This window comes from Engystomops pustulosus, chromosome 4 (genome assembly GCF_040894005.1).
Source record: "Engystomops pustulosus chromosome 4, aEngPut4.maternal, whole genome shotgun sequence".
Classification (NCBI taxonomy): domain Eukaryota; kingdom Metazoa; phylum Chordata; class Amphibia; order Anura; family Leptodactylidae; genus Engystomops; species Engystomops pustulosus.
In genome coordinates, this window is record NC_092414.1 from 65,729,185 (window position 1) to 65,851,248 (window position 122,064).

General features: G+C 40.6%; 1 protein-coding gene across 3 annotated transcripts; it reads left to right on the forward strand.

Annotated features, from left to right (window-relative positions):
- Positions 1-1,557: 1,557 nt before the first annotated feature.
- On the forward strand, positions 1,558-83,978 carry SH3RF2 (SH3 domain containing ring finger 2). Of its 3 annotated transcripts, none has more exons than XM_072146133.1 (10): positions 1,558-1,670; positions 7,976-8,400; positions 49,159-49,428; positions 50,496-50,591; positions 52,052-52,372; positions 62,133-62,230; positions 63,840-64,010; positions 74,854-75,080; positions 76,203-76,546; positions 81,145-83,978. In XM_072146133.1, the coding sequence occupies exons 2-10, from the start codon at positions 8,023-8,025 to the stop codon at positions 81,466-81,468; spliced, it is 2,229 nt and encodes a 742-aa protein (XP_072002234.1). In that variant the 5' UTR covers positions 1,558-1,670; positions 7,976-8,022; the 3' UTR covers positions 81,469-83,978. The 3 variants fall into 3 exon arrangements, with proteins under 3 accessions (XP_072002234.1, XP_072002236.1, XP_072002235.1); XM_072146135.1 differs by having other exon boundaries at positions 1,614-1,633; XM_072146134.1 differs by lacking the exon at positions 1,558-1,670 and adding an exon at positions 2,023-2,090.
- The last annotated feature ends 38,086 nt before the right edge of the window (positions 83,979-122,064 follow it).

The window sequence follows — 122,064 nt, forward strand, 5'->3', positions numbered from 1 at the left end:
TGTTGCTTTTCAGTGCTTTATAACAGTGGTCCCCAATCACCAGGCAATGACCCAGGACTGGGCAGTGAAATACCCTAGAAAAACGTTTTCAAAGCAGCCAAACACATGGTAACATGTAAAACGCATCCGTTCTGACAAATGCATTTAGGCGCATCTCAAAACGCCACTTGTGAACACACCCTGAATGTCTCCAGCAGTGCTCCTTCTCTGCGGCTGTTATATATATATATATATGAGACTTTCAAGGAATAACTTAATGTAAATTGTAAATCTTTAGTTGTATAGCGCTATCATATTCCGAAGTGCATTATTCTGGGAGAACATATACAAATAAAAAAAGACATTACAGAGTTATAGCATAGTGATATAAAACAATATGAATGAGGTCCATGCTCACAAGAGCTTACAGTCTATGAGGATACATGTTTTGCTTTCAATATAATCACAAATTTGGCAATATTAATTGGCATATTTCCATGGAAGTTGCATTTATCTTTTTATAGGCATCATAGACAATACTGTGGGTACAGTCAAAAACCAGTTGGCACAAACATTGCTCTCTACCTGCTGCAACCAACATTTAGTACATGCATTTCTTAACCTACGGTATTCAAAATTTGGATAACTTTAGTCAGCATATTTCCATGAAAGTATGTTTCATCACAATTAGTTGTTTCATGCTCTTCCCTGTTTTGTAATCATACATATGTGGCAAATATATTATCCCTTCCCTGGCACAACCAGTCTTAGCCTTCATGAAACAGCTTAGTTTTTCTTTTTTAATCCTCCTGAGACCCGTACATTAAGGTAATAATAATACGCTGCCGCTCATGCGCTGGTGTATAATAGTGGCCATGCCCCCTCCAAGCAGATGCATCAAGAGATTTTTGAAAAAAGTATGTCGGCACAGGGCAGAAACGCCCCTTGTTGGCCCACTCTGCCAGTGCCCACAACCCTCCACATGGCATGGTAATGGCGTAGCCACAAAAATCGCAATTAAACATAAACATACATATATTTCTTGTCTTCTCTCCCTGTGTCATATGTCATTTTTAGGTCACATGTACAAATAAATTGCATCGAAAAATGCCTTATATTTACTTCCGCTTGTTTTCTTTTTGTATTCGGTGGCTCTCTTCTCCTTCTTCACTCACAATGATGCTGGGGTTTGCAGTGCAATACCATAAGTACTTGTGACAAAGTATTCCTGGCTCTCTACTCCCTTAATTGATTTTTTTCTGACTCAAAGAAAGTTCTCATCTTTTTTTTTTTGGTAGGAGGGGTGGCTAACAGTAGTTAGTTTACAGAGATTTACATTAATAAGACTTATTTCATTGTAAGCAGCCTTAATTATAATCTATGAATTGTGCTGGGATTTCTGGTCCGCAAAGCTGTTCATTGCTGGGACATGTTTTATTGTGAGTGTAATACAAAGAATTTAAGAAATCTTCATATCTATAACTCTTAAGTGTGCGTGGTGATAGTAATAGGAACTTATCCAAGTTTCTCAACTTCCTCTGGGAGTCAAGCCAATTAGGAAGAAAAGCAGCGCAAGAGTTAAAAGGGCTGTGCGTTTGATAGTTTCAAAGTAATCTGAAGTTTCATTGCTGCTGGAGCTTCAGGAGCGAAACAGGTTTGTCCCTTGAGAGCTTACGTGTTGAAAAAGAAAGGTCAGTAACTGCAAAGGCTCTAGTTTTGGGATCTGCTTATTGAAATTCATGTGAGAATATTAAGGATCTGTGTTTGTAGTTTCAAGCTTTGTACTTGATAAAACTGAGCAGGAGGTACCTTGAATAGCTGTGAGATTTTATTTTTAGAGCTTAGTTAATGTCGATGTCTCAAAACAAAACTGTAATGATAATTGTGATTCTACAATAGCAGTACAACAGCTTACTTGCCTTAGTGTTTTTGTAGGTGATTGTAAGGGAACAATGGCCGCCAGGAGACAAAAAGATAGTTGATCAAAACAAGTAATTAACCAATGAAAGCATTCACTTCAATTTTACATTTACAAGTAGTCACATGTTTAATTGAGGAAGAACATCAGTCTTGATGCCACCAACCAAGAAATCCACTTCATCCAGGAATAGGTAAAATACCATAAAAAATAATTATTTATTATAGTTGGATGATGCTCATATTTGTGCTATTACAACACATAAGAAGAAGATGGGATGCGTACACAGGACTAGACAATAACACCCAAATTTATTAATTCAATGTCAAAAACAGATATGCACAGGACAAAGGACTATAAAAACACTTAAAAATACACCCAAAGGGGTGTATGTGACTGCCAGGGTATTTGAGCCCTGCAATCCCTCACACGTACTGACAATGCAAACAGTTGTCAAATATGTGAATATACACAAGTAAAGAGACCAGGTATCAAATAGCTGAATGAAAAAATACATGTACACTATATCAGTAGTGCCTGCTCCACTCGTAGTTTACATATTTGTGCTATTGAGAAGCCTTACATTCACATTTTAAGCAACATGTACATAGATTACTTAATATTTCATACTTAGGGTATAGAGCTGTGGATTCTTTTTGTATCACATTTATGCAGCCCACATGACTGTTTTCATGAAAAGTGTGTTAAAAGTAGTGTTAATATGCTATTTCTGTACAAAGGCAGTCCTCGGGTTACGTACAAGATAGGTTCTGTAGGTTTGTTCTTAAGTTGAATTTCTATGTAAGTCAGAACTGTATATTTTATAATTGTAACCCCAGCCAATTTTTTTTGGTCTATGTGACACTTGAATTTTAAAAATGTTGGATTGATATAAGAACCAGGATTGATAATAAATCTTAGTTGCAGACACCTCTGATAACTGTTACAGCTGATCATTGTAGCCTGGGACTAAAGTACAGTAAATTTCCAACATCCAGACAGCAGTTTGTAACTAGGGGTCATCTGTAAGTCGGGTGTTCTTAAGTAGGGGACCGCCTGTATTTATTTACACCTTACAAGGTTTATAAACCTCCTGTTTTATATCGGTGACTCTCAAAACCAAGAGTGATAGTCGCAAACAAGAGAAGGCATAGATCCAGTCAACTTTAAGAGTGCTATATCCCAAAAGCCTAGATTATGAGGATCTAATTAGAGACGGCTAGGAAATACTCTCCGCAAGAGTGGCTCATACTCTGTCTGATATGGACCATTCATTTTCATTTCTGACATGCAATCCTATATTTTCCTTATAGGAGCCATATGCAACCACCCCTACTACCAACAGATGATCTGATTTAGACTTTTTAAAGGGGTTGGCCGCTTCATGTTTTTTCTAATATGTGTGTGTAAATGTGGGGAGCAGAATATTAGCTAATTTACCATATACATGTATTAAAAGTTCTTTTCCACTTTCTTGATGTGTGAAGTGAATCCTCCTGCCTTTAAACTCATCCGCCAGACATTACTGACCATAAAATGGCTGCAGATGGAGGGTCATGTGATCTCTATCTGTCCATGAACAATCGCCCTGCCAGGACCTCCATCCTATCATAAAATACTGTATGATCGTTCATAGACAGATAGAGTTCACTAAAGAAAAAACAATAATACAAGTTGCAATTACAGCTCACCAACCCATGATCTCTAAGTAGTAGACTGCTTGTTGAAGGTGCACAGGAGAGGGAGAGGAAGCTGGGTCAGTTCCTGAGTGGCAAATCCAAAGTAAAAGGAATTTCTCCTGCACTCAAAAATGAATAAAATCCAATAACATTTAATTCTCCATTAAAAATACATTACAAACATGCTTTTCGAACTATACAAGTTCTTAGTCATGGTCCATGGATATTTTTAATGGAGCATTATAGGTTATTGCATTTTATTCATTTTTAAGTACTGGAAAATATTCTTTTTTCTAGAGATCACATGACCCTTCATCTGTGGCTATTTGATGGTAAGGGATGTCTGGCTGATGAGGTAAAGGACTAGAGGCTTTAAATTTAAAAAGATCATTAAAAAAATCTTAAAATGTGTAGTTGATGTCCCTCTTATGACTCAGTATTAAAATTGTAGGGAAACAGACACATTTCTGACAGCTTAAGCAATAGTTACATTCCATATTCTAATGAGCTGGGTGTGCCATATTTCGGATAAACTAGGTCAACCATTAATTCTGCAGAATTCTTATGGTCCCATATGTTTTAAGCTTTTAGCAAAGACATTTGTAATAGTGTTATATTTCTTACACATGTGGCTGATGAAAATCTTGAGCCTGATATACATTGTCCTAGTGATAGAAATGAGTAGGAGTCAGACACCAGGCACCTATATGATCATCTGTTTCAGAGACAACCATGTCTGGATTAGAGTACATTGCTGTGGTTGATGTCGCAGTTGAACTTATTCTTTGAATAAGACCGTGTTTAAAGAACACCATGTGACCACGAACGTGACATTACTTACTGGGAAGCAGAAGCTTCCCACCATTTTAATATTTTAATATTGATGACCTATCCTAAGAGTACAGGATTAAAACAAGGTCCTGAAATAATCCTTTATAACAGAAAAAAATTCTGAAATGTGCAGATGCTTGAGCATATAAGTGCAGAGTCTCTACACAGTCCATATCCCAGGAGATACAGATTCCTTTAAAGAGCCCAATAGTAGGTCTATATAGACTGAGGATGGTGTATTACCAGTAAATAGTTTGTTTTACTTCTGGCTGCCACCCAATATTTAACTGTTGTCTGTCTCTCACAGCCAAAAGCACTCCATAGCAGACAGTCAACAATAAAAACGGAGTAAAAAACATTGAAGGGTATATGTGTTTAGGGATTAGAAGCTCTTTTTTGTCTTTACAAGCATGCATTTATTTTCTTATTATTATTTTTTTATGGTTACAAATTTAGATATGGTTAGAAGCCCCTCTTGCCATGGTAAAAATGGGTTTGGTTTAAATTTTTTCCTGAAAATAATGAGCATCATAGATTGGTTTCTCCGTAATTGATTGGATACTGTGTAAGGCAAATGGGAGGGAACTTCCCCACATTGATTGGTTACTCAATAAGGCAAAGGGGATAACATTTGCATATTGTACATGGATTGGTTTTTGGGTAAAGAGGATGGTAAGGAATCAGGATACATGAATTGCAAACTGGGTAAAGTTGATGGGAGAGAACTTGCATACTCTACTTGGATGATTAGTGGGTACAGCTGATGGAAGGGAACTTGTATACTGTACATGAATTTGGTTGATTTGGTCAGTAAATAGATTGATTTAATGGTCTCTCTTATCATACAGGTGGCTTATGACTGCTGTAGAAAATGAGCAACTGAACTATTTATTTTTTTTACCCACTGGCTTGATAATGATGGGAAAACTTGGAATGTCACCACTCAACGGTTGACTGTGTGCACACGGATTATATATATATATATATATATATATATGATAAGAAGGTGGTGCAGAGCTGTAGGATCTGTGGCTACAGATCTCAGTAAATAAGTCCAAAAATAGGGAGCACCTCGGAATGAAGTAAAAAAAAAAAAAATCAAGGGTGAAGTTTTATTCCATTGCAATGTTTTGGTGGTGGCTCCCACCTTTTTCAAGCATCGTCCGTTATGCTTGAAAAATGAATTTTTTTCCTTAATTCCAGAGTGCTGCCTTATTTATATATTTGCCAATAGTTGAATGGAACAAAGCTGCCATACCACTATTATATACAAGCATGGAGCTAGATAGACTGACATAAACATTGAGGAAAATACAGTGCCAACATGGATGTTGAGAGTCCCCCCCCCCAATTGAATAATTTTGGTCTATGTTGATAACAACCCATTATTATTTGGATATCTGTGAAAACTATTTAGGCAATCCCTGTAATGAGACCTGTTGAAAAACATAGAAATGAAACTTTTAGCAAATTCTGTTTTTGCTTGCTGCTTGTTATTGGAATGATGTGTGGGCATGTGTTATATGAAAACATTCATATTAGGTGTGGTATGTTATGAATTGCTTGCAGTGCCCAACCAGTTCTTGTATGAACCAAACTCATAACAGATAAATACATTAAATTGACTTTGGATCCTTGATGAATTCATTTAAGGCTTCACTCATAAATTTTGTCTTTGCATTTGTTCTGATGTGGTCCATGATTGCACCCAGATTTTCTTTTGATTTCATTGTAAATGTAACCAGTGCACTAAAAGAGCCAGGTAATACCTAATACCAAAGATCAGAATAGAGAGTGAATATACTGTATGGGGCGAAAGGTTTACAAAATCTGGGAAATCTGCACACAGTTGTGTACGTTGCACGTCTGTTACAACTAGTCCTTTTTGCTTCCATTTTTTTTCCACTATCTATACACATCCGTTTTTTTCACGTCCATATGGAATCCATTGAATTCATTCAGGAATCCATTATTTTCACATCTGCCAAAAAATGGTTTACACTAATTAGAAGGGAAACACTTGGTTCCTCAGCATCACCAGCATCGATAGTATATGCTCCAAAAACTTTTCTACCAACTCTGAGTAAACACAAAATCAGTTTTCCAGGGGTCCCAAAATAGCTGCATTGCATTTTTCTTTAGCATATAGTACTTTCCATTCATTTTTTTAGATGGATATTAGGAGTCATTTATCTTAGTTTCTTTTCTTTGTTTTCTGTTGTTCTCTTTCTTTCTTAGATTTTTATGCCTATTTTATTTGAATGGAAATGCCAAAGGAGGGCAAACCTGAGGTCACCAACAACTGTACAAAAAAGGTGGAACTAGAGAGAAAAAAGAAAATAAAAACAATCCAGATAAATTACCCCACATTGTGTTTGTGTTATAAAAGCCTGGCATTCCAAAAAAATCCAAGAACTATCCAAAAAGTTTCCAACATCTGATATATTTTTTTCTAAAGACTGGTTTTAGTTTGTAACTTGTATTCTTCCCAATAAATATTCTGGTCTACCTGAACATGAATGTACCATTCCATAAACAGAAACATGAACATACATTTAAATGGCAGCTTTGTTCTTCATGTCTTGTGGCCATTAAGTTTTTTTGTAACTTTCACTCAATTTTTTTCAGATTTTTACTAGTTATGTGTTTGAAGACATATTGGGTCACATTTACTTAGTGTACAGGGTACGCTTGATCCAGAATTGTGGCACACATTCTTCATGAATCTGGGGCTCCCTGCCTTGCTCCGACAAAGTGCTCCAACTTTTTTGGTGCACATTTAAAACAGGGGACATGCAACACACGTCTGTAGGAATGTGCATGCAGAGTGCACTGGAACGCCCCTTTATGTGCAGAAATTTGTTTCGCATTGGGAATAGTGAAGCTTCGACACTAGTCCTGTGTACACATATGTGGCACGAACAATTCTTAAACACATATGTAACCAGTTTGCACATAAAAGAATGTGCTAAGTCCGACAGAAAACTAGTGCAGGGGCTTTAGTAAATGTGGCCATTGTGTTACTAAAGTAGTTTGCATTGTTCTTCTAGCAATTCCATTTCTCAGACTATTTCTATGTATATACTATATAGACATAAATCTACCCTTTAATTATGAGCTGTATAAACTTTATTAGTGCAGCGTAGGAATGGAAATGAGGTCATGTAATGTTTGCTGTCAGGATCTGTCTCTGCAGTTGTTTGCTTATATAATATATCCATGAATGCTATTTACCATGACTTTGAGCAGTGTCTAGGGCAAAGGGTCAGTGTCTCCTGATTCACCCTTTAAACACCAGCTACCTGTTACAGCAAGGCAACATAGATCCTGACAGGAGGATGACGAGAAAGCAGCATTTTATGGCTTCTATTGTATTTGTGAATCACAAATGACTCACTTGGAGCTGAGCTGTTAAACTAAGGTGCACATCTGCATCTGTCTTGTGAGGCTTTGCTAGTAAATGTCTGTGGGAAAGATTTCTCCTCCACAAAATGCTGTGAGGTGTTAGACTTCAATGGCCGGTGTCATATTTATATCTAGTTCACCTTTTCTTTTTTTTTATTCCCAGTGGGATTATCATGTAGATTTGATCTTCTGGATCCAGCAATAGCTACCATGGATGAATTAGTAGTCCTTGACTTGTTGAACTGCCCAGTCTGCTTAGGAAAATTGAATGCCACTGCCAAGGTGTTGCCATGCCAGCATACCTTCTGTCAGCCATGCTTACAGCGGATATTGAAAGCCAGAAAAGAGCTGAGATGTCCAGAATGCAGAACCCCAGTATTCTGCAGCATAGAAGAGCTACCTGCAAACCTGCTATTGGTCCGTCTGCTGGAAGGCATCAAGAGTGGGCAAAGCCTTGTAAGAAAGAACTCCTTTCAGAGAGTGGGAGGACTGTTTACCCAGGATTCTTTTCGGAGGAGTCGAGAACAGAAGGCAAATCATGAATCTCCTTACAGGCTGTTTCCAAAGACAAGAATGCCAATAGAAGGGGTAAGACTTTAAAATATTTGCTATGCATGTATCTTACTATTAACTTAATAGGTTAATATGTGACTATTTTCATTTTACAAAGAGAGGGGAAGCCATTTTGAATGAGAATTAATATATATATAAATATTTACAGTCGGTCTCTGACTTAAAGGACATCTACCAGCAGGATGAAGGATTGTAAACCAAGCACACTGACATACTGGTGTGTGTCCCCTCTGACAGGATCCACTCCTTTTTAGGCTTCCTATGACCTTGTTTGTAAGAAAAAAAAGCTTAAAAACTGATGCAAATGAGCCTAAGGGTTCCCGACTCCATTAACACCTCTCAGTCTCATTTGTATAATTTTAAAAGCCTTTTAATCTAAAAAAAAGAGCAGATCCAACCAGAGTGGGCAGACACCAGTATGTCAGTGTACTTGGTGTACGTTCATCCTGGTGATAGATGTCCTTTAAGACTTACAGACAATCTCTAGTTACAGACTAACCTCTCTGCCCACTATAACCTCTGGTGAAGCTCTACTTTACTTTACTTTAGTCCCAGGTGGCAATGATCAGCTATTAGGGGCCTGTAAAGAAGTTTTATTGACAATCCTTGTGCCCATGACAGCCCTGTTTAGAGTGCAATTCTTTGTTTAGTTTGTTTTTTTTTCATATACAGTTATTTCTTATATTGGCTATCATACCCGGAGGAATACAATCATGCACACTTTTTTTCTGTGCCCAACAGTTTAGTTACTGTCTCTTGTGAAATGTGCCAGGGTATGTTTGATTTGGCTTATACTTCAGACAGTGCATTGTATTAGATTATATCTTGTTTTCTACATGCCTGTGCTTGGCAGGTGAGATCACTTGTAGGTGCAGGGTATATATGTACTTGAACACTGACTAGAATATTTTGTAAATGGACTGGAATGTTATTTGTTACTTTCTTAGAAGGATGTTACATCGATGAATCATGAGATGAACTCAAAGGAAGCCGGGAAATTTTGGACACATTCTCCATGTATTAACTTTTTAATTATTTTCTAAAAAAAAATGACTACATTTGAAAGGAGTTGTATAAGATAGTATAAGATGTTCTATATGGATTGGAGACAGTATAAACTAAATGGACACTTGATGCTCCATTCAAAAACATGCATCGTACACCAATAACTTTGCTTTCCACCAAAGTAAGGGGTGTTTTTGGAGCAGATTTTGAGGTGGGAATATGCTTATGAATTATTCTCCAGAAACATAACTATATCTGTTATCCAATGAGCATTCAGTCAATAGCCACTAGGAGGTCTCTGGGCCTACCAGTGAGATACTAAGGACTGTCTTAAAAGGGTTACTAAAGCAGCATGGACACTTATTTCAGTGTTATGAATTTATACATCCCTCGAACCAATAAGTGAGTTGTTCTTTGAAAATGTTGCTTGGGTAATATATTAAAAACCTACAAAAGATAGTAATATAAGTTTTGAATGGTACTGAGTAATTTCTCTTTCATATGAAATAAGTGATTGGTATTGCAGTAGATATTAAGTACCTTTTGTATAATTACAGTCATAGAATGTGTGGTAACAATGAATGTCCGCCATCTAATATATAAAGCTGAGTGTATAGGGGAGATATATCATATGCCAGCACTCCTGTGACCATGACCCCTGCCGGGAAGAATTATGACAGGTACGTGCTGACCCCGTTAGATAATATATAGTTAGATAGATATAGATACTCAAGTCACATCCAGAGCTGCAGGCTTATCCTTGCCATTATATACTCTACTCACATCTACCTAGCGTTTAATCATCTCAGACGACTGCCGTTATGGCTAAGATCAGCTATTTACTATCCCAGACAACATCGGGGGCTACAGCTAGTACATAAATGTATCTGCTGTACAACACACATAGAAGCTATGGATCAACCCGTTTTATTCTGATTTACTCATTTTCAATAATATTTGCAGGATTTGTGAAACTATGTGGAAACTGACCTAATCCCAACGTGGTTGAATGGTTCGGTACAACCCAGTTTTTATATTTTATTAAGCATTTTTACATTCTAATAAAATTGTATGTTTAGTACATAATACTGAATGAAGATATAGTAAAGATTCTTTAGAGACAAGTTTCTGATAATGGCAATTTTTTTTAAATTCTATTCTGTTTTGCTTGTTTTTTTTACTTGAGGTATAGTTAAACACATACTTATTCTGTGTTTTTAATAAAGTCATTGTGGAGATGGGATTACTGTTATATTGTACCTGTAATGACTTTTAAGGGCATTTGACTAATTAAAAGGTGTGACCTAAGGTTCACTCTAGAGTTATTGTTTCTATGGAGTGACTTGTATGTTTTCCTGCCTTTACATTGATGGAGTAGGTCCTATCAGCCCATCAGATAACATGTCTCTGGATGCCCATCCTACACCATCTTCCTGGAACTAGAACTTGGATTTTCTTCTTGTAGCCAGACATGTAATTGATAGCAGTATCTGTGAGCATCAGCAAAGGCCAGCTGGTCTTGTGTTAATTCGCATTTACGTTGACGGATACGTTCTAATCTCATTGGTGCAGTCCTATTCCCTCTCATTAAAATGTTTGCTCTGAACAATATGGCTGTTGATGTCATGTCATATGACCCACACTGTCGGTCAGCAGTCATAGTGCTATCAGACTGCTACAGCAGAAAGAGCAATCTTTACTACCCCCCCCCCCCACCTGGGGGTACATAACCCACACCTTAGGAACTATACTGCCCACCACTTTTGATTTCAACAATATTTCATTCAGATTCCCTATATCTGTAATCTGGGCAGTAAATGGGTTAATGTACTATAGTGAATGGCAGTTATATGTAATAGGTGAATACTGAAAGAGGAAAAATTTGTTGGAATATCAGGAAGAAAAGTGTGAAGCTTCTTTGTACTTGAACAAGGCTCTCAATACATGTCATGGGAAGAGAAACCCACATTTATTTTCACTGAAAAACCAGCAAGTGCTTGTGAAATATATTGAGAAAACTCTTTTTTTCAGATCATACAGGAATTTAGTCCAATTATTAGTTTTGCCGATACTGTAGAATGACAGGTAATGAAGTCAGACAGGTAGCAGACATGCCGCTACGATGAAGCATCAGTCTGAATTCCAAAGCAGGTAAAATTATTCATATGTGCGATTGCCATCGTGCTGATCTTACTAGTGCTCTTAAGCATAAAATTAATTTCATTGAATGACTAGTTTTAAAATACAGCTTTTCAATGTAATGTCGGCTGCTCAATTTCCACTCTGAAAGAAATCATCCACAGCTTATTTGATACATTCTCAAAGTGGCCCCTCTCTCAGGAGCAATAATAAGGGATATCATCTCTTAGTTGAACACTTCTCCAGTGATATTTCTAGAAGAAAAAAAATCTCAAATTCGTCAAGCAGTAAATTAGCATGAAGTATTGTGACGTACATCGTGATTTAACGAAGTGCAGAATCTTTACCTAAAGTATATGTATCCTAATGACTGTAAGAACTTCAGTTAAAGAATATATTAATTAAAACAATATTCCATAAAAAATGAAGTTATATCCACAGGAATTTTTATAACTGGTTTTGAATGGGTAAAACACATGTAGTCAAGAAATCATTCCCCCGCCACTCCTGCTATAAAATGGCCTAGGTCTCTCACTAGTCTCACCTTTAAGACCTCATGCACAAAGACATATCATGGGTCAAACAACAAACTCATGGGTCGGTTTTATGTGGTCCATGTGCCGTTGGCAATGAAAAGAGAAAAGACTGTCCATAAACTAAGGCAGGAATAGGTTCTGGTCTGAGTTTTGTGGCCCAGGAAGCCGGCTCATACAGGAGGCAAGGGACACCACAGCCGTGTGCGTGTGCCCATAGAAATACATGGGGCTTTTATACATTTTACACATTAACAAAGCATCTTTACCCTTTTTATGCATCATCATCAGGTTCTTCTTCTGAGTTTAGTTTACTAACTGGACATAAAAACTGCTCCAACGGTTCTTTGATTTGAGATCATTATGAACCCAAATTGTGTTTTAAAGACTTTTTAAATGTCATTAGGGGAAATATGTTCTCCTTCTCAGGCCATGTGCTCACCAATAAATTTATCATCCAAGTCCTAGACATGAAAGAGTTCATGGGTTATTGTACATACTCTATTTTCTGCAGGGATTGTCGGCCCATGCAGGGGGAATAGTTGGGTCCAATACACACACAAGACTCACACTGACTATTCGATAGTTGCATAAATTTCAGTAATTTGCTGATAAAATGTTTTAATTTTCTTTTTCCCAAAGGGCCTACAACTGCCTTTAGCAAGATATTAAACAAGAATATGTTACACTCAATCATTTTCCACAAAATACAGTATATATAAACCTCAGTTCCTCCGGTACAATATATTCTGCCTACCGATGTATCTTACCTCGTATATAGTAAGGGATCTGTTTGTAACTTTATTATGATAAACCTGTTTGAACTCGGCTGGTGCCAAGTAATGAAACCAGTTTAGCAACTATGACCAGACGCCATGGTTTAGACATCAGGATAATGATATTTATCTCTACAGAACTTAATCATCACATGCATTAAGTTTCTATGCTTAGCCCTTTTATTATATAGGTGTAGTAACAAAGGCGCATTATTAGTGTCATCAGGATTGTGTACCTGGTACTAGATGGGACTAACATTCTTTATGTAGAGATTAGTGAGGATGAAGATGGCAACAACAGCAATAGCTGAAACCTATTATGTACCAAGGAGACAAACCCTAATTCCCTGTCATTCTCTAGTAATGCTATTTGTTCTCAGAAGCAAGGCGCTGGTTTACCAAGAATACACGTGGGGCAGAAGGTGAAACTACCTTAGAGAGACTGTGTAGGGATCATGAACCTCACCATAGATATCGTCGTTGACTATTCTATTGTTCTCTGTGCTTTTGACCCTGATAATATAAATTTTTGTTGAAAAATATATATGCTTTTGCCTTGTTTTCCATCATTGACATTTGTATGCACCCTTTTGCCTTCTGAACAGTTTTACTTCTGGGCTTTTGGATACACACATACACAAACATGATGAATGCTATTAATAACAGTGTATATTTAAGGGCTTGTCCCATCCGGTATGTACTCTATGACCCAAAGTTCCTATCAAAGTTCCTATATTACTATATTATACTGCGTTAGGGCTTCCATACATATGGGTAGCTGTTGGCTGAACAATCAGTCGGAAGACCCTATCTCTCCCCGCTCCCACATTATACATTGGCCAATTAATGAAGAAATCCACTGCCAAACTCCACTGGCAACAGAGTTGGATTGAGAACATCTGTCACCAGGGGAAAGTCAGGACTGAACCTGCTGTCTCTGTGAGATGCTCTTCATCTAATGTGTAGGGCATAGGTGCCAAACACAAGGCCCTAGGGCCAAATCCAGGGCGCTTGACCCCAACCACACACAGGATTTATCAGAGTAAGTTGCATATACTTCTAGTAGTACTATATTCATGGCCATTTTTTTACTTACTTTAACAGTGCCCTTATCTTAGTATACTTTCTGTAGATCCCTGTTGTACCTTTTTCCAGACACTTTCTTATTTCATTTATATTGGCATCTGGTTCAGTATGCAGTGGGGGTCCAAGCGTTAGTTTGGCACTATCTATGTGTGGTACATGTTGGAGGATTAATCATATATGTTTTGCCGTTTTAGGGCTCATTCACACGGCCCTCTGTGGGGACGTATATGCGGCCACAAATTTGTGGCCGCATATACGTCCCCATAGACGGCAATGGCCACCCGGCGGCGGTATGGTGCCACACATGCTCTATCTTTTCCCTGGTGTGCGGCCATACGCTGCTATTTCCTATGGAGAGAGGAGGGGTCACCTCCTCTCCAGCACATGGCGGTATGCCCGCATGACGGGCAAACTGCATGTGAATGAAGCCTTATTATGTGTTTCTTTGTAAATATGAATTATAATAAAGTATTTAATATTGTTCATATAAATATTCTGTTTTATATGTTTTTTTTTGTGGAAATCGAACTGTAATTTTGTAGGTATTTAGAGTTGGATGGAGAAAAACATCTGTCTCCAGTGGAAAGTCAGGACTGAACCTACTGTCTCTGTGAGATGATCTTTATCTAATGTGCAGGGCAAATGTGTCAAATACATGGCCCATGGGCCAAATCCAGCCCACAGCCTTGTGTTGTCCAGCCTTTCTCCCTTCCCCTATGCTTTGTTTGTCAGGAGAGCAGCATAGGGCCTAGGGTACTCTGATACTCACATGTCCTTGATCCTGCAAGGAGCAGTCCTCTTCTCTTCTGTACAGCGGCTATGTGCTGTGGCTCCAAAGCTGGCAGACATCATAAAAGCACAGATGAGAAGAGAAAAAGAATGCTGCTGCTTTGGGGAAGTGGGGAAAGATTAACAAATCACAGAGGACCATAATATGTGATGGGGGCTAGAGAAAAGGGGCTATTATAATGATTCCTTTTCTGTGGCTATGACTATAGGCTTCTGTGAGGGCACAGTGGCTATTGGCTACTGTAGGAGGAAAGTAACTATTGGCTATACAATTCAAGAAGAAGTATATTATGGACTGTGAGAGCTAGAGCACCACCTTATGTTCTTAAGACCTGCTGCCCACTATTTTTATCTCCTGAAGATTATGTCAGAAGTTTGTTTGGGATATATACAAAGGAGCATTGTCCCTTGTTTACACTTTTTTCAAATATTGACTATTGGCTATGGGGGCACTGTGACAATTGGCTACTGTGGGGACACACAGTGACTATTGGGGACACTGACACAATTGGCAACTGGTTGACACTGACTTTTTTTACTGTATGAGGCACTGTCACTTTTTGCTACTGAAGGGGCACATACTTGCCATGCTGGCTTCTGTGGTTCAGCTTTGCGGCTAACCTCAAATGGCTGATTATAATTGTTATAGGTTGAGGAGATAAATCCAAACAGTAATAAAATGATATTCTGTCCATTTAAGACAACCACTGGGCCGATGTGGCCCCAGGTGAAAATGAGTATGGCACCCCTGATGTATTGGGTAGCTTTACATAAACCAGATTCACATGTAAAATCATCCGTAGTAATAGATAGTGGGGCAGGTTTACTTACCCGGCCCATTCGCGATCCAGCGGTGCGTTCTCTGCGGTGGATTCGGGTCCGGCCGGGATTCATTAAGGTAGTTCCTCCGACGTCCACCAGGTGGCGCTGCTGCGGCTGTCCCCGGAACGCACTGGAATACACCGAGCCGGGCTGAGTGAAGGTAAGTGCAAGCTCCGCGACACATTTTTTTTTTTTTTTAAATGTGGCAGTTTTTCCGAATCCGTCGGGTTTTCGTTCGGCCACGCCCCCCCAATTTCCGTTGCGTGCATGCCAGCGCCGATGCGCCACAATCCGATCGTGTGCGCCAAAATCCCGGGGCAATTCAGGGGAAATCGGCGCAAATCGGAAATATTCGGGTAACACGTCGGGAAAACGCGAATCGGGCCCTTAGTAAATGACCCCCATTATGTCTTTAAAAGTTGGATACAATTCCTTTAACCTTTTAATGTCATAGCCCTTTTCCATTTTTTACTATAATACCAAAAACAGGATCAGTTTCTTAGAATGTTTGAGTTTTAAATTTGAGAAAAATAAGCACAAATAAAAATACATTTTCTAAGTAATTCATTACAATATATTTTATCAAATAAGTTTAAACGAAAAAAATTAAACCATCCTAAACATGTGTACTTTGTTTAACCCTATCACCACTGTAGTAGCCAAGAACTAAGGTTATAACAATTTCTGTATTTATTTTAAGGCAAAGACAACCATTTCAACTTTCTATCACTGAATTATCCCTTTGAATTGTACAGATAAAGTGTAGTTGGTGCAAAGGATTTAACATGACCAAAAAAAAAGGAAGCCTACAAAGGTCCCACTAAAAGCACCTGCAGTGCCATGCACAACTCCATGGACATGAGTGATGTTGTTTCTAGAACAGAAACCATTTTCTTGTAAAAGCATTCAATATTGTGAGCAAGCAGCTAGGTGAACAGCTGTGTTAGGCCCTGCTGCTGTTAAACAACAAACTAAAACATGATTTATGTGACTACCTGCAATAAAATATCAGGAGGAAATAAATGATGTCACAAATAACCACCTTCATGTAGCAATTGTTTCTGCGGAAGTTATAGTACAACAGTCTATTGTGGCATTGGATATAGGAAGAAAGGCAAATGCAGGTCAGCGAATGTATTTCCGGTATCTCAGCATCATTAGAGAAAGCTTCTTGTATTATGAAATATTGAATAATGAAATAACATCATATATTTTTATAGAAAATAATGCATGTGGTGAATAATGGAATATTTATTTTGATGCTGTTTATTTTTTAAGTTTATTTGTTGTTGCATTCCCATTATTTAATAAAAAAAAAAGTTTTTTAGGAGATTATTTGTAGCTGATACATCTTATAGTAGGTATAAAGGATCTATTTTTAAATCACAGCCACAGACCAAGCTATTCTAGACACTAAAGGGATGATCTATCAGGGCTTCTGCACCAGTACTGCCACGACTTGGAAGAACTGAAATAATTGCAATTGCTTGTGCACAGCAAGAAAATGTGATTATTCTGGTGACTACTTCGCGCCATACAGGTGTAAAGGGGCACCGCTGCTGGCAGAGAGGACTCTCTGCTTACACATAGCGCTGAATGTTCACAGATTTTTATTCAAAATCACGCCAGGGCGGCCTGCGGATACATCATGTGGTCTGAGCCTCATGATATATATGCCGTGGGGGTCGGGCGTTATCATAAGCTGGTGAACAAAAGCTGGGACATGATGAATCTCCCCGTAAGTCATTTGTTCATAGTGACCTGTGGGTAGTTAAGGCTACATTCAAACTAACGTATGGAGGATGTATATACGGCCGATATACGTACTCCATAGACAGCAATGGGCACACGGCGCCCAACGGGAGCGGTACGGTGCAGCACAAGTGCGGCACCATACGGCTCCGTACCCGGGAAAAAGATAGGACCTGTCCTATCTTTACTCGTAGTACGGCGCCGTGTGCCATTACTTCCTATGGAGAGGGGCGGGGGTGAGCTGTGCTCAACTCCTCCTCCTCTCCCCGTGCACTGCCGTTGGGTACGGGCAGTGCACGTAGCTATAATTCCACAGGCATCAGAAACCAGACACAACCAGATTCAAATTCACATATTAGTTTTTGGGGGGCATATTTTTGTATGGATTTAAAAGAAAATCATTTCCAAATTTATCAGAAGCAAAGTGACAGTATATCCAGTATATCATTCGGTATTATGTACTTGGTGACAGGTCCTCTTTTCCTAAATTTCTTAGTAGAGAGAAAAATTTAAGAAACTAGATAAACATGAGGGTTGTTTTACCTATCTGTAATCATTTATCAAGTAGCTGACCTAGAAATTTTCAGCATCAGAACTTCTGGACAGATTTCTAATAATACATCAACCCAAACTAGTAATTATGAAGTGCACTTATTTGACAAAAAACAAGGTGTACCTCTCATTATAAGGATGACTCATTTCTTCAGGATGAGTCACTTTCTAGCAAGGACCATGGACACCACCTTCATTATAGACTTTCAATAGATGTATTTATCAGCAGAGTTAAAGTATTATGGGTGGATTGAGAATGTTCCTGCTTTTATTCCTCAGCAACAAAGGGCCTTATTAGTAGCTCCATTCACTAAGTCTTGGAGACAAATAAGTAACTTTAAAACACAATAAATAACAATTTAGGACAGGCTGAATGGAAACTAGCAGCTTTGTAGTAGTCCTCATATGGCTTGGAGGAATCTCCTGTAGACATTGCTTTGTGAATTACTTGTTATACAACTGTCATCAACTTAGACCTGTTTTAATAATATATAATAGTGCATCCAAAAATGTTGTAATTGTTATCTGTGTATATTACATATGAGATTTTTACTATAAACCAAAGCAGGGAGGGCAGACCTGAAAACCCATGTATTAAATGGTTAGCTATTGGTTTGGTGTTATGTGTTATGTAATACACTTAAGACCCCCAGCTATCATAAGAGTAGGTTTACACAATCTCCTGTGTGTATATGCACAAGTATAGCTGAGAAGGGAATGGAAGGGTTGTCATACCTGCACTCATCCTTTTACATAGAAGAGTATGGACCACAAGATTGTTGGAGTCACAGTAACCAAACACGTATAACTTTTCCTGTGCAGAAGGAATCAATGATGTTCTTGTAAAACTTTTTAACTCTTTTAAGCAGTGATAAAATTATATAAGTAATGGATATCATGTGAATGGCCAAATGATTACAAGTGGGTGTACTAAAGTCAGAAGCAGTGATTTCCTATGTGATTTACTCCTACATTGTCATTAGACCTGCAGAAGATACATTGTTTATCCAGAGATATCATGCAAGAACCTTTGCACTCAGTTCCAGAGATCAGATTTTTGGGCTAGTATTGCATTTGCATGTGTATGATTACAAAACATCATCAACACTATCAAAGCAAGTTACAGAAAGTGATGTGTGCTGTAAGCACAGACAGGTGGGGAGATATACAGGCGGTCCCCTACTTAAGAGCACTCGACTTACATACGACCCCTAGTTACAAACGGACCTCTGGATATTGGTTATTTATTGTACTTTAGTCCTAGGCTACAATGATCAGCTGTAACAGTTATCAATGTGTCTGCAATGAAGCTTTAATATTAATAGTGATTCTTATGACAACCCAACATTTTTAAAATCCAATTGTCACAGAGACCAAAAAAGTTCTGTCTGGGATTACAATGATAAAATATACAGTTCCGACTTACATACAAACTCAACTTAAGAACAAACCTACAGACCCTATCTTGTATGTAACCCGGGGACTGCCTGTATATAGCCGCACACCTCTGTCTCATGCAAGATCTGCTTTACCAGACAGGGCTCAGAATCTTTAATATAAAGTAAGAACAGTTGAAATGCTAGAGTCCATCTTTTTGGAAAGCATGTAAAGTAAAATATTCCCTGCCTGTCAATGCTTGTCGATATTAAGATTTTCTAATTATTGTTATTCTGTACATTTTTCGAAATATTTAAGAAAATCACATTTATTTCTTCTAGATAAATTTCAAAACTATATGAATTTTATTGGGTTTCTAGTCACATGATTTTTACTGGCTACAGTATGCTGGAATGTATGTGGGTATATACAGGCAGTCCCCGGGTTACATACAAGATAAGTTCTGTAGGTTTGTTCTTAAGTTGAGTTTGTATGTAAGTCAGAACCGTATACTTTACTATTGTAACCCCAGTCAAAATTTTTTTGGTCTCTGTAACAATTGGATTTTAAACATGTTGGATTGTCACAAGAACCAGGATTAACACTAAAGCTTCATTACAGGCACCTGTGATAACTGTTATAGCTGTTTATTATAGCCTAGGGCTAAAGTACAGTGAATTACCAACATCCAGAGGTCCGTTTGTAATTAGGGGTCGTATGTAAGTCAGGTGTTCTTAAGTAGGGGACCGCCTGTATATATATAGCGACACTGATGCAGAAACATATCTTGTTTAAATCCCTGAACTCAGTAAATTCAGAACTTTGGGAAATCTGGATGCCCTGGCTGCCATACATAAGCACATTACTTACACATACAAAGGAGCTGCCTGAACTGTCCAGACCGGACTAATCAACCTGAGTTGGATGACTCATACAAAGCAGCTGGGGGATAGTGCAGCGATTTATTACTTCTGCATTTCAGGGACAACATAGTGGTTATGTAATTCTCTGAGCAGTGAATAATTAGGGTAAGAGGAGTAGCACCGAGCAGCCACAGGAGCGTCAGACTCATTTTCATTATTTTATAATTGTTTTTTTTAGCAAAACCATGTATGCTAGATGTGGAAAAATAGCAGAAACATTCCATGGGATAGGTGTACGCAAATGTGTGTACAAGCAGTGATAAAACTTACAACTGAAGTGTAATGCATATATTGTGTCTTTTAAAATATGCAGTAAAGGACATGGTACATTATTTTACCGACATACTCGCTCTGTGAGCATGCCAGATTTACAAAAAAACAAAAAAACAAATCTATAATTGATCGGACATGCTGATCGGAGTTCAGTTCGGCAGTTCTAGGTTCAGTTCGGTAAATTCAGCATGGTAACTATGAGATGATCTTACAAAACACTATTCTTGCATCTGAAACGGTGTACACAGAAATATGAAGTAACGCTTTTGGGTCAGATGTACCTATCTAAATGGATTCCAAGTTTATGCTGCTTAATTTGAAATAGCTTTTTTATAGAGATGATGGTTTTACAATATGACTTTTAGAGCAGGCTGTTAATTTATTCCAGTAATACAATTTCCAAGAGATACTGGGAGTGGCCCTGAGCTATCAACCTGTCCTGGTTATTTGTGATTGGATTCATGTTCATACTGGCACAAAATTGTTTCTGGGAGATTTGCCAGTAAAAAAATCAACAATTGCAATAGTTCTTGAGAACGAGTGTGCATCATTAAAATCGTGTCTGGCCATATTGTCTATGGCATCATTCACTCGTTAATCAATATTTATAAGTTGTTAAACTTCTAGGAATAGGATTTCATGGAACTTGAGTTCCAACTATCAACCTGGAGCAAAAAAATCTTCCAACTAAAAGATCAAAAAAACTGCAGTATGAAGCTTGTAAATTCTTTTGTTAGAGATGTGAAATACAAACTAATATGTATGTAAATCTTTTACAAGGTAAGTTATTCTAATTAGAATGACTACAATTATCCAATTGGGTGTTGCCTGTTAAGGTTGTGTCTATATATGAGTAAATCTATTCATTGGCTCGTACATGTGGTACCATTTTTCAGGCATCAAAGTGAATCCAAATATTTTCTGCTTTGCATTGGATGAATCTTTGAAAATGGTGTCCAGCTACTGCTGTCATTCAACCCAGAGCTTAGGGAGGGGGCTGGGCACGGGAAAATAAAAAAATTGTACACAATGAACAAAACAAGATAGGAGCTTTTCAAGAAAAGTATGTATTTTAGAGGACTAGAGAATCTTATAAACCAATTACCAGGACGTTGGTTTCGGCCATTCTAATCTGAGCTAAACTGAATGTATAGAAAAATTTGCCAAAGTTTTTACTAATTGAATACTGGATGATTTGCGCACTTCTAGTGTCCAAAACTTTCCACTCAGTGCTCAGTTCGTAATGTATTCAAATAACAGCAAATTTACAGAAAAAATACTGATTATTGTAGTTTCAGAAAGAAGTTTTTATTCAACTGTCACACCCAAAAACTGTATGAAAAGCAATAAAATACCTTTATGCTTCCCCAAATTAACCAATAAAAAATGTAAATCCTCCTACAAAATCAAGCCCATACACAAAAGATATTAATACACCTGTCATGCTATATACTCCAAACATCACAATAGATTCTGCTGTGGATCCAATTATCCTGCAGAGGTCCTGTACACTAGTAAATGGACCCGGTGCTCCATAAATTAGAAGTATTCTGTAATGTGTCCAGTTGCCTATAGCACCAATGTCAGAAAGTATAACAGGTCTTCCAGCTACGACAGTGTAACTTTCCCCTCATCTGTAGTCATAGCACAAAGCAATAAAACATTTTACATGCCCCTCGGTGGCAATCTTTTTGAATAATTTAGAGGATACTAATTAGTCATTCCGGACAGAAACCGTTGAATGCCTATTGTAATAAAGTAGTTTGGAAATTCAAAATGAAAACCAGTTATATTGGAACTGTATTAATAATTTAGGTGTTTTTAATTGTTCTGCCAAGCATTGAGCAGCCACAACTGGTCCCAGTTTTTGTTCAGCTTTGGATCCACTGCTACAAAAATCTGCTTTATTATTGTAAAGCTACAGTCACAAACCCTAAATTATTCACATCCACAAAAATGTATCAAGAGAAAGCATATTTAGCAATTTATCATTTTAATAGATACCAAATATACTGTATGTATTTCCATTAGGAACCTGCATCCCTGGGGACTGGAGTAACGGTGAGACTTTTTATGGGACTTTTTGCAAAAGTCCCAAGTCATGAATGTGGATTTGCACGGCGTTGCACTAGCAGCAGTTCTATGTTTACGTCAGAACAATGAAGAGATGGAAATAGCCCTGTGAGACTTTTTAGCAGGGAAAAGTCCTAAAATCCTCAATGCAACTATATTGAGACTTTTTTACACCTAAAAAGCCAAGGAAAACCAATGATAAATAACCCCCAAGTTAATGCTGGTAAAGATGGTTCTACAAGTTACTGAGTCATGGGATGTACTTAACTCTGGAACTCAAAAAGGGTGTATTTTCTTTCTCTGTGTTAATTTTGTAAAATTGTATGTGTCCAGGGTCCTAATAAAAAAGATGGAGATAATAATATAGATGAAATACACTGCAGCGCCTATATGTGCGCAATGTGCAATAACGCGCCAGTTCTGACCATGCCTAGGAAAGTCAAAAGCGCAAAAAAACCTTTATTTGACAAAGACAAATCAGGTGTAAAAAATAGACTGCGACCAAGCCAAGCGCCCATGTTGCGGGCCACTCCTCTTTCAATGGAGAGGGGAGGAATAAGGAGCGCTCACCCCCCCCCCCCCCTTCTCAGCCAGGTCTTAGAGATAACTAAAATAATATAGTATCTGCTGTTGGCTGTCGTACAAACTAAATCTAAGCAGGATATAAGTTTCAATGTGTGTCAAACATTCTAGAGTAGCTATGTGGTTACACGAGGAGATTAATTCCTAAAATTTATAATAAAGTGTAATCTATATATATACACTCACCGGCCACTTTATTAGGTACACCTGTCCAACTGCTCGTTAACACTTAATTTCTAGTCAGCCAATCATATGGCGGCAACTCAGTGCATTTAGGCATGTAGACATGGTCAAGACAATCTCCTGCAGTTCAAACCGAGCATCAGTATGGGGAAGAAAGGTGATTTGAGTGCCTTTGAACGTGGCATGGTTGTTGGTGCCAGAAGGGCTGGTCTGAGTATTTCAGAAACTGCTGATCTACTGGGATTTTCACGCACAACCATCTCTAGGGTTTACAGAGAATGGTCCGAAAAAGAAAAAACATCCAGTGAGCGGCAGTTCTGTGGGCGGAAATGCCTTGATGCCAGAGGTCAGAAGAGAATGGGCAGACTGGTTTGAGCTGATAGAAAGGCAACAGTGACTCAAATCGCCACCCGTTACAACCAAGGTAGGCAGAAGAGCATCTCTGAAAGCACAGTGGGGGTCATTTACTAAGGGCCCGATTCGCGTTTTCCCAACGTGTTACCCGAATATTTCCGATTTGCGCCGATTGTACCTGAATTGCCACGGGATTTTGGCGCACGCGATCGGATTGTGGCGCATCGGCACCGGCATGCGCGCGACGGAAATCGTGGGGTGTGGCCGAACAAAAACCCGACGTATTCGGAAAAACCGCCACATTTAAAAACGGAAAATGTGTCGCTCGGGACGCGCTTACCTTCACTCAGCCGGCCTCGGTGAATTCCGGTGCGTTCAGATGTTTTTCAGCGCAGCAGCGCCACCTGGTGGACGGCGGAGGAACTACCTTATTAAATCCTGGCCGGACCCGAATCCAGCGCAGAGAACGCGCCGCTGGATCGCGAATGGACCGGGTAAGTAAATCTGCCCCAGTATGTCGAACTTTGAGGCAGATGGGCTACAGCAGCAGAAGACCACACCGGGTGCCACTTCTTTCAGCTAAGAACAGGAAACTGAGGCTACAATTTGCACAAGCTCATCGAAATTGGACAGTAGAAGATTGGAAAAACGTTGCCTGGTCTGATGAGTCTCGATTTCTGCTGCAACATTCGGATGGTAGGGTCAGAATTTGGCGTCAACAACATGAAAGCATGGATCCATCCTGCCTTGTATCAACGGTTCAGGCTGGTGGTGGTGTCATGGTGTGGGGAATATTTTCTTGGCACTCTTTGGTACCAATTGAGCATCATTGCAACGCCACAGCCTACCTGAGTATTGTGGCTGACCATGTCCATCCCTTTATGACCACAATGTACCCAACATCTGATGGCTACTTTCAGCAGGATAATGCGCCATGTCATAAAGCTGGAATCATCTCAGACTGGTTTCTTGAACATGACAATGAGTTCACTGTACTCAAATGGCCTCCACAGTCACCAGATCTCAATCCAATAGAGCATCTTTGGGATGTGGTGGAACGGGAGATTCGCATCATGGATGTGCAGCCGACAAATCTGTGGCAACTGTGTGATGCCATCATGTCAATATGGACCAAAATCTCTGAGGATTGCTTCCAGCACCTTGTTGAATCTATGCCACGAAGAATTGAGGCAGTTCTGAAGGCAAAAGGGGGTCCAACCCGTTACTAGCATGGTGTACCTAATAAAGTGGCCGGTGAGAGTACATATTTGGCCTTAAGGATCTCTAAAGAATACATAGAGAGAGTGCGGAAGCTATTTTGGTTAGTTGTGCTGAACCAGCTATTTGTGGATGCTTTTCTATATCATGTCGATGGTCTTATCTGCCAATTATCAGTGAAACCTTAACAATAGCTGTAATGAAATCCTGGAAAGCTTCTTGTAGGGAACGTTGAATTAACTGACTGGAGGTCTGCAATGTCACATTCAGCAAATGGATGCATAGTTTTATATATAGAATCACATATCTACCAGTGTTCTTTTACAGTGCATTGAGCTGCGATGTATATTATATACATGACATTGTTTAAATTGACAGCTGGGCCTGTATACAACCCTTTTAACTGTGCAATATGATCAGCCACTGATCAGACCACTGATCAGCAAGTTAGGCCCTATCCCATTTTAATGTTAGATATGTGCTTTTCAATATCTCCATGCTATGATTTATTAAAACTCTTGCAATCAGGTTCCCTCTTTAAAATCCTAATAGAAATCTTAGTGATGGGCTAAAATAAATTTTCACAAAATGTTGGGGGACATTTACTAGGGGCTTTGCACCTTTTTCTGTCTGACTTTGCAGGTTGTTTTAGGTGCAAAATACTTGCATAGGCATATAAGAAGTGTCTACACCATAATTGAGTCGCACGTGACCCTTTTGTGACGCGGCTACACTAGGCATCATGTGTCGCACACCCTATGCTAAAGGTGCACCAGAAAAAAGAGGAGCATTCTGTCAGGGCTGTGCAGCGTGCGCCAGATTCATGAAGAACTGGCGCCAGAAATTATGAATCTAGAGCACACTTCATTTAGTGCAGTTTGCACTACTCTTAATAAATGTTCCCCATTGTTGTGCCTGTTCTCATTCGGGTTAAAATTTTAATATAGCTTACCAGTCTGTCTTACCAGTCTCGACTTCTGCAAACAGGAAAATTTATCAGGGTATGTATAATATGGGAGACCCGATTAGACCCTGTTAATGTTTCCTATAAGTTGCCAATGCCAAGATTAGTGTCTTAAATAGCTCTTTAGCAAGTCCCTCCGTGAGCACTATAAAAAAAACTTTTATACATACCTAGAGATGGGTTCAATGAGGCGTATCGGACCCATTTCTTGTGCTCTCCACGCTTGCACCGTACTTCAATGAAGCCAGAGAAGTACACCACGGCGCATGAAGGTGTAGTACGGTTTCACTCTGGGTCTGCTCAGACACGGAGAGCACAGGAACGAGGTAAGTATAAACATTTTTTTATATTTAGGGAACAAATCACTGTGACAGGTCCTATTTAATATCTAAATATTGTCAATAGAAACACTGCCCTCTTGACATTATAGAGCATGGTTATAAACCAAAATGCAAAAAACTGGGGAAATACATTAATATAGACCAAAATAGTATGTAAATCTATATGGGGATGAGGCCAGGGATCCTGAGAGCCAGTGTGCTGCCCGAAACGCGTTTCGGAAAAAAACTCCTTCTTCATTCCTGTGTTCAGGATGATTTATGCTCTAGGTTACTGCTTTTTTCAGGAGGGACATAGCACTAGTTATACACTTCCTTATTTTGGGTATATACATCCCTTCCAGTTGTGCTATATGTATGGTCTAGCAGTCATTCTTTTTGCTTTGCTTGAAATAAATTATATTATGTATTTTTAGAATGTATTAATAAAGATTTACTTTTTATTGAATATACTCTTTTGGTCTATATGAATGTATTTCCCCATTTTTTTGCGTTTTGGTTTATATTTCTATTGAGAGTATTTTGTCTTTTCCATTTACGTGCATTTTGTGCACTTAATGCATACATTGCATTTGTTTTCATTTTTTTAAATTGGTTTGGCCAGGCTTTTGCATATTTGATTCTACATGTGTACTACAGGTAATATTTTAGGTCTAACTATCCAGAGTGGATCAACCACCTGACTTTGGACATGAAAAACAACAATAAGGGGAGTGTGGTATTATAGTGGACTGAACAACCCTTCAAAAACCCAAATCCTTTACCTTTTTCAAAAAGTATTTAAAACAAAGAGCCTGATACGACCTTATTCATTACACTAAATTTGCACAATGATACATAAAACTTATCTCTATACCCGAGGATGTCATGCAGTTGATATGAAAGATATGATGAGCACGTTTGATACCAGCAGAAAGCTTGCAACCTGTTCTTCAGCTTTCTTAGAGAAGACAAGACTACAGACAAGTACTTTTGACTTGCCATGACTCAGTCTGACATTTAAAGTAGGGAGAGAACAGTGAGAGTATTGTCATGAGAAAATAATAATGCAGTGGAATGGGATAAGTGGATGAGAAGAATCATGTAGGAGTTTCCATTTAATGATAACTACTAGTACATGCCGTTAAAGAGTGCCGTAGATGCCATCATCAAGTGTGGGATATCCTTGAACTATGAACTAGTAAGGGAAACGGAATTACAGTTAGTACATTATTTTACATATAAATGAGCCACGAGGTGATCTCCACCAGATATCCTGGCACATGGGTATGTTTGTAACCTTGAATTGTGAGTCTGTAAAAACACCAAATGTTTGGAGCTATACTAAAATAATGTTGCTATAAAAATGCCCCGGGCCCCATTACCATTTTCTGAATCACATTTTGTACCCAATTTTTATCACAATGAGGCACAGAGTCTACAAGACTCCTGAAGATGCCCCGTTGTATCATGTAGCAGAACATTTGTCTACTAGACCCTTGATATGGGAGCTACAACCTTAAAAGGGGTTATCCACTTATTATTTTGCACAATACAGCAAATAATTGGTATTGTTTGTGTAATTAAAAGTTATAAAATTTGCCAACATACTTTCTGTATCAATTCTTCGTGGGTTTCTCAATCTCTGTTTGCTGTCGTGCATCAGGAAGCTTCATGGCTAACTTCCTGTTGATAAACACTGGTCCATGGTCATGTGATGACACACAGATGCATGGCTTGTTAGCGTCACACGGCTCTAATTACACTGAGTGTTATAACGTACTGTACACCTATATGACATCACATGACCAGGGACCGATGTTTATCTACAAATGAAGCTTCCTGCAACATGGCACCAAGAAGATAGCAAACAGCGATCTAGAAAATCATGAAGAATTAATACAGAAAGTAAATTTGAAAATTTAATAGCTTTCAGTTAAACAAAGAATATTAATTATTTTCTGAAATATGCTTGAAGTGAACAACCCAGTTAATGGATTGAGCTGACATTTCCAACATATTTCATTGATGTTCAATTTAATACGTAAAGAAAGTCCAAACAGCACACAAGAAAAGTAGTTTGTAGTGGGTGCAGGCTCACTAGGACTAGGCCTCAAGTCCTCCAAGGTAGGTAAGTGAAAGCAGGCAGCACTCCAGATCGTACGGTGAAAAAAAATTTTCTTTTTATTCCAAAGTACATCATAGTGCAGCAACTTTTCAGCTCCAAGGAGCCTTTTTCAAGGCTTGAAAAAGGCTCCTTGGAGCTGAAACGTTGCTGCACTATGATGTACTTTTGAGCATGGAATAAAAAGAAAATTTTTTTTTCACTGTACGATCTGGAGTGCTGCCTGCTTTCGCTTACCTGTTCAATTTAATAGATATCCACAGACAATGCACGTTGGGGCATCTCCTAGGAATGTTTGTACACTATAAAAAGATGCACTAAGCAAAATTGACAAAAATTCCAGCTTTATTTGTGCCTAAAAACTGTTCAACACAACACTTTATAGAACATTTTGTAACTTGTTTATTTATTTGCTGCCTGGGAAAGTGATAGGTGCAGTCTGAGTTTAAATGCCCTTTACTGAAAATGCGTCAGATATAGAACCCAATTTTCTGGTGTAAAGTAAGTCAACTTATTGAAGGTGCAAGTTAGTCTACACAGTATATACATACAATAGACATATTATAGGTCACGGTCATGTAATCCAGATACTTTGTACTGTCCAACTTTTAGCCATTTTTTGTATATTCCTCATTATCTTGCGTTAGATCCTTATGGACCATTGGTTTAGTTTCCCAAATCGCCCTGTTGGGTTTTTAGGCAAGTGAGGCCAGTATTACACGCTGACTTCACTGCACAAGCACGTAGGTACGGCACAGGCATTGTGAATCTGGAGTACTGTCCAGGCTTTATCTCCCACATCAGGAAAGGAGGCACTTGCATGGAATCTTGTGAGGTGAGTCTCACATCCAGGTAAGTATTAAAGTTTATTTACCTAATTTTTTTAACATTTAAAGACTTCAAAAAGGTCCATAAGGACCTGTAGTTGGTTTAAGGTCTCAAATCTTTAAGGTATCCAGTTCCCATTAAAAGGTACACTTAGTCGGCAACAGTGTTGTGGTACATGGTATGTGACCCTTCCACCTGAATGCAAATAATAAATAAGTAGAATATGTTCTAAAGAGATTATAAGATAATAATTATTTTGATTAAATTGCAATTATTTCATTTCAGTGCAATATTAGGAAATATTAATTTTAGTTTATTGAAGTTGATAGAAATTCCCTCAGTGGGGCTTATTTACTAAGGGTCCGTTTGGGCCGTTGTAACAGCTATTTAGAAGGGGATTATGTCGCACGCGATCGGATTTTGGCACAATCGCTCCGGCTTTCATGCAACAGAAATCGGGGAGCGGGCCGTAGGACAATCCGGCGCATTTGGACTGAGTGCGGGACTTAACTTTAAAACTGTGTTGCAAGACATGCATTTACATACACTGGGAAGATGAAGGTGAACTCTGGCGGACCTGATTGGGGAAGCAACACAAGCAGAAAATCGGGCGCACAATCTAAATGAATTGTGGAACAGTGCATTCCAGTCGGACATTCTGGATCGGAGAACGCACCAGGGACTGGTTAGTAAATGTGCCCCAGTATGTTCTTCATAAGGTCAGAATAAACTTTTGACTGACACTTTAGTTGCATATAATGTAGTTTTTCTCTGTGCCGCAAGTCATACAGTAGCAGTCCAATTTACTGAGGAAAACTTAAAGACAGAACTGGGAAATAATTGCTTTTACATTCTCTCTAGAGTCTTTGGTTGTTATTGCCATGTACAAGCACCTGGATGGTTACTAAGGGTTAAGCCATTTTATTTTCTGAGCAGTCTCTGCATACACACAAAATGCTCACCCACAGACAGTTTACAATGTTACAATTAGAAGGTAAGTAGTGGCCATGGAGACACTAGAAGAAATTGGTGTGAACCTTACATACACATTGGATTGTCACTTATATCAGAGCAGTGTGCAGATATATGTAATATCTACTCAGGGTTGGACTGCTCTACAGGATAATGTTTCAGTCTCAACCTTGTTAATAGATCCATCTATGGATGAAACCCTTTATGAAATTTCCATTAGAGTGGGTTACCTGCTGTTATCACTAGAGGGGGCTTACATGATCAATAAAAATTGAATACACTTGGCCTGAGTGGAGACCAGGCCCCAGCAGACATCCACTTACAGGGGTCTGCCTTTTCCTACCGATGAAGCAGCCAACTATCCTATACAGCCTGAAGCTACCTGGATCTTTTATTTTATATAAAAGTAAAAAACATAACAATACATAACACAAACCAAACATAATATACAATATATACAAAATATATACAATAACTTACCTGCTGGTCCAGCCCCATTCACACCTAGGAAAAACAATAACTTAAAATACACCATAATGAATAAACACTAAATACCACAATCCCCACCCAACCGATCATCACATCCTAAACCAAACCAATAAGCAAAGACAAGCCACACACACAAATAAACATAAATGACCATAAGTAAACATAAACCCACCCCACACCTGTGCATCCAACCAGCCATCTCAACAGAGTTGATACTGCTGTTGTGGTTGTTGCCGAGTTTCAATAAATGAACTGTAAGTTGAATACTCTGCCTCCGAGTGATCCCTGTGTAAGGCTGTTATCACCAAGGGCTTCCCATTCACCACCAACAGGTATCCCTACACCTACATCGGGGTTGCCCCACGGAGTACCCATCTATAACTTAACCCTCTCCCTCATTGTACTTCTACCTGCTAGAGACCTCCCAAGCGGTGTACGAGGCCCATATTCCCTGGTACCCAACACCTTGACTTCAGATGATCAAAAGGCCCGCTCAGCCAGCCACTCAGGTACCTGGGGCCCAACTGCCCCCGAGCCACGTAAAAGGCTAGGCCCCGGTGGGGGATGTTGCAAATCCCCCATAAGTCCTGTGATGCACATTCAGAATTCCCCATCAGTATTTCTGTCATGCAGATATAACATGCCTGACTACCCAAATGAAAGCTTTTGCTTATCATGAGCCTTGGTATTATTCACCAGACTTTAGGTTAGTAAAGGATCATTTAAGGACATTTCCCCTTCTCGGTGCAATTGTTTCTTATTACCTCTGAAAACTCCTTGTTTGCAATTACCTTCTTATATGAGGGGTAAAATGCAGAGATTATACTAAAATGATTATGAACTTGCAAGAACCCTTTAGAGAGACAACTGTACTCCCTATTTATCAAAATCCAATGGGAAAGCATAATTTACCACGAAAGAAATTCAAATAAAATATAAAGAACTAAAAAGGTTTTCCAAACGCACTCCAAACACTTCATATTCAAAATATAGGGGCTCATTTACTAAGTGCCGTGCGCCAGTTTCATGTCAGACTTTGCAAGTTCTTTCCACGGATTGTGGTGCATTGGTGCCGGGTTTCATGCGACAGAAATCGGAAAAAACGCAGAATATAAAAAACGAAAAGTGTCGCTAGATCAAGCACTCACATGCACCAGGAAGAAGAAGGTGAACTCCGGCGGACCTCGGTGCAGCAGCAACACCTGCTGGATATCGGGCGCACGACCTTGGTGAATCCCGTTAGACCCGAATCCTCGTCGGACAACGGTTCGCGTAAATGTGCCCCTTTGTCTTTATGCTGGGCTTTGCACCCACCTTAGGCTGCATTCTCACAAACTTATGTAAATGCTACCCATACCTTTTGTTTTTTACAGGTTATATACAGCCACAATTATTTCAATGGACAAGACTTTTTCAGGCTCCTGGAGTAGTGGACTCCCTGTACCACTGCAGAATATGATGTAAGTCGACACGAGGGACCGGAATCTATGTGGTACCTGATTTTCACCAGAGCCCGCCATAAAGCAGGTTCGACTTGCTGTGGCATGGTACCACCAGGTCTTTCCACACGCGACTTTGACTGCGGTAGCAGCTAGGGTGAGGTAAAAAGACATTGACCAGAATCATAGTCGGGACCGGCAGGAGATCACAATGGGCAGCATGGGATCAGTCAGAGTCGGGGATGTAGCAATAGGTCAAGGCAGGCAGCAGAGGACCGTAGTCATGAACGGAACCGGGGTCACTACGGGAAATCACAACAACAGCACAAGGCATGGAAAGAAGCTTTCTCTAGGGCACAAGGCACAAAGATATGGCAGGGAACACAGGAAGGGGCTGGGAACTTAACAGAAATGGCAGCTGACCAACGGCAATTATCGGTACGCTGGCCCTTTAAATCTCCGAAAGTTGGTGCACACACACCCCTGGAGGCAGGTACAAGGTACTCAAAATGTCCATCACGAGTATTGAACGCTGCCTTCCATTCATCACCTTTACAGATGAGAATGAGGTAATATGCCCCCCTCAGATCCAGCTTGGTGAAAACCTTGGCACCCGTAGGCAATCAAAAAGTTTAGTGATGAGCTTCAAAAGGTAAAGGTTTTTCACCATGACGACTTGTGGATGAATCCCTTCTGTAAATTCTCCTTGATGTGGGCCAATATGGCCGTGGTTTCTGGAACAGATAGGGGATACCCTCGACCCAGTGGAGGAGATGTGCCCGGCATCAAGACTATTGGACAGTCATAGGGTCGATGTAGCGGCAGAGTCTCTGCTTGCTTTTCTGAAAAGACATCAGCAAAGTCAGCAGAAGCTGGAAGACCCACCAGTGGCTTGGTGGACACAACAAAGAATGCTCCCCAACAAAGAATCACTCCTGTCTTCCAATTAAGCACAGGTGCGTGGAGGTCCCAACAGGATGGAAGATGTGGATCAGGAATGCACATAAAAAGACAATCTCTCCTTGTGTAGCACTCTGACTTGTAGGAACAGAGGCTCGGTGCGGTACTGGACCGGATCAGAGAGGATTTGACCACTGACAGAGGAGATGACCAGGTGCTTTTCAAGACACACCACAGGGAAATGATGCTGGGAGACCAGAGCATCTATGAAGTTTCCTGCAGAGCCGGAATCCAAGAATGCAGAAATCTGGAACTGGTTACCTGTGCCAGAGCTGAGCAGCTTTGCTCTCACCTAGGGACGCTTCTCCAAAGAACCCTAGGTACATGCGTTTACCGGACGCTGAGGACAGACAGGACAAGTCTCAAAAAAGTGCTCCCGCCTGGCACAATAAAGACAGAGGTTCTCCTGTCTACGTCTGGAACACTCTTAGGGGGTCAGACGAGCTCTATCTATGTGCATGAGTTCCTCTGTAGCAGACACGGCAGGTGGCAGACTTGGTCTTTGGAAGACAGGAACCAGGCAGGGCATACGTCGGGTCCTGACTTGCAAACTGGATGTCGATCTGAGTGGTCAGAGAGATGAGACCACTCAGAGAAGATTGCAATCAGGGCTGCTTTGTTCCGGGCTAGTTCAGAGGCCAGAGTACAGAACCAAACTGCTCAATCACCAACAGATGAGTCCCCTAGAAGCAAGTTCAGCAGTGCAGTCTCAGCAGAAGACGCCCATGCAGGTTTCTCGAAGATGGAATGGAACTCAACAAAGAAAGATGTAATAGTGGCTGTGACCGTGTCTTTTCTGTCCCAGAGGGGAATAGTCCATGACAGGGCTTTCCCGGAGAGGAGGCTGATGATGAAGGCCACCTTAGACAGTGCTGTAACAAACTGTGTCAGCATAAGTTCAATGTGCAAGGAGCACTGAGTGATAAAGCCCCTGCACAACTTGGGGTCCCCATCATACATGGTCGGCATGGAGAGTCTCAGCCTAGTTTCAGCAGAGGGTAGGCCAATTGGAGCTGCAGGAACTATACGCTGCTGCTGAGTATCCATCAATTGCTGTAACATGGCACTAATAGGACTGCTGGACTACGACATTGGTAAGATCAGCCAGTTCAGGTATTGGAACCTTGGAGGGATCCTTGGCCGGATCTTACTGTCAGGCTCCTGGGTTAGTGGAGCCACTGGACCCCCACGGACAATGATGTAAGTCGGCCACCTGGTAAAACGGCCACCTGCCAATTGACTCATCTCCTGGGCTGGAGAAATCACACGTTCTTATGAATGCAACCTTAAACTGCATTCACACATTCCAGCTGTGTTTAGAAATGTGAGTCAATCAGAACAGGGAGGGGCTTGGGCCAATTGCATATGCATTTCAACTAAAACTGTGAAACACTTGTTACTGATCGCATGTGTTTCAGATGAAATACATATGTGATCAGGCCAAGACCTTTCCCGTTTAAGTGTTTCTTAACACAAGTCAGCCATAATGTGTGAACGTAGACTTAGAATAATCAACTGTGTATATTTATATATAGTAGACTATGGACACTGCACCACAGAATGCATGATCCAGGATAATTGGTGATGAAAATGGCAAAGAAGCAGTATATCTAATTACTTAGAAAATTTATAAGTCTACACATAAAAAGTCATCGCCAAATTTTTATAGTCCACTGTTTGTGTAGATTTAAAAGTTTGTCTGTAACACTGCACATTATACTGAAATATAGTATCAGTAGTTACTTTAGCTGTTTGGGACTTTTATAGACTTTGTTTAGGTCTAACTCCCAAATGATATGCAAAATATGAGGAAATGCACTCCTAAAACTTATTTTACATTTTCAAACAGAAAGTGCCGGCTTAATTTATTCATACATTTTGCCTTGGACAGGCAATGTAAATTTTATTCCTAGTGCTTGCTGGAAGAGGCCTGGTTTTCAACCCTGTCAGCGTCTAGACATTCATTTTTAATGCAGGTGCGGCACATACCTTGTCTTGGAATCAGGAGGGATTGGTGGTGGTATTCTAATGAAGCGATTTATGTGATTCTCTTCCTCTCCTGCAGTTATTTCATAAAAACAGCAAAATATCTTGTTTAATAAATGATGTAGACATTTTACATTAATAATCATTGAGTTGTTGTACAATACAGGCAACAAATGTCTGATTATACAGAATGTAAAGGAAGGAATGCCCCTTAGGAGGCTGAATAATGTATATAAAATATGGATGTGCTGCTGGGATGCAGCTGTGTTCCATTGAGCGTCTTCCTAGGATATTTTGTCTATTTTGCTGGATTTATAATATTAGAAGCACTGCAGTGATTTTCATTGACAAGGTTGAAGATCTGTAAATAACCCACATTGCCTCTTTTGTGTTATGTGTGACAATTTTACAAAAAGTAGGTGCAGTGGGGCCAGGGACTTCCTAGTCAGCCGATTTTCTATAACTAAAAATTGCCGCAGGTTATAGCTAAAATCCACATGATTGATTTCAATTCTGGCATACAATTGCCATGCTGGTATCGCTAAAAGTTTGGAATCTCTTAGGACGCGGTCATCTCTTAGGGCGCTTTTATTGCGCTTTGAAACACAATGAAAATGCAACCAAAATGCACCGTGTGACCGTGCCCTCAGTAATTCCTAATGTCATGAAGCAGGAGGCGTGAATAGGGAAGCTACTTCTAAACACAGATGCTTTTAATCCTAAATGCTTGCGTTAAGGATCAGGAAACAAGAAACTCCGTCCCCAATGCACTTGAGTTGCATTTCGAAATGCAACTCAAGTGCAGGGTGTGAACACAGACTCATTCATCCTTTGCTGAATTTGGGTGATGCCACACATTGCTTTTTGAACCCGTTTTTTGGTCTGCTTTTAAGCAGTCCGTCCAAAAACACATGCTTTTTATAAGCATATAATCGAAAACGCGTCCGTTTTTGGCCAGATTTAATTAAGATAATTGGTAAAACCTTTCAAAAACTGATGCGTTTTCAAAACTGACCAAAACTGCTTAAAAACTGACCAAAAACGAATTCAAAACGCCATGTGTGGCATCACCCTAACTTTTTGTGTTATTCCTGTGTTGTGGTGTACTTATGTTATTTGCTGAATTCCAGCGTAATGTTATCATGGTGTAGATTATCCCTGTCTATGATATCGCTTGTTGCCTCACACAATGGAGCTTACACCATGCGTTTTTTTATTGCAGTTTGAAACGCAATACAATCTCTTCTGGAGAAATGCATTCATTTTGTAAATAGGAACATAGGTTTCCTCATTACAATTAACGCAGCGATAATGTTTTCCTCTGTGTACTCAATATTCTTTGTATGACTGGTTTTGCTTTATTATGGCAATTTTATAAAGTGGCTTCAATGTTGTACTTTCTAGTCTCAATTAGTTGTAGATAGCTGATGTTGGATAGTAGTGTGTAGAATCAGTTAGGATATGATGATGCATGTATGATTATGTTCATGTTTATAAAAGCATAAAATCTAGGCTTGGTAATGGGTAGAATGGGGCACATTTACTAAGAACAGCGCAAACTGTACTATGTGCAGTTTGCCTGTGTAGTGTACACAGGATGAATCTGGCACCCTCTGTACTGCTCCAACAGAGTGCACCAACTTTTTTTTGGTGCACCTTTAACATAGGGTGTGCGACACACTTCTGTCGGATTTTGCATATTAAATCTGGCGCACGGTCTGACTGAGCAGACGCCCCCTAATTTGTCCCATGATGCCTAGTGAAGCTGCGCCACAAAAGGTTTGTGTGTGCCACAAATGTGACTCAGACCTTTCTTAAATACCTGTGCAAGCAGTTTGCCCCTAAAAGAATGTGAAAAGTCCGACAGAAAACTGGTGCAAGGGCCTTAGTAATCCAGTAACTAGATTTCGTAAGGGAAGTAATAGACTGTTACTATCCTGAAGCTGTTGACGTGGGGCAGTGAAGGGACGTGACACTTCTGGACAATTTGCTCAGAATAAATTGCATTGTTCCACCTCGCTTAATGGCACTTTGCTTCTGGTATGTGACATGTAGAGGAGCAGATTGTAAGTTCAGGTATAAATCAAGAGCTTCATCACAATTACATGGAGACACCTGTTATTTAGTCCAGGTGATGAGTCAGACACAGTTTGCTTCCCAATGGGATACGTCTACATTTCATGGCAAACTTATTTCTGGTGCTATGTAATTTTCTTCGTGTTGTATCAGCTTGTGATCTCCATCTAAATTTATACACATTCAGTCACACGCAAAATTGTTTAATCTACAATTCTAATATTCTGGAAATGAAGATGCTGTCTGCCAAAATAAATGACTGGCTCGTTTCATCAGGCTTCTTGCTGGAGAGACTCTGTCCCTATAGGCATCAGGTTATCAGATGCAATTTTTGATGTCCAAACCAGGAGTAGAGTGAAAGCCAGAGACGTAGTAGTGCCTCTCCATTATATGTTTTCACCCATTATGAGCCACACCTGCTTTTGGCTTTAAAAACTGCATCAGAAAAAATGAATGTGTGAATGTACCCTTACACCCCAAACAATGTATAAACTATACACTGCTCTGTAAGGTGTCTCCCCTGAAATCATACAGAGACAGCCTCATAACAGAGACTTATTATAAGTAACTTAAAGATCATATATAAATATATTAACATTGTATTATTATTAACACCTAAGTTCTTTAAAGTGTTAGGTTTTTACCCCCAACCTTCCAAAAATTATAGCCTTAATTTTTTTTGTCTGCAAAATAAATTGAATCCTTCCTATTGAATCTGTATAATAACCAATCTGTGTGTGCCCATAGTTCAAAATCAGTGAAAAATCACTGATGTGAAAAAAATGCCAATGTGAAACCACCCTAAGGTATCAATTCTTGCAGGATGAGCAAACAATTTCATATTTTTGAAAACTTGATAACCTTTCGATAATTTTTTATTAAAATTTTTAAGAATGATGAAATGACAAAAAAGCACTGATATGTTTTATTTAACTGATTAAGCTTTTTGAGCAGGAAGGTTACTTTATATTTTATGATTTTGTATGCTTATTTTTATGTGCGGTTTAGGAAAATCCGTATTTTTGTTTTTTTTTATTATATTAATTTTTTAATGTTTTTAAACAATTTTTAAGCCTGATCACCCATACAGTATACAATTTTTAAGTGCCCATATGTAGTAGGGATCTTAACATGACAGACTAGTTAAGGGGAGGGGTAGAGGGGCAGATTTGTTTTTTTGAAGAAATCTGTAAATGGCCATTATTTTGGTAGTATTCCCTCATTAATATTATTTGTTCTTATATTATAACAGCCTCATTTTTTGAACTATTGAGCTGGTGTGTCAAGAACATGCACCCTATATAGTATTGTTAGTATGGTGCTGCTATTCTTTTGACTATATATATATATATATATATATATATATATATATATATCATATTCTGCATCAATCCAGCATCATCCTTATGCTAGCCTGTGTTTCCAGGTAATCTTATAACTAAGCAAGTCACATGCATCAACAAGTAGGTTCTTGTTTGTCTGAGAAAATTAATACAAAGTTATGAGCTTGCAAAACGGCAACTTTTTCTACTGTAAATTAACTTGTTGTTGAACATTAAAATATAGAATAACTTCTTCCCACATTTTCCAGCGAAGAGTTTGAAATGTATTCATTACCAGTGATATATGGCTGCATGTTGCAGTTCATGTACCAGAATGCTGAAACTCTCTTTTACCATACACTAAGCAATCCAATCCGGTTTTCCCAATTATCTTAATTAAAAACGGACAAAAATGGATACCTTTAAAAAAAAAAAAAAAAAAAAACTGCATGTGTTTTTTTAACTAGCTTAAAACACATGACTAAAAACGGACTAAAACTGGGTTCAAAATGCCACGTGTGCCATCACCCTTAGGCTAAATTCACACGATGTATGCCCGCCGTACCGTAGTACGGCGGGCATACATCGGCGCTGCGGAGAGGAGCAGGGGATGAGCGCTGCTCACCCCCGCCCCTCTCCATAGGGAGATACAGCGCACGGCGCCTTATGACGGGAAAAGATAGGACATGTCCTATCTTTTCCCGGGCTACGGAGTGGTACAGTGCCGCACGTGTGCTGCACCGTACCGCTCCCGTACAGGGCTGTGAGCCCATAGAAATGTATGGGGGACGTATATCGGCCATACATACGTCGGCCGTATATACGTCCCCCATACATGTGTGTGAATGTAGCCTTACTCTGTTGAATTCCATATTGCTAGAAAGACATACAGAAACTCAATGAGGTGTCATATTACATAGAAGCTCTATACTAAGAGCAGTTGAAGCAGTCAGTCACTGCATGTAGGTCTCCCCTCCCCAATACATGGGTATGCAAACTCAGGCCGCATTCACATGACTGTATGGGGGAGGTATGTACGGGACATATGTACCCCATAGGCGGAAATGGCCGCACGTGCGCCACCTTACCGCTCCATACGTGGAGCGGTAAGGTGCATTTCATAATAACGCCATGCATTTCAATAGAGATGGCTATTCCTCTCCATCGCGATGGACTTATGCCTGTCCAGCTATGGCCTGGCGGGCATACATTTATTTGAATCTAGCCTTAGGCTAGGTGCACACCACCATATATGGGGCAGTGAGCTAGACACTTAAATTGGGACTAGCTTGTGGCCCCCGTAGAGGTCTATTGTGCACGGCCACAGTTTGTTGAGCCCACCCAGTCTCACTGCACCATGACCATCACTCCTCCTATTTCCACCCAACTGAAATGACCCACAAACATATGCACACAGCCTTAGAGTTACATTAGAGACAAGGGGGCATATTTATTAGCACCAGCTTCTTATTTTACCCCGCAACCTGGCACCTGCAAGATTTATCAGAAAGTTCCGGGCATCTAATAAACCAAGGCAGGCAGCCGCGCCAGCAGGGCAGTTTTACACCAGATATGGCCTGTCATTGTGCCATAGCCTGCACCTGATCGGTAAATATTTTATGCCCCTTCTACACCCACTTGGAATAGCGCCTGTTTACACATTTGTACAAACAAGCCCTGATAAATGTGCCTCCGTAAGTCAAAATATATCCAGAAACAGGCCTTCTCATTGACACACAATCAAGACTACTGATTTCTGCTAAGATTGTTAAAAGTTAACATATGCATCAATGGATTCAAAATGAATCATAATAATCAGAGACTGTTGGGTTAGCAATAGAATTTTTTTTTTTGTTAATGAGTCCCAATGGAGGGAAATGGTTAGAAAAGTAGAAATCGCTAAACTGGTTGTTAGTAAGAGGGTATTATATTGAAACAAAATTTCATTGGAAATAAATGTAAAATGGATCAGCTGTATCTCAATGCAAACATTCAATAACCAGGTAATTATCCATAATTATCATAAACCTAGATCAAAGAATATTAATAAAAATGCAATTTATGCCCCGCCCTAAAATAGCTGAATTAGTTATTTTGGTGCCAGGAATATATAACAAGTAAGCATGAGGAGACTATTTTCTTCTTTACTTCTTTATTTTGGGGGCAATGATCCATAGTTGGTGTTTGATTGTAAATAATCAGAAAAACAATACAGGCGGTCCCCTACTTAAGGACACCCGACTTACAGACAACCCATAGTTACAGACGGACCCCTCTGCCCACTGTGACCTATTGTGAAGCTCTCTGGATGCTTTACTATAGCCCCAGACTGCAATGATCAGCTGTACGGTGTCTGGAATGAAGCTTTATTGATAATCCTTGGCCAATTAAAGCAAACATTTTGAAACTCCAATTGTCACTGGGACAAAAGAAAAAAAAATTGTCTAGAACTTCAATTATAAAATATACAGTTTCGACCTACATACAAATTCAACTTAAGAACAAACCTCCAGACCCTATCTTGTATGTAACCCGGGGACTGCCTGTATTAATTTCTAATTTGCATAAAAACATTAATAAAACCTTTTACTATATTTTTAAAATCAATCTAATAGTATAAGAGAAAGTAACTAGAATTGAAGAAGGCTTGATGGTCTGTGCCATGTCATTGAAAAGTGGAGTGTAAGAATGGATGATTAGTGGGGGGCCGCGCACTGTAATCTGTGTCTGCCATCAATGTATCACTTTGCAGCCACTTCTCTCACACTTTAACGATTACTGCCTCCCATTCTTATTTTCTGATTACATGGGCGGTGTGTCTGCCAGGTATGATTGTACCCTTGTCACAAAGCATTATTACAGGGCACTAGATGTCACTCATGGGATATTGTTATTGGAGAAAAAGTCCACAATGTAATTACTAATAAATATTGCAGACATATTCTGGACAACATATAATATTGCTCCATTCTTGTTCTGATTATATATGCCTTTGCTTTGTTTTTCTTCAACCCAAATCTCACTGACCCACCATTCCTCTATTTACTTAAAGGGGTTGTTCAAGTTTCCCCTTACAAACAGTGCTACACTACTATATCTACAGATTACTGAAATACACTGCCTTTGAATTATATAGGGCTGAATTGCAATATGACACCTAACCTGTCAAAAAGTGTGGCACTATTTGTAGACAGCAGCCTTTTCTTTTTAATTCTGGATAACCCCTTTAACAAAGTAATAAAGATTTCACTGCCATTATTAGGGAGTTTCTATTTCTATACTATGGGTCAATGGATGTTATATATTTCCAGGAAAAATTGCCAAAGGCAAGAAGGTTCATCCCATATCCAATTGCCAAAAAAGAAAAGAAAATATAACTTTTATTTATAGAAGTAAAGAAATATAAATGAAGGACCAAAAGTCCACTTGTTAGGCTGAAAGAAATGGATGTTATAGGAAACAAACAGTACAAATAGTATTTAGCATTGTGACTGTTTCTTGGAACAATATTTGCCACGGGTTGGACAGGAGCTATTCATAAATACATAGATTTAGTTATAAAATGGACATCTAGTCCATATTCTTCTGATATACTTTAGATACACATGAGGAGATATATATATTGGAACTGAAACACTCTAAAAATTATTTATCATCCTGTGGTGACCAGCAAAGATGTTCTTTTAAAATCTATCAACAGTGTCTAAGGGGATAGATAGATTTTACAGGGCTCCCATGGTGTTTTAAAATACCAAACTTTTCTATTGGGGAAGGCTGGAAATTCCCTTGTAATAACCACATGTCACAGTACAGGAAGTCCCTGGGTTTTGTAAAAGATGGATTCTGTGAGGGGAATTTGTCATTTGATGCAAGCCACCCTTCCCCCCACCCACCGTCACAGCGGATACATTGAGAGGCTTAGACCAGGCGTAATTTTGTGTAAAAACCTGCAAACATGCAGTGGTGAATGTTGACAGGTTTTTAGAAAGTGTGCAGGCACTAGGCATGAATGTCTGGAACCAGCCCACTCCACCAGCAGCCACGCCACTTCACGCCTCCTTCGTAGAAGCACTTAAAAATATTAAAAATATGGCCATGAATCCAGTCTAGCATTTTTCATGTACACATGTAATCCACGATTTTTATCGATAAATACAATAGAGACCCATTGTTTTCTATGCAACTATTCACATAGCAGTGCAGGCCCTGAAAAAAAAATCACAACTACTATTGTTCTGGCCTGCAGACTACAGACTTTCCTAAAGTTAGTCGACCCCCCCTCAATGTGCCCAAAATGGGAATATGACATAGAAGTCGTTGTTGTGCTGTCTGGGTTTTTATTGAAAAAACTAAATTATGTCAATATTCTGTCAACCATGCCTATCCGTGTGGTCAATTAAAAAATTGTCTGTGAGCACCAATCCATTAAAATGAGTATTGAGTGTAGCCATGCTCTATCTGGGCACTTGGTGGTTTTTCATTTGCATCTAGCCTTTGTTCAGTCAATGCCTCTAGATTTAGCTGCTAACATATCTGCCCTTCTTTTCACATCCGATCATCAGCTTATACCAGATAATGGACCTGTTGGATTCTTATCTCTATGTAATACTGTTCATGATCAGACGCTTCTTGTACAGGACACGAGTATTTGCATTTTATAGGTGTTGGCTACAAGCAGCGTCATTGTCATTGGTGTCTGAGTATAAACTGAAGACAGACTTGCACTGTGTGAACATGTAAAACCTGCACTGGAAGGTGATCTGTCAGAACATGCCATGAGACACAATTACGTCTCGGCCAGCTTTGCCTTAATGCTTCCTTGGCACTCCCATAACCAATTTATCCATGAAAATTCATAAAATGCTAATTCTTTAATAAATCTTGCCCAATGACATTTTAATATGTCCATGACAGAATTCTGTGATAGTCTGCACTACTGACTGCACCACATTTATAAGGGGTTTTAGACAGTTTTCTAGCCATCCTACGACTAGCTCAACAAAAGGGGTGTGATCTAAGAAAAGCGGCTTGGCCTCGCACCAAAAAAATTCTGTGCGACAGAAACACTGCTAACCCGACAGAATTGTGTCCTAACTTTCTGTCGTAAAGTAAGCCAACTAATAGGAGGTGCAGAGTACAACTAGACAGTCTAATACTAGAACAGATATATAATATATATCCAGCACCAGACACTTATATGAATCTGGTGCAGAATAAGACTGTCTAGTCTTACTCTGCACTGTCTAACCTTAGGCCCTTTTTTTTATAAATCTGTCCCATTGTTTCTCCCTTATTTAGCATTCTGCTTTTCTTATACTTTTATTGCGGTTTGCCTTATTTTTAAAAGACAATTTTTACCTGAAATTCTAATTCTTTTAATCTACATACTAGACCTGACTTAATAAAAAGGTAATGGCCAGCGTGTTATTTCTATAGACTTGGGCAGCAGACGTAGTACATGTAAAGCTGGATATCTAGATTGTAAGCTAGGCAACTCCCACAAACTCAAATGTTCCTTCTTTTTTTGCTTTCCCGCCTGTCACTCTATGCTACACGTGTTTCCCAGAACACCCATATTTACTGTACAGTGAATATGAAATATAAAAACCAGGCTGATATGGCGCTGCCACAATTATGAGTTGCCAGTGATGATCATGAGCCTAGTTTATTGGTTAAAAGTCAGACACATACATACATACAGATATGGTACTAAAGCTCAGTACTTACCAAAACACTTGAAGAGTGCCAAGATGTATTACCCAGACAGAGCTATTACACAATGTACAAAGCTGAATTCTCTCCTTCTGCTGACTGATGTGGGTGCCCCCCATGAACTGTAATGGATGACCTGTCCTCGTATTGGGTCATCATTGTAAGAGGGAAACCATCACCAGCTTTTACCCCACAAAAATTCCCATTACCCTCAGATCTGGTATAAAATGTACTGTAAAATAATTTCAAAATTCATATGCAAATGAACAGACAAGAGTCAGTGTGTCTTGAGATGAGTCACTGTTAAAGGCAGAAGTTGGAGTATCTTTTCGGACGCCCATTACTTTTGTTCTATACTACCTACAACCATGCTTTTGATATTGTCATATTAAAAATAACAATCTTATCTTTGTCATCTGGCTTTTGGTTCTGTGATCTATAAATAACTCTTTTAATACGTGTGCCCTGATCTGAGGTTGGGAGATTTATAAAGGGTTACCACTTTATCTTTGGGATTTTAGAAATGATTGTGTCAGATATGTAAGAGTGGAACCCTAAAAGACAATGATAAATGAGTATTAATACAGCAGCAGAATTTATAATAACTATAGATGGAGCCAGCCAGATACAAAATAGAGCAATTACAATATAGGGTTGTAGTGAGGGCATCATAAATCGTCCGCTCTGCTTTATAATTCATTTCTAAACAGGAGTTTTATTGCAGTAGTAAACCATGAAGATCTCCTCTATCCCTCAAGACTTATAGAGTACAATATAATTCTTGTTCCTTTCAAGAGGAAGGGTTGTCACAACCTGTCTAGTCTTCACCACCCAGCACTCGCTCCTCTTATTTCCCCACCAAGAGGCAAGCTAAGACCATCACATTGTTTATTCTTACTATTTATATTATTGTGTCATGTGCATTTCTTGAACAATGAAAAGAGACGTTTGTGTAATTTCTGGAACGTATTCTGTGTCTTTTGGACAGCTCTTCTTTTCCACTCAGTGATGTCAATAAAAAAGATAAATTAATGCCCTTTTATAAGCATATCAGTTTATAGAAATGACATACTCTGTTTGTTGAGTCTGGCACAGGAAAGAATATGTTGCATCACTTGACATGTGCTAAATGCTGCTGCACCCTTATCCACCGGACTAAGCACTCACTATGTGAATTTTAAGAGCATAACCCAAAATAAAGACTTAGCTAACTTATGTTTCTCTGCTGAATGCTAATTGGTAGATATTACTGTGCAGTAGAAGTTGTCATAAATGGCACTGCAACCTCTTCATGTCTATTCTGAACTTGTATACATGGGATACATTGGGGCATTCCAGCCTCATACACAACCACACTTACTCTAAAGACAGATTTCAGTTTTTTATTAATTTACGTTAAGTACTGTGTAGGCGTTGACTGTATATTATTTACTAATTCACCAATTCACTTCCTTAAAGAAATCTTCCTTCAAAATAAAGCATGGATAAACAATGGACACTAGATCCAGGCACTGTGACTGTGTTAATATTCTTATATTTGTTATCCATGGCCTCCTTCCTTCTAAATTCAACTTTTAAAATTTTGCTGAAAGGTTATGGGGCGTGTTAGCAAAGCCCCCCATCTTGTAGCTACACAGGATCTTAGACTCTCCCACACTCCCAGTATGCTCCTTCTGAATACCACAGTCAGGAAGTAAGAGTTCTCCTTACGGAGACTGCCAAATAAGGCCTCCGTGTAGGTATGTGGAGTCTTATAGCCTTGGATGCTCCACTAGGGGAATTCTGGGAAAATATCCAAAGTTTTCCCGGTTGGGATAAGGAAAACCATGCCTCTTTTAGCTACATTGTAAGGTTGATGTCAAGGTAGCTGCCTTTTAAGGTAGCTAAAAGAGGCGTCATTTTCCTTATCCCATCCTGGAAAACTTTGCATATTTTCCCAAAATTCCCCATAGTAGAGCATCCATGGCTATAATACTCCACACACCTACATGGTGGGCTTAATTGTTAGTCTCTGTAAGGAGAACTCGTACTTCCTGACCCTAGCCAAACCAGTTGCCTACACTGTACTGAGGAGACCAAATCAGGTTGAAACAGTGCTATCTACAGTTGGGAGTCTGTTCCTTCTGGAATAGATATACTGATTTGGTTTTAATCCCGCATCATGTTATCAGGCCTCTTGTAGGTTATGCATGCAAGGGAGCTGCCTTACAAGGTAGCTAAAAGAGGGAGGTTTTCCTTATCCCATCCTGGAAAGCTTTGCATATTTTCTCTGATTACCACAGTCATGGTGCCTGGATGTATAAGTAAGGATCACTGGTTTGCACACAAATGATTTTCAATGATTTGCTTTCCATAAAATGATATCTGCAATTTTTGTATATGAAAAAGAATATGTTTAAGGGTGTACAGAGGATGTGCTTGCAACACAACCTAGATGCTGTAATGCTAGATCTCGGGCGGCTCTGACTACAGGACAAGTCAAGTCCCTTTAATGTCTATGGATAGCAGGAAACCTGTGCTCCATAGATTTCAATGGGACTTTCGGTATTTACAGAATGAACCAAGAGGGTCTTGGAATCTATTCTCCCAAGGCAGGTGTCCTGCCAGGTAGATGACACAGTAGGAATAAATGTTTATGGGAAAACCCTTATGCTATATAGATACCATTGCTGTAAACAGGGCCGGCGCTATGGGTAGGCAAAGGTGGCAATTGCCCAGGGCCCCCAGGGAGAAAGGGGAGAATCTCTTCTTCCAAATGAATATTGAATTTTGTTTCTAGGTGCTATGGATCCAAAGATATTCAGGTTTAAAGTGAGAATATCAGGTGCCATTTTTATATATAAATATCACTTCCGTCGGCAGTTTAACAGTTAATATCTCCATTTTTCTACAATTTAGAAACACTAATTTAGATTCATATAAAAGAGGAGACTCTCTTCTTTCATAGGAAAAAAGAAGTGAGGTTCTATGTGTCACAGAGCCAGAGATACAGCCCCCTGAAATGTCTCCCCCATCTCCAGATTCTTAGCCATCAGGCTGCAGGGAGCATTTGCTGCACACAGGAGCTGCTGCACCTCACAGATAATGGAAATATTCACTTTATATGTTACTACATTTTGAGAAGGGATAATATCAGCTAATATTCATGTTTTTAACCCTTCTCTATGCAAATCTAAGAACACACTATCAATCGTTTTTTTCTGTTGTTTTTGCGCCTTTTCATTCAGGCGCAAAAACGGGCACAAAAACACTCCAGCCCGGAGCTGGCGTTAACTGAGAAGAAAGCACTGAGCCCCTTTGCAGAACAGCTCATTTCTAGCAGAAAAGCTCATCCAGACACTGCAGACACTAGAACAGATCATACAGACATGAGATACTCTGCAGGCACTAGTACAGTTAATACAGTCATTAGATACTCTGCAGACAGGAGCTGCAGACTCTATTTACACTTCATCACCTTCTATTTACAAAACATTCTGCAGAATCCTGAGCTCAAAGCAAGAGAGAAGAGAACGTTACAGAATGTTGCACATGGTACAGACAAGTGTCCCCCATGTCATTCTGCACAGTATCACCAGTGTTTCTGAGGGGGATACTGTGCAGAATTACAGGGGTGCAGCAGGAGATCAGCACTGGGGGATCCCCTCCAGGAGAAGCCCCTGCTGAGGAGGTCACTGGGTGCAGGGTGTCACACACCTGGGTGCTGCTGTGAGTGTTATCTTCATGCTGGGATGTGGGAGAAGCAGAGAGGAGCTTGTAGCAGGATCACATGTAAGTGCCTGAATCTAACATTACGCCTAAACTGCGCCAAAATTGCGCCTAAACTGTGTTAAAGTAAAGTGATTAATAAGAGGCAGAAAATATACTTATCACAGATGGTTGTAGCTTGTGATAATTCTGGAAAACAGTGCACCAGAATTTAGGCGCAACTACTACACTTAGGCGCACAAAAGTGATAAATGTGGCCCTTTCTCTCTTATTCCCTTTTATTTTGTGATAGTTATTTTTTGTTGGGAAAATTGACTGATACGATGAACATTCAATCCTCTTCGCCTAATGTGACTACACCGCGACCAGAACATGTCCATAAAGTTATATGTAACACCAAAAACACACACATGTCCTGGAATAAAGTTTTTATTTCCCATCATCCTCCATTATTTACACCTTTGTTATGACGTTCTCACTCTCATTCTTATGAAGCGCGGAGGGTTCTGTTATTGTGCAGCTAATACAATGGCGCACATCTAAAAGTGACTTTTATTATCTCATTAGAGAGGTTTATTGATATATAGTTATTTATTTGGGTTACCATTGTCTAAGGAACAGACAATGATACATCTGTGTGAATTTTCTGCAGTTCCCTTTGCTGCATATGGGGTAGGGCATACCTACCCCACATACCTACATGTGGGGTAGGTATGCTTTCCTCACATCTTACTGTTTTAGGAAAGTAGATTTTCTTTATATAAGTATTCTGGATTTAAAAATGTCTAGCCGAAAATCAGATATCTAGTTATTACAGTTTTAGTGATATTATGTGGATTTATTCATGTGAACATATCAATAGGGCACATTTAAACATTTTAATAAAAATGTTTCAATTTGAATCAAAATTGCATGAAGGCGCCTATGTCTATAAAATGCAATTTTGAAAATGGGGCAAGTGTCTGCTTTCAGAAAATATCGGTCCCCCTCCCCAATGGGCCTCACAGTCTAATCAACCTACCAGTAATTTTTTGGAGTGTGGGAGGAAACCGGAGGACCCGGAGTAAACCCACGCAGACACAGAGAGAACATACAAAATCTTTGCAGATGTTGACCAGCGCTGCAAGGCTGTAGTGCTAATCACAGAGCCACCATGCTGCCCATAAATCTCCCTATCATCTATCTATCTCCATTACAGTTTGTTTTACCATACTAAAGGAGCCTCTTGCTGACTGTGACTGGTCATAAAATTGTTTTATTTTGGGGCCCCACTTTTAGTTTTGCCCAGGGCCCCACTTTGTCTAGAACCGGCCCTGGCTGTAAACAATACATTATCGAGCTACAGGCACAAACATCCAAACACATTTTAAACTGCATAAACTAAAAAAAGAAAAGGTGAAGGTTGTCCCTATAACATGACTGTTTTTGCCTTTATTAGGTACCATGTGCTAAAGCAGTGTCAAGCTACAGAGCGCAAACCCCAAGTGACCTTTCATTCAATAAAGGAGATATTATTATCCTGCATCGACAGCTGGATGATCATTGGTATCATGGAGAAGTGAATGGAGGAATGGGCGTCTTTCCAGCAAGATCAGTGAAAATTCTACAGAAAATAGAGCCCCCACCAGCTCTGTGCAGAGCCATGTATAACTTTGACTTGAAAGAAAATGGTCGTGGAGAAAACAAGAAGTGTTTGAAATTTGCCAAGGTACAGTATGGAAGGAACCTTAACGGAAAGTGGGTATGCAAAGTATTCAGACCCCTTTAAATTTTTCACTCTTTGTTTCATTGCAGCCAAGATCAAAAAAGTGTTTTTTTGGGGGTTTTTTTGCTCATTAATGTACACTCTGTGCAATCTGCACATCAACTGAAATGTAGATATTTTTGCTAATCGTTTAAACAAGAAAAGCTGAAATACCACATGATCCTAAGTATTCACACCCTTTGCTCAGTATTGAGTACAATCACCTTTTGAGCTAGTACAGCCATGACTCTTCTTGGGAATGATACAACAAGTTTTTTATGAAATGGGATGATGAATCAAGAGAATTGCTTGAGGAGGAGTTCCTGTTAATATAAAATACAACATGATCTTAGCCAATTGTAGATATGCAGACAGCATAATCAGAATATATATATGTCTGCTATTGACAAGATGTTTCTATCGTTTATCTCCACCCTTATAGTGTCATCACATTACGTTACTACCATCAAAATCAAGCATCATAAACCAAGGGTCCCTACTCATAGATCCAGACACTGTGACTGTGTTAATATTCTTATATTTGGTATTCATGAACTCCTTCCTTCTAAAAGCAACTTTTTAATTATGCTAATGAGCCTGAAGGGCTCTATGGGTGTTACCAGAGCTCCTGTGTGCTGCAGAAGCACAGGATGTTACATTCTGAAGGAGCACTTCCCCCTCCCACTATGTGCACACTGCTTCCGAGATTACAAGAGGTGCAGGAAACAGACATGTGCTGCTGCTTAGTGTAACAACAGCCTGTGAAGCCAGAGCACAGGGGGGCTTCTGTAACATGCACAGAGCCCTTCAGGCTCATCAGCATAATTTTACAAGTTTATTTTATAAGGAAGGAGGCAATGGATAACAGATAGTGTGTCCTTGGTTTATCATGCTTGAGTTTGATGGTTGATTTTATTTAAAGATTCAAAAAACAAAGACACAATATTTTTAGCTTATTGACACTTTTGAAATGGTATACTTTTAATCTATGACAATTACTCTTCTAATTAGTAGTTACAAATGTTTTACAGGATGATTTAATCAGTGTAATCCGAAGAGTTGATGACAACTGGGCTGAAGGCAAATTAGGGGATCAAGTAGGACTTTTCCCCCTTCTCTTTGTAGAGGTATGAACACAAACGTGTAAAGAAAATATAGGGGCCAATACAATTCTTTCTACACATTGTTCTCCTTAATCATAACTTTAATCAGCATAAATTATCCTATGAAATATTAAGCCATAAGTAGTCAAATTGTGGGTCAGAAAGGAGATGCTTGTATATTCTAAGAACTCATAAGTATTTGTAAGTGCCAATTTACAGAATTTACATTCAGTGTTTTTATATTGCTATTTGTCAGGAAAAAGTCCCAGCAGAGGGATGATTCTGCTTGGGAGAAGTTAGTAATAGATGGAGAGAGTTTCATTTTTCCCAGTATGAAAAATATCTCATTTTCAAAGAAAAGTTGTATTATTGGAGTCTGTGGGTTTGCTGATAATCAAAGTCATGTTTCACGACTCCAATGAATGTTCTAACCCCTAAACATCAGAATCATTGATGTTGTATGTATATACTGTACCAATATGTATGTGATGTATGTGAAAGATTTTCAGTGCTGTAGAGAGTATAGTCTGATAGTCCTGGAGTCATCCATCAGATTCAGAGGGAATGAGAGGGACTTTTCAGGAAAATCCAAGAGGAACAAGTCCAAGTATTCATATATCTCATAAGACTTTGTCTTATCTGTAGTTAGAGCATTTTTAATGCCCTCGCAGGTATATAGGCATGTTTCAGTCCACTACTCGCCAATGAAATTAGTGTAATGAAAAGGAGAAAGAAAATGACACATTCCTTAAAGGAAACCTAGCATAAGGAATCTACTATCAGAAGTAGATCTGATGGTAGATTCCTCCAACTGCCCCATCAGTCTGTGCAGTTAATTTACATATTACTAAATTAAAGTTTTTAATAAGTTAAGTTAGGTTCTAGGTTTTAAATTACAGATTAGGACATGGACAAGCAGGAGGACATGTGAGGACGCCGAGGTCCAAAAGGTGCTGTTTGGCGCTACTAGCACTTTGGAGGTTTGACAAAGCGCTAGTAGCGCGAAACGGCCTGTTACCTTTTGGACCTCGACGTCCTCACATGTCTGCATACCTGTACGCTAAATAAAGATTGTGGATCGTATCAGAGAGTGCCGTCCTATCCTTACGTCTATTTACCTTCGGGACTTGAGCACCGCAAGTAATCCAATTGCATCTGAAGACCCCAGCAGGTACCGCACCGTCTTTCTTTTTCGGGGGTTAATCAGTGAGAAGCAGCGGGGGTTGTGCCTGTTCTACTGCGATTCTTTTCTCCCTTGCTGGAGCACTGGAGAGATATATTTCTTGGTTCCAGAGAAGACCATTTTTCAGGATAAATTTAATAACATTTCATAAAAATAAAACATTTCACTGGAACTAACCAATACAATAGGATAAAGTAGGAAAAGATAACTCATGATACCAGCAATACAACTTTTCTTTATCATGTTCTTTAGATTTTTTTTGATCCAGGAACCATTTACCAATTCCATATCTTACTTACAGCAAAACAGCACGGCAAAACTACTGCTGGAGTCACACAAAACTAAAAGGAAAGATGGGAAGAATTTGTCTTTTACTTCTACATTGAGGAAGTCCCCCTCAAATGCTAATTCTTCTGAACCACAAACAATAAGACGGATACCAGATAGAAGACGGAAGACCCCAAGACAGTTCCTGATCACCAATGCTCTAAATACATTAAACAGAATTGTGCATTCGCCTTCGGGAAGACAGACTCCAGAGATTAGCACCCCCATACTGATCAGTTCCAGTAATCCAGGAATAATTGAGAAAGCCAGGTATATACCCAGCTCAGGAAACCAGGTAATGAAGAAATTATATTACTGGGTGTGTCATAAAGTTACAACCAATTGTTGCAATGTTTGAATGATCCTCTATTAATGTTTTTTTACAGTATTACTGTGATTCTCAAAGAATCTTCTAAAGCTTTTTTTAACCCAGCTTAGAAAGGTGTATAAAGGTCTATTCAGAAGCAGACTAGTGGGTTGTAGAACTGGAGTTGTGAGGAATTGGTGAGGTGGATATCACTTTTTAAAAATCTTTGTAAACCTTCAGGGCTGGTTTAACCATAATCGTTTCTTGGCTAAACATTTTTTTCTTAAAGGGGTTTGCCCATTAAAGAGAATAAATCCCCTTGTGATGCTTACACAATAAAGATCATTTTTAACCCCTTACGTTACAATTTTTCTCAGTTTTATTGCTGTTTTAGGTCCCATCACACCTTAGGCTGTTCAGTGTAAAATTCCAGAGTGTTCCCACTAGTGCTGTGAGATACAGTGTGCTGAAAATGTGGTTAGAGTATCAGGGTGCAAGGTTTATATACACTCTCATTTACCTTCTGAACATTGTACTAGTATCTGACACATAGAAAGTGAGATGAGACAGATCAGAGATCATCAGATGATGAGATCCATGAAATGCATATTACACACAATGACATTCTTAGTCTGCTACATCTCTGCTCTGCCACAAAATACTGTTAGATCTGATGTGTCTCCCTCCCCTGGATAAAGAACTAATCTTTCTGTAGCTTGTAGCTCTCCTCACGCTGTGATGTGTTGTTTCCTGGAAGGAAGTCAGTGTGTGTGTCAGTGTGAGCTTGTCCTGGAATGCAAAGGTGGGGGGTGGAGGCAGAGAGCAGAGAATCGCTCAGCTCCGGAGCGCCAGACCAAATGTCTGCCAACCCTAAAATCAGTAGATCCAGGGTTGGAAGCCAGGGGCAACTGCAATTGTGTACACCAGGACTGATAGAGATAGGATGGAATTATATCTGTGAAATGCTTTATTTTTGTTAATAACAGTGAATTAGAGAATGTGTTAATTTGTTATCCTGAGTATATTTTAGAAACTTGTCTTTGTGGGATATTACTTTAAGAGATATTCCCTGCTATAAACAGGATAAGGCATCTCATTGGTGGGGGTCCATCTGCTGAGAACCATGTAATTGTGCAAGAGCTCCATATAAATGGAATGTTGAAAGCTCCCTTACATGGCACTGCGTCAGGTAGTTGTCATGGATGAACCATAAAAGCGAATTGAACACATGGAGCCGCTTGCTGACTATTCTCAAAAGGGTCCCTGTTATCAGGGTACCAACCAAAATTAATACACAGCACTCTGAACTTTTGTCATGGGTGCTCGTTTATGGTGCCGAACCCTATTTCCAGTATCAACAATAATTCAGCATACCATTAATAAGACCCCAGCAGTCAGCGTATACCTTATGCCAGTGATTGCAATCCTCTTAGAGATCCAGAGCCCTAACTGCAACCCATACCCCACTCATTTATCGTAAAGTTCTGAAAGGGAAATTTAAGCAGCTAATTGGTTGTTTACAGCTCCCTTCACCACTACGGCTTTAAACACTATAGATTTCAGTGGACACTGATACCATTCAAAGAAGGAAGGGAAATCCTGATTCTCATTGAAGCTTCACTCCATGGCCTCTAAGCAGATAGAATCCATGTACCACAGCAGGTGTTCCAATAATAATCCAACCCTTTACATTATGTAAAATAGTCAACTAAATAGGATCGAGCATGGGTGCATTAATCCAATTATCATGTTTAGGTTAAGACTTGAGATTAGATGACAATACTTGGATACATACTGTATATAGGTTTGAAAACCAAAGGAGTAACCTCAATAGACTGTTATTTGACTCATCCTAAGCTAAAAAAATAATAGGGTATAAAACATGCCATAACCATAACACCCATGGCTTTTTTTGGTTCTGCCACATACCAGTTTCCCATAAATATTATAGTGAATACTCCTAGTATTCACCACCATGAATGATAGATTTGTTCATGAGTATTCACAATATGCAATTATGACTGGTTTTATTATGGGTGTTCCAAGGACATTGTAGACAGATGTTTGGAAGAGGAAGAGTAATAAAGCCTAATTTCACAGAGGTGTAATTTATATATGGTATAGAAATCTGTACAACTATAGTAAGACCATATTCCCATCTTATCAGATGCCTCAGAATTGGCACATAACCCTTTCACACATTCTTCCCACTAGTTTTGATCAGGCTAGGAAGTGTTATACGATTAGGTAAAAATAATTTGGGGCTTAGTAGAAACCTACCATCGGATCTACCTTAATAGATTCCTGATGGTAGGTTTTCTTAAAGAATGTTAATATATTCCCCCCACAACTTCTATTGAAAAAAGAGATCCGGCACACAAACACGGTCTGTGCATTAGTCACATTTCACAAAAACGAACATTGGGGCTTATTTACTAAGGGTTGCGAATCGCACTTTCGTGGGACTGTTTGCCATTTTCGGGGATTGCACGGCTTGGACAGGTATTTAACAGGGGTCTGCGCTGGTATTGTGCCACACGCAATCGTTTTTTGGCGCAGCTGCGCTGGATTTCATGCGGCAGAAATTGGGGCGTGCCGTTGGACGGTCCGACTGATTCAGACTGGGCACAGGATTTAACTTTAAAATTGTGTCGCAAGACAATGCACCACGAATAAGAAGGTGAACTCCTTTGGGGAACTTCGTTGAACGGGTAAGTAACTGTGCCCATTGTGTTGGTGAGAAGTCTAAGCATCATAGGACTACTTGAAGCAGGGACTATTTGCATCATATGTAAAACTGTATGTTAAGAAAGAATATAGGTACTGTACTGGTAAAGTCCCATCCTAAAATAATACCAGCTTTATGTTAGATTTATAAACACAATTCATGCATTATTTAGTTGCAAAAACAACTAACATAAAGCTGGTATTATTTAGGACAGGACCTTACTAGTGTTGACTGTATACCCTTTCCTTAAATATATATTTCTATATTGCTCATCAGGGCAGTATAGGTGCACAATATAGTCCTTTACCTTTAAATGTAGTTTCTAGTGGGGGCACAGAGGCTAATAGGTTATAATTGGGAAGGCATAGAAGAGGTCAACATGAGGGACAAACCTTATAAAAAAAAAGGGTCAAAACCTATAGGAGCGTAGAATGTGTACAGTTCATGAGCCTTTGTGCCTAGGGTAGTATACGCTATATATGATCACGTGACTGGTTACCATGTGACACGTCACACTACCACTTGGCTCCGCCCCCACACATGACAGCGATCACGTGACCCATTTGGCTCCGCCCCCACACATGACAGTAACCACGTGACCCATTTGGCTCTGCCCCCACACGTGACAGCGATCATGTGACCCATTTGGCTCCGCCCCCACACATGACAGCGATTACGTGACCCATTCGGCTCCGCCCCCACACATGACAGGGGCTTTGCGCTCCCATTGGTTGACTGTTCCTTTTTAACACTCCCCTCACTAGAATGACGCTACCCCCAGACGAAGGCTCTGTTACGAGCCGAAACGCGCGTCGGGGATATCGCCATCCCGGACAGTGGAGGTCCACTTCATCTCACCTTTTGTTCATTGGTAAAGGTATTATCTCTACCTGTTTGTGCGCATTACCTATGTTTATGCATGTTAGCAACTGTGTGCCACTTTACACCTGTTGCCTTCATTATATGTACCTTCTGTCCTTACCTATTACATGTGCATGCTTTGTCCATGTGTAATTCCTCCTATGTCTGCCCGGGGTGACGAATTTCTCATTTGTTGTCGCCGCCTTGCACTGTCATTCCCCCTCAGCATTGTCTGAGGATTTTCATCCTGCTTTTATCATTATGTCTTAAATAGTCATTAATAAAGTATTTTTTACTACAATTATTCAGACTCAATTTGGTCTTTCATAGTGCTTCCTTTTACCCCTTTTTCCCTGTCCCTCCTTAAAGGGGTACCTTTTGTTTTTGTGTATGCTCATGGGAAGCCTCTCTTTGGTGTGTTACTTACCATACCGGTCCAACCCACACACTATTACGTACCACATGGATCTGGACTTACTTGGTATATAGGTTTGATACCTTCACCTCCCTTCTCTCTCCCTTCCTGATTCTCATGTTGTTTTGTATACGCTATATACAGCCCTAATGCTACTGACCTTACCTCTGGTTATTCCTCTCTGGCCCCCACATTCATTTCATAAAAAAAGAATAAAGTTGGGGTTTAATGAGAACTCAACACGCCATTGGTCACCAAATTGACTCACTGCTTAAAGTAATATTAACTGGGGAGAGGGTAAAGTATTATAGGGAAAAAAAATATCAAAGCATGACAGATATTTTGAAATAGTCCAACACTGTTTTGTACTGCACTTTCCCCATCTGGATCACTGCGCTCAGTAGTTGAGGCTGCTTGCTGCTGTATTTAAGGACTTTTCCTACATAAAAGTCTATTCATTCAGATCATTAAATATAATAATTCCCATTTTTCTAGCTTGAATCGTGAGTGTGTTTTTCATGCAAATTATAGCGTTGGTATTTCCATCTATTTATTGAGCTGCACGACTTGTACAAAGTAAATTCACATTTGTGATATGTTTCTACACCATTACGATCCACAGCCCAATTGTTATGGCTTGTAATCTTCCTCGCTTCCTTAGCTGCCAGGTTGAATGGAGCATGTATGCAGCAGGCGCAGGGTTAATAGCGAGCGGCGCTGTCTGCTCTGTTGGCTACCTGCCCGCTCCTGAGTCTGGCTAATAGGTGTTTCTAGAAACCTCAGTTACGCTGTAAGAGTTCTAATTTCACGCTGGCAGCTTCCAAGGCAGAGAGGACAGCTCATCGCTTCTATCTACCCCAAACAGCTTGGGATGAGATATAACGCAGCGCAGACAGGCCGCTACATTTACCATGAATAATGCACATACAATTAGGACACAGATGAACCACTTTTAGATATTTGGTAAGCAGCCATTACAAGTAGTCTAGTGTTTCTATACTTTCTGGCTTCATTTGTTATGCGGGTAACCTTTATGAATCAATGTTAATCAGCTACGATCAATTCTTGACCTGACTTAATAGCCGCTCACCAAACTACTTGAGCCATTAGCATCCGGTAATGATCATTCATTTAAGGAGCCATTAACAAGCAGCGTGACTAATGTGTTTTCTGCTCCTTTAACTATACCAGGAACTTGTCATAAGGGACAGGAAGAAGCAAATGTTTTCCGAAAAGGTACATGTAGCCTGCAAAGTAGAAGAAAATATGGGGGTATTCATTATTTTTGGGCAAGGTGTTGTTTTTAGTGGTGATTTATGCTGTTTTATTTAAAAGGAACCTGCCATCAGAAATTGGCCTAATAAACCACTACCAGTATGTTATCAAGCAGTTGAACAGCTTCTATATCATGTTTCCCTCATGCCTCATTGTAATGGCATCATCCAGAAAATGAACTTTGAAGTTAAATGTAAGTTAGATGTATAAAGTCAGGGAGGCAGAGAGTTTGACACTGAAGTCAAGCTCTCCTTGCTTCTGAACGCCTCCTCATCAATCAGACTACAGGAGATCTGATCTCCCTGGATCCAGGACCTTCAATTACAGTGAATAGGGTATTCTAAGGCAAGGAAAGCTTGACTTCAGTGTTAAACTCTCCACCTCCTTGACTTCATAAATACAATTTACACCTAACTTCAAAGATGATTTTCTGGATGATGACACCACACCAGAGCATGGAAGAATCATCATCTAAGAGCTGCTTAGCTGCTTGATAACATTATTGTAGTGGTTTATTAAGCCAATATCTGATGACAGGTTCCCTTTAAGGTATTGTGGCGTATAACCATAATATATTTGGCACACCATAATAAGAGCAAACAAGCAGCAGCAATGACAAACCATGTTCATGGATTAGTTTAGAAGTTGACAGAATTGCCTTTTGTGCCAAATAAAGTGTCAGGAAACTTGAAATCGAGGAAAAGTGTTGGGATTCAAAAGCTGCACCCAAATTGAGCAACAAAAAAAGTCATGAGTGTCCGAAAAGATGCTAAATAGTGGATCCGACATATAATAAATATGGGGCACATGGCGCTGCAACCAAAAAAAGGAATCTAGCCGCCCAAAAAACTGCCACAAATAATAAATGCTCCCAATAGTGTTTTGGCTGCATTCTCTAGAACACAAGTTAAGCAAAATCTATGTAGTTTAGGGGCTTGTCAGAGATAATTCTTCTTGATGGCATGGCTTCTGTTCCATTAATACTACATCAGCAACAAATTGAGAAAAAAAAACTATGTAGAATGCTTAAAGGGGTATTGCACAAATAAAAGATTCTTACATTTACTCAGGATAACAAAATAACACATTATCTGATTCACCGTTATTAACCTGTCTTTATCAGTCCTGGTGTATAAAATTTCAGTTACCCCAGGATCTGACTGTGAATCAGAAGTCACCTTTGAATAAATTACCTTTATAAACTTTAAAAGGGTTGGCCACTTTTCAATAAATTTGTTCCATTAGACATGTCTTTGCATGTATATGAACTTCATTTGCCTCCTTTGAGCCTTTCCCTGTTCTCACCATGCTGCCTTCTGCACACATACACAACTTCCTGTTTCTTACTCCTTAAATCCATCCTAATGCAAGCTCCACTGTGCATCTTTCTCTTACAGTCCATCATGACTATTGTTGGTTCATTGTCGACCGAGCTGGCACAAAGTCCTCTCCTCCTCCACCTGACCTGTCTATTTCTAATAAATTCACCCGGCACTATTCAGCTCTGGGCCGGGAGCCAGTCGCTTAAACCCGGACTCTTACTGGCTGACTCCGCCCCTGAACAGAGACTTCCTCTATTATATTTGATAGAGAGCGTTCAGGAGCCAGAAGAACCAGCTCTTTTCAGTGAGTGGAGCTTAATGTTCCAGCCACTGAGAAGAGTTGGAATGCCCATCACTAATCCTCATGGACATACACAGGGAGAAAGGAGGGGGATGCAGGATAAGCCATAATCTCCTGCTGCAGGTCCCTATTTTCAGTGCACAGACATGTAAACAAAGATCCACAGAGAGTTTACAGACAGCACTAAAGAAAGCATCAGGAATGCTGAATCACTTGATGAACATTCAGGGATTATTATTAAGGCACAAAAGGCACATGGGCAATTTATGTAAAAGAGTAGCTAACAACTTTAAGCACAAAACATTTGCAATGTTCCCGTGGAGTTTTGTTTTGAGTATCATCTCCTCCTTTTTTCCTCCCCATTTCCGAGCATTACCTCATTGCTTTAGGATTGCTAATCCTGGACATGAGCAGCACACAAATTAGCAATGTGCGTCGACATGGAAGCTGAGAGCGGCATGCGCTACTCAATGAGTATGAGCAAGCTTATGAACAAGCAGTACAATGTGTAAGGAACCAGACTCAAAGCATCACTGTCTTTCCAAGGACTACTGTCCTGCTGTATTCGTACTTTCAGTACAGTCTTGTGGAGCCACAATGGGGCACATAAACTATGCCTTCCCTGACAGTTTTCTCTGCCCCAACTCTGTTTGTGTTCAGGCTTCTCCTCCCTGCATGGCATGGAGGAGGCCATATTTACTAATGAATTATGGGTGAAAGAGACTATAGGTGAAATCTCTATCAAATCAAACCTGGTCTAAACAGGTCTGGCAGAGATTTATTCCACTGTCCAGTCGTACTAAGAGGCAAGAGCCTCTATGTAGGTCTGGCACATCGTATGCCAGCAATGGGGAATACTAATACTGCTGTGCAAAATGCCAGTCTTAATATATTCTACCCCTGTGACTTGCTGCATCACAGATTGGTAGGAAGCAAAGGGTCTTCACACAGTGTTTAATCTATGAATTATGACCCCCAAATGGTCTGTATTTTATAGTCTAAATGGAGCCCTCAATTATGTTATATGATACAGAAAGGGGCATAGAACAAATGGTGAATATCCTTTCTTTAACCATATACTGTCTTGCTTTACCTGTATACAAGGACTGGCTGCCATGTTAGATTGTTTATTTTTAGCTGTGAAGAAATGGCTTATCACACGTATTAGTCTTCATGGTCTCATAACTTCTATTTGTTGGTTACACTGTTGCAGAAGATATAGTATCTCTCTTTCCATTGCCTCCCACAGCTTTGGTGTTATTTTTAACCCATGTGAAGTGCTGATTTAAAATGTCTACGTGATAACGTTGAAGACTGTGCAGAGTAAACAGACATTTCCAAGTTATCAACTAGCACAGATTGTGTTGCCGCAGGCTTTGTACCTTATCAGTAGCACATGGGGTCCAAGAATACAAATAAGCCTGTTGACAAACATGCTCTGCTACCCCTGGAAACACTCTCTAGCACAGTAACATTTTGATATAATTCTATACATTATGTATTTTCTATTCAGTTCTAAGATGTGATTAATATTTGCAAATTATTTGCTACAATGCAAATGGTAGTTTAATGACTTAGCTGACCCTTAATGGTAACAGACGGCCCGGGGTACTACTAAGGGGTCAATAGTGGTGTATTCACCCATTTCATGGTAAGTATGTAAATCAGAGAGAGAAGATGAGCGCTTTACAAGGGCATTAAAGTCATATGTATGTGGGATGCTTCACTTTCATGTCACGACAAGCACAATTGTAGGATTTTACGGCATCATCCCACACTTTAACAACATACCGTACAATCAAAGAACAAATTATAAATTACTGTTGGACATAAAATAGGAAAGTGGATTTTCAGGGAACCATTCAAACCCAGACCCTTTCCAGCTAAAACTATCAATTAGTTTATCAATGTCAATGGCTTCCTGCCTTTCCAATTTTCCTATGCCCGCTATTAACCTTGTATTGAAGTCTATATTATCTCTTACTACATCTACATGAAAAATATTTCTCTTTTTTTTTTTTATTTAGTCTAGACCAGTGATGGCGAAACCTTTAGAGATTGAGTTCCCAAAATGACACCCAAAACCCACTAGCTTTTTCCAACTTGGCAATTTAAGCAGTAAAAAACTTATTGCTACCAGACTCGTTGAACTCCAATCCGACCCTGTCCACACATTCTCACTCCTTGGATAGGACCAGGAAGCACATGATAGGTCATATTAAAATAGTAGGGCACTACCTGGACTGCCTCAGATTGTATGAAGATGTCATGTCTGGCAACCTCTGTGCCTGTTAGACAGCCAGAGTGCCCACAGAGAGGTCTCGGTGTACCATTTCTGGCACCAGTGCCATAGGTTAGTCACCACTGGTCCAACTGCCCCACTGACCAACTTCCACTGTCCCCTACCACATTTCTAACCATACAATCCATCCATGATCCTTCTGCTCTCTGTGAATCATCTCTCCCCTCGGTCCTTTGACCAGTCCCTTCAGTTCTACCAATATTAATACTTATAATAATAATAATCAACTCTTAAGTGTCTTCTATGATTGCCTCATATTCTGGGGTAGTTTTGCATTTTTGCAGGTTTTTAAAAAATACACAGGCATGGGGCAAGAATGACCCATACATGCTTATTTCCACATGGTTGCAACCCTCCACAACCACAGATGGAGTGGCCTCAAAAATATTCAGAATGTCTTGCAAGAAACTGGCATGAAAGCACTGATATATTCCCCCCTCTAAGAGTATAATTCAGAAGAAGGTGCTTCTTACATATTTTGTATAAAAAAATGTATTGAATACCCAGCAATCATTTTTACACGTTTCATCCTTAATTCCCTTAGGTCAATGCTCCATTTTATTATGCCACACTAGGAACACAGATGACAGGACCCTCACTAGTAGCATTTCCAAGTTCTCATCAAAGTATTCTGGCTAATATGTAAGTATAAGAGAAAGATTTGGGTATGTTTGAATATCATTTATTTTAATTCTCATTTACTTTGTTGTTTTAAATGTTTGTATGGTTATAAGGGCACATGCAGATGGTCTGTATTTTCCACATTAAAATCTGCACCAAAAGAGGTGACTAAATCTACATGTTACAAATGCACATTTGTTGTTATGGTTGGGAGCTTAGAGCTGAATTGGACCTTCCCAATTGACTTAGGTAGTCTTCATATACTATCCTGCAATGATTCTGTGCAGCCTGTGGAAACAGACCCGTATGTTGGTCCAATGCCACAGACTGCACACATTGCATATGACAGTAGTCCTTGCATCATACAGAAATCGGATCAACATACAGGTTTGTGTGTATCCAGGCTTACACTTTGGATTGACCACACAAATTTCACACAGAAAATCTATGTGTAATATTGACTGTGTGCATTTCCCCCTTGGGCTGTGTTCACATATAGCTCTTAATTACGTTTCAGCTATAACATGTGGCAATATTCTGCCACAGATTGTAGTAAATTTGGTTTGGCAGGGAATTTTATTAAAAGCGTCACAGCAGGTGAAACAGCCTTGAAAAGTCACAGAATCTGTGGCATGCGCCCAGATTTATAACTTTAGCAAAGCAGAAAACTATCATACAGGACATGACAAATATCCTCATTGACTTTATGCAGATTATTGACTTTTTCACATGGCAGTGTTTTGCATCAGAAATCCGAAAATCAGAAATGTTTTAGTAACTTACCTCCAAACTTGGTTCGGCCATACAATCACTGATCCATCTGAATAAGGTCAATCACGTCTAAAGTCTAAACAATAGGGCAACAAGTCCATTTCTGATGCCGTCTTTATATATCCAGTAGAATCCCATCCACCTTTCTCGTACTCTAACATTTGCAATTCCACAGCAGAAAGTTCACCATGTATCCTTTGCATATTTCACCATGTTTAATTACATAAAGAGTCAATCAAACTGAATAAATTATGTTAGCTATAGTCAAACTTGCAATGTTTCATAGTCATACTAGTAATCTTTCATATTTTTGATGCAGAGTTAATAATGTTACTATTATATTCTAGATATTCTAGATCTAGATCATTCTAGAACCTTTTACCAGATTTTTACTAATAAACATTATGACATGTTCCCAAAGCACTATACTAAATCTTGCCCACACAGTTTGTATGCATACTTCCTATCCCCCAAAAATGAACTTTGTAAGCCTACCTAGCACCCTTCCAGAAGAAGTTGCGAGTCACAAAAAGTTTTTGCTATTCAGGTGAGGCAGTGTATCTCTTAGCTCATGTGTCCCAGCATGTCCTTCATTCCCCCTCACCTTGGGTTGAGGTAGGCTTAAAAAGTTAATTTTCTAGGCATAGGAAGTATGCATTTTTTGGCTAAAAAAAGTGTGGGCAAGAGTTAGTATAGTGCTGCAGGAACCTATTTCTAGGTTTATTAGTAAAAATCTAATGACAAGTTCCCTTTAATGTCAGATCAACTATGATCTTTAGTTTTCCCATATGAATATCAGTAGATGTGGAGGATAATTTTGTCATTAGTGCATTAAAGCCTCATCTTATCCTATTGACAGGTGTGTAGCAATTTATCCATACACAGCTCATGGTCCAGATGAGATGGATCTACAAAAGGGAGAAGGTGTCCGTGTCTTAGGGAAAATCCAGGAAGGTTGGCTTCGTGGAGTCTCATTGGTTACTGGCAAAATTGGTATCTTTCCAAGTCATTGTGTAACCCCTGTCTACAGGTTAGTCTCTGATTTTTAACACTTGTAGAGCAATGCTTTATCATAGGTAAATACTGTTGCACACAATGAACTTCAGGCAGCTGAAAGTACATTGCTTGGCTGTTTTTGTTAGACCCTTATAGACTTGGAATAAAGTGGCAGTGGTTCCAGGCATGACTGCAGTTTTAAGGGGTTGTACCAAGTGTGTAAGTAATCCCCTATCCTGTGGATAACAAGATAATTGGTCTTAGTCTTAGTCCTGGACCCCCACGATCATGAGAATGGGACCCCTAGAAATCCAAACAGTGCTCCCATTCAGATTCATGGGTGGAGCACCAAGTCAATCTTGCATCCTGTCACTGATAGACCCAAATGTAACTAACATGCTAATTTCAGTTCCGGTCACTCAGCGTTTGGGCCAGACTTTCCAGCCAGCACATGCTGCGAATTTGATGGACGCATCGCACTCTCAGGTGTGTAAGGGGCCTAAGAGGTTTGATGTAGATCCATAAAAAAGTCAAGAATCACTTTTAAGATATAAACAGAAATGGATTCTCCAGATATATCTAACACTGAATCCTTCTAATTGCATTTTATTTTGTATTATGTTTTAATATCATTTTTATATATTGCACGCAAGTGACAATAATGTACATAGTGGATGCCATCTCTACCTTATGGATAATTGTGCCCAGTAGTGCAGCTATTGCAGTTGGGCAGCAGAGGTTGCAGCCACTGATTCCAGAAATATACATTAAGCCCTTCTGCTATATAAAAGGACATATAAATAGTACAGGATGGTTGATAAGCCCTGGTTTAGATGTGGCATCAGGACCTAGGAGCTTCATGCCCTGTGTTACACTATGTGCCCAATCTAATTTGGGCAGATTGATTCATTTGATTGTAGATTGCTCATTAGGCCCACGGCTCATTACTGTCCTATCAAGCACAACTTCATTTTATTAATTTGGCTAAAGCTGCTGTGTGGGTCCAGACCACAACCCGAATGTGCCAAACTTCTTAGACTTTCTTTTTGTATTGTATCCCTTTTTATTTTTCGTGTAACTTTAGTGAATTTCAGCATACAATTTTGGGACGCATTTCTGAATATTATACTTTATTCGTACAGATGCATTCAGTATACTTTTATGTCTAAGACCTGATGTCAATGCTAACACTTTGAATTGCTTTCATGCAACATAGTCAAATGTATAGAAATTACATGCTAGGAGTGTGTAATTACACAGGTCGGCTCAATGGCTTCTAAAACAACTTCAATTCTCATGCACTCAGCTAGAAATGTAAATCTATGGGAAGAAATGAGCACTATCCTGTAAAAATGCTTTAGGAATTATATGTAAAACTTGAAATTGACAGGAGAGAAATGCATTAGGGGGATTTAAGTGATTTCATATCTAGGTGGAGCTGGGTGTTGCTATTGTGCTGTTGTTATAATGGCACAAGCTAATGCTCGGAAAGTCAATGTAAGTTTAAGTAGATGCAGCAGTAAAGGAGAGAAACGCCTTGGAGAGGACATTAACATGAATATATAGATATTGTATGATTTCTCACATTTTGTTCTGACCATTGGTACATGATTTTCTTTTATTATTCCAACTATGACAAGTTTAGATTGTTCCTCATAATTGTGCTTAAATTACAAATGCATTGAATGGGCATTGCCCACCAGGGGTCACAGCATTGCTTCACAATCTAATTGCCAGGACTTAATGTGGATCAGTTAAAAAATTATAGCTCTGCCACACGGTTCATTCACTCTCAATTTCTCTTATTATTTTATTCAATGTCCATCTGACCAAACTGTAGTCTAGCTGTGGCTATTCAGTCACACTTCTTTAACTGGTCATTGGCGTAATTGGATCTACTATGGTTCATTCACTTCAACCTTTCTTACTTCATTCTTATGAAATTTGTAGAGAAAATTCTCAACTGGAATAAATTTGTTTGTCTTTTAAATAATGGTAAAAAAAGGAATAAAAACACACAATAGGGCATATAATACAGCTAGGGTGGATCTTGTCTCAGAACCTCATTGTGGTGTTAAATTGAGGGTGTCAACTTCCCCCCAAAAGAATACTTCTCGTCTGAGGTAAGTGAGTAAATCACTTTGTATATAGACTCTCTCAGGACATGTACAACTACGCAACTGTCCAGTCTTAACCTCCTTTGAGGGTCACTGGACTGATAAGAGAAACGTTTGAGGTGGAGAACATGAAGGATAAATTAGCTGGAATGGCAATCAAATCAAATACACTTCGAAATGTTAAGGAGTCCAATCTCAAAGTGTACGTGACGAGACTGTTCTAGTTATATGATTATATAATTATATGATTATATAACATATGCATATGTAATGGGGTTGTCTGAGAGATACAAAATCGGTTTTCCCTTCATACTTTAGTGGTTAGACTATCCAAGGACAATTGGTAAAGAATTAAAGGAGTTTGCCCATGAAAGAAATTTCAACCCCGTTGCTTTACAATTTTACTCAATTTTATTGCTGTTTTGGCTCTTATCACTCAGTGATGGTTAGTGTAAAATTGCAGTGTGTGGGTGGGGACTCCCTGAACAGTCACTTCCTGATTCATCTAGTGCTGTATGAGATTCTGAAAGCTGACAATGTGCTTAGATTATCGGAGTCCAGCTTAATATACAATTTCATTTAGCTTCTGAACATTCCCTAGTATCTGACACATAGGAGAGACGAGATAGATCAGAGATGAGAGATGATGAGATCCATGAGATGCATATTACACATGACATTCTCAGCTATGCTATAAAAGCCATAACATACACTGTCAGCTCTGCTATATGCCTGCCTCCCTCATTCCTGGATAAAGACCTTATCTGCCTGTAGCTTGTAGATTTACTCTCCTCATGATGTTGCTTGTTGGCAGGAAGTCTCCATGTAAACGTATCTTGGAATGCAAAGGTGGGGGCTAGAGGCAGAGAGTAACTCAGTGCAGTGTCAGACAGGAGAACAATATGTCCTCCCAACCCTAAAGTCAGAAGATTCAGAGTCGGATCCAGGGAAAACTGAAATTGTATACACCAGGACTGACCGAGACAGGTTGGAATTGTATGAAATGCTAAATTTTTATTAATAACAGTGAATTAGAGAATATGTTATTTTGTTAACCTGAGTATATTTAAAGAATCTTGTTTTTGTGGGAATACCCATTTAAATCATAAGGAATATCATCTGGTTAATTTATCTCTCTTCTGTCAGAAAAAAAAAAATATATATAGACCTATGGACCCTATCTTGTATGTAACCCGGGGACTCCCTGTATCTGCTTCTGTCATTTAAGGCTTTAACAAGAAAATGTGAAATCCACATCCTAAAACAAATGTTTCCATTGATTATTATGAAATGTTAGTTTTGCTGTTGTTTAACAGGCGTCCTATAGTAAATCTCTTATGCATCGTTTAAGTCAGCACAACACTTCTTCCTATTCCCATATTCATGGGGTTATGCACCATGAATTCTCATTGACTAGTATCCTTGAAATATTCCAGCAAGGGAATGGAAATTGTGGTTTGTGTTCTTAGTGCTCATTTTGCAGCCTCTTCATTGTTCTCCCCCAAACCATAACAATAAAACGTAACTACAAGAGAAGACATAAATAGCCCAATAATAAGGAGTACGAAGAGATGGCAAGCAGGCAGATCTACATCACAGAGCCCATTCTGTACTTTCTGAAATGTCTCTACTAATGAAATGAATTGGTGTGTTGGGTGCTTTGCCACAGACGAGCTATATTATTAAACTATAAATCACACTCACTAGGCAACAGCATATAACACAAGCCAAGAAAGTTCCAATTGTTCCGTATGGCATCGTTTCAGTTGAATTATGACAAGTTGGATTTTAACTGCAGGCTTTGGGGACTGAGGCATGTCTGTACGGCCTTACCAGCAGTATATACTGATGTCTCCTCCTTTAATTAGAATACAGTTTTACTGATGGATGGTAGGTATAGATTGTTTATATCAACCCAAACTTAAAATGAACGTAAAATATCCATATATATTCACATTGCATCTGGCCACTATGTCTGCCTCTACCATCTGCAGTGTTCCTCCGAACATATGCCCCAGATGTATGCAGCTATGGCTATACAGCTGTATACATTTGCAGTGTAGTGCGAGCTATTGTGTTTTCTTTTTTTTTTTTCTTTCTACAAAGTTGTATTGAAGAGCCTTGTGGACTATTCCAGTTGAGAAAACAAAATTACTAACCATATGTAACCAAGAGGAAACTTTTCAGGAAAACATCTAGATAAAGATAGCATGTAAACACATGATATGTTTTACATATGTAGTCCTATAATGTGAGTTGGCCACATGTAGAAAACTGTAATAAGGCAAGTATAAGACCTTAAAGGGAACCTGTTACCAGGGACCTAATTTTCACTAAAGACTGGTTGCAGAGGCAAATATGCCTTTCTGTCTTTTCTTAGTATTCACATTACAATCTAATTGCACAATTTACCTTGCACCCTGACAGAATCCAGGGGTTGGCTTTGGTTTGGATGCATGAATTGTCTATGCTGCAAACTGTTCAGCTCTCAGCCCCCACCTTTGTGCTCCTGAACAGCTCCTCCTTCCCCCAATGATGTCAGCTCACCAGCTGTGAGCTCTATGAAGGAGCAGGGGAGAGGAGCTGTACAGGAGCACAAAGGTAAGGGCAAAGAGCTGAGGAGTGAGCAGCACAGACAAGTCACGTGTTGTTTTTAAATAAATCCAAACCAAAGCTCAACCCCTGGGACTTGTCAGGGTGCAAGGTAAGTTTTAACACACAATTGTATTGTAATGATCCTCAGAGCACATATATAATACTGGCGACCACCTGAGCAGACCTATAATACTGAAGACCCCCTGAGCAGACCTATAATATTGGAGCCCCAGAGCAGAGGTGTAATAGTGTAGACCCAAAAAGCAGGGGTATAATAGTGTAGACCCCAGACCAGACCTTTATTAGTGGAGACCACCTGAGCAGATACTTGTAGAGGAGAGCCCCATAGTAGACACTAAAACTGGAGACCCCTAGAATCTGCCCTGGCTTTTGACACTGGCTGTATGTGAGTATAGAACAGCTAACATACATGCACAGCTTGGTTCTCCTCTTGCTCTGGACGCTGTACTGCCCTGTGTCCATATTGCCGGCCCATACAGTCAGTGTCAGAAGCCAGGGCAGGGCAGGGGATACCTGGAGATAGCTGCACCAATGAGTGTGACCATCATGGGTCTCAGCGGGCAGCAGTGTGTGGGCCATAACCCGATGCTCAGCAGGCCACATGTGGCCCACAGACTGTAAATACACTTTAAAAATTACAATAAATACTTCTTCAACTTTATTTGTATAATGAAAACATGGATTTCCAAATATTTCATACTGAAAAAACTACAGAACAACTTCTGTTGTGATCCACTATTTGAAGGAAACGGGCCAATCCTTACATAAGTATAAAATCTAAATTTATCTACCATTCCAATAAATGAAGCACAGTAATGTATGCATTGTGACAATAATGAATCATTTATTAAACTATTTGTAATATATCATAAGGTGTCATTCTGCTTATGAAATCTGTATTATTAATGAAACCAAGCTTGCTTCATTGTAGTTTCATACTCTCCTTCCTGCCTGAATAAACTTCCTTCTTCCAGGGAAAATCCAGTTTTGTAATAATCAATCTCTAGACAGATGGATAGACAGATATGGAAATATGTAGCTGTACAAAAAGGGAGGGGAAACCAGTAGGCTAGCATTGGCACATATGTAATGCACATAACTCCCCCAATAGAGTCATAGCAGTACAAAGTACTGTGAATAAGCTTTACTAGTCCAGCTAAAAATGGCCAAGAAATGTGGGTGGATTTGAGCCAAATAACACATTGTAGCCGTTTGCATTTACATAAAAAGTGATTTATATTGTTTATTGTATTTATATTCTTCCTAAGGGATCAATATGGAGATAAAAATATATGGATATAGAAGCAAAAATTGAAAAATTGTCCTATAGATTTGTACATGTTTGCAATTATAAGTGACCTCTTCCCTTACATTAAATCAGGTGCACTGTATCACATTTGTCTTTGGGATTTAGGTCCAAAATAGCTGCATAGCCCAAATAGAAATAATGTACAGTAAATCCCCAGGTTACATACAGGATAGGTTCTTTAGGTTTGTACTTAAGTTGAATTTTTATGTAATTCGGAACTGGTATATACATCATTGTAATTCCCCCCCCAAAAAAATTTTCTTTCTGTGACAATTGCATTTTCAAAATTTTGTGCTGTCAAGTGCGATCAGCACTTTGTAATGAATGAGGGAAATCCCCATATACTGCTATACTGTGGTATGGCAGTATTTGATAGGATCAATCAGACAACCTAGGGTTAAAGTACCCTAGGGAGTCTGAAAAATAGTAAAAAAATTTTAAAAAGTAAAAAAAAAAAAATCATAATAAAAAAACCTTAACATTCAAACCACCCCCTTTCCCTGCAACTGATATAAAAATAAATAATAAAACAGTAAAAATCAAATCACCGCATCCCGATATATAAAAACATAATAACGGTTTTTCACTGCATTTAACCCCGTAACGAAAATTGCCGCCCAAAGTTGACAAATATAAAAAAATTCAATAAAAAGTGATCAAAAGGTCATATAGTCTTTAAAATGATAGCAATTAAAATGTCATCAAAAGTCGCAAAAAATGACACCACCCAAAGTATTAAAAAATTATTAGCGGCAGAAGATGGCACATTGTTTTTTTTTTTGTATAGGTTTTAATTTTTATAAATGTATAAAAACATTATAAAACCTATACAAATTTTGTATCCCTACTGCCATAAAGTGAGGAACACTACCGCCATATAGTGAGGAACACTACCCCCATACAGTGAAAAATACCGCCATACAGTGAGGGACACTGCCACCATACAGTGAGGAACACTACTGCCATACAGTGAGGAACACTAACTCCATACAGTGAAGAATAGAGCTATACAGTGAGGGACACTACCGCCATACAGTGAGGGACACTACCGCCATACAGTGAGGGACACTACCCCCATACAGTGAGGAACACTACCCCCATACAGTGAAAAATACCGCCATACAGTGAGGAACACTACCCCCATACAGTGAAAAATACCGCCATACAGTGAGGGACACTGCCGCCATGCAGTGAGGAACACTAACTCCATACAGTGAGGAACACTACCCCCATACAGTGAGGAACACTACCCCCATACAGTGAGGAACACTACCGCCATACAGTGAGGAACACTACCCCCATACAGTGAAAAATACCGCCATACAGTGAGGGACACTGCCGCCATACAGTGAGGAACACTAACTCCATACAGTGAAGAATACAGCCACACAGTGAGGAACACTACCCCATACAGTGAGGAACACTACCGCCATACAGTGAGGAACACTACCGCCATACAGTGAGGAACACTACCCCCATACAGTGAGGAACACTACAACCGTACAGTGAGGAACACTACCTCCATACAGTGAGGAACACTACCTCCATACAGTGAGGAACACTACCGCCATACAGTGAGGGACACTATCCCCATACAGTGAGGGACACTACCTCCATACAGTGAGGGACACTACCTCCATACAGTGAGGGACACTACCTCCATACAGTGAGGGACACTACCTCCATACAGTGAAGAATACAGCCATAAAGTGAGGAACAGTACCGCCATACAGGGAGGAACACTATCCCCATATAGTGAGAAACACTACCGCCAATCAGTGAGGAACACTACCCCCATACAGTGAGGAACACTACCGCCATACAGTGAGGGACACTACCCCCATACAGTGAGGAACACTACCGCCAATCAGTGAGGAACACTACCCCCATACAGTGAGGAACACTACCGCCATACAGTGAGGAACACTACCCCCATACAGTGAGGAACACTACCCCCATACAGTGAGGAACACTACCCTCATACAGTGAGGAACACTACCCTCATACAGTGAGGAACACTACCGCCATACAGTGAGGAACACTACCGCCATACAGTGAGGAACACTACCGCCATACAGTGAGGAACACTACCGCCATACAGTGAGGAACACTACCGCCATACAGTGAGGAACACTACCGCCATACAGTGAGGAACACTACCCCCATACAGTGAGGAAAAGTTCCTTGTTCCATGTTCTTCTTCTCTGCCCCATGTAACAAGTTGTGCTTGTGGCCATTTTGCTAAAAAAAAAAGGGTTAAAAAAATAAATAAAATTTAAAAAATTCTAAATTCGTTCGCACGAAGCACTGTAAACTTCGGATTCCTGACTAATCGAAGTTTTCCTTAAATTCTAAACGAATTTAGAATCATTGGAATCAATTCGCCCATCTCTATTTCTTGCATGTTCTAGCCAATTTTTTCACCACTAGACATTTGAACTTTGAATGTTATATTCAGCTCCAAAGAACACCTTCCCACAATAATGTAAAAAGTAAAAAAAATTATTTAATCTATTAAAAGCATATATTTAGGTAAAATCAGGGTACACTCGGAAGACACGGGGTGCTTACAGTCTGAAGCCATATCTACTAATATTGAAATTGTTAACTCAGTTATGAAAATGTTAGAGATATTGGCCATTAATAAGATTTTTTTATAATGGAAAGACATTTACATGTTAGCAGAAATTACAGAGAACTGTATAATTACCCATTCAGCTATTCATACTTGTTTATTACAGTGATATAGATATGTAGATAATTAGTTATTGCAGCTCATTAACACACATCTGAGCAAAGCTAGTTGTGTGATATCATAATATCACATAAAATATAACAAGTGCTATAATTAATTCTCAGGTTGGAGGGATTCTAGTGGGAACAGTTTGCAATAAGTCCATTAGAAGGGTTTTTCACAGGATTTTTAATTAATGACCTAACATTAGCAAAGGTCGTCAATATTGAATTAGTGAGGATAGGACACCAAGAACCCTCCTTAACAGGTATGGCCATAGTAATAAAACAACATGGCCTCATTCATACAGCTGTGGGCGCACCCGGACTAGATTCTGGGTGTAGCACATGGCCGGGTGGAGAAGGGAAGGAGAGTAGAGTCAACTCTACTATATTCATTGAAACGGCGTCTGTTCACCGCACCGTAGGTGCTGTAGACTTCTATTGTGGCCATGATCAGGCCACAATTTGTGTTTCCAGATAATGACCTCAATGACAGCCATGTGAATGGGGCCTAGGATTGTAACAACCTGAATTGCTATACAACTGTTTTGTATTTTGGGGCACCTTTCACCCGTACAATGGACCTGCAGGGAAATCAAAAGGATGCTACCTCTGGAGGTGGTCCCAATGCAGTGGTAAATTTTGCAGCCTTCCATTATAAGAAGTGGTCATTATAAGTAGTAGGAGCAAAGGCCGCTCCATGCCGAAGTAGTCTCTACTGTCCCAACACCTTCCATGTCCTTAGCAAGCTCTTGACATATAGTTGTCAAGGCCCTGTTTTGTTCAAACTCTGAGCATGCGCTTATCATGGATACTGTGAGCTACTGTGCATAGTTGGAGAAAACGGCTATATATGAAGAACGTGGTAGGACATGGGACAGTTGAGGCTATTGAGGCATTGAGTAGTCATTGCTCCCACAGCCACTAGTGGCTGCCCCACACCACAGTCACCTCTGGCGAACCTTTACATATTAGTTAGATAAAGTTTGTATCAAGTAAGGAAGTGTTATACAATTAGGGAAAGATAATAATAATAATAATAATAATTCCTTCATTTATAGCACAAACTGATTACGCAGCGCTAAACAGAGCTTGCCAAACCGGTCCCTGTCCCCAATGGGGCTCACTATTTAATCAACCTACCAGGATGTTTTGGAGTGTGGGAAGAAACTGGAGGAGCCATTTGAAACCCACATAAACACGGAGAGAACATACAAACTCTTTGTAGATGTTGACCCTGGGACTTGAACCCAGGTCCCCAGCGCTGCAAGGCTGTAATGCTAACACTAAGCCACTGTGCTACATAGTTTAAGGCTTAGGATGTTAGGTGGAACCTACCATCATATGTACCTTAATAGGCAGATTCCTGATGGTAGGTTTCCCTTAATTTATCCCTTTAACAAGCTGTATTATGAACCCCACTGGGCCGGGTACTCTGTGTTTATAGTGTGTGTATAGCAAAAATAATCTCTTGGGTGACAATGTTCATTTTATTTTGTTGTTCTTTTTAATAATTTTCTTGAATTGTTAAAATTAGAAAACCCCAATGATAGGATTTCCATCCCTATGGAGAAGGGGGATAAGACTCTTCCTTGTTTAACATTACATGGCAGAATGAATGCTGGAATTGCTAGTTGTCCAGATTCGTGTGTAAATAACGCCCACCCCTTGTCAGACGTAGGCTTATCTTAGAGGAGATGATTAGGGTTCTGCGCTTTGTGTCATTCAGTTACATGAGGTTTCAGAATGTCAAAACAGCAGAGAAAACTCAAGTTTAGTATTTAAGACACTTAAGGAACTTTCTTTTCGCAAGCTTCATCCAAGCTGAATAATATACTATGTACAAATCCTAATAGGATTTACTCAATTTACATAATTGAAGGCAATTCTCAATTGGGCAAACACATTGCATTAAATAAATTAGCCAAGATACAAGAACAGCAGAATAGCGGATGGTAGATGTTTATACTCACCTCCCCGTCCCGTGCCGAGGTGCAGTAATCTTCCTAAGTCCAGAGAAATAAGGCTTTTAGATATATGCAGCCTAGTGTTCCAGTTTTATACCTATATAACATGAAATGTTTCCATTTCTTTTACAGAAAATCCTCCAAACCTCAGGATCCAAGGCTCCCTTCTCAGCACAGCAACTGGATTTCCAGCAGTGCCTCGGTGTCCTCACAGGGCAGCGTCTCTGAGACCAGTATAACTAGGCCAGTCAGGCCTTTCTTCGTGCCCACTGCTGTGGTGGAGCCAGTGAAAAAGAGTGCGCCTGTTTCCTCAGCCCTTGTACCCACTATGCGTCGGAGGAATAACAGCTTCAAAAAAAGTATGTCCTAACCTCTGACACCGCGAGATGGGAACACTGTGTTTCAGCAATTTTACCACTATGATAGCCTCAGATTTTTACAGAGATTCTATGCTTATAGAATTATTTAGCTTCACATATTATGAACGTTAATGTTCTTACTTGAAATTTAAGTAGAAAAGTCTACAAATATTCTATACATAGGAAGTAGCAATACGATGATGCTAATCAATCTTTGTATTATTTGATTAGTTTTGTACATATGTAATTGTAGATATTATTAACACGTGATGTCACTTCCCTTTATATAATGGCACTTTATGTTCTCACTTTACTAAGAAAGGCTTCTGATAAGGAGCTTAAACATTGCACGATGGAATAAAGTAACACCCACTGCTTTTTATGTTTTATATTGTAAAGGAATAACCAATTATTAACTGAGCACCCAACTGATAACAGCTGGAGTTTTATATGCAGTATATACAATATAAACTGTCTATTTACATACTGTATTTTTCGGACTATTAGGCGCACAAAAAATCCTTTGATTCTCTCATAAATCAAAGGTGCGCCTTATAGTCCAGTGCGCCTTATATATGAACCGTACTGACAGACAACAGCTGCCTTGAACTGTGCACAGGTCTGCCACCTGCTGGTCATTCATCCTTATAATCAGGTGCGCCTTATATATGAACCTAGACGTTTTAGCAGGCATTTACTGATGGTGCGCCTTATAATCCGGTGCGCCTTATAGTCCGAAAAATACCATGGGTCCTCATTCACACGACCATCTGGGAGATGTATATGCAGCCGCAAATTTGAGGCTGCATATACTGTAGACGGCCGGACATGGCGGCCCGGCAACAGTACGGTAAAAATATAGAACATGCTCTATCTTTCCTTGTGTGTGCAGCCCTGTTTTCTATGGAGAGGGGAGCAATGAGCATACGTGTGTGTGACTGTACCCTAAATCCGATTAGTCCTCAGTAGAACATTCAGGATTTCCTTTTGCCACTTTGTATATCATATTGTTTTATGCAGTTACATTCTTTTTGGTTAGTATTTTATGATGCGACCAAATAGGCAGGGCTTTTAGCTTCCATGAACCTCTTGAATGAAAGAAATGACATTTTGTTTTACTAGGTATGCCTCCACAGAAGAATGGACAAAGTAACACCCCCACCCAGGCTGTGACGACCTTCAGTAGACCATCATCAGGCATTGTTCAGCCGCAACAGCTTTTCATCAATGCCACTTATTACAACGTAGGAGCAAGCCCTGATAGTCGCCCGAGGCCTAGTTCATTGTGTGATGTATTACCGCTCCCCAATAGACCTGTGGATTTCAGGAGATATTCTGCTGCTAGTTCCTTTACGTTTGAGCCGAAAGAGTTCCCGATCAAAATGGATTCCCCATCAAAACCTCCAACTTCTGCTCCTCCATCTATACTGGTGAAGCCAGACACACCCAAAAGTAGCTCTGACAAGGTAAATATTATAATAGTATAAATAACATGTTATATAAAAACCGTAAATAGAGCTAGTCATGATGATCAGGTTCACAAACTGACCCAGGCCTGTTATCCAGGATAAGGACAGGATCACAGTGATGTCCTTCTATATCAGGAGATGGAACTTTACATTTTTAAAGAACATTGAACGCTGTAAGGAGTCAAAGGGGATGCAGAAGTGCCTTACTGGTGTGTGAATAATGTCCCAACATGACGAGTGTGTCACCATAAGCCACATATTGTAGCTTCCAGTTAGCAGTTAATTTTTGTGGATGTATCTGGCCGTTAGGGGACTTCCCATCCATCCCATCTACAATATTAATATAATATTATACAATATTAATACACCGTTAACAGTGTAATGTCTAATTATTCGGATGTGATCCATGTGATGAATTACAGGTTAGTGGCTTTTTATGAGCCTAAATTCTAATGACAGGTTCTTGTTAACCCATTAATGACCAGGTCTGACAAGGCTTTAATAACTTGAGCATTTTTAGCAAATTTTCCTACATCTTGAGATATATTTGATATACACTGGCGCAGGGCTGTAGATAGATTCGACAGAGTGCTTTCAATAAGCAAAAAGAAACCTTTGCTGGTAAGGACAGTGTGCCTCTCCACTGCTACAAATTAACTACTTCTGTAAGAACAAAGATACCTGTGCTGGCTGTGAGATTTTAACTATAAGGTTCGAAAATGGCTATACCACTATTGGTCCTACAATGACTTATACATCAGTGTGCACAATGCACTAACCTGTATGCGGCACCCCTCCTTTATGGGAAGTTTGATTCCTTCCGTTGATGAGGTTCTGGTCCCGTAGGTCCCGTAAGTCTTATGTAGATCAATACCCTTTCCGCGAGGTTTATTTCACGTTTGCATAGCGTTTCCAAACCAAATAATAATCCACGAGGTGCAGATCAGCGCACAAGCCCCGGCCGGTGGCTTCGCTGGATCTGACTAACAGAGGTACCGGTGACGTCACCCTAGGTAAGGTCCATCTGGTTTAAGGGCCATAACTTCCTACCTCCCATAACTGCTACCTTAAATATTTTAGAAGCGTTTTTTTTGTGGCTAGTGATTTACATATTAAATTTTTTTTTCATTTTAGTTGTTTTGGGGGGGGGGATTTGGGAAATTAACTCAAAATGACCATTATAATTTAATTAGTACAAAAAATACTTGAACCATCTGTGTAATCCAATCAAATACTTTAACATACATAAGGCATATATATACTTCACCAGTTTATGGCTCAATATGCTGAAGTCCACATTTAATTTAATTCCCTAATGTGTGATTTGTTTTGATACATAATGGGGCTCATTTACTAAGGGTCCGAATTGCGCCCTTTCGTCTGGTTTTCCGAATATTTACGATTTTTGCTGAATTGCCCTGGGATTTTGGCGCACGCGATCGGATTGTGGCGCATCGGCGCCAGATTTCACGCAACAGAAATCAGGGGGCGTGGCCGTTAGAAAACCCTACGGATTCGGAAAAACCGCGAAATAAAAAAAAAATTTGGGTCGCAAGATCAGCACTTACATGCACCGGGACAAAGATGGTGAACTTCGGCGGACCTCTGCACAGCAGTGACACCTGCTGGATATCGGGCGCACGACCTTAGTGAATTCAGGCAGACCCGAATCCTTGTTGGAGAACACGCCGCTGGATCGAGACTAGACCGGGTAAGTAAATGTGCGCAATTATGTATAGTCTCAGGGCCAATGAGGTGACTATGGCTATGTCTTTATAATGTAGCAGGGGATTAAAAAAAAAAATTATTGGGAAATATTTGTGTTAATTTCAAAATATTTATTAATATCTTGTGTGTATGCGTGTATGTATTTTGCAGCAAACATCCACCGGCAACACCAGCAGTTGGTGCTGCCACCAATCATGGTTGTTAACCCCTTAAATGCGTCCAGCAAAGCTGCTGGAGGTATGTAAATCCTGATGGCGCCCAGTTAAAAAAAAGTTAAAAATTCAACTCAGATACAGTTACAGTGATACAGTTTTACTCGTGCTATTCATTTATGCAAAGTTTACTAAAATAACAATGTAACTGTAGGATTTGGTGATCATAGAGGCTGAAAGGTAATAAACGGTATCTGCCCCCTATGTGAGCAATTGGCACCCACTGACAGCCGGCTCTCCTTTCCTGCAGCTGCAGACATGTCAAAATGTCTCTGCAGAGTCAAATAGAGATCACACCGATGTCTAAAAACATCAGGTGGTCCAGGAGGGAAATGATTCATTATATCTTATTAGTTTGGTAGATGTGCAGACACTGGTAGTATAAGGAGATTTCATCTGCCAGAGGACTTTACTTTGACACATTGCCATCCTCACTGGGAAATAACCTCTATTTTCAGATTAGTCAACATCATTCATAAAAGAAGCTGGCAAATTAATATATGTAAAATATAAATACAGTGATTCCCTATTGTGTGGATCCCCTCATAGTAAGAAGCAGGGGTCTCAAAGGACATAGCCAGTATATATAATACAAAGTCAAAAAAGAAACAAAATACACCATTATGGCGACATGTCAAAAACAAAATTTAGTCCTTTTGTGAAAATCTTAGTACACCGGCTTATAAGTCCACCTTTAGTAGTTATAACTCAAAGGAAATCTACCATCAAAATCAAGCCTGCTAAACCAGGGATCATGACATCATGATAAACCTGTGACACTTACCCATAGATCCAGGCAGTGTAACTGTGGTAATCTTATTATATTTGTCATCCATGGTCTTATTTCTTCTAAAATCAACTCTTAAAATTATGCTAATTAGTCTGAAGAGCTCGGGAGGGAAGGGTTACCAGAGCCGCTACATGCTGTAGCTATGCATTATTATCTTGAGGTGTTTTTTTCCATTACTCGGATTAATATGTAATCTGTGCTTTGAGTGAATTTGCTGGGATTTGCATCCCTTGGAAGGCTGTCACCTGAATGATTTCTACTTGCCTGATAACTCCTTCCAGAATGATTATTGCTGATGTCTTCCCCTTGGCACTGTGTAAACATGTGTCTGAATGCTCACGTCTGCTTTTATAGAGGCGGTCACACTTGCTTATAATTAGTGAATCTTGGGCATTTGATCTGCAGCACTTAGCCGCTACTTATCCTCTTAAACCCCATGCAAGCAGTTAGAGCAGTGATGGCAAACCTTTTAAACACTGAGTGCCTAAACTATAACCAAAACTCACATATTTTTCGCAAAGTGCCAATGCAACAATTTAAGCAGTAACTTATTACTCCCTGCTCTTTCACGGGTTTAAATTGTGTAGACACCTGAGGACACCAATACAGTAGAAAGAAGGAGAAGAAGTTTGGATTATCATTGTAGCTTCCTTCTGGGGTCCTGGGCTGCCTGGGACTGCAAGAGGCCTTGAGTCCTGTTTGGCAAACTCTACCCTGAGGTGATGGCAAGGGTGCCCATTTAGAGGGCTCTGCGTGCCACCTCTGGCACCCGTGCCATAGGTTCGCCACCACTGAGTTAGAGGGTACTTAATTTTTCACTAACAACTTCTGTATTTTGTAATAGTTTTTTTTTATAAATAATTATAAGCTGTTATTTATCATGTGGTGTTACACTTATAAAATTTAATGTACCCAATTCTAAGACCTGTAGGAACTAAATGTGTTTTTAATTATGTCCTGATATTCAAAACCCTAGAATAAAAAAAATATCACTGATGTAAAGTAAAACTTCTAACTCCCACTTGCTCAATCTGGTAATGATGTAAGGGTATGTGCACATGATATGACATGTTTTGCTGGAAAATACTATGTCAAAATCCGCTTTTGGGCTTTCTGACGTGGATTTTGGACTAATTTTGACCAATAATTTGAGAGATGTCTGGAATCTTCTTGGTGTATAGGGCACTCCTTCCTTACAATGAATCGTTTCCAAAGCAATGAAAGTTTTCTCTCACCACTCCATCTTATTGGGGAATAGACAACCCTTAACCGATCCCTCCAGCTTTAATTCCTCCTACATACGGTCATCCCAACTGTCATCCAACAAGTTCCTTGCTACACTCCAGTTAGGAATTCTAGAGAGGTAAAATATACAGCATTATGTAGATCACTCAGGTGTAGATATAAAATACTTTTATTCCATACTCACAAACCAATCTTTAAACAGCGTGCATAACAGGTTAAAAAACGCCAAGACACCTCACCCGAAATTCGCTTTCGCCTCTTCATGCTTCTTTCGGGGAGAATGAGATCAGAAATAGCAGGACGTGGCTTGTGGCTTGGATGCTGGAACTTTCATTGCTTTGGAAACGAGTCATTGTAAGGAAGGAGTGGAGCTTCGGACTTTTCTTGTTTTAATTTGTAATTTGGAGCACTAAGGATTGCGTTCCCCATCTACATTGCTCCTCCAAAAGTCTTTCCCTCATCAGGAACTAGTATTTGTTGTACTTAGGGTAGATCTAGAAATTCTGTCCGTAGCCATTGGTGTCAGTCAACAACCTTCATATTCACCTCTAACCACAATTTCTATAACCTCAGCACTATGACATATTAAGAGTAAAATTGAAATTATTTTTCTTTTTCAGCAAGTGAAGACTGTAAGGTTCATGAATTTCAGTCCCCCTACGTTGAAGCGTCAGAGTGCTAATTTTGATGACAAAGTAGAACAGATGTCCAACCAACCAACCAAGACGGAGAACTCGCCCACCTTGGAGAACTCGCCTGCACCATTAAAGCCAAACCCAAGTCCAGCTCAGCAAGCTGAAGGGCGCAAAATTCAGATGTTGAAGAACACGAGCAATGATCAAACGCCACAATCATCCGTGTCCTATCCCAACAAAAAAGCTCTAAGTGATAACTCAAATAGGTGGAGTGCAATCTATCAAGGCCAAGATATCCTGTCATCTTAGTGCCACGGCTTTGATTTCACTTGTGCTCAGCTTTTTCCCTTCCTTGGCACATCAGATTAGGTTGTGTGTCTGAGAGTTTCTCTATAATTTTCTCATCAATCCATTTTGTCATATAGGACAGAGTTACCATGACAAACAAAGTATCACTGGCACCTTCAATTACAAAGGTCTCTTTTACCCCTCATTCTTATTATCATGACAAGTTTGTGTCAGACTTCCTGTCATACACTTTGCCATATGAAGATATATAGTGGATATTTTTGACACATTGACTGGGTTATTTTTCTCTTTAAGAAATAAGGTCACTTACTCAACAAGGTGAAAGACAGAAACTAGTTTAATGTTGACTTACATAGTTTGAAGCAGGACATTTGAAGCTTTTGGGTTTTTTTTTAAATGGAACTTTTATTGTATATACATGCTATGTTATTTTAAGCTTGGGTTGTGAGGTCTCAAATCCTGTCAACCATCTATTATTTTGTATCATTATGTAATACTATGTCTCCATACTTGATAATCATGCTATTACTGAGCTCTGCTGGACACACATGGTACATACATTTTAGTCATACCTCTAATACTGTGAGGGGGTCTTCTCTTGATAATGTTGGGGGAGGGGGGAATGTTAAATAGTTCATACCGGGACCTTTCAATCTCAAAGAACATAAGTGTCTGAAGGCAGATAACTTACTCTTCCCCATTCTGGTAGCCTGCAGACTTGGCCAAGCAAGGTATAAAAGGGGCTTCAAAAATGTTATTGGAGTTCTATAGCCTCTAATAAAATGGTTGGTTGGATCTCACCAACAGGTGCTAGTTGGGTAAACAATGGTTGGGCATGTTGGAATTTAACATGTCTGACTCCTTGCTCTTCTTCTAGCTAGAGTTGTCGGCCACTTACATTCACCGTATAGCAATATACATATATGGTTGATGAATGCTAGCATTCATATTCATGAGAGTTATAGCCAACAGTTACAAAAAGTGTCTGGTCAATGTTTTCCATCCTTTACACATGTCCTAAATAATGCCATTACAAATCAAGCTGGAAGACGAATATAAGACTAAACACTATGCTCAAAAAACCTAAGCTGACCATAGGCAATTGATTGACATGGGTCAATTTGCCAGGATTGGCCATCTAACAATTATTGGATATACTCACCTTTCTTCAAGAAGAGGTTATTTGGTTTCAGTATACCCCATCTTTTTGTTTAGAGCCTTGCATGGGAGCACCCCTTTTTCTGTATTAAGAACACATGCTGAGCCATGCATACATGGGAATGGGATTGTATGGTGAGATAGCTGTCTGTCAAACATCTATCTTATGTGTATGGCCAGCCTTAGTCTCAAGTCCCAATACTTTATCATGTTGTAAATATAGCCTCTTAGTGCTAGTAAGGTAGAGCACAAGCCAGTCTATTGATTTAACTCTCAAATCTCACTATTTTCCTCAATACTATATGAAGCTCCATAAAAGCATACTGGAACTTTCTAAGGCTGCTGGTTCTGGTACTGCCGTTATTTAGACTATATCTCACCTTTTAATAAACAATGAATAACATTGGTATTCAAGCTTGTGTAGATAACACTGTTTCACGCCATTATGTGATTTGCAATCTTGAATTTCCAGCAGCTCTTATCTCTGCTGTTGTTTCTGAGCTGGTGGTTGGGTACCTAGCTGCTGTGACTCATGCTTCTCGTTCCCCGGTGTACCTGTCTTTTATGTAAACTTAAAGGGGTTTCCCCACAAAGAAAAGTTAGGCCCTATCCATCTGATAGGGCCTAACTTACTGATCAGTGGGAGTCTCAGTGCTGAGAGCCCCACAGATCAAGAAAACGGAGGGGCGCTCATGAGATAAATGGAGCAGAAAGGTCATGCGCAGGCCGTTTTCTCCATTAGCCTGACAGAGTGACGAGGGGACCCCTCGTTTTTGTGATCTGTGAGGGTCTCAGCACTGAGGCTCCCAGTGATCAGCAAGTTAGGCCTTGGATAGAACCTAACTTTTCTTCATGGGAAACCCCTTTAATTCCTAGTTTAGATGGAACTCAGCAGAGATTTTGAAAAGAAAGTGACCATTTATCGTTGCACCATAATGTAGTAGCAGTGTTGCACATAATGAGTGTTACATATTAAAATGATAGGCGCTTCAGCTTTTGCTTATCAATTAAACCCAAACATTCAGTATGTGACAGTTCAGTATATCAATAAATCATTACTCACTTAGTAGACCCCCTTTAAGGGGCTCATTGCTGCAGTTGTTACTGTTGTGGCTGCCTTTCCTACATTGGAAAGCTGAGCTGTTTCTGAGGACCCATATAGCGTTGACCACAACTCATCTGTTGTTTCTAATTATATTGGCAATTTTCCAAATATTGTAACTATATTGGCAATTTGTTAAAATTGGTACAGTTCCATGTATAGTATTTATGAATTTATTCTAGGTGCATAACTGTACATGTCAGTATTGACTTTACCGATAAATATAAATAAATCTTCGAATTTTGCATTATCAGTTTCATGATTGATGATTATTTTTTATCGTAAATTTTTTTTTTATGGGACATGATTGCTTAAAAATGTACAATACCCAATAACGTCCTGTAAATGCTGATTCAATGTATGTCTCGTATTAATTATACATAAAAAGGAGCCCAAGCATTAGCCCAAAAATGATCGAAATGGGAGATATTAACCGTAAGAACAGAGACATTTACTAGGTTAGAAGAATTACATTTCTATTACTTCATTGTAAATTACTGTAGACTAATAAGAAAACTTTTAACAAACTTGCGAAAATTTTGATGGAGTCACATGGTAATACATTCTTTGGCTACATTCACACGATGTATGCCCGCCGTACCCCTGCCCCTCTCCATAGGAAGATACAGTGCACGGCGCCGTATCACGGGAAAAGATAGGACATGTCCTATCTTTTCCCGGGCTACAGAGCGGTACGGTGCCGCACGTGTGCTGCACCGTACCGCTCTCGTACAGGGCTGTGAGCCCATAGAAGTGTATGGGGGACGTATATCAGCCGTATATACGCTGGCCGTATATATACGTCCCCCATACATGTGTGTGAATTTATGCCTTAAACAAGACAAAATACTTGGGAGTCCATGTCACCATTCTTCATACAAAATACACTTACAAGGACATACATTGCACAAAAGTTTAAATCACCATAAAGGTATACACTGCACAATAAGAAAGGGGACCTACTCAGCACTCACATTTGGTTGTACCACTAGTAGTAAGATTCATTTAAAAAGACCATGTATAATTTACATACAGAGGGTAAACCAACAGATGTATAGGCCTTCTCTATAAAAATACCACAAGTCAAAATAATGGAACCAGTGGGGTTATCTATCATTCGGTTGGATCCTTGCGATAGTGTTATGTCTGTGTTTGGCGCTTTACCGACCATCACATTTCTTAAATTGTACTGTAATTGCAAGATCAGTAAAAAAAAATCACAAGCATATACACCATGGGGTAGTGGAGTAACTTTTTTCATTTAAAAAATTGTATGTTATAAATCTGGTTTTACATGTCATTGCACTAGTAGTGACTCTATGTTTAAGCCCCTGTTTCTGAGTGGCGGGAAAAGACCCTTGCAATTTTTTGCCATAAAAATTTCCAAATAGTCTAGAAAATTCCATGATAAATGTCCTCCAGTGTTCCTAGTTACAAAGTATACACAAGTAGATTAAAAAAAAGGATCTTACCCATCATAGGTGAACAGTTCGAGTGCAGCTAAGGGACCCTCTGTGGAAGCCACCCACTAAACGAATGGCAGGGCCCCGCTGCACTTGGACTGTCCACCCATGTTGGATTAGGCATTGCTGTTTTGTGTATACATTGTTGCTAGCAGACTTGAGTTGTCACAGATTAGTTTGCAGCACAGGGTCAGCTCATGTCTGTAGGAAGGAGGGGGTAAGAAAGAGGAGAAAGTAGAGTTGTAAGAGCTGTGTGCAGATAATGGTGATGACTTTGTGACTAGATGCAGTTCGCTGACAGGAAGCCAGGAATACTTTTATCAACTTTTACGTGAGTGGAAACAGTTATGTTAATTATAAAAGCAGATTATAAAAAGCCTATGGGAACCTGTCATTAGGTAAAAATGTGAAATCTTGATTGCCAAAAATATTCCTGACTCATCCAATGTAGTAGAAAATCCCTAACAGTTAATTGAGTGTTTTATTATGCATCCCACTATGGGCATAAGGAGATTTATTTACCACACCCTCATTTTACAATTCTGTCGGTGTGCTAGAATTTCGCTCAGCCCATTAACTTTCAGTCTAATAGTTCCCCTACGTGCCATTATTCAATGGTCACATTCCATTGAGACTTAATGAAATTGTAGAAAAGTAAGAGGTTCATGCTTGCTTGAAGAATTGTATTAGCAGAAACATAAAGAAGATATATGTGCGCGTGTTCCGGAAGCCAAATAGAGGCGAATATACAGAGACATTTGCTGTCATGTTGTCGCTGATTCTCCAGGTTTTATTTTTGTTAGCACCTCATTTCATTTCCCTAAATTTATGGCATTGTTTGTGCACAAGGCTCTCCTCTCTGTGATATCATTATTGTTATGACAGATTGATATTGCACTTTTACAGGGTGAATTTCTCGCTTTCAGCTCAAGTTAAAACAGGTTTTTTTTCCTTTAGTTTTCTTATTTTGCAGCAAGCATTTAGCTTTATGTCGGGAAATATTTCAGTCCAAGGAAATTGTTTTAGAAAGATCTGACAAAGTGGCGTTAAGGGGCTGTATGGGGCAACCTCTCTACTTCAGATATCAAGTTATTCTATAAATTGTAGCCTCTGCCCTTTTAAACTCTTCTGTGTCTATAAAGGGACACAGGTCTGATTTGAATTATTTAGATTATAGATTTTTTAGGTCTCTTCTTTTTAAGCACCTTCAGCACAATAAGGGATATTTATCAGTGGAGCTATCGTCAGTAACCACTAATCGGATGGATTATTTCATCCAGAATAGTCCTCTAAAAGTGAAAACTAGAATCTGATTGGAATAAGCATTGTAACACCTTCTAGTTATTGTTTCTTTCATGGCCCCGTGTGGTGGCATCATCCAGAAAATCATTTTTGAAGTGAGATGTAAATTGGTTGTGTAAAGTCAAGGAGGAGGGGAGTTTAACACTGAAGTCAAGGTGGTGAGCTCTGAACGCCTCCTCCACTGTGATCCATATCCTGCATTAGACTTCAGGAGATCTGGTTAGTGTTAGTCTCTTGATGCAGGACCATCAATTACAGTGAAGGGAACTTTCTGAGGAAGAGAGAGCTTGACTTCAGTGTTAAAATCCCCACCTCCTTGACTTTATACAACTAATTTACATCTCACTTCAAAGTAGATTTTCTCAATGATTCCACCATACTGAGTCATGAAAGAAACATGATCTGGAAGGTGGAATTATATGTTTTTTTTAACTATTTATTTCTGCAATTTTTTGAAATTTCACACAATTACAATAAACAGAACCAAAGAACAAGATTGTCTGTTACATATTTTCTTCCCTACAATGCAGGGTTATTAAATAACATCCAGTGGTAACAATCAAGGTCTTACAACAACCCAAAATTAACTGAGGGATATCACACAGTAAATGGTAGCAGGATAATGTAGCCAGACGTCTTGTTAAGACAAAAATAGCTATTGACACATAGGCAATCAGTCATACACACATACCCGAACACATTGGGGGTCATTTACTAAGGACCTGAATTGCTTTTTTCCGACTGGTTATCCAAATGTTTCCGATTTGCGCCGATTTTCCCTGATTCGGGGGGCGTGGCAACAAAAAAAACCGACGGATTTGGAAAAACCGCCACATTTTTAAAAAAAAGTGTCGCTAGACACGCGCTTGCCTGCACCCAGCATAGGACGGTGAACTTCATTGCACACCGACGAACTTCAGCGCAGCAGCGACACCTGGTGGACATCGGGGGAACTACCTTAGTGAATCCCGGTTGGCCCCGAATCCCCCGTAGAGAACGCGCTGCTGGATCGCGAATGGACCGGGTAAGTAAATCTGCCCCTCTGTCTCCTTCATTATGCAGAGAAACAACTACCACATGAGGTTATTAGGCTGTATGGAGAGTCACACACCATCTGGACCAGATGCGATCAAACTTCTGAGGGCACTTCCTGTTGGCATACAGGGACCGGTAGTGGGGAATGACACTGTTAATAAGTATTATCCATATTTTTAATGTGGTGGGATCCTGGTCCTTCCATGTCATCATCACCACTTTTCGGGCATAATATAAGACAAACCTAAAGAAAATTTTGTCATAGTGGCCATTCACAACTTCATTTATGTTGCCGAGGAGACACACAGAGGGAGACATTAAGCATGGGAAATCAAAGTGTAAATTTAGGAACTCCAGCACTTCAGACCAGAAGACATGAACCCTAGGGCAGGACCAGACACAATGCAGGAAGGATCCGGCTTCAGCCTGAAAACGAAAGCAAAGATAATTGGGCATTGCTCCCATGCGGAATAATCTAGCAGGGATGAAATAAACTTGATGGACGAATTTAGACTGTATCAGGAAGTCCCTCGTACTCACTACAGATGTGAAGTAGGACACTTCGACCTCCCTCCAGTCATCCCCCGACAGGTCAGGGATATCCTGTCTCCAAAAGTCACGGGCTCTATCAAATGGTCTGGATTTTTGTTCTTGTAGAACAAGAGCGTAGTACTGAGTGAGTGGCTTAGGGAGGTCCGGGGTACTCAGCAGAGTTTCTAATTTGGAAAATATCACCGTCAGGCTAAAGGAACCGAAATGCCTCTCCCTTATCTCGTTAAAGCTGAGTAATTCTGCATCCGGGGATAAGAGCTGGCCTTCAAATTTCACCCTAGCCGCCCCCCCCCATTGTCCAGCCTGGGAAGGAGAGGAAGTGAGCCACGTTTTTAAGTCACAATGGAGTCCTAGGCGAGAGAGGGGGAGAGCTGCTCGGTTCTACCAGGGATTGCGCCCTACGCCAGCACACCGCTACCATACGTAGGGGAAGCGGAGTATCAGATGGGGATTTGTATCTGTACAGCAGGTTTGTAAGGGCTTGATAGGAACCTACCAGGGCCCCAGCCAGTGCAGTAGCCGCGTAACCTATCTCTATGTCTATCCACCACTGGGCATACAATAACTGAGAAGCCAGGTAGTAAAGATACAGATCAGGGGCAGCCAGTCCACCTCTAGACTTGGGAGGTTGAAGCAGCACTAAATTGAAGTGCGGGGCACCACCCTGCCAGTAGAAGGACCTAAGAATGCCGTCTATTCGTTTAAACAGGCTCTTAGGAAGCAGTATAGGACAAGCATGGAAACGGTATAGAAAATTTGGAAGAAAGATCATTTTGAATATATTAATACCCCGTACAGGGACAAGGGGAGAGTGTAATTACGTGATACCTGGACTCCTAGATATTTAACCCCTAGGCGCACCAGGACGTTATAGTACGTCCCCGGGGCTAGATGCTTAGCGCACGGGGACGTTCTATAACGTCCTGCTTCTGGCACCGGCTCACGAACGGAGCCGGTACCAGAAGCAGCGGCTGTCAGCTGTCTAGTACAGCTGACAGCCTGCGCTAACACCCGATCCACTTCTGGGCAGCTCCGAGGACTGGCATGTGCCCCGGAGCTGCCCGGTCTCCATGGCAGCCAGACCCCTTCCGGGTCTGGCTGTAAACTGTCTGAGCATGCGCAAGCTTGCTCAGACAGTTTACACTGCTCTACAATAAAATAGTATTGTAGAGCAGTGTATTGAACTTAAACCAGTGATCAGAGCATCACTGGTTTAAGTTCAAGTATGTATAAGTAAAAATATGCAAAAACACTTAACACTACACATTATAATAAATAAAAAATAAATACATAAAAATATAAGCCCCTAAAATGTCACTTTCCCATAAAAAAACTTAATAAAGTATAAAAAACATAAAAACACAAAAAAACCCTGCATATTTGGTATTGCCGCATCCGTAACAATCTGCATAATAAAACAGAATTGTTACTGGACCCGCACGGTAAACGCCGGAGGAAAAAAACGCAAAAAACATTCCGAAAAAAGATAATTTTTAATTAATACCCGATAAAAAATGCTCTAAAAAGTGATTAATACCCTATAAAAAATGCTCTAAAATGTTATGCACTCCAAAATAAGCCCACTAAAAAGAACAACTGTTCTCGCAAAAAATAAGCCCCTAACAAGATTTATCTGCCAAAAAATAAAAAAGTTATGCATATAAAAAGATGGTGATGCTAAAATGAATAAGATTTTCTCCAAATTAGTTTTTATTCAGTACAATTGAATAAAATACACAAAACCCCCACATATTTGGTATCCCTGCGTCCATAACAATCTGTATAATAAAACTGAATCGTTATTAGATCCGCAAAGTGAACCCCGTAAAAAAAAACCTAAAAAAACTCTCTCTGATAAAGATGATTTTTTATTAATGCCCTTTAAAAATGCTCTAAAAAAGTGATTTTAAAAAGTTACGCAATCTAAAATAAGACCACTAAAAAGAGCTATCATTCTTGCAAAAAATAAGCCCTTAAACAGATTTGTGAGGTGAAAAATAAAAAAGTTATGCATATGAAAGACGGTGATGCTAAAATTAACAACAATTTTGCCAAATTACTTTTTATTCAGTAAAAATGGGAAAAAATAAAAAAATATATATAAATGAAGTATTTTCATAAACGTGGCGACCCATAGAACAAAAATAATATACTATTTTCATGGTATGGTTAACGGCCAAAAAAAAAAAACCACATAAAAATTTTTCTAAAAATTGATGATTTTCATTTCCTCCACCAACAAAGAGTTAATTAAATCTCACCAATTAGCTATAGATGCCCCAAAATTATGTATTAGAAAAGTGCATCTCATGTGGCAAAAGAAATAAGCCCCTATAGGTCCTCAATAAAAAAAGAAAAAAATTATAGCTTGTACAATGTGACATAGCAAATCTGATCTGCATGGTGCCTCCTTCCCTTCTCTGCCCGGCCGTGTGCCCATACAGCAGGTTACCACCACATATGGGGTATCCGTGTACTCGGGAGAAATTGCGTATCAAACTTTGTGGAGCCTTTTTTCATTTTATCCATTACAAATGTTTAATTTTCCACCCAAAATGAGTGTATTGTGAAAAAATATTACAATTTGCAGACTCCACCTCCATTTTGTTTTAACCCCTATAAAACACGTAAAGGGTTAACAAAACTCTTAAAAGTGGTTTTTCATACGTTGAGGTGTGTAGTTTCCATAATGGGGTAATTTACGAGTCTCGCTATTATTTAGGCCTCTCAGTGTCAATTAGAAGTTGAGCAGGTCCATCTAAATACAGGTTTTGGCGATTTTACAAAAAATGTGAAAAATGGCCCCAAATTCTGAGCCTCATAACATTCTAGTAAAATATGTGGAATCTGAAAAAACCATGCCAACATAAAGCAGACATTTGGGAAATGTAAGTTATGAATTTATTTGGGTGGTATGACTATCTGCATCAAAAGTAGAGAATTTACAACGTTGAAAATAAAGAATTTTTCAAAATTTTTGCCAAATTTTGTTTTTTTTTCATAACTAAACGCAAAAGATTTCATCCAAATTTTTAAACTAATTTGAAGTACAATGTGTCACGAGAAAACAATCTCAAAATCCCCTGGATATCTCACAGCGTTCCCACGCTATAACCACTTATAGTGACACAGGCCAGATTTGAAAAATGGGGCCGCGTCCTTTAGGCCAAAAGATGCTGTGTCCCGTAGGGGTTAAAAGTGGACACCACCTGGACTGGGACGGGGAGGGAGTGTACCCCTTCATCTGATAAGGGAAAGAGGGACGATTTGCCCCAGTTAAGCCGGAGACCCGAGAACCCCCCATAGCATTCTATCAGGGACAGAAGGGATTGTGGAATTATATGTTTGACCGCACTACACCTGTTGAATATCCCCCTCTGTGGGAAGTGTTTTATAATTTAACCGTTTGTCAACCGGTAATATGAAAAGCACTAGAAATTTGAATAAAATTACCATGCACTACTAAATTCTGTCTATTCAACATGCATTTATTGCACAAAAAAATTGGGTGTTCTTAAGTAGGGGACCGCCTTTACTCGAGTAGAAGCAGAGAAGGGGTGTTCTGCACAAAAATTGTGCTGAAAAATTTGTCTTATACCCGAGTATATACATTAATTGACTCATCTGCTCTTGCTCTATAACATACTGCCCACAGTTTGGATAGTGTGTTTAATGTGACGGTTTCCCTTTAAAGCCTATTACATGGTGTAAATTTATGTAGCATTAGATCAAAGTATATGTTAATGTTTGGCGAGAGGTGATTCATTTTCATGAGTAAGAAGTGTACAGAGCCATAAAGATCTTTCTGCCGTAGAAGTTATACTTTTATGGCACTAACTTCAAAGCCTAAAATGAAGACAAATAACTTCTCTGGAAATGGTAGGTTGCATCATTTTGTCACATGTGCCGTCTTCCAGCTAAATATATCTCACTTCTGAAGCGATTTTTAAAGCGTGTTGATAACTTTTGGCTCTGTCAGTTGACATATTTGTTTCTTACTTATCCTTTATAAAAAGTGTTTTTTTACATTTTAATACACAATGATGAAAACTCTTCTAAGTGAAAGGGAGTTTTATTCTTTTTATTTTATTACTCTCCACCAACAAAATAAAATGTACTATTTACAGGAATTAGTGGACTGATTCACCCTGTTTCCTGGCAACTTTAACCTGGAACAGGGTGACCCTAACACAGGGCCGGATTAAGGTTGGTGGGGGCCCCTGGGCGCAAAATCTGGTGGGGGCCCCCCATTAAATGTAGTCCAGACAGGGAACAGAAATCGCTATACAAAGGCCCCCCGCAGGGCCGGTTCTAGACAAAGTGGGGCCCTGGGCAAAACTAAAAGTGGGGCCCCAAAATAAAACTATTTTATGACCAGTCACAGTCAGCAAGAGGCTCCTTTAGTATGGTAAAACAAACTGTAATATGGGAGAATTTTATAGGAGATAGATAGATGATAGGGAGATTTATGGGCAGCATGGTGGCTCCGTGATTAGCACTACAGCCTTGCAGCGCTGGTCAACATCTGCAAAGATTTTGTATGTTCTCTCTGTGTCTGCGTGGGTTTCCTCCGGGTCCTCCGGTTTCCTCCCACACTCCAAAAAATTTGGGGAGGGGGACCGATATTTTCTGAAAGCAGACACTTGCCCCATTTTCAAAATTGCATCAAAGATTTTATAGACATAGGCGCCTTCATGCAATTTTGATTCAAATTGAAACATTTTATTAAAAATACTTAAAATTTGACTTTGATGGCAAAAAATTTGATCCAAACAGAAAATATTTACCTTCACATCTCCTAAATGTAATACATGGACATTTGTAGAGTTCACAAATGTGCCCTATTGATGTTCACATGAATAGATCCACATAATATCACTAAAACTGTAATAACTAGATATCTGCTTTTCAGCTAGACATTTTTAGACAGTCACAACCTGCAAAATATATCAATAAAACAGAATAAAAAGTAAAGGCGCCATAAAACCTATAGAATTTTGAAAGCAGACAACCAGGCGATGCATTTGGCAATTAACATTCAAATTTCCTCTAAAATATGTACAAATCCAGAATACTTATATAAAGAAAATCTACTTTCCTAAAACAGTAAGATGTGAGGAGAGCATACAGACCCCACTCCAATATACTGTATTCACCGAAATATGCAGCAAAGGGAACTGCAGAAAATTCACACAGATGTATCATTGTCTGTTCCTTAGACAATGGTAACCCAAATAAATAACTATATATCCATAAACCTCTCTAATGAGATAATAAAAGTCACGTTTAGATGTGCGCCATTGTATTATCACAATAACAGAACCCTCCGCGCTTCATAAGAATGAAAGTGAGAATGTCATAACATCGGTGTAAATAATGGAGGATGATGGGAAATAAAAACTTTATACCAGGACATGTGTGTGTTTTTGGTGTTACATATAACTTTATGGACATGTTCTGGTCGCGGTGTAGTCACATTAGGCGAAGAGGATTGAATGTTCATCATATCAGTCAATTTTCCCAACAAAAAATAACTATCACAAAATAAAAGGGAATAAGAGAGAATGGGCCACATTTATCACTTTTGTGCGCCTAAATGTAGTAGTTGCGCCTAAATTCTGGTGCACTGTTTTCCAGAATTATCACAAGCTTTTACAGAATTAGCACAACCATCTGTGATAAGTTATTTTCCTGCCTCTTATTAATCACTTTACTTTAACACAGTTTAGGCGCAATGTTGGCGCAATTTTGGCGCAGTTTCGGCGTAATGTTAGATTCAGGCACTTACATGTGATCCTGCTACAAGCTCCTCTCTGCTTCTCCCACAGCCCAGAATGAAGATAACACTCACAGCAGCACCCAGGTGTGTGACACCCTGCACCCAGTGACCTGGAGGGGATCCCCCAGTGCTGATCTCCTGCTGCACCCCTGTAATTCTGCACAGTATCCCCCTCAGAAACACTGGTGATACTGTGCAGAATTACATGGGGGACACTTGTCAGTACTATGTGCAACATTCTGTAACGTTCTCTTCTCTCTTGCTTTGAGCTCAGGATTCTGCAGAATGTTTTGTAAATAGAAGGTGATGAAGTGTAAATAGAGTCTGCAGCTCCTGTCTGCAGAGTATCTAATGACTGTATTATCTGTACTAGTGTCTGCAGAGTATCTCATGTCTGTATGATCTGTTCTAGTGTCTGCAGTGTCTGGATGAGCTTTTCTGCTAGAAATGAGCTGTTCTGCAAAGGGGCTCAGTGCTTTCTTCTCAGTTAACGCCAGCTCCGGGCTGGAGTGTTTTTGCGCCCGTTTTTGCGCCTAAATGAAATGTCGCAAGTGATAAATATCATTAGGATAAATGAGGGAAAGCTGGTTATTTTTTGCTGCACAGCTAGCATTTAGTCACATTTAGTCGCAAAAATGGCACAAAAAATGGTGCGCCTGAATGAAAAGGCGCAAAAACAACAGAAAAAAACGATTGATACGTGTGGCCCAAAGTGTGTTCTTAGATTTGCATAGAGAAGGGTTAAAAACATGAGTATTAGTTGATATTATCCCTTCTCAAAATGTAGTACTAGTAACATATAAAGTGAATATTTCCATTATCTGTGAGGTGCAGCAGCTCCTGTGTGCAGCTAATACTCCCTGCAGCCTGATGGCTAAGAATCTGGAGATGGGGGAGACACTTCAGGGGGCTGTATCTCTGGTTCTGTGACACATAGAACCTTACTTCTTTTTTTCCTATGAAAGAAGAGAGTCTCCTCTTTTATATGAATCTAAATTTGTGTTTCTAAAATGCAGAAAAACGGAGATATTAACTGTTAAACTGCCGTCGGAAGTGATATTTATATATAAAAATGGCACCTGATATTCTCACTTTAAACCTGAATATCTCTGGATCCATAGCACCTAGAAACACAATTCAAGATTCATTTGAAAGAAGAGATTCTCCCCTTTCTTCCTGGGGGCCCTGGGCAATTGCCACCTTTGCCTACCCATAGCGCCGGCCCTGGCCCCCCGCAATAACTATATACAGCCCCCTATAACTATATATATCTCCCAGTAATCACTATATACAGCCCCCCAGTAATCACGATATACAGCTCCCCAGCAATCACTATATACAGCTCTCCAGCAATCACTATATACAGCTCCCCCAGTAATCACTATATACAGCTCCCCCAGCAATCACTGTATACAGCTCCCCCAGCAATCACTGTATACAGCTTCCAGTAATCACTATATACAGCTCCCCCAGCAATCACTATATACAGCTCCCCCAGCAATCACTGTATACAGCTCCCCCAGCAATCACTGTATACAGCTTCCAGTAATCCCTATATACAGCTCCCCCAGCAATCACTATATATAGCTCCCCCAGCAATCACTGTATACAGCTCCCCCAGCAATCACTGTATACAGCTTCCAGTAATCACTATATACAGCTCCCCCAGCAATCACTATATACAGCTCCCCTAGCAACCACTGTATACAGCTCCCCCAGCAATCAATATATACAGCTCCCCAGCAATCACTGTATACAGCTCCCCCAGCAATCACTATATACAGCCCCCCAGTAATCACTGTATACAGCTCCCCCAGCAATCACTATATACAGCTCCCCCAGCAATCACTGTATACAGCTCCCCCAGCAATCACTGTATACAGCTTCCAGTAATCACTATATACAGCTCCCCCAGCAATCACTATATACAGCTCCCCTAGCAACCACTGTATACAGATCCCCCAGCAATCAATATATACAGCTCCCCAGCAATTACTGCATACAGCTCCCCCAGCAATCACTGTATACAGCTCCCCCAGCAATCACTGTATATAGCTCCCAGCAATCACTGTATATAGCTCCCAGCAATCACTATATACAGCTCCCCCAGCAATCACTCTATACAGCTTCCAGTAATCACTGTATACATCCCCCAACAATCACTATATACAGCTCCCCCAGCAATCACTATATACAGCTCCCCGAGCAATCACTGTATACAGCTCCCTCAGCAATCACTATATACATCCCCCAACAATCACTATATACAGCTCCCCCAGCAATCACTATATACAGCTCCCCCAGCAATCACTACATACAGCTCCCCCAGCAATCACTATATACAGCTCCCCCAGCAATCATTATATACAGACCCCCAGCAATCACTATATACAGTCCCCCAGCAATCACCATATACAGTCCCCCAGCAATCACCATATACAGCCCCCAGTAATCACTGTATACAGCTTCCAGTAATCACTGTATACAGTCCAAACAATCACTATATACAGCTCTCAGTAATCACTATATACAGTCCCCAGCAATCATTATATAGAGCCCCCAGCAATCACCATATACAGCCCCCAGTAATCACTGTATACAGCTTCCAGTAATCACTGTATACAGTCCAAACAATCACTATATACAGCTCCCAGTAATCACTATATACAGCTCCCCAGCAATCACTATATACAGCTCCCCCAGCAATCACTGTATACAGCTCCCCCAGCAATCACTATATACAGCTCCCCCAGCAATCACTGTATACAGCTCCCCCAGCAATCACTATATACAGCTCCCCCAGCAATCACTGTATACAGCTCTCTCAGCAATCACTATATACAGCTCCCAGTAATCACTGTATACAGCTCTCTCAGCAACCACTATATACAGCCCCCCTGTAATCACTATATACAGCACCCCAGCAATCATTGTATACAGCTCCCAGTAATCTATATATACAGCCCCCAGTAATCCCTGTATACATCTCCCCAGCAATCAGTATATACAGCCCCCAATAATCACTTTATACAGCTTCCCCAGCAACCACTATATACATCTCCCGGCAATCACTGTATACAGCTCCCTCAGCAACCACTATATACAACCCCCTAACAATCACTATATACAGCTCCCCCAGCAATCACTATATACAACCCCCTAACAATAACTATACACATCCCCTAGTAATCACTATATGCACCCCCAGCATTAACTTTATAAAGTCCCCCTATAAAAACTATATACAGACCCCATAATAACTATAAACACCTCCTATAATAACTAACTATATACAGTTCCCTATTATAACTATATACCCCCCCATAATAACTATATGCATCCCCTATAATAACTAACTATATACAGTTCCCCTATTATAACTATATACACAACACCTCCTATAACAATATACCCCCATAATAACTATATGCACCCCTATAATAACTATATACCCCCTATAATAACTATATGCACCCCCCTATAATAACTATATACACAACACCTCCTATAATAACTAGCTATATATAGTTCCCCTATTATAACTATATACACAACACCTCCTATAACTAACTATATACCCCCATAATAATTATATGCACCCCCTTATAATAACTATATACACCACCCTATAATAACTAACTATATACAGTTCCCCTATTATAACTATATACACAGCACATCCTATAATAACTATCTACTCCCTATAATAAATATATACCCCCTATAATAACTATATACACCAACCTATAATACCTATATGCACCCCCCTATAATAACTATATGCACCCCCCTATAATAACTAACTATATACAGTTCCCCTATTATAACTATATACACAACACCTCCTATAATAGCTATCTACTCCCTATAATAACTATATACCCCCTATAATAACTATATACACCAACCTATAATACCTATATACACCACCCTATAATAACTAACTATATACAGTTCCCCTATTATAACTATATACACAACACCTCCTACAATAACTATCTACCCCCTATAATAACTATATACACCTCCTATAATAACTATATACACCTCCTATAATAACTATATACACCACCCTATAATAACTATATACACCTCCTATAATAACTATATACACCTCCTATAATAACTATATACACCTCCTATAATAACTATATACACCACCCTATAAAAACTATATACACCTCCTATAATAACTATATACACCTCCCTATAATAACTATATATACCACCCTATAATAACTATATACACCACCCTATAATAACTATATACACCACCCTATAATAACTATATACACCTCCTATAATAACTATATACACCACCCTATAATAACTATATACACCTCCTATAATGACTATATACACCACCCTATAATAACTATATACACCACCCTATAATAACTATATACACCACCCTATAATAACTATATACACCTCCTATAATAACTATATACACCACCCTATAATAACTATATACACCCCCCTATAATAACTATATACACCTCCTATAATAACTATATACACCCCCTATAATAACTATATACACCTCCTATAATAACTATATACACCCCCTATAATAACTATATACACCACCCTATAATAACTATATACACCTCCTATAATAACTATATACACCCCCTATAATAACTATATACACCACCCTATAATAACTATATACACCTCCTATAATAACTATATACACCACCCTATAATAACTATATACACCTCCTATAATAACTATATACACCCCCTATAATAACTATATACACCACCCTATAATAACTATATACACCCCCTATAATAACTATATACACCCCCCTATAATAACTATATACACCACCCTATAAGAACTATATACACTTCCTATAATAACTAACTATATACCCCCCAATAATAACTATATACATAACACCTTTTATAATAACTAACTATATACCCCACCAATGATAACTATATACAGTTATATACAGTTTATTTTATAAATAAAATTGTACATCACCTTCCTCCGTTCCCCCGATGCGCGCAGTCCTTGTCTTCTTCCCTCGCGGTTATCTTCGGAGGTGTACCAAGATGGCGGCGCCCTGCTAGCAGCCGGCGCAGTGACATCACACACGGCGTCGGCGCCGTGACGTCACACACAGCGTCGGCGCCGTGAACACAGGGCGCCGCCATCTTGGTTTTACACGGATCGTCAAATGGCAGAGCAGGGAACTTATTGTTCCCTGGCTCTGCCATAGCATTAAGCGTTAGTATGCCCCGGTAGTGCGGTAGTAACCCCGGACCCAAATACACAGTGGGCGAATCGGGCGGTCATGCGACCGTTCGAATCGCCCACATTTGGTGGAGGCCCCTTTAAGAGCAAAGTGGTGGGGGCCCCGGGGCTCGCGCCCCGTGCGCCCCCCCTATGATCCGGCCCTGCCCTAACATTCTAGGCATTAGACTCTTTACTCATAGACCAGTGGTTCTCAACCTGTGGGTTGCGACCCCGGCGGGGGTTGAACAACCAAAACACAGGGGTCACCTAAAGCCATTGAAGCCTCGATTTTATAGCGTTTTTGCCACGAATCAAGGCAAAAAAAGTTATAAAAAGAGTGTGCATTATAGACAATAGTTGCTGCAGGGGGTACAGAAATACAGCTCCCACAGCCTGCCGGCTAAAGGACCTGTGGTGATGTAATCATCACATGTCCCTCTGACTTCTCAATCGCATACAACAGGGCTGCTGACAGTGAGGAGGGGGGCAAGGACGGAGGGCTAGACCTGTGGGGATCCTAGAAGGGGATTCTTTTTGTGGAGGGTGGGGGTGGGGCAGATTTTGGAGGGGTTTGTTCTGCGAAGGGGGTGCCGATCTGGGAGGGAATTTTTTTGTTGTGGAGAGGGGGGTCAAAAGACCAGGGGGTGGGATTCTGTTTAAGGGGGTGGGGGGGCAATACCTGGGGGGAGTTCAGTGTGAGGAGCAGACATGGGGGGGGGGGCTACCTGAGTGAGGTGAGGAGGAAGATAAGACCTGGAGGTGAGCAGTCTTATAGTAATTATATTGTTTTACATAGGATGCAGTATTATTTACATAGGATGCAGAGGACATTATTATAGTAGTTATATTCTTTTTCATAAAGGGCAGTATTATAGTAGTTATATTCTTGTACATAGGGGGCAGTATTATAGTAGTTATATTCTTTTACATAAAGTGCAGTATTATAGTAGTTATATTCCTGTACATAGGAGCAGTATTATAGTAGTTATATTCTTGTACATAGGGGGCAGTATTATAGTAGTTATATTCTTGTACATAGAGGGCATTATTATAGTAGTTATATTCTTGTACATAGGGGACAGTATTATAGTAGTTATATTCTTGTACATAGGGGGAAGTATTATAGTAGTTATATTCTTGTACATAGGGGGCAGTATTATAGTAGTTATATACTTGTACATACAGGGCAGTATTATAGTAGTTATATTCTTGTACAGAGGGGACAGTATGATAGTCGTTATATTCTTGTACACAGGGGGCAGTATTATAGTAGTTATATTCTTGTACATAGGGGGCAGTATTATAGTAGTTATATTCTTGTACATAAGGGGCAGTATTATAGTAGTTATATTCCTGTACATAGGGGGCAGTATTATACTAGTTATATTCTTGTACATAGGAGGCAGTATTATAGTAGTTATATTCTTGTACATAGGGGCAGTATTATAGTAGTTATATTCTTGTACATACAGGGCAGTATTATAGTAGTTATATTCTTGTACATAGGGGACAGTATTATAGTAGTTATATTCTTGTACATAGGGGGCAGTATTATAGTAGTTATATTCTTGTACATAGGGGGCAGTATTATAGTAGTTATATTCTTGTACATAGGGAGCAGTATTATAGTAGTTATATTCCTATACATAGGGGGCAGTATTATAGTAGTTATATTCTTGTACAGAGGGGACAGTATGATAGTCGTTATATTCTTGTACACAGGGGGCAGTATTATAGTAGTTATATTCTTGTACATAGGGGGCAGTATTATAGTAGTTATATTCTTGTACATAAGGGGCAGTATTATAGTAGTTATATTCTTGTACATAGGGGGCAGTATTATAGCAGTTATATTCTTGTACATAGGGGGCAGTATTGTAGTAGTTATATTCTTGTACATAGGGGGCAGTATTATAGTAGTTATATTCTTGTACATAGGGGGCAATATTTTAGTAGTTATATTCTTGTACATGGTTTGGGGTCACTGCAACATGAGTAACTATATTGCGGGTTCCACAGTATTTGAAAGGTTGAGAACCACTGCACAAGAGTATCTACCAGGGCCTCTCCACCCTTGTATACAAAGCCTTTCGCCCCCACCCCCCGTATACACAGCCTTTCCAACCCACCCAACCCCCTGTATACACAGCCTTTGGCCCCTGCCTGTGTACACAGCCTCTTCAACCCCCCATGTATACACAGACTCTCCAACCCCTGTATACACAGCTTTTTCACACACCCCCCCCTGTATACACAGCCTCTACACTTCCCCCTGTATACACAGTCTCTTCTCCTTTTTTTATATATTTTTTTACACGTTTTTACACTTACACTACTCATTTTTTACTTTTACTCTTTTTTTCAGCCCTCCCCCCAGGTTCTTTGAGCCTCTCCCTATCCATACAACTTGCTTTATTTGACTAAAAAGTTTCATATTTAAGTCCTCAAAAGGAACAGGTGTACGCCAACATGTGACCTGAACATATTTCCGGATCATCTGTCAAACAACTACTGTATTCCTTCAAATTAAAGCCCCTAGCTTCCACCCAAGGCTGCGAATAACCTAGGGGACACCCCTTTCCAATCAAAGCCATGGCAATTTATTAGTGTTAAAATGTTGGATTGGCTGTTCAGCAGCCAATCCCGCAATATGTCCAGGTGGCACAGTGTGCACCCGTACCCTGAACCCGTACAGAAAGTTTGTGTCAGATTATCTCTATTATTCACCCTTCCTTGTTCTACCCCAAGGATGGTTTATCAATTTTAGATCTGTGGGGTTCAGACAATAGATAACCATGTACATACCTTAGAATGCCACGACAGATAGTACGGCAAGTTAGCAGCAACTTCTATTATGTAAACAATACCGGGAGCCATCCTGTTGGGGAACAGCAGATCTGCTTCTTCTCTCCACATCTAAAAGGATCCTGAAGATTGGCCATCACTTTTGAAAAGCTGGATAACACCTTATAAAGCTTACCATAGTCAAAAGATCAATCAGAGTTGAGAACATTGTCACGCCTCTTGTATGTGTGCGTGTATATTTGCATAGAAGGTGTTAAAAGTCCACTACAAATGATTCCTTGGCAATTACATGTTCAATGGAATAATTTACTGTGACCTACAAGTGAAAGCATTTTAATCATTTTTTCATCATTCTGGATTATGTTTCCATGACAACATGAACTAGTAAGAGTTTTCCACTCAGGCTATTACTACTGTATGCAATGTGACCATACACAGCCTCCAGTCAGCTTGGCGATAGCGGCCCGGCACAAGTTATATTCAACAACATGTAAATATTAGGCTTTTTGTCCTGGGTCCTTTTGTGTCCCATTGTGAAACAAAAATGACATTTGGTGTACGCAGTAGATTTTTTTTCAAAGCAGAGCTCAGTATTAGCTAACCATGGAAGACACAAGTTAAGAATCTTTTCTGTCAATCTTGTGCATATTTTTTAGCTCGTCATGTGACCTCTCTTTTCCCAGATTTTTTAGTTGATGTAGAAACCATAGCCAGAATCCTAGTTCCAAACAGATGGGTGCCTCACCGGTGATGTAGATAAACTGAGTAGGTCGAAAAAGACCAGAGGAATCCATCAGCTCTTCCTTGCTTACATAAGTACAAGTGCAACACCCTCGCCGATGCAATGGCGAAGGAGTGCTTGCGAATACGTCCCACAGCATGTCATCACATCACACAGGGGACACTGCAGTGGTAGCTCCTGCCTGGCAGGGCAGGAGTTAAGTGTTTTGTATGATGCTAGATCTGTCATCCAATCACCTGTATTACATTCTGTCCAATGTAAGCTGAGATGTAATTGGAGGAGCAGCCACCACCTGACCAGGGGAGTTACAAAACCCCTGGCCAGGAATGTTCTAGGGAGAGTCTCTCTCTGGAGGGAGAAGAGCTCAGTTCTAGTCAGACCCTCAGGGTCTGCAGGACACCAGAAGAGTTTAGTTTAGCCTAGCTCAGATGAGAAGAAGCAGACTGGGTTACCCCCAGTCCAGACTCTATTCAGCCAGCATACCATAACAGAGCAGGAAGAGCCTAGCCCCTGCCTCTGAAGAGTGGAGCTAATAGATAAGAGTTAGTGAGGAAAGGGGGTATCATCCTACCTTCAAGGGTGATACCTGAAGCACTCCAGGACAAGCTGAAGCTTCCTATTAGGACACAGCTACCTCCCAGCCTGCCCTCTGCATCCAGGCTGGCGATCTGCCTCCTGTGGCTTCCTCCAACTGCATCTCGGTACTCCACCATTCTGTTAAAGGCACGTTGCTGAAGTTCCTGTCGGTTCCAATAAAGAACTGTAAGTTGTTTTTGTTCAACCTCTGCCTCCGTCTGGTCCCTGCTACTACGGCTGCCCTCATCACAGGCACCCTGTCTACCACACAGAGACTCATACTCTAGACACCAAAGGGTTGCCCCAGGGAGTTCCGCTATAGCAGCCTCTCCCTCATCATTTCTTGCCAACACCACCCTGCTGGAGACCTGCCAGGCTGTAGGACAGCCCTCCGGTTCCCCATACCAAGCACCGTGACACTAGCGTGCCTAGGCCGCAACCGCCAGCAACTCAGGTACCGCGGGCCCCGGCTGACTCCAGGCCCCGAGAAAAGGCTAGGCCCCGGTGGGGGATGTTGCACAAGCATCACAGGCTGAATGATTTTCAACTATGCCTTTGTGTCCATGACCTGCAGACAAATAGAGATAACAGTTGTTTTTGGTTCTAAGAAACACAAAAAGGCGAGGGAACTGAGGACAGAAGTGCTGCACTATAATCTGCCTGTATTTGAGCTCTACAGGATGAGTACCACACCCAGGTGTATGCTCGGCAGAGGACTGATATATTTACATCCGGCTGAATCTCTGTGTATGCGTGTGTCACAATTACCAGGAGTGACGGAAGGCCGAACCAATCCTCTTCTGGGACAGCATCCTGGCACACTATTTTAACTCAATGGTGACTTCAATCAGCGCTTGTTGGACAAGTCTTCTGGCTCTGGTTGTCTGTATAAACTCTGAGCTTTTGCCCTTTGACTATTCTTTGTCTTGCGATTTTGTACCTCCCCATCATCTTGATTTTGACTTAGTTTGCCTGACCTTCTTATTTGTCTGTCTGTCTATCTGTCCTGTTTGTTTGCAAAAAAGTCAGTGCAACAAATATAGTGCTGACCCAACAGAATTTTGGCCCAGCTTTATGGCGTACGTAAAATAAGCCAACTATTAGGAGGTGCCAAGCACGACTAGATAGTGTTAAACTACAACAGATTTATCATCCGCCATGAATCTTGTACACTCTGCACTGCCTTACCTTAGGACACTTTTCATAAATCTACCCCTATGTCTTCATAGAGTTAAAAAAACTATTTTGTTGCTCAGGGGCTAATCGTGTGTTTTAGGGCATGGTAATGTGATTTTCGCAGAACAGAGGCCACAACATAATGGGTGTAGAGGACAGAAGGCCACAATATGAGAGGGATGGAGGAGAGAGGCTACAATATGAGGGGGATAGAGGACACGAGGCCATAATATGAGAGGGATATAGGAGAGACTCCACAAAATGAGGGAGTGAGTGGGCAGGGGGACACAATATGAGGGACAGAGGGGAAGGAGTACAGAAACCTCGGTCTGTGGGGCCACAGAAAGGGGGGTTAAAATGAAGACGGGGGAATTATAGGGTGCATAGGTGTGTTGTCGACAAGAAGGAGGCCTTATACTATGTGGGGAGCCATTAAGGGTGATAGTATACTATGCTTGAGGGTGGGACAATGGGCAGGACAAGGGGCATGGTTGACGGCACCAAATTTTTGGGGGAAGTATGTTATTGATGCAGATAGCCCATCAATGTCTGATCAGCAGTTCAGGCCAGTTAAAAGTTGTGTATTAAAATACAACCACTGAGTAGGGTACTTTTCCTGGTCTGAAGGTGGAAAACTGCGCTGATTCAACCATCATGTCTACACTTTCCTGCAGTTCTGCTATTCTGGTCTCAGGTTTTGGGCCTACAGTAAGTTAATCTGTTATTATTCTTGAAAACCCCATAAGTTTACACATCTTAATCTTTTGCGTTGAAAACAACAAATTTACATGGTCTTTATCAAAGTATGAATCTAACAATGATTAGGGAGAGATAAGGCTGTAGCTCCTGTTTCTTCCAGTCTTGATATTTACTAGGTGTGAAGAGGATTCTGAAGATTTACAGATAGTCTTGAGGCAGGAAGAGGAGAACTGTATATTACAGAAATAGCAAATTGTATATATATTTTTAACAAGGGTGATACCTGAAGCACTCCAGGACAAGCTGAAGCTTCCTATTAGGACACAGCTACCTCCCAGCCTGCCCTCTGCATCCAGGCTGGCGATCTGCCTCCTGTGGCTTCCTCCAACTGCATCTCGGTACTCCACCATTCTGTTAAAGGCACGTTGCTGAAGTTCCTGTCGGTTCCAATAAAGAACTGTAAGTTGTTTTTGTTCAACCTCTGCCTCCGTCTGGTCCCTGCTACTACGGCTGCCCTCATCACAGGCACCCTGTCTACCACACAGAGACTCATACTCTAGACACCAAAGGGTTGCCCCAGGGAGATCCGCTATAGCAGCCTCTCCCTCATCATTTCTTGCCAACACCACCCTGCTGGAGACCTGCCAGGCTGTAGGTCAGCCCTCCGGTTCCCCATACCAAGCACCGTGACACAAGCGTGCCAAGGCCGCAACCGCCAGCCACTCAGGTACCGCGGGCCCCGGCTGACTCCAGGCCCCGAGAAAAGGCTAGGCCCTGGTGGGGGATGTTGCACAAGCATCACAGGCTGAATGATTTTCAACTATGCCTTTGTGTCCATGACCTGCAGACAAATAGAGATAACAGTTGTTTTTGGTTCTAAGAAACACAAAAAGGAGAGGGAACTGAGGACAGAAGTGCTGCACTATAATCTGCCTGTATTTGAGCTCTACAGGATGAGTACCACACCCAGGTGTATGCTCGGCAGAGGACTGATATATTTACATCCGGCTGAATCTCTGTGTATGAGTGTGTCACAATTACCAGGAGTGACGGAAGGCCGAACCAATCCTCTTCTGGGACAGCATCCTGGCACACTATTTTAACTCAATGGTGACTTCAATCAGCGCTTGTTGGACAAGTCTTCTGGCTCTGGTTGTCTGTATAAACTCTGAGCTTTTGCCCTTTGACTATTCTTTGTCTTGCGATTTTGTACCTCCCCATCATCTTGATTTTGACTTAGTTTGCCTGACCTTCTTATTTGTCTGTCTGTCTATCTGTCCTGTTTGTTTGCAAAAAAGTCAGTGCAACAAAAATAGTGCTGACCCAACAGAATTTTGGCCCAGCTTTATGGCGTACGTAAAATAAGCCAACTATTAGGAGGTGCCAAGCACGACTAGATAGTGTTAAACTACAACAGATTTATCATCCGCCATGAATCTTGTACACTCTGCACTGCCTTACCTTAGGACACTTTTCATAAATCTACCCCTATGTCTTCATAGAGTTAAAAACTATTTTGTTGCTCAGGGGCTAATCGTGTGTGTTAGGGCATGGTAATGTGATTTTCGCAGAACAGAGGCCACAACATAATGGGTGTAGAGGACAGAAGGCCACAATATGAGAGGGATGGAGGAGAGAGGCTACAATATGAGGGGGATAGAGGACACGAGGCCATAATATGAGAGGGATATAGGAGAGACTCCACAAAATGAGGGAGTGAGTGGGCAGGGGGACACAATATGAGGGACAGAGGGGAAGGAGTACAGAAACCTCGGTCTGTGGGGCCACAGAAAGGGGGGTTAAAATGAAGACGGGGGAATTATAGGGTGCATAGGTGTGTTGTCGACAAGAAGGAGGCCTTATACTATGTGGGGAGCCATTAAGGGTGATAGTATACTATGCTTGAGGGTGGGACAATGGGCAGGACAAGGGGCATGGTTGACGGCACCAAATTTTTGGGGGGAAGTATGTTATTGATGCAGATAGCCCATCAATGTCTGATCAGCAGTTCAGGCCAGTTAAAAGTTGTGTATTAAAATACAACCACTGAGTAGGGTACTTTTCCTGGTCTGAAGGTGGAAAACTGCGCTGATTCAACCATCATGTCTACACTTTCCTGCAGTTCTGCTATTCTGGTCTCAGGTTTTGGGCCTACAGTAAGTTAATCTGTTATTATTCTTGAAAACCCCATAAGTTTACACATCTTAATCTTTTGCGTTGAAAACAACAAATTTACATGGTCTTTATCAAAGTATGAATCTAACAATGATTAGGGAGAGATAAGGCTGTAGCTCCTGTTTCTTCCAGTCTTGATATTTACTAGGTGTGAAGAGGATTCTGAAGATTTACAGATAGTCTTGAGGCAGGAACAGGAGAACTGTATATTACAGAAATAGCAAATTGTATATATATTTTTAACAAGGGTGATACCTGAAGCACTCCAGGACAAGCTGAAGCTTCCTATTAGGACACAGCTACCTCCCAGCCTGCCCTCTGCATCCAGGCTGGCGATCTGCCTCCTGTGGCTTCCTCCAACTGCATCTCGGTACTCCACCATTCTGTTAAAGGCACGTTGCTGAAGTTCCTGTTGGTTCCAATAAAGAACTGTAAGTTGTTTTTGTTCAACCTCTGCCTCCGTCTGGTCCCTGCTACTACGGCTGCCCTCATCACAGGCACCCTGTCTACCACACAGAGACTCATACTCTAGACACCAAAGGGTTGCCCCAGGGAGTTCCGCTATAGCAGCCTCTCCCTCATCATTTCTTGCCAACACCACCCTGCTGGAGACCTGCCAGGCTGTAGGACAGCCCTCCGGTTCCCCATACCAAGCACCGTGACACTAGCGTGCCTAGGCCGCAACCGCCAGCAACTCAGGTACCGCGGGCCCCGGCTGACTCCAGGCCCCGAGAAAAGGCTAGGCCCCGGTGGGGGATGTTGCACAAGCATCACAGGCTGAATGATTTTCAACTATGCCTTTGTGTCCATGACCTGCAGACAAATAGAGATAACAGTTGTTTTTGGTTCTAAGAAACACAAAAAGGAGAGGGAACTGAGGACAGAAGTGCTGCACTATAATCTGCCTGTATTTGAGCTCTACAGGATGAGTACCACACCCAGGTGTATGCTCGGCAGAGGACTGATATATTTACATCCGGCTGAATCTCTGTGTATGAGTGTGTCACAATTACCAGGAGTGACGGAAGGCCGAACCAATCCTCTTCTGGGACAGCATCCTGGCACACTATTTTAACTCAATGGTGACTTCAATCAGCGCTTGTTGGACAAGTCTTCTGGCTCTGGTTGTCTGTATAAACTCTGAGCTTTTGCCCTTTGACTATTCTTTGTCTTGCGATTTTGTACCTCCCCATCATCTTGATTTTGACTTAGTTTGCCTGACCTTCTTATTTGTCTGTCTGTCTATCTGTCCTGTTTGTTTGCAAAAAAGTCAGTGCAACAAAAATAGTGCTGACCCAACAGAATTTTGGCCCAGCTTTATGGCGTACGTAAAATAAGCCAACTATTAGGAGGTGCCAAGCACGACTAGATAGTGTTAAACTACAACAGATTTATCATCCGCCATGAATCTTGTACACTCTGCACTGCCTTACCTTAGGACACTTTTCATAAATCTACCCCTATGTCTTCATAGAGTTAAAAACTATTTTGTTGCTCAGGGGCTAATCGTGTGTGTTAGGGCATGGTAATGTGATTTTCGCAGAACAGAGGCCACAACATAATGGGTGTAGAGGACAGAAGGCCACAATATGAGAGGGATGGAGGAGAGAGGCTACAATATGAGGGGGATAGAGGACACGAGGCCATAATATGAGAGGGATATAGGAGAGACTCCACAAAATGAGGGAGTGAGTGGGCAGGGGGACACAATATGAGGGACAGAGGGGAAGGAGTACAGAAACCTCGGTCTGTGGGGCCACAGAAAGGGGGGTTAAAATGAAGACGGGGGAATTATAGGGTGCATAGGTGTGTTGTCGACAAGAAGGAGGCCTTATACTATGTGGGGAGCCATTAAGGGTGATAGTATACTATGCTTGAGGGTGGGACAATGGGCAGGACAAGGGGCATGGTTGACGGCACCAAATTTTTGGGGGGAAGTATGTTATTGATGCAGATAGCCCATCAATGTCTGATCAGCAGTTCAGGCCAGTTAAAAGTTGTGTATTAAAATACAACCACTGAGTAGGGTACTTTTCCTGGTCTGAAGGTGGAAAACTGCGCTGATTCAACCATCATGTCTACACTTTCCTGCAGTTCTGCTATTCTGGTCTCAGGTTTTGGGCCTACAGTAAGTTAATCTGTTATTATTCTTGAAAACCCCATAAGTTTACACATCTTAATCTTTTGCGTTGAAAACAACAAATTTACATGGTCTTTATCAAAGTATGAATCTAACAATGATTAGGGAGAGATAAGGCTGTAGCTCCTGTTTCTTCCAGTCTTGATATTTACTAGGTGTGAAGAGGATTCTGAAGATTTACAGATAGTCTTGAGGCAGGAACAGGAGAACTGTATATTACAGAAATAGCAAATTGTATATATATTTTTAACAAGGGTGATACCTGAAGCACTCCAGGACAAGCTGAAGCTTCCTATTAGGACACAGCTACCTCCCAGCCTGCCCTCTGCATCCAGGCTGGCGATCTGCCTCCTGTGGCTTCCTCCAACTGCATCTCGGTACTCCACCATTCTGTTAAAGGCACGTTGCTGAAGTTCCTGTTGGTTCCAATAAAGAACTGTAAGTTGTTTTTGTTCAACCTCTGCCTCCGTCTGGTCCCTGCTACTACGGCTGCCCTCATCACAGGCACCCTGTCTACCACACAGAGACTCATACTCTAGACACCAAAGGGTTGCCCCAGGGAGTTCCGCTATAGCAGCCTCTCCCTCATCATTTCTTGCCAACACCACCCTGCTGGAGACCTGCCAGGCTGTAGGACAGCCCTCCGGTTCCCCATACCAAGCACCGTGACACTAGCGTGCCTAGGCCGCAACCGCCAGCAACTCAGGTACCGCGGGCCCCGGCTGACTCCAGGCCCCGAGAAAAGGCTAGGCCCCGGTGGGGGATGTTGCACAAGCATCACAGGCTGAATGATTTTCAACTATGCCTTTGTGTCCATGACCTGCAGACAAATAGAGATAACAGTTGTTTTTGGTTCTAAGAAACACAAAAAGGCGAGGGAACTGAGGACAGAAGTGCTGCACTATAATCTGCCTGTATTTGAGCTCTACAGGATGAGTACCACACCCAGGTGTATGCTCGGCAGAGGACTGATATATTTACATCCGGCTGAATCTCTGTGTATGCGTGTGTCACAATTACCAGGAGTGACGGAAGGCCGAACCAATCCTCTTCTGGGACAGCATCCTGGCACACTATTTTAACTCAATGGTGACTTCAATCAGCGCTTGTTGGACAAGTCTTCTGGCTCTGGTTGTCTGTATAAACTCTGAGCTTTTGCCCTTTGACTATTCTTTGTCTTGCGATTTTGTACCTCCCCATCATCTTGATTTTGACTTAGTTTGCCTGACCTTCTTATTTGTCTGTCTGTCTATCTGTCCTGTTTGTTTGCAAAAAAGTCAGTGCAACAAATATAGTGCTGACCCAACAGAATTTTGGCCCAGCTTTATGGCGTACGTAAAATAAGCCAACTATTAGGAGGTGCCAAGCACGACTAGATAGTGTTAAACTACAACAGATTTATCATCCGCCATGAATCTTGTACACTCTGCACTGCCTTACCTTAGGACACTTTTCATAAATCTACCCCTATGTCTTCATAGAGTTAAAAACTATTTTGTTGCTCAGGGGCTAATCGTGTGTTTTAGGGCATGGTAATGTGATTTTCGCAGAACAGAGGCCACAACATAATTGGTGTAGAGGACAGAAGGCCACAATATGAGAGGGATGGAGGAGAGAGGCTACAATATGAGGGGGATAGAGGACACGAGGCCATAATATGAGAGGGATATAGGAGAGACTCCACAAAATGAGGGAGTGAGTGGGCAGGGGGACACAATATGAGGGACAGAGGGGAAGGAGTACAGAAACCTCGGTCTGTGGGGCCACAGAAAGGGGGGTTAAAATGAAGACGGGGGAATTATAGGGTGCATAGGTGTGTTGTCGACAAGAAGGAGGCCTTATACTATGTGGGGAGCCATTAAGGGTGATAGTATACTATGCTTGAGGGTGGGACAATGGGCAGGACAAGGGGCATGGTTGACGGCACCAAATTTTTGGGGGAAGTATGTTATTGATGCAGATAGCCCATCAATGTCTGATCAGCAGTTCAGGCCAGTTAAAAGTTGTGTATTAAAATACAACCACTGAGTAGGGTACTTTTCCTGGTCTGAAGGTGGAAAACTGCTCTGATTCAACCATCATGTCTACACTTTCCTGCAGTTCTGCTATTCTGGTCTCAGGTTTTGGGCCTACAGTAAGTTAATCTGTTATTATTCTTGAAAACCCCATAAGTTTACACATCTTAATCTTTTGCGTTGAAAACAACAAATTTACATGGTCTTTATCAAAGTATGAATCTAACAATGATTAGGGAGAGATAAGGCTGTAGCTCCTGTTTCTTCCAGTCTTGATATTTACTAGGTGTGAAGAGGATTCTGAAGATTTACAGATAGTCTTGAGGCAGGAAGAGGAGAACTGTATATTACAGAAATAGCAAATTGTATATATATTTTTAACAAGGGTGATACCTGAAGCACTCCAGGACAAGCTGAAGCTTCCTATTAGGACACAGCTACCTCCCAGCCTGCCCTCTGCATCCAGGCTGGCGATCTGCCTCCTGTGGCTTCCTCCAACTGCATCTCGGTACTCCACCATTCTGTTAAAGGCACGTTGCTGAAGTTCCTGTCGGTTCCAATAAAGAACTGTAAGTTGTTTTTGTTCAACCTCTGCCTCCGTCTGGTCCCTGCTACTACGGCTGCCCTCATCACAGGCACCCTGTCTACCACACAGAGACTCATACTCTAGACACCAAAGGGTTGCCCCAGGGAGATCCGCTATAGCAGCCTCTCCCTCATCATTTCTTGCCAACACCATTCTGCTGGAGACCTGCCAGGCTGTAGGTCAGCCCTCCGGTTCCCCATACCAAGCACCGTGACACAAGCGTGCCAAGGCCGCAACCGCCAGCCACTCAGGTACCGCGGGCCCCGGCTGACTCCAGGCCCCGAGAAAAGGCTAGGCCCCGGTGGGGGATGTTGCACAAGCATCACAGGCTGAATGATTTTCAACTATGCCTTTGTGTCCATGACCTGCAGACAAATAGAGATAACAGTTGTTTTTGGTTCTAAGAAACACAAAAAGGAGAGGGAACTGAGGACAGAAGTGCTGCACTATAATCTGCCTGTATTTGAGCTCTACAGGATGAGTACCACACCCAGGTGTATGCTCGGCAGAGGACTGATATATTTACATCCGGCTGAATCTCTGTGTATGCGTGTGTCACAATTACCAGGAGTGACGGAAGGCCGAACCAATCCTCTTCTGGGACAGCATCCTGGCACACTATTTTAACTCAATGGTGACTTCAATCAGCGCTTGTTGGACAAGTCTTCTGGCTCTGGTTGTCTGTATAAACTCTGAGCTTTTGCCCTTTGACTATTCTTTGTCTTGCGATTTTGTACCTCCCCATCATCTTGATTTTGACTTAGTTTGCCTGACCTTCTTATTTGTCTGTCTGTCTATCTGTCCTGTTTGTTTGCAAAAAAGTCAGTGCAACAAAAATAGTGCTGACCCAACAGAATTTTGGCCCAGCTTTATGGCGTACGTAAAATAAGCCAACTATTAGGAGGTGCCAAGCACGACTAGATAGTGTTAAACTACAACAGATTTATCATCCGCCATGAATCTTGTACACTCTGCACTGCCTTACCTTAGGACACTTTTCATAAATCTACCCCTATTTCTTCATAGAGTTAAAAACTATTTTGTTGCTCAGGGGCTAATCGTGTGTGTTAGGGCATGGTAATGTGATTTTCGCAGAACAGAGGCCACAACATAATGGGTGTAGAGGACAGAAGGCCACAATATGAGAGGGATGGAGGAGAGAGGCTACAATATGAGGGGGATAGAGGACACGAGGCCATAATATGAGAGGGATATAGGAGAGACTCCACAAAATGAGGGAGTGAGTGGGCAGGGGGACACAATATGAGGGACAGAGGGGAAGGAGTACAGAAACCTCGGTCTGTGGGGCCACAGAAAGGGGGGTTAAAATGAAGACGGGGGAATTATAGGGTGCATAGGTGTGTTGTCGACAAGAAGGAGGCCTTATACTATGTGGGGAGCCATTAAGGGTGATAGTATACTATGCTTGAGGGTGGGACAATGGGCAGGACAAGGGGCATGGTTGACGGCACCAAATTTTTGGGGGGAAGTATGTTATTGATGCAGATAGCCCATCAATGTCTGATCAGCAGTTCAGGCCAGTTAAAAGTTGTGTATTAAAATACAACCACTGAGTAGGGTACTTTTCCTGGTCTGAAGGTGGAAAACTGCGCTGATTCAACCATCATGTCTACACTTTCCTGCAGTTCTGCTATTCTGGTCTCAGGTTTTGGGCCTACAGTAAGTTAATCTGTTATTATTCTTGAAAACCCCATAAGTTTACACATCTTAATCTTTTGCGTTGAAAACAACAAATTTACATGGTCTTTATCAAAGTATGAATCTAACAATGATTAGGGAGAGATAAGGCTGTAGCTCCTGTTTCTTCCAGTCTTGATATTTACTAGGTGTGAAGAGGATTCTGAAGATTTACAGATAGTCTTGAGGCAGGAACAGGAGAACTGTACATTACAGAAATAGCAAATTGTATATATATTTTTAACAGATTTAGATGATACACATTTTTAAAGGGAACCTACCACCACATATCTACCTATAAAGGTAGATCGGATGGTAGGTACATCTATCCACAATCTTTTGCCAACTTCTATTTGGCAAATATGTAAATTTTCTAAAGCGATTACTGGGGCATGGAGTAGCCAGAGCTGAGGCCACCCCCCAGAAGCCTTTTTGTTCCTCCTACAAAAAATCTTCGGACGCAGCTCCTCGTAGCTGTGTGCCCTCGTCCAAGAATCCTGCCATCTGCGCATGCGCAGTGGCTCCAGCCTCAGAGCAGTGACCATGCAGTCGCTGCCCTGCTGTTCTGCGCAGATGGCAGGTTTCTTGGACGAGTGCGCGAGGAGCTACAAGGAGCTGCGTGCCGAAGATTCCTGGTAGGAGGAACAGAGGCTACTGGAGCGTGGAGTTGCCGCACCGTGTAGCCTCAGATCCGGCTACTCCACCTCCCAGTAGCCACTTTGGAAAATTTACATATTTGCCAAATAAAAGTTAGCAAAAGATTGTGGGGACGTGAGGATTAGCCCTTAAAAGGGCTATCCTCAAGTCCTATAGATGTACCTACCACCCGATCTACCTTCATAGATAGATATGTGGTGGTAGGTTCCCTTTAAGTATAATCTCAGTAAATTGCTGCACATGATATATTTTCAGACATTATAGCATGCTGGGCGTTGTAGTTTGAGAATAGAAACCACTGATGTAATCTATGATCAAATAACTATGTCTCAAAACAATTAATGAGGCACTCGGAATAATATATTCATAGGCAGTACAAATAGGTCAGAGACTGACAGCTAGACATTCTGGGATGTGCAATTACTGTAGATTATTTATGGAGTAAGTCACTTCCTACAAGGCATTTAGACAAGGGACTTATAAAAAGAACAACTAGAACAACCTCTGCATTAAATGTCACCAGCAATACAAGCGCCGACACATTTAAATACTAAACTAGACAAATCACCGGGTCTGGATGGCATACTGCCCTCGCTTCTGAGGTAATTAAAGAAATTGTCCGACAGCATAAAAAAAACTATCGGCGGCAGAGAGGGGGCTGGTTAAAAAAAAAATAAAAATGTACTTACCTCTGCAGTCCCTCCTAGCGTCCGGCACTGCGATCTCTCCGGTCCATGCCCCACAAAGACAAACAAGGTCACGGAAGCCGCACTACACCCAGCTTCTGGATGACCGAGGTGGCTGGCAACCTTGGCCGGCCGGGAGCTGAACGCAGCGCGGCTTCCGTGCCCCTATTTGTTTACTTGAATTTGAAACAACAAATTTGTTTACATGGGAAATTGACCAGAGAGCTGTCAGCATGGTATGCCGGGAGGGACTGCAGAGGTAAGTAACTGTTTATTTTTTAACTAGCCACCGATAGGTTTTTTATGCTGTCAGATAACCCCTTTAAGTACTGAGATATTGTAAGGATTGAATAATGGCAAATTAGCAAATTAAGTTTAATGTCAATAAATGTAAAGTCCCGTATTTGGACAGAGGAATCGGTTTGTACTATGTATTAAACAGTAAAAGCCAAAAACTGCCATTAAAAAGAGTTGGAGATGCTAGTGAATAGGATTCTTCTTATATTACATTTATAGGACTGACTAACCAACTCCCATTAATCCGATTCAGCTATAGTTCCGTATCGTTCTGTCTAATATGCAGATGATGTGCCAATTAGCTTTCTGTCTATTATATGCTGATGTTGTAAGCATTTCACCTAATACAGTATGGGCCCATCCCTTAATGACTAAGTGCACACCGTACATAAAACTATGAAGTAATTATAAGAAAGTACTGATCTATAAGGACAACCAAGTGTGATTGTCCAATAACTTGGCAGCTCCGCACCGCATGACTTTGGGTCTCCCCAACCTTGCTGAATGCAACTCCATACAAAGAAATGAACGCTCAGCACATGGACATATTGGGGCTCATTTACTAAGGGTCCGCGGACTGCGCTGTTAGATATATTTTGGCGCATTTGATCGGATTTTGGCGCATAGCGGCGGCTTTCATGCGACACAAATCTGGGGGGCGGGCCATCGGAGATTTAACATTTAAATTGTGTCACAAGACAAAGCACTTACATACACCGGGAAGAAGATGGTGAACTCCGACGGCCCTGAGCAGGGAAGCTACACATTCAGGATCATCGAACAAAGCTTTTGGGGAACGCACAGGGACGGGTAAGTAAATGTGTCCCATTATATCAATTGCATATCTTTATATCAAACAATGTTTATACGGACATCAGTTTCATCAAGCATAATCACCCATTGTGTGTTTTTTTCCTACATTGCGTGTAAGTTAAAATGCCTTATGTATGTAGGCTGTGTACCCTTTGTCGATATCAGATATATCATACTGCCAATTGATTTTAACATTTGTGTTCATGTTTTTTAGAACGGTGTTCACATTGATCATTGTATATATATTGGTGGTGGGATTATCATTGAGCATGTCTGAAGAAGGGGTCACACCCCGAAACGTCACATGACACGCTTGACGCCGCACTACTCAATAAGGTAGTCTTGTTTCAGCCTGCAGTCCCCGGGAGTTCACACTATATGGACATACAATGGGTGAGTATGCCTGATGAAACTGATGTCTGTCTAAACATTGTTTGATATAAAGAAAAACAATTGATATAATATAATATATGTCCATGTGCTGGGCGTTCATTTTTATGCATGGAATTGTCAAATAACACTGTCATTTCTGAGGTAACGCTACCATCTGTGTCCTCAGATGGCTCTGCCATCCCTGTTCTCAGGTATGGTGATAGTACAATACAATAGAACTTTATTGATTCCCTGGGGGGAAATTCTTTTGTACATAATGTTACAGCAATTGTTACACAGTTAGAGACAGTTATAATGATACAAAAACATAAATACTATTAGAGCAGGGGTAGGGAACCTATGGCTCGGGAGCCAGATATGGCTCTTTTGTTGGCTGCATCTGGCTCTCAGATAGATCTTTAATAAATACTGATGGCTGCTGTGTGTCTTAGACTGATCAGTGGGCACAGGCAGCTATGTTACAACCTTTGTACGACCAAGGCGCCATCGCCACCAGCGATGAGGAGCTGGCTGTAGGGAGTAAGTGAATATTCTTTTTTTTTGCTGTGACTGCCTATCCACTTAGGGGTATGTGCTGTGGCTACCTATCTCCTGGGAAGCATGTGCTGTGGCTACCTATTTACAGGGAGTATGTGCTGTAGCTACCTGTCTACTGGGAGGCATGTGGTGGGTGTCAGGATTTGGTGTAGTGAACCCCCTGGACCACTGCAGATAATGATGTAAGCAGACACCTGGGACCGGACTCTAAGTGGCAACCAGTCTTCACCAGAGCCCGCCGCAAAGCAGGATGGTCTTGGTGCAGCATGGTACCACCAGGTCGTTCCACAGGTGCGACTTATCCACGGTGGCAGCCAAAGTCGAGGTACAGGATCACTAGGCAGTCTCATGGTCAGGGACAGGTAGACGGTCAAGGTCAGCGAAGGAGCAGAATAAGGAACAGGTCCGGGGTCACAACGGGAGGTCAACACTTGGGAATGCTGAGAGCTGCCGGTCTTCATAGGAACCCGGGACGTAAGCAGCGAGAAGCAGCAGCGCACTGGCTCATCAAATCTGCGAGTGCCAGCGCGGGAGCAGGAACGTAGAGAGGTGAGTGAGCTTGGAAAGGGGCACCGCCACAGATAGGGGCACTGGTGTGCCTGCGATCCAATACGTAGATTGCAGGGGCACCCGTGACGCTGGGACTACCCATCTACTGGGGGGCATGTGGATATGGTACGGCTCTTACAGAATAACATTTTAAAATATGTGGCTTCATGGCTCTCTCAGCCAAAAAGGTTCCTGACCCCTGTATTAGAGGCACACTCTTACATGTTGCTGGCTCTTTGGCTTCATACAAGCATAGTTACAGGACATTTCTATACAGCACAATACAGGTTGAGGAAGAAATCACTGTATGAAAATATACCAGTCATAATAACACATAGACACAGACTAGACAGACATGTGTATGGGATATTACACAAGGGGTTCCGGTGCGGCACTAAGAGTGTCATGGTGAACTAGTGATCTGTAGCTGCTGGTAAGGCAGAAGAGACACCGGGGGACACAGATCATAATTTCTTAGACTGTTTTTGCGCAAACGTCTGGCACTTATTGGTTTTGAGTGTCTGCACCTTATCTGACATAGTGAATGGGTGTTCTGCAGATGTTTGCACGGCATGAATCACTATTTTGCGCCTAAAAAGTTGCAAAATAGTCACAAAAATACACCCGCTCTGAGGAGCTGCACTTGAAAATAACCTCCCTTTTCAGACTCCATTTCTTGTACATTAGAATAAAAAAGGCAAAGATTAATTTGAGAAAGAATTATTTTTGCATTTAAAACAAAATGTAGTCTGGATGTTGTACATGCAGTTTTTTGTGCAAAATTGAAGCTAGGAACTAGTTCTGTCACCTCTTCTCAATCTCGTTTCATTATTGGTCACAAATGAAATCTACTTTATTAACTTGAGACATATTTGGCGCAAAATAAGGCGCAAATTGATTAAACATGCGACAATTCAAAAACGCATTTACTAAGGCAAAACTTGATCAATCATAAATCACAAGCCCAAAAAAAGAAAAAAACAGGCACAAAAACAGGCTAACCTTTGGTACAGTATGATTAATGTACCCAACTGACCGTAGCTCCACTTTGCCAAGTACCGGCGCTTAAGCTGTCTGGTTGTGGCTGCCACTGGAACCTTGGTGCAGTGTCCTCCTGACTTGCGGTAAGGCTCTGGTGTGATCACTTAGGCCGGTGACACACGTGGAAATTTTGTCACTTTGCTGCTGCAAATTTGAATGCATTAAAAACGCATGCGTTTTTCAAATACTTGCTTGCATTTGCGTTTAAAAAAAAACACAATGCTTGTTGTGCTTTAATTGCATTCAGCTGTGTTTCTTGAAATTTGTAAAAATGCAGTGATCTTCTTTTCCATGCTGTTTTTGCATGTAATTTCATGTGTTTCTAAGCGCAGACCGCAACCGCGTTAAAAAATGCAATGAATACGCAGACAAAAAAACGCAGGGGACAAAACTCCAAGTTAAGACACATTAATCAAAAACCCATTGAAAAAGCCAATACGCAAATACCATGCATTTTTCAAGAATGCAAAAACTCAATGAGAAAAACGCAACAAAAACGCCACATGTGTTACTGGCCTTACATTTCAGGTGCTCTGATGAAGCAGCTACTGGTGCTTTTGGCTGCTAGGATCCATTTTCGATGCTCTTTTGCAACCAGTTGTACTACATGGAGCCCCTGCTGCTGATGATCCACTTAGTGGGGAGTGGTAGGGTGAGAGGCCAAGTTGGTGTGGCAGAGCGAGGTATGCGAGTATCCACCTACAGCGGCACCATCTGGACAGCGCATCTTTTATAAGTGCCACTACAAGTATACAAGAATCGGAGTGGGAAGGCGATAAAGGTTATTGTGCTTTTCAGGTAACATTTTGAAAGTTAGGCATGTTCTTAAAGATAATGTCCCTTTGTTCCCTTTCACTACATTCTGGAATAATTCTGTGCACTTAAATAGTTGCACTTAGAAAAGTTGCACTGGGTAAGACTACGGTCAGATATGACCTGTAGTCTACAATTTATACATGCTGGGCAGAGAACATGGAAACAGATTTGTATTTGCACATACCAATAAGCATTAGGTGCAGAGAAACACAAGAGATGCTGGGACTTTTGATGCCGAACTAACCAGGCATACCTGTAGATGAAAGAAATCAGTGTAGGTGAGACCAGGTGAAAGTGATATTGAAGATGATGACGGAATGCAAGGCCATATTCTAAAATGCTACATTCTGGAATAGTTCTGTGCACTTAAATAGTTGCACTGAGTAATACCAACTACAACAATAAAGCACTTGGTTTGTGTAGATTAACATGGACAAGTGAGATTTAAACAAATAATTGAATGGAATATGTTTGTCATGTAAAAGCCTTTACATGAATAAACTATTTGGAGAAACGGCACTGCCAAATACACAAATAAAGGTGCGCTGTAGATAATCTACAATAAATAACCTAAATGCAGCACGCTAGTCAAAGAAGGCGCACAACAACAGTAAAGAAGGAGGCTTCTGCCACCCCCCTGTGGATGCAAAGGGTTAAATAGGTGTTGCAAAAGTGTCCCTCTCCATTTCAGAAGCTGTGACAGGAGAGACTTAGTAATTACAGTTAACTATGTGTAAGTTATTGACTAATGAGTTTGGCTGTATTGTAACCTGGAGTGTGATCGGAGAGGTGCAACCACCTGACCAGGGGGATTGATAAAACCCCTGTGCAGTGGGAGAACAGGCCTCTAGACCATGGTCTGTCTGCAGAGACAGAGGGGGTCATTTACTAAGGGCCCGATTCGCGTTTTCCCGACGTGTTACCCGAATATTTCCGATTTGCGCCGATTGTACCTGAATTGCCCCGGGATTTTGGCGCACGCGATCGGATTGTGGCGCATCGGCGCCGGCATGCGCGCGACGGAAATCGGGGGGGGGGCGTGGCCGAACGAAAACCCGACGTATTCGGAAAAACCGCCGCATTTAAAAACCGAAAAAGTGTCACTTAGGAAGCGCTTACCTTCACCTGGTCCGAGGTGGTGCATTCCGGCGCGTTGAGATGATTTTCAGCGCAGCAGCGCCACCTGGTGGACGGCGGAGGAACTACCTTCATAAGTCCCGGCCGGACCCGAATCCTGTGCAGAGAACGCGCCGCTGGATCGCGAATGGGCCGGGTAAGTAAATCTGCCCCAGAGTGTACAGAGAGACAGTGTCAGTACACCCTCGGTACTGACACAGAACCAAATCCCAGGACTAGAGTCAGGAGACTCCAATCCAGAGCTGCAGCTTCCACAGTTTAGACACAGCTTCATCCAAATTCTCCCAGCCTATATCTGCTTCCAGGCTGGTGAGCTTTTCCTGAGGACCACTCTCCATGACCACTCCAGTAATCCAACTCTACTGTGAGACCATTTAGGCCCATTGCCTGTTTATTTTGCACAATGTTGCCTCTGTCTGATCCCTGGATATGGCTGTCTACCACCACGTGCTCCCCATCTTTTACCCAGGGACTTATCTTACAGACACTCAGGGGTTACCGCCAGGCTGTAGGACATCCCTCCGGTCCCCATACCAAGCACTGCAACATCAGCGCACCCTAGGCCACAATTGCCAGCCACTCCGGTATTCTGGGCCCCAGCTGCTGCCACGCCCCAAGAAAAGGCTAGGCCCCGGTGGGGGGTGTTGCATTTCTCTATCAATATAAAATGTCACAAAAATAAGTGAATATTACATTAAAAACATTTACACATCAAAGCTGTAACTTGCACAGTATATAAATGCTCACTACTCAATCCTAAATCAAGGATATAGAAAACATCACAAAATATTGTGTGTGCGAAAATAAACAATACAAATAACATCCTACCCCAATCCATGTCCTATTAACAAACATAAATGTGATCTAATAGCTGATAGAATGTGGAGAAACAAGAAAAAGTCAATTATATCACCAGAGAGGAAACCATATTGGAGGTGGTATAAAACCCTATGCATTGCATGGGGGCAAAGTGCAGCTTCATAAGGTGTGTGCAAGTTTTTACATTAGGTATGAGCAGCACTGTAGACTATCATCTACCCAACTCAATCCACACCAACCGTTTCCTGGATCACCTTTGCTTTACACTTAGTGTACTTCAGTTCTCAGAAGATATGCTTTCTTTCAGAAAAAACATGAACTGTCAGTGAGAATTCCAGCAACACATCACAAGACCAGAATAAGCCACAGTTTACACTCCCTCACTATACGTCTTTCTCCTCCAGCTTTATTCTACCTGTACTTCAGATCCCCAGCATTGTTCTCAGTGAGGCCAGTGACCTCTGTGGGACCATCAATGGGACGTTCTGAGCAGACCTCCTGAGGGAATGGAAACAGTTACTGGATGGTGGAGGGGTAACAGGTCTCCAGATGTTGTGGAGCTACAACTCCCAGAATGCTCTGTCATTGCAAGGACTA

Excerpts from the sequence above, each read along its gene's own strand:
- SH3RF2 (XM_072146133.1), top strand. The coding sequence starts at position 8,023 with ATGGATGAATTAGTAGTCCTTGACTTGTTGAACTGCCCAGTCTGCTTA. Across the intron at positions 49,429-50,495 it reads AGTGTTTGAAATTTGCCAAG|GATGATTTAATCAGTGTAAT; the intron begins GTACAGTATGGA and ends AATGTTTTACAG. Across the intron at positions 64,011-74,853 it reads TGTGTAACCCCTGTCTACAG|AAAATCCTCCAAACCTCAGG; the intron begins GTTAGTCTCTGA and ends TTTCTTTTACAG.